Below are 144,179 nucleotides of genomic sequence, written 5' to 3'. Positions count from 1 at the left end.
TTTTTCTTTCCTAAGTATAATTTTAACATGTTTTCACCCACACCATGCTAGATACAAAAGAAATTGAAATTTTTTCAACTATAAAATTAAAAAACCATGACATTATGAACAAATTATATCACTGAATGAAACCAAAAGTCTTTATTTGTATACTGAATAAAACAGACATTATATCTCTAATTTGATATTGCATTGTAGATATTTAAACAATAAAATTTGTCATACTTAAGACATAATCCAAAAACATAAAAATGCTTCATAACTTCTCATTTAACAACATATGGAAAACATTAATTTTATTTGAAGATATGATGCATACATCATTTATATAATCTGTCTTAAACAATTATTCAAAATCACTCATATTTTCTTGCACACCATCACAATTCACATCTTCAGATGAGTGACTGGATGCTGACGAAGATGTTCCATATTCTTCTCTTTCATCAACTAGTGCCCCATCTGAGTCCACATGCATGCCCAACATTCCAGGTTTGAAAAGTCTTCTAGATCTACGACTGGTTTCAGCAGACTCCCATGTCAACATTATTCCTTCTGGTAACAACATTTTCAAAATCTCTATCATCTTGAAGCGAAGAGTTCCTCTCTTTGTTAAATTGAAGTCATAAACAAGTATGTCAACATCCTCCAATTGTAATATGTCTGTGCGGCGGCGATTTATATTTGTACCCTTTCTTTTTCTTTTTCCACCATTTTTTTTGTCAACTTCCATCTCTGGCTTATACACACCATTGAATGGGTGTGTATTTGTGGCATACCAATGTACTTCAACACTTGTAACATCCTCATTTTCTGTAAAGACCTTTATAACTTTAGCAACCCAAAATGGATAGCCTTTGGGATCTCCATCTGCTAGCACTGCAATCATGCAACCCTCCTTAATATCATGTACTGAACCCCTATAAAGGTCTTCCATGGCTTCACGTTGTGCACGAGATCTTCTGGAACCAATATACATCTCTCTTTCCATTGCCTGTGAAGAATTAATAATACCTTGAGTTTGTTGTTGTTCAACAATGTTTACTTCCTCTTGTTCATTCGACACATTTTGTGGCCAAATAAATGGATTTTTCAAAGGTATATCTTCATTGGTTGTTGTTGAAATGATATCACTTTGATTATTGAAAAATGACTCCCACCAAACTGAATCAGCAATGTCAAAGTACTCATATGTATATCTAATACATTTTTTAATTTCTTCTAGGCAATCAGAATAATTTATATGTCTATTCTGTCTGCGTGCATTCTGAACTTCACCAACTGATTGTAATAACAATATTTTTGATGCAAATATTGGACGATCTGGAATGAACTTCAAAAATTGCAAACCTGATGACGATGCCCATTCTGTAGTAGTTGAAAACTTCTTGCCCCATATTAGTGTTTTCCCATCAATTTTTTTTATACGAAATTGATGTTGGAAGCTAATATCATTAAGTTGTTCAATGCATTTCCCCTCACCATATGATCCTAGAATAAAACTTCGCATGTCAACAGTTTCTTCCAACACTTCAAAAGCAGGCTCTGGCATGTATGATTTCTTAATACATTCAATTAGTGATGGCAAGCTCCCAACTTCCTTCCTCCTCAATGTGACTGAAAAACGACTGAACATCTGATCAATATGGTCATGAGTGTGCCCAACAATAAGGAAACCAACCTTTACCTTTTGAAAAATTCTCAATTCAACAAGCATGTTCAGATACCCAAAAAAAACCTGATTTTTGTTTTCACGGCAAGTGTTGTCCAATTGTAGATACAAACCTTCAAGAAGATTACCAGACCAATGAGAAATCACATCATGAATTATGGTTATGGTCAGATTTGCATCATTATGAATATTTGGAGCTGTGAAGTACACCCTTGGAAACATTTTCCCATTGAAGACCATACAACCGACCAAGTGAAACTGAATAAAATTTTCCTCTTGTAGATTTTTGGGTGTGCGAACAAAATGTGGTAAAAGTGTTTTCTTCTGGTCCATACCATCAATTATCAAACCCAAATATTTATTTGGATTATCATAACACTTCTTTTGATGCTTGTACAACTTCTTCCTTTCATTTGTTTGTTGTTCACGATGCTCCTGAAGTTCTTTGACAATTAAATCTACACAACATAAAAGAAATTCATTAAGAAATATGTTTTCATAGTTGATGACTATACAATTTTGAAAGTAAAAGTTATGAACATTTACCTCTTTCTGAGCCTTCACAATTGTCCCTTTTTTATTTAAGAGAAGAACATGTACTGCAAATCCCCATCCTTGTCTTCTTAGGAATACGAACATTATTGAATTCTTTCTTCCATATCTTCACAAAATATTGATATGTAATAAATTGGCCCTGTCCCTCAGCACTTTCTGCATATTCTTTGTATAAGTTGTAGATTTCTCATCTTGAAAAATTATCTGGAATATGTATTGTCTCTCTATTTGGCATACACTCTCCATGCTTTGAAAAGAAATCTTTCATCCATGACATTGCAGTATTTGATAATGGCCCAAACTGTCTTTTATAATGTACTTCTGAATAAAATGTGGGATCCTTTTCCAAATTTTCTTGAATTCTCGAGAGACGAAAATTCCCAATTGAATGAAACATTTTGAAAGCTTTTCTACACAATAATAAATTCCTAATATGATAATCATAACCTGACAATGTAGATTGCATGCAGCCAACTAAATATGAGTTTTGCATGCTTTTATTCATTGACAAATATCTCTTCCTGCTTTCTAATGCAAATGTGAAATCCATACGTTTCAAGCAAATTTTTTGGCAACATTCACTTGAAATGAGAGCGCTGATAGAACTTCTTCTCGTCAGATATTCTGCTCTACCCCTTGTATAACTAGAATAGTTTGCATTGATATGAAAAGGTCTGCTCCTACTCCTCGATACAATATTTCTTGGCAACATCTCCATCATTGGATCATCACTGCTGCTCTCATCATGTTCTTCATCACTGCTGCTCTCATAGTCCTTAGAATCAGGACTAAGAGGACATTGCGATACTCCAATCTTTTGAAAATCATCATCCCGTGCTTCATCACTGCTGCTCTCATAGTCCTTAGAATCAGGACTAAGAGGACATTGTGATACTCCAATCTTTTGAAAATCATCATCCCGCACTTCATCACTGCTGCTCTCATAGTCCTTAGAATCAGGACTAAGAGGACATTGTGATACTCCAATCTTTTGAAAATCATCATCCCGTGCTTCATCACTGCTGCTCTCATAGTCCTTAGAATCAAGACTAAGAGGACATTGTGATACTCCAATCTTTTGAAAATCATCATCCCGCGCTTCATCACTGCTGCTCTCATAGTCCTTAGAATCAGGACTAAGAGGACATTGTGATACTCCAATCTTTTGAAAATCATCATCCCGCGCTTCATCACCGCTGCTCTCATAGTCCTTAGAATTAGGACTAACAGGACACTTTGACACTCCATTCTTTTGAAATTCATTATCACACTCATCATCACTGCTGCTCTCATAGTCCTTAGAATTAGGACTAAGTGGACACTTTGACACTCCATTTTTTTGAAATTCATTATCACACTTTTCATCACTACTCCTCTCATAGTCCTTAGAATTAGGACTAAGTGAACACCGTGACACTCCATTATTTTGAAATTCGCCATCATGCACGTCAAAACTACTGCTCTCATAGTCTTCAGAATTAGGACTGAGTGGACACCGTGACCCTCCATTCTTTTGAACTTCACCATCACACTCTTCAAAACTGCTACTCTCATAGGACTAAGTGGACATCGTGACACTCCATTCTTTTGAACTTCACCATCATGCTCTTCATCACCGCTGCTTTCATAGTCCTTAGAATCGGGACTAAGTGGAAGAATTGACTTTCTATTCATAGTGGAAGAATTCCCGCTATATTCATCAATATGAATAGAGTTGTTACGCGATGAAGATGTTGATGGTGTATAAATCGAAACTTCACCATCAGAACAATCCATCCCTTTCAAATAGAAGATGTTGAATGATACAAATGGAGTCTCCTAAGAATATTATATAGCTTAAAGAATGAAATATTCCCTCCAAAAAATTTTGCGAAAATATTTCCCTCCAAAAATTTTCGCGAAAATATTTCCCTCCAAAAGTTTGTTAGATTTATTTACCTTTATTATTTTATTCTACAATTCATTGAAAAACATAAACTAAATTTTTTTATGAAATCAATCACTGAAATTCAAATTGTAAACTACAACTTCTATATTAATTATTCTAATAGTTAAAGTATATAATATTTACTAAACAACTAAATTTTTTTTTTTTAATTTTTATAATATATTCTAAAACAAATTAATCCCACATTCAATCCATTGTAAAATAACTCTACAATATTCGCTCTATAATAATTTAAAACAAATTATCCCACATTAATCGTACAGAAAAACATCTTCGTAATTTCACTTATATATTAAATTTCGTTATCACTATTACTTACCTCACATCCAGGTTTTCTGAAGTTCGTTGAAAGACGTGAATTTGTGGAGCAGCTATATTGCTATCAACAACATATTCAACGAAGAATTATCGCAATTGAAAGGTAAGTTCAATTTTTTTTTCAAAATTTTCATATTAAATTAATTTAACGTCGAAGAAGATTTTTTTTTTTTTAATTAATAATTTTTCCAAGCCAAAATAACAATTATGTCAATCGTGAGCATGGTGGGCCCAATCAAACTCAATCACCCAATAACCGTGGGTAGGCCGTCGTCGTGCCCCCTTCCCCCAACCCATTACCGATCTTTCCCATTCACCCATGCCCTCTTCCCCCTTCTACCCTACCCATGCGCCAGCCCTTGCCACCCCCAACTCACCCACCCATGCACCCTTTCCCCAACTCTTCCTTCCCTACCCCACAACTCTCCTCCCCATAAGCCCACCCCCTAACTCCCATTCCCCTCCAATCTCAACTCCTCCCCCCCTTCCTTAACGCCGACCCCATGGGCCCCACCCCCTAACTCCTTCCCCGTGCCCCCTCTCCCTCCACCCCCTTCTGCCCCCCCAACCCACACCCTACCCCCCCCCCTTCTGCCCCTACCCCTACCCCCCCTACACCCTAACCCCTACCGCTACCCCCCCCCCCTTCTGCCCCTACCTCTACCCCCCACCTACACCCTACTACCCTTACCCCCCCCTTCTGCCCCTGGCCCTACCCCCCCCACACCCAAACCCCTACCCCTCCCTACCCTACCCTACCCCCCCCCTACCCCCCCGCCCCATCCCCATTCCCCCCCCCCCCCCGGCGCCCTCCCCACCCCGCACACCCTCCCCCGCCCCTACCCGGCCCCTCCCTCGCCCCCTCCCTGGCCCCTCCGCCCACCCCTCCCCCTCCCCCGCCCCTCCCCATCCCCCTCCGCCCACCCCTCCACCGCCCCCTCCCCCTCCCCGGCCCCTCCGCCCACCCCGCCCCCTCCTCGGCCCCCTTCGCCCGCGCAGGGCCACCCCCGGGCCGCCCCGCCCCGCCCGACCGGCGGCGGGTCGATTCCCGGAATCGACCCGCCGCCAGTCGGGCGGGGCAGGGCGGCCCGGGGTGGTCCTGCGCAGGCGAAGGGGGCCGGGGTGGGCAGAGGGGCCGGGGAGGGGGCGGAGGAGTGGGAGCTGTGGGCGGAGGGGGCCGGGGAGGGGCGGCAGAGGGGGAGGGGGAGGGGAGGGGGAGGGGGAGGGGTGGGCAAAGGGGCCAGGGAGGGGGCAGGGTGGTCCCGGTAGGGGCGGGGGAGGGGGAGGGGTGGGCCGGGTGGGCGGGGGAGGGGGAGGCCAGGTAGGGGCGGGGGAGGGTGTGCGGGGTGGGGAATGGGGATGGGTAGGGGGCGGGGGTAGGGGGGTAGGGTAGGGGGCGGGGGGGGAATGGGGGGGGTAGGGGTAGGGCAGGGGGGGTAGGGTAGGGTAGGGGGGGAATGGGGTAGGGTAGGGGGCGGGGAGGGGGAATGGGGTGGGTGGGTAGGGGTAGGGCACGGGTGGCGAGGGGGGGATGGGGTGGAGGGGTAAGGGTAGGACGCGGGTGGGGAATGGGGGGGTAGGGTCGGGGGTAGAGGGGTAGGGCGCGGGTAGGGTGTAGGGGGGGGGGTAAGCGTTGGGGGGGGTAGGGCGTGGGAATGGGGGCGGGATCGGCGCAGTGGGGAGGGGCGGCCTCGGGGAGGTGTTGGGGGGTGTAGGGGGTGGGCAATGGGCGGGCAGGGGGTTTTGGGGGCGGGGGGGAGGGGGGATGGGGCGCGGGAGTGTGGGGGGACGATAGGGGGTAGGGTGAGGGAAGGGGAGGGGGGCCGGGGAGGGGGTGAAGCTTAAGGTGTTGTGGGGGGCGCGTGGGTAGGGGCTCGCCCATACTTGCCTAAATGTCTACTTAGCCTCATTATCTCTCACCTGACCTCCCGCTCGCCCATCGACCTGCCTGCCCGTTAGAGGTGGCTGGGCAATTCTGATTATACAAATAAAAAATTTATGGTATATTTTTGTTATTAATTTAAGTTAATATGTTTTTTTATTTACTAATTTATGTGTTTTTTTTAGGAAAATGGCATCAAGGAAAATTTCTGTGAATCTTTCTGGACCAAAGAGTCTTAAAGGTGTATCTTCAAAAAACATTGGTGAACGAACTCCACCTGAGCTTATGCCTACAAATATTTCAAGTGCTTCAAGTGATAAGAAACTAATCTCAGATTGGAAAAGTTCAAAAGAGGTGAAACTTCCATCAAGAGTCTGGTATGTGAAAGAAAGAGAGAGCACAACTGTGAATATATATCTATACATTGATATACCCCATAATAATGAAAATTTGGAAGTGATGGGAAGAGTCATAGATATGTGTTCGGTACCAAACACTAAAGTTGTTTACGTACTTACAAAAGCTCCCAAGTCACATGAAAGGATTAAATACCGACTATCATATTCATTATATGACATGAGAGAGGTATCTACAAAGTTATGTAAAAAAATCGTAAATGAGATGACACAAAACATCGTAAGTATTGTTATTTGTCTTTTTATTTTGCGTTTTGAAAGTGTCTCGCTATATTTTTTTAACTTTGTTTATATTAACATATGATATTTTGTTTGGCAGAATTTTGTTGAAAGCTGTTCAATTAGGTTGGGAGGCATTCATTTTATAAAGCATGATATCATGAAAGTTGTTAGCCATTTTTACTCAGTGTCAGAAGAAGATATGGAAAACATGGAAAATGTAGTAATTGATGATGCTACAAAACTACATCCAACGAATCAGAAAAAAAGGCCTCTGGTGGATAAATCTAGCAAGGGTAAACAAGTTACTTTTGAGGACAATGAAGTTGAAATTGACAATGAAGCATATGTTGCCATTATTGAAGATGACATTGGAACTGAAGAAGGTCGTAATAGACCAAAAGTAACAATGCCCAAGAATAGATCTCTTGAGAATGTTATGACGAAAAAAAGTAGAGTTGAAGATCTTGAAGTAGTCATTACCAGCAGTCAAGAACCTAGTGAAACTTCAAAAGAAAGCAGAGAAATCATTACACCAGGAGCTGATTTAGATGATGGCATAATCAAAACAAAACAAAATGCCATTCGACAGAATTTGACAAAGAGAAACTTAATTGATGGTGGTCGTACATTTCAGTTAAATGTCAGACAAACCTATAAGGCAAGTGAAGGACAATGCCAATATCAAATCAGAAAGCCACATCATCTGCATGTTCACAACTTGAAGACATTGATGAGGTACAATCCATATGCTCATGTGGTTAGTTATGTGCTTCTTGTTGATCCACTTCAAGTTCCCAACAAAGAAGAATTTGATAATCCAAAATGTTTTTGAATACAATTATTATGTGCTTGGGGGGAACCATTCTGTTGAAGCTCAAAGACAATTGATGGAGGAATATCCTAATAACCCACGTTTTGAAACAATGAAATGTATCATTTATGCTGGTTTAAATAAAACAGAAGCAAAGTTAGTGGCATTGGATCATAATTCAGATAATGAATATAGGATGTCTATGACTTTGATCCAAAAGGTTAGATTCATAGTGAATTCCTAGAAAAATGTGGTGGGGATAAGATAAATATTACTGCAGATTTCTGAAAGGAATGTTGTATGGAAATAGGCTATCAAATTGAAGAGAAAACCAATTCAAAATGTGGAAAAGACAGCAGATATAGCGATTTATTCAGAGGTGTTGATAACATTTTCCAATTGGCATTTAGAACTGGAGATATTTGGAATTTGATTGATGACATTTTTAGCATGTGGGAAGACATTGGCATTAAAAAACAGAGGGTCAAAAAGTCTAAGCCATTGATATGTAGCAACAATAAATCAGCTCCTGAACTGAAGCAACTTCCAGACGATATGACCATCACGCCTTGGAGGGTGATGCAAGGAGTGAAAGAAGAAAAAATTGTCAAAACAATATTATCTCATGTGAGGTCAGGGGAATTATCATTGGAAGAAATGTCTGAAGAATTTCAAAAGTAAGTTTGCTGAATTATTTTTACTTATTTCCAGGATTATAGTTATCTTTTAAATAAAACATGTTGTTATTAGTAGTATTTGTTATACATATCATTATATTAACTTTTTCTTACTTTATCTATGCAGTCACAAAGTTTACATGAAAATTCAGGAACAAATGGTTAAACTGTTGAATGAAGATAGGTGGGATGATGTTGTACGCAACTATCCAGATTCAAGTTCTACATCAACATTAAAAGCTTTTTATCTTGCATTTAAAAAGGTAACTTGATTTATACATTCAGTTTTAATCATCTGTGTACTATTTTTAGTTTAAAACTTACACATACATTTGTTTGTTTGGTAAAAGATAAGGAAAGAAGATAATGGAGCACCAGACAGTTTCAAGACTTTTATTGAAAAAATAAAGATTGAAAGACTGAGAAAGCAATGTATTAAGAATGTTGAACTTGATCCAACTCTTAATCATTTCATTTGGAATGGGCTAGACACTATTCAATATCAAGTAATACAAGGCGACTGTGAAGACATTGCTAAACTCGTACCAAAAAGGGATTATGCCCTGGTTATTGCAGATATTCCCCATGGTTTCAATATTCCAAACATTTACTATGATAGTGACCCTTATACTTATCAAGCTTTTGATAAAGTGGTGGCGGGATTTATGGAAGTGACGTCATCACCATTATGGAGATTTGTGACATTTCATTCAGACACACAATTGGCAATGGTATTGTCAAGCTTCAAGGGGAAAACAAATTCAAGGATGCAGCTTACATGGTAAGATGTTTAAAGGTATATTTGATTAATGTTGAAAAAATCATTTATGTACAAGTTAATTGAACTTTTACTATTTTATGTTACAGGCAAAAGTCAAATCTTCTTAACAATGAAGATCAACAATTTATAAATGACTGTGAGTTCATTCATATTGATAGTTGGGCAAAAGATGATAGCCATATGTCTGATTTTTAATCGGGTGGACAGAAAGAGTCATAGCCAAATACTGACTTATGATGCTGTTGTGAGAAAACTAACATATGAAGACAAAGAAACGAAAGGAGAGATAGTTAACATTTATCAGAAACCACAATTATTGATTAACTATCTTATAGACATATGTTCAAATGAAGGAGATTGGGTTCTGGATTTATTTTCTGGCTCAGGTAGGTTTTGCCACATGGAATTGAATTTCAATATGTTCTTTTTTTTAATTAATATGTCATTGTACTAATTTACTTCATTATTTTTTTGTGCTTGGTAATTAGGTACAACACTAGCATGCTGCCTTCAAAAAGGAAGAAATTGCATTGCAATTGAGAAAGATCTATTACAATGCAATTTCATTCAGCAAAGAATTAATGCTCTTCAATTTCTTCCAGATGCAATGCAAGAAATTGGGTTGAAGAAAGGGGACTTTAGTGAATCACGTGCGGCAAAAAAGGCAAAGGAACCCCAACCACCATTACATGGAATATTTGGAAAGACATATATTGGGAGATTTGTAGACATCAAAGACCCATTAGAAGAGGAAATTGCGCAAAAGAAAACAGAAAATATTGTGGAAGATGACAATGATGAAACTCTAGAGGACGAAGAGTTTGGATTAGGTGACATTGTTGATTAAATTTAAGTTATACCTGGAAATCAAGCTTTGCAATGTTTTGACTCTGACATTTCATGAAAAGAATAATCAATGAATTAAAGTTGTTATGTGTTCAATATTTGTAATTTGTGATTTTCGCATTGATTTTTAAGTTAATTATTATTTTTTGAAACAAAAGTTGTTATTATTATTTTTTTGACATGAAATTCATAAAAAAAACTATTATTTGACCATTTTTAGTTAATATTTTTGTATAAAAATTGTGATTTTGACATGTTAATTCTAGCAAAAAATTATCAAAACGTTTATTTTTTTGTTATATTTATGTTAAAAATGGTTATTTTTATGTCCATTGTTAAAAAATGTTGTTTTTTAGAAACAATTATTTCATGTGGATTGAAAAATTAATTAAGGATGTATAAATATGTAGATTATCTAAAATTCAAACTATCGACTTTCTAATTTAAAAACGCAAAACAATAAAAACCCCACTAAAAAAAAAAATTAAGATAGAGAACAAGAAAATATGAATAAAATTACCACTTCAAAAACTATCAAATTTAGAAAATAATTTTTTACATTTCACATACTAGAAAATTTAAAGTCAAAAAATAGGTCTTTTAAAAAAAAGGTGTGATGCAGAATACTCACTTTTTAAAATCAGCATGAAAATCACTACCATTCTAAAACTTAATGCACATGAAAAAAATTATCCAAAAACCATGTCCTAAAAAAACATGTGTATTCTGCATCACCACTTTTGAAAATCGGGTCATTTTTTTGCTATCTCTACAAAACGGGTAACAGTATCAGTTCCCGTTTCAAAGTTTTTATTGTTATGGACTGACAATAAGTAGTTCAGTTGTTTTCATTTATTTCATGCAATTGGCCTTGAATTCAGAATTATTTAATTCTTCAATGTTTTCATCATTCAAAATGCTATTGTTGCCCAGTCACATGAATGAGATTGTTCCTTCTTTCAGTTATCACCCAAATCTGTAACTGCAGTAGTGCCATATTTTGGGAGAGGGTTCAGACACTTTAATATCAGACATGATAAATAAGCCAGTGGGATTGTTTATTCAAAGAGTAATAGAGTACAAGGGTTGCTGGGCTTCCCCAACTTGATAGTCTGCATTCTCATGCAATGTCTCCTAAGGTTGCTTGACCTTTTTATCTCATGTATAAAAATATAGATTCTTTCCTGGAAGTACAGGTACTTTGCCTATCTTTTTGTTTCTGAGGAAAGGAATCAACGTCCCTCTTAGTCCAAGGGCTAGAGTGAGCTTGCTGGTACCTATGGTACCAGGTGAGGCAATAGGTATACTTACTTCTTTGCCCCCTTGCTTTTTATCATTCACCATTGTTACAGAGACGCTATCAGTTATGAATATAATCCACAAAAAAATTAAGTACTCGCTGTCTGTTATGTTGCATCCAACAGAGAATAAATGTACAGAGAGCTTATGGAAAACAATGCATCAATTTTTATTTGTATTTTAATTTGTGTGTGGTTTATGGAGAGATCCAGATATTGGTGAAATGACTGCTATGTTTGTGTGCGATATTCAATTTTGTAAATATTTTTTTTGGGTAACTAGGCTGAGTTTAGATCCGGATCAGCTTGCCTATTAAATAGAAAAATGATATATTCACTAATAAAATGCTATATTATATTCATGGGGTCTTTTACCGTCTTCTTTATAGTTTGCAGGCTTCTTATATCGTCTTCTGGAACAGGCGTGGGGGCAGAAACGCCAGGTGAGACAGGCAGAGGGACCAAAACGCCAATGGCTCTGTCTGCTGGCAATGGCCCAAGTAGCACAAGCACAACAACCCAAACTCTAGCCAAAATAGCAATTGTTGCCATTCTAAAAACCCTGTAATTCCTCTTTCTTTGTCAGAAATAAATTTCAAATCTACATCCCTTGGATCCTGGCTTTCCAAGCATCAAAACCCGGCTCAGAAGCGAAAAACGAATTGAAATTTTATGTTTTCAATTTTGTAAATATTTTTTTTTGGATAACTAGGCTGAGTTTAGATCCGGATCAGCTTGCCTATTAAATAGAAAAATGATAATATTCACTAATAAAATGCTATATTACCAAAATTATGAGAAACTCTATGAAACTTGGAGAAGCATCAGTCTCTTTGCAACATCCGTATCAACACACTTCTGATTTTAAGCTTCAAAGTTTCCCACGCCAATTTCCATCACAACGTTCTTCAATGAGCGGCAGCGGATTTTGGACAACAAAGCAATGGAACAAAACCAGATATAACAGATACGACTGAATCTACATCAATAAGCTTCAAAGTTTCCCACGCCAATTTCCATCACAGCGTTCTTCAATGAGCAGCAACGGATTTTGGACAACAAAGCAATGGAACAAAACCAGATATAACAGATACCACTGAATCTACATCAATATAGGGAATGTTAGCCTTTAACACCTTGGGAGTCTGAGTCAAGTCGTTTGAATTAATTAACAAAGATGACCATACCTCATATGAGTATTGCTGGGAACTTGGGACCCTTGACGATTCAAGGAAGCTTGAAAGGGAACTTGGGACTTGGGAGCGTTGGTGGATTTTTTATTTATTTATTAAGTTTTATTTTAGTTAGATATCAAAAATGCTTGAAAGGGAACTTGGGAGTGTGGGTGGATTATTTTTTTAATTTATTAAGTTTTATTTTAGTTAGATATCAAAATGGTCTGTGCACTAAATAGGATAAAGACATCCAGTAGTGAAACTGTCAGTCAATTATTATGTTTTAGGTCGAAAGAAATGTGAGATTAAAGTTTATATAAATGTGGTTTGTTTAATGATATGATGTTGGCTTAATAATTTATGATTTTTTTTATACTTGTCGAGATTAAGTTCTATTGTAATTAGTTTTAGTTGATTTTAATTAAAATAAAATAAAATTATAATTTTATTATTATTTTCAAAAAAATTATTAAAACAAAATTTGGATTGAAAATTGATTTTAATTAAATAATTTTTTTAAATTAATAATATAGATTTCACAAAGTTTAAATTATATTTATCAGGAAAATATATGTATATTTTAAAATAATAAATTGAAAAAAGCCATAACATAACACTGCTCCAGAACATTAATTATAAATTTTGATTGGATAGATGCATGACATTATTTCATTAATTGCTTGATGCTTTGTCATGCACAACCAAAATGATTTTTGGTCCACTACTCATGTCTTTTATGTAATAAAGCTTATACTTTAGCCAACTCAAATTGCTCATCCGTTAGGCTTGAACCAACATCTCTTCTAAAGAAATTCAACAATTCTAATTTAATAATCCTATCGGCCACAACATGTTGATATTGCTAGAATACCCAATACCTCCCTCTCTGGGATTCTCAATACTAATGGTCTTGGACTAAGACATGATAAAGTTTAATATTCCTCAGTATCATGTTTGGCTTTCGAGCTTCTTTAGTTAACGTCACAATCGTTCTTTTGTGCAGGAATCATCTTGGAGCCGGTCAGGAGGAGTTCTTCTTACCGCACAGAGATCCCCAAGCGAATCTAGAAAGAACCAAAGGTGATCCTTTCTACACTTCCTGTCAATATATGTCAAATAGATGAACATGTGTGTAACAGGTACCTTTTGCAGATAACCTTACGGTCTGTCGGAAGTCTCAGGAAGACTTTCGAGGGTAGTTTTCATCCCGTGCATTTTACCCCTTAGCAAAAATGACGTTCTTCGTATCCTTCTCTGATCCACCATCTAACTTGTTGCATCCTTCAAAGTTGCTTTCTCTTCATAAACTAATCCCAAAAGCCCACTTTTTGAGCTCTTTCTCTCACTAACGCATGTTGCCAATCTACACAGAGCTTTATAAAGCTCTTTGACTGTGCACATGGAGCATTAGTGGCCAAGCTAAAGCTCTGTTTACACATAGACAGAGCCTTAGTGAACCATTTCCATGTTTTTCAAGAGATTTTGTGGACCAAAAGGGGGGGAAACTTGTCCCAATGGCTAAATTAGGATCTGCAACAGTATCATGCTAACAAATTTGGTGTCTTAAAATTTATTTTTTAAGAAAATGCTTTAGTTTTTCTCTCATAAAAGAAATTCTTGTTGAAAGAAAAGTTGATAAACTGTATATCTCCTTCTGTTGAAATAGTTGTAGGTTGCTTTGTTTTGGTTCAATAGTTGTTAGGGAATATTGAGAAAATGAACTTTCAGTTGTGCATTAGTGACCCATTTCCATGTTTTTCAAGTGATTTTGTGGACCAAAAGGGGGGGGAACTTGTCCCAAGGGCTAAATTAGGATATGCAATATTATCATGCCAACAAATTTGGTGTCTTAAAATTTATTTTTTAAGAAAATGCTTTAGTTTTTCTCTCATAAAAGAATTTTTTGTTGAAAGAAAAGCTGATAAACTGTATATCTCCTTTTGTCGAAATAGTTGTAGGCTACTTTGTTTTGGTTCAATAGTTGTTAGGGAATATTGAGAAAAGGAACTTTCGTCTATGAAAAGTGTTGAATGACTTTATATGCACTGATGAATACATGAATATGTGAAATAATACATGTGTAGAATAAGACTTGTTTGCATAAGAAATTGAATTTTTTTTTTTACAGCATTGTTTTGCACGGTTTATTGAGTCAAGAGTCTCATCATATTCATACGTCAACACCCCCTCCGAAGAAAAATAAGAAAGTACACTAAAATTTACACTAAAATCAATCAGATACTCTTTTTTAAAGCAAACCAACATTAGATAGATTAGGACCTTGGGATAAGAGAGTGAGTCAACTACCCAAGGTTGAAAATCAAACTAGTGTCGTTAAAGAGTGAAAAATCCTTCTGCACTCATATTACCAGGACCACTCCACTCACAACGGAGCGAAATACGAGACAACATTGGATTGTAATCGAAGGTAGCCCGCCTTCTTTTACAACTCCTTTGGGCATTTTGTGTAACGGGGGTCCCTTCGAGGATTTCAGAACTGAGTCGGGGACTCAAGTATCCTGCCCACACAACGTGCTGTCTACGACTATGTCCCCCCTGGTAATGTCTGTGATTTGAGGTATCTCTAGTGGCCAATACTTCTAGGTACTTACCTAAGGTGACTGGGACGGGCTGTCCTGGTACCTCAAACGGACGGACCTACTTTGTCTTCATTTTTTGGGAGGGTGCTCGTCTTCACGAGAGTACTTGGCCCCTCAATCTGAGGTTCAGGCGAAGCTCAAAAGTAACCGTAACCGTACATTTGGCCATCCTTCTCTGTTACTCATTGAGAGACTGGGTTTCATCTCCAGTAATTGGTGTTTATCAGACAAGGTAATTTCACTTTGTTTGTTGATTGTCATTCTTAGTGTATTTTTTCTTTTTAAGTACCTGAGTGCTATCGTTTTTGAGACTTAAAGAATATCACCTTAAAATTTATCTGATAAAATATACCAGTCATTGTGACTACATCCGGCCCTCACCATCAATCCAGATGGTTGTTAGGACTTCCTCCACTCACTGTGGAGAATCTGCCAAGATCCACTGACTCGGATTCTTCATCTTCAAGGAATCAGTCTCCTAAATTGCACACGGGGTCTATGTGGACAACCGACAATTTGTTTATTTGATTCAGCAACGACTAATATGAAATCCCCTGTTCTTCCTGCAGAAGAATTCCATTCCTAATTTCACTTGCAAGGCTGCAAGAGATTTCTGTTTGAAATCTTCTCAGAATTGATGGAAGCAATAGATGTTACTATTGAAAAAACAGATGAGTCCAAATTAATATCACATGGATCTTTTGATGCACTAGTACTTCTACCTAAGCTAACCTTAACTGACAACACCTACAAGGTCATCTCATCTTTAATAGTGTTGTGAATGACAATTTACTCTCAAACCTTCTGCCCTTATTATTGTTTCACCATCGAAAGTTAGCCTTGCTAGATTAGTTCCCTCATTCACATCACATTATTCTTTACATGACTTTTGTGTTGTGGTGATTTGATGAATTACAGGTACTACTATCATAGAAATAGAATCCCTCTATTAATATTATGGAGCCAACATTGACTACAAATGCCATTCCTCTGCTGCTGAATGGTTCCACTAATATTCAACCACTGCTCCAGATAATCGATATTGGTTCTATTACATCATTAAAAACAACAACCTCACACTTTTGCATTACTCTATCTGATGGAACACATCAACACAAGACTTTTCTACCATCAACATATAGCCAACAAGTTGCATCTGAAGACATTCAAATTGGCTCAATAATTCTGCTTAAAAAAGCAGCTTGCACGGTGCTTCAAAACTCCTCGTAAGGCCCAACATTTGAATTTACCCTTTTCTATTTTTTGTCTTCTATACGCTTCCTGCATTACACAAAAAAAAACTTCATTAATTCATTTCTCATTTGTTTACATAAGGTCCATCCGAGTCGTTGAGCTTGAAGTTGTGATGCGCTCAGCAGCATTGACGAAGGACTCATCAACACTGCTACATGCAAAGGCAGGTACATCCCAAGTTAGCTCTTCATCAACAGAAGATACCTTGCCCTCTGTAGTTACTCCACCAATTACGGCAACAACTACAACAATTCCATTCATGGCACTCAATCCTGCTCGAAAATATTGGTCAATCCAAGGTAGAGCATCTGCAAAAACATCATTGAAGACTTACAACAATGTGCGAGGGTCAGGAAAAGTTTTTGGGTTTGACCTTATCAATCGTGATAAGGAAGAGATCCACCTTTCTGCATTTGCTGAATTGGCTGAATCTCTTTACAGTCTAATTCAAGTTGGGCAGCTATACATTGTTTCAAATGGCACAATTAAAGAAGCAAATCCAAATTACAACCACCTCAAGAACAAATGGGAGATTTACTTGTTTGCTGCTTCCACTATCAATCCATGTCCCATAGATGATCCAACGTTTCCTTACCAGAGCTTTCACTTCAAGACTATTGCCGAAATAAAAAGTGCAAGTCCAAATACGAATGTGGATGTCATTGGTGTTGTTACTTCCACCTCACCTGCATCAACAATTCGACGAAAAGACGGAAGTGAAACATTAAGGAGAACACTCATATTAAAAGACAAGTCGGGTTTTAGCATTGATGTAACATTATGGGGAGACCATTGTGACTCTATAGGACAAAACCTTGTTGAATTCTACTCTTTTGACAACCCACCAATCCTTGCAATCAAAGGAGGTTGTGTATCTGAATTTAATGGCACCACAATAGGGACGATATCAACAAGCACTCTCATCATAAATCCACAAGTTGAAGAAACTCATCAACGACATGCATGGTTTCGTGAGACAGGTTATATCTCTTCTTCTCCATCTTTGAGTAGAAACTATGGTGTTGCTTCGAAACGTGCCCTACCACGAAAGACGTTTCATGAAATTGTTGGCATGCAAACCTCCGATAAAGCAATATGGGTTTCAGTTCGTGCAACAATAACTGCTCTTCACATGGACGACTTCTACTTTCTAGCATGTCCATTAGATTTCAATGGAAAACAATGCATGAAGAAGGTTGTGGAGCATTCTAACAATCTTTGGCATTGTACAAAATGTAACGGCGACTTCCCAGAATGTGACTATCGTTACAAACTTAAAATTGAGCTACATGACCACACCGGGCACCTGCAGAATGTCACAACTTTCAATGATGCAGGAAACGAGCTCATGGGAATCACGACAAAAGACCTGTTCCTTCTTTCTATCGAACCAACTGATCTGCAGGAAATTTGTGGCCGAATTTCAGGATGTCGCTTCCTGCTAACACTTTCCATTAAAGCAGATTACTGCAATGGTGTTCAACGCTTGCAACCAATACTGATAAATTCAGAAGAAATTCAATATGCCTCTGCATGCAAAGAAGCCCTCAATGACATTCAAGCAATGTCCACTTCAAAACGACCTGTTGTTCGCCGCCTTTGAAAAAAAATTTAGGGTCTCTTCAAACACTACTGTTTTTACATAAACAAACATTTCTGCATAACTCATTGTTTCATATTGTTGTAAATTACACCCATGTTATTGTGATGCACATTGTTGCTGCAAATACTCTCTTCCGGTTATTCCAAAACATGTATGTTTACCACTTTTCATTTTACATAATATAGATATCAACATTTGTAAAGACTTACTACATAATTTTCTCGTTCATTGTTTACATGTCTATACATTGATCTCTTGCTTGCTAATCTATTCATGCTATCGTTCAAACTTGTAAAAAAAAAAGAAGAAGAAGGAAGCAAAATCTTGGTTATCTTGCTCCTCTCCTCTCAATAATAGATGCCAGAATAACATATGATTTTATAGTACTCCTAATTGCATATTTTTCCTTCTACCTAATCTACCTACATTCACTGATGTTCAAATAAATTTTTTTTTTTCTAAAACTTGTAATACATTCTCCAAACATGCAATACTTGTTTATGAAAACTAACACTAATTGTTTGTACTTGTTTAGATATGCCAAAAAACAATCAAAATGCGGACAAACACGAGCGGCGACGTCTTCTTTATGCACAGCAAAAGGATACAATAAATGCACGGTGGCGACTACTTTATAAAAACTGCAACAACCCTACTACTTCCTCTACATCCCTTCCCACCTCAAATGTTCTCCCAACTATACAAACCAACCCATCTCACCTTCATCAAATCCAATATAACCCTCCCCTTAATGAAGAACACCATCGCTTTCGAGAAAGGATTGATGAACTTTCTAGCATGCATGTTTGCACAATATGCAAAGAAGCATACCCAGGAATGAAAACAAAGCTTTTACACGGTAGGCTTTCTTGTTTTCGTTGTGCAACATCTAAATCCACCAATCATTTTTCTGAACTAAACAACATGAACCCTGGTGAACAACCCTATGTCCTTCAACAGTTAACACAAGTTGAAGAAATGCTCATTGCACGTGTAAACCCCATTCTACAAGTCACTCATGCTTGTGGTGGTCAATACAAATATAGTGGCCATACAATTAGCTTCCCTCAAGACATCACCACTATTGCCAAATACTTACCTCGAATGATTTCTGACTTAGACATCCTCATTTTGAAAAGGCAAAATCCATCTGAAAAGGCTTATGAATTCTTCGTTTGCAAATCACGTGTCCTTGCAGCCCTTGAATACAAAACAAAAAATGACCCTTACTACTGTGATGTTCAATTCAACTCATCTGTTATTTCTGCACTACCAGATCACCCTATCGATATTTCTTCTCTTCTCCATAATGTAAGCACCTCTTCTTTTGAACCCCATCAAACCAATATTGATTCTACTTATGATACTGATGTCATGCTACCTCCATTAGAAATCCAACCCTCTTCTTTCGTTCCAATGCTCCCAAATTCAAGTACTGAGTTTGAGCACATTTGTAATTATTTGCACTTGACCCATTCAAATTCAACAAGCTCTATCGATTGGCCTCCAAGATCTTTACCAGCTATGAAAGAATACAACACCATAGGCCTCTTTGCCATGGCATTCCCCACACTCTTCCCTACAGGCATTGCCATGATCATGCAACCAAGACTTACAAAAGTTGAGATGCATGAATATGCTTTACACTTGATGCACTACCATGATAACTGATTTGGCCAACACCCAAGATTCCGCTACTATCTTTGTAACATTCTAATGCGCCATCGTAGCCAAACTACTGCTAGTGTTCTTGTGAAAAAGTACATCGAGAACAACTTGCCAACAACAGTTTCAGACCTACGACAGTGTCTTCGTGAATCTCCAGATTCAAGATTGCCAAATCAAATAATGCGGTTCGGTTCAGGCCTACGGGGAACACGATCTTTCTGGAACAGACGACGATCTGAGCTGACTGACATGGTCACACAAATAGGAAGTTTGGCATTCTTTTTCACTCTCAGTGCAACTAATACTAAATGGCATGACTTGCACATGATCATGCCTACCAGTGTTCCTCCCAATTCAGTCAACCACTTCCAATGGAAAACCCAAAGCATAATTAAGAACCCACATCTAACAGCCCAATATATGCATTGCAGATTTACAGTTTTTCTCGAAGAAATCCTGCAAAAAGGCCTCCATGCAGTAGACTATTGGTGCAGGTATTTTTTAATATCCATTTCCTTCTACATTAATTTTCTACATTGCATATATATGTTTTAACGAGATTTTACCTTCATATTATATTCAGATACGAATGGCAACATAGAGGATCCGCACACATTCATGGCTTCCTCTGGCTGCAAAATGCACCAAACATGGACACAATTGACTGGAACAATGCATTAGAAATTGCTAATGCACAGAAATATTTCGACCACTACGTAACTGCCTGGAATCCACGTCAAGCAGAACATCGAAATATTCCGCTTCACCAATCAACAATTCATAACCCATGTCTTCTTGACACAGCATCAATATTCACATCCAATCAGTTTGAAGACTATACAGAGCTTGTCAATTGCATTCAACGTCATACAAAGTGTCATGATTCTTCTTGTCTTCGCAAGAAAGACAATGTACTTAGCTGCCGGTATGGAGTACCGTGGGAGTTGAAGTCCACATCTTCACTTTTCATTGATGATAAAGGTCATAAAACCTATGTCCCTGCATGCAATGATGAAAGATTGAATATTCACAATGCCTATCTACTCTCTATTTGGAGAGCAAATGTTAATTTACAACCTGTCCTTTCTCGCCATGCTGTGTTAAAATATATTTCAAAATATGCAGCGAAATCAGAAACAAGATCTAAGAGCTACCGTCAAATGCTATCACGGCTATCACAAAGTACCATTCCAGAAGCACCCACTGTTGTTGTTATCAAAAAACTCCTTACAGAAACCATTGCAGATAGAGACATTGGAGCACAAGAAATATGCCATATGTTACAAAAGCTACCTCTTTCTCTCAGCAGCCGTACATTTCGGTCTTTGAATGTCAACAAGACTGTTTTCAAACGCGTTTCACAAGATACTGAGAACCCTGGTTTGACACCAAACTTTATCCTTGCATACATGAACAGGCCTGTCTCATTGGAATCACTGCCCCTCCTTGAAGCTTCACGCTCATGGTCATATTCTTCCCAGCGAAAAAAAAACCAATGGAAACACATATTCCCACCAATGATTGTACATGTATTGCCCCGTTACAATGTCATTCCTTCCTCTGATGATCCTTCTTATGCCACTTTTTGTTGGAGTGAATTACTATTGTATTTCCCCTTCCGAAGACTCCCCAATGATATTGGTTCAACTGATGCAGAAATTATTGCACATTGGGAACAAAAAAAGGGTACATATACACCATGGCATGTCCATCGAGAAATTGAAAACCCACAAACCCCACATACTGAAGATCAAACTACCCCCGACATCCCTCCTGATTCCATGCAGATGAATGAATGGCAAATCCTCTCTCAGCTGCACTCAGGTTACAATATTGCAATTGATGACCTTGACATGATTGGTTACCGCGACTTTGATGCCAACCACAATTGGTCACATAATACTATCCCTCCCCACTTGCAAGAAACTGCCATAAATTTCGTTGAATTCAACTGCTCAACGATTCAAAACCAACATCATTCTTTTTCCAACCTCCCCCAAGATCACACATTATCTCCTACCCAAAACATAGCCTTCACCACTATTTTTTCACACTTTAAAACCCCTTCGCCAAAACCCCCACGCAAAATCATCATACAAGGAACAGCTGGGACAGGAAAATCCCATTTGATTAAATGTTTGCACCATGCATTTGTGGAAAACTCACCAGCAAACAAAAACCCTTTGTTGTTACTTGCACCAACAGGGGTTGCATCTTTCAACATAAATGCCCTCACAATTCATTCCGCCCTTCGTATCCCTATCCAAACAATGCATCCTCTTGAAGGCCAACCACTCCTACAACTGCAAGAGCAACTCCGTCATGTAGAGTACATTCTCATTGATGAAATGAGCTTCATTGGTCCAAGAATGCTTACTCGCATTGACGATCGTCTAAGAGAGGCATTCCCTCTTCACCGAAATGCACCATTTGGTAATCGCTCAATTATCCTTGTCGGAGATTTAGGCCAGCTACCACCTGTAAAAGACATTCCTTTATACGTTGGGACATCGCGTGGCACTGCACTTTGGCGCAGCTTCGACATATTCATAACACTTTCAACCGTTTTTCGTCAACAAGGAACTAGCCCGTCCCAGGTTGCTTTCCGGCAAATACTCACAAATCTCAGAAATGGAATATCTACACTTGAAGATTGGCAACACCTAATGTCAAGAACAAGTTCGTCTCTTACACATGAAGAGCAACGCACATTTGAGGAATCCATGCACCTATATGCAATAAACAACTCATTTGTTTTGCATAATAAGAAAATGCTTAAAAAATTGAACATCCCAGTAGCGCTTTGCTCTGCAGAACAACAAAGGCAGAAAACTCCTACTACAATAGAAGATGAGCATTTGCCTGCAAAAGTGCTCTTATGCAATGAACAAAAAGTTATGCTCACCAGCAACTTATGGGTACATGCAGGCCTCGTCAATGGCGCACTTGGGAAGGTCATCTCAATATTTTATTCTATTGGTTCAAAGCCCCCAGAATTACCATCCTTCGTGGTTGTCGACTTTATACAATACAAAGGAACACCATGGGACATTTCACACCCAACATATGTACCCATTTCTCCCATCACAAGGGGTGCATGCCGTCAGATACCACTTCAAATGGCATGGGCTTTAACGATACACAAGTCACAAGGAATGACATTAGACAAAGCAACAGTAGACATCGGCACCAAAGAACGACAAGGGCTAACGTTCACTGCAATTTCAAGAGTGCGGTCATTGGCAGACATTCAAATCAATCCAGCATTCCCATTCTCACGCATTGCACAAATGCACGAGAATCCATATCTTAAGCGTAGACAACAAGAGGAATCATTGCTTGCATCAAAATCTATGCAGGAGAATATACTCTAGCCAATCATACAACATGTTTTCCAGAATTACCCACATGGTAAACACCACTTGCTGCAATAACCAAATTTCACATACATTTGCTTTCTATTACATTTAACCTCATATGATTTTATATTAGTTTGAAATCATTTATTTTATTTCAAATATTCAAACAAAATATTTCCCGCCAAGAACAGCAAGGTCTAGCATTCACTGCAATTTAGAAATTTCTTTAAAAAATTATTTATTTTACTTCAGCACTTTAAAAAACATGCTTTCGTCAAACACATCCATTGTCACTTACAATGTTTTCTTTTTGGATGGAAACAGGTATGAATACAGGCTATTTATGATTGTTGTATGAGTATTGCCAAGAAATTCAGCATCCTACCCCAACAAACATTGCCTCTTTACCGTTTGTGTCCAACCATTGAATTGTTAAAGAAGGTAAAAGAAATACTCAAGATAATAATTCACATCCATGAAAGTGACACACACAGGAAAATGCAGCGTCAATTGCAGGAACAACTCTGTTGCCGATGCCATGCCCCATCATGCATATATAGCTGCTCATTGTCAATTACATCTATATGTAATAGAATGCTCTTATTGTACATATGTTTAGAAGCCAAAGAATACTTTCATTGTATATATGTTTAGTTATTACCTACCAAACATGTCTCTATGTGTAGACCATATGTAAAATTTCAAAAAATACATTGCAAAGCATGTAACTATCTCCTGTATAATTGCTTGTGATAAACACACAATACCATGTAAAATATTTAGAAGTATTCAATTGTAATAAGTCTAGTATGTTCCACCAGACATGATGCATAGTTATGGAGTGTCATAAGTGTTTTTGTACCTACAATTTTAATAAAAACTCAGTTTACATAGATTTGGCCTTTTGAGTGTGGTTTCTATTGTTCATGGAATGCCAGATGTTATGCTACTCACGTTAAGTTATCTTTGTTTTTGTTTTCAAACATGTTATATAGGAATATGTATACCTTACATGGGCTTCTGCAATGACATTTATAGAGTGGTTAGTTGTTTGTTTTTAAATTAGAATACATTTACATGAAATTTTAAAATTCTCTTCTTTTCTGTTTCAGTGATGTCAGCGTTTTTAAATACATGTGAATGAATAGAAAGTCTTGTGGTTTTCTTTAAGTATTTCTGCTTTGACATGCTGCTTTGTTCTCTTTTTCACTTCCAATATAAAGAACTTACATTCCCAGTCTGTTCTGTCTCCTATATCTTTTACTCTATTTCAAATTTAATAAACTGTACAATATCAATAGTAGTTGAGAAGGTGGCCCGACCTTTTATAAAAATTCAACAATTCCAACTTCATAAATCTATCGGCCTTTCTTTGTACCTTTTGGGACAATTGCTAATTATATCTTTCTGTTGAAAATTAAGTTTAGCTTTTCAATTTTCAATACGAATATTTAAAAAAAACAAAAACAAAACACGTACTTCTAATTATACTTATGAAATCAAGAAAAAAATTAAATGGCAAAAATCTAGAAACAAAAACCTATAACCCCATAAATTATTTTTGGTCCCATAATCTATTTTTCATCTATCATTTCATTATCCGTTCATTTCTGAAAGAAATGAAGAAAGAACGAAGAAAGATTTGACAGAAATGTAGAACCGAACTTTTGTTTTCTACACAAGCAAGGCATAGGCTATTTCAGGCATTTCTGGCCAATGCAAATGCAGTTGCAGCGAGTGTTCAATTCAGATCATCCTTCGCCTAGCATGCACAGGTAAAGCGACGCTTTTGAGGGGATTTAACTTTTAAGGGACCAACGTAGTAAACCACGGCAACGTTGAAGAGAAATCAGCGCACTCGCCAACAAAATTTAGATAGAAACAGCCAGTCAGGTAACAGTAATAATGGCAGCACAGCAAACCTCAGAGGAGAATGTTACCTTCTAATCATTGCAAATAGAATACCAGTGTGTTCAGAGGAAGTGCTTTTTTTCTTTTCCAAGAGTCTTGTTGGCAAGCTAACCCAACTGTAGCACTGGACAACTACATCTTTTTTATGAGATCATTTGGCTGGCTATTTTTGATACCTGTTCGAAGATGGGTATTTGGTCTGTGCTTAAGCTTAGTAACAAGGAAGCCAATCCAGATCAGAGTCAGAGAAAAAGATGCCCTTTTTGTATTATGGGATGAATATGGTACATACTTGGAGATATAAGGTCATCTGGGATCACCGGACGTGGTTAAGATCTGTTTCTTGCATCTCTGTTAATGTTCTTTTCCCTGTGAAAAGAACACAATTATGTGGCTTTTTATTTACCAAAAGAAAGACGGCAATATGTTCCAAGGACAACGGCCAATAGAGTGTTGGTTTGCTGGTGAAGATGAACTCCCATCACTTCCAAGAAAAAAGAATGCTAATAATAATTCTTGGCCTACTTGCCAATACTGAAGAGATTACCTACAAATGTAAAACAGGTGGGCTAAAATTCTTGTATTCAAATACTACTTTATCAAAATTGAAGAAAATAAGCATCTTTGCATGAGCAATATGGCATATACATCATCAAGTATAATCCACATGCCTCGAAAAGTTTTAAATTATTTACAATAAATATTGCAGGAGCAAAATACAAAGGATGATCTTCTGGGGCCATTAAAACAATGCCCTTGGCATATTAGAGGCCTAAAACAATCACTGCATTAATTATGGATTGGTATGGCTTGACCCCTTCTCCTGCATCCTTATAAAGTACAGCTGCAACTGTCCATTCTAGGTTTAAACTTTAAACATAATTTCTACAGGGTATTACCTAGAGCTAGAACTGGCAACCATATCTCCTGAGTACTTATCCCGTTATTTGTTGCCATATTACTTAGGATTATCGACCAATATGTTGATTTTCTTGACAATTGCACATGTTCTATGCTTGCTCTTTAGCATTGGCACAGGGCACAACCCACATTAGCAAATCAGACTTTCTCCGTTGTCTTCTTTTCTGTAGCCTTGCCTGATCACGAGAAAATACATATAAAACTGTCACTTCAAGTTACAATATTAAACAGATCGCACAACCAGGAAAAATATGAATTGCATAACCGTGTCATTCCAAGAAAATAATAGTGAACACAACGCATAATCTATACAAGTTGTGTCTCAATTCGATATGCAGAATAGGGTGACCTAAAACAGTTTGCAGGAAGGTATAGCCATCAACCTTATGCCGATCCAATTTGGACAATTTCCAACAAAGGATTCTACCAGATTCTGAGCCAGATCTGCATTCCCTGTCATCACGTGACACAAGGACAAAAAATTATAGATGCAATGAAGACTTAGAACATTGTAAATATGTTGCATGCACATTGGGAAAATCAACACAAAATCTAGAGAAAGATGAAATTAAAAGCTGACCATTTGAAATATATCAGAGAACATATCGAGTGTTCTCGGAAGCTTAAAATCTATGGAAGAACATAACCATAGAGAATTTTCATAGATGGTTTTATATAAACCCTTAACGCATTTAGCCAACTCACATAAAAAATATAAAATGAAAAAACATTATATCCATATCATGTATGCCAACATAAGGGTATCAATCCATCTCTAAGGCGTACAGACCAGTGGCTGGTCATTCGATCCATTACAGTATTTATTAGAGTTTCTTTCAGAAAAATCAAAATCTCTAGTCAAACTTCAATGTAAGCCAACACCCCAAACATAAATATTGTCTAACAAGCATGCACATGAGCTGTTTGAAGAAATGCATCACAACAGCCTCTTTATTTGTGTTGGATACATACATGTATAAGTGGGTGACATAGATTAAACCCCATGGTTGGTCGTTATCATAATATCACATAATTGCATTGTGGGCTCATAAAACAGGGTTTGACATTTCCAAAAGGAGTCCAAAAATGATACTCAGCCTAAGGTTGAAGTGCAATGGTTCAAATCCTGGCAGATTTTGGGCTAGATTGTGACAGTAATGGGGAATCCTCAACAGAATGACTTCCTTTATGACATCTAAAGCATGAAAATGGAACTGGAAGGTTAAAATATTCACCAAGCTATAGCAGAAGTGTGACTAGAAATCTCCTTAGACGGTGCCATTTCCACATGGACCACAGGTTCCCAAACTAGTTCAGTTGTATGAAGATGTTAGATCACCTTCCAAATTGTCTCTTTGTCTATGTTTTTACTCATGCGGTCCACATTGAAAGCCTCTATACAAATCAAATGTTGCACTTTTAAATCATCAACAATGTTTGCAAGGGATAGAGCAGATTGTCCAATACTTGTAGGGGAAGAAGGTTTGATTCTTTGGTCGATTATGGATATAATTTCAATTGTGCAATAGCTAAAAAGTTTAGCAAAACAGTTAACCAGAATTGAAAGAACTGAACACCACACCATTTTACAAAATTTGGAATAATCTCAACAAGCACCAGCTGAGGATGCTTTTGATAAACATCTTTAGTAAGATAAGGAACTTAGGTGAAAGATGGGCTTCTGACTTAAGAAAGGGGATGCTCCTTCAAGGTATCTTGTCAATGCTCTTTTTTTAGAATCTGGAAATTTGAAACTAGGGATGATATTGAACCAGGAGTGATGTAACCTTTTTATATAGATGACATTGCATTCATCAGTATGCATGCCCTTGATGTTGAGGGAGAGCAGATTAATCACTGAAGACAAATATAAGTAGGTTTTGACTCTATACTATGGCTAGACCAGCCTGCAAAGTGACCCAATTTATTTAAAGTGATCCCAGATGCAAATACAGGTTCTTTTATGCCTGCAAAATGGAGACTCTTTTGGTGCCTTCTTTTCTGCAAATGGATCTGCAGGGTATATTTTAGGCATTAAAGCACACGACAAACCTTTGACATAGTTGACTGGCATTTGAGAAAAGAAAAATAAACCTCACCCAATTAGCTTGTAGAATGGAAATAGTGCAAAGTAATGTCTCAGTGTCCTCTTTTTTTCCTTGAAAGTGCACCTGTCACCACATTTCTTTCCCTTTTTGTATACAATTTAAAAATCATAGCTTAGCATCTTTTGTGAACCATTTCTGTTGTTTTCCAAGTCACTGTTCAAAAAAGCATTTCAAAGTATCATGATCTGTTTTTACTTTGAAGCGTTTTCCTATTAAGGGTACCATTGCTTAACTACATGTATTATGGCCAATATTTCCTTCTCATAAATGGATTTGAGTAAGTTCTTTTTTTTAAGTTGGTAGCTCTCAAAGGCAAGGGGCATTTCTTTTCACATTAGAGCTGCACCAATGTCATACCTTGAAGCATCACACTCTACAATAAAGGCTTTTGTGAAGCTGGATACCACCAAGACAGGAATGCTACAGGTGGCCTCTATAAGTTTCTCAAAAGCTTGGGTTGCTTCTTGAAACCAAGAAAATGTTGATGAGTAGCTCGAGCGGGTACTTCCACATAGGCCTAAATGTCTAGGCATGTGGAAGTTGCCTAATTGACCTTTAATTTTAGCAATTACTTTAATTATTAAAGTAATTGACTTTTATAAGATAAAGTGAGTTAATCTAATGAAATGCAAAGGTTATTTGCATTAGTGAATTAGATGAATCTCCACCATTGATCTTGTTGACCACTCTGTGTCAACAACCCCATAGCAGTACACCCATTTTTTTGCAAAAGGGATCTATCGTGTTCAAGTGTTCGGGCCTTTCATATTTCATCATCAGCGGGCAGTTTTGTAAAGATGTCAACCCATTTTGCATATGTATAATGTAAATAATCCTAGTATGACCACGTCTGTATGTGACAGCCTAGATAAACCTATTGTTTTGTTGATGATTTTCATTCTAGGATGTTTTTTGTCTCACTCATTCATCTGTGTCTCTAAATACAAATGATCGGAAGAGTTTTTCCCTCCACCCTCACCTCAAAGCTAGAGTGGATTTTGTCGTTAGGATCTTAGGCGAGTCCTAGCATTTTAGATCAAGTGTTTGTAAAAGTGACTTGGGAATAATTTTAATTAATTATTTTATTACAAGTCACTTGGTCTACTAGATTATATTTTTTGTGTCGAAGAAATGGGTAAATGTTGAGGGTCTATAACGAATGGGTTTTCCCCCATTCATGTATTAAAATTAAAATCTTCATATAAAAAATATTTAGTGCATGGTCCCTCATACTTAGACACCATGGTTAAATATTGGAGAGTTGAAAAAATTATTAATCCCTTTATGTATCAATTAATTAAATTTGCTGGCAAAAATAAATTAAAATCCTAAGCTAGAAATTTAACTAATTTTGTGTCCTAGGAAAAATTAATTCTCCAAATCAAAAAATTCGTGGATCCCAAAAAAAATAAAAATTGGAGGTCCCCAACCAAAGGGAACATTGAAAATTTCAAAAGATTTTGGACCCTTGGGCCTTGTTAGTTAAGTCAAAGTCAATTTTTTGAGCAAATCAACTCAAAACAATTAATTTTGAGTTGATTAAAATTCAATTAAATGAAATATTCGAATTTCCTCAAAAAATAAAATAATTTCGATGGAGGAAATTAAAAAATAATTAATTTTTTTTAACAGTTGATATTACTTTGACAAGGATCAAGTCAACTAGCCATTGGAGAATTAATCTATAAATTAGAGGTCATTTGTCATTTGAGATCATTCGATCTTTTGATTGTGTACTAACTCTTGGAGCTCTTGTAAACTTTTATGTAATAATACAACGCATAGTTTTTGGGGTTTTACTTAATGGAGGTGTTCCTCTCTGGTATCTTATGATAATGTGTGTTTACTTTTTTGCTGATCTTATTTATAAGTTGTTGGTTAATAGCTCTTGTAGATCAATTTATTGCACAGGTATCTTGCTTAAATTGTTGGGTTTTAAAATAGCATTAAGATTTTTATTTGATTGGCAAATATCTCCAATCTTTGAAGATTTAATCGTTATTTTATACCTCTATTAATTTCACTGCTTATATTTTAAGTGTGCAGAAGTCATCTTTATTCAGAGATTTTGGGCATTTGGGAAAGTCCTCGGTTGGACCAGCCAACTCCCTAAACTTAAGATCTGGAGAGCCTTTTGGATTAAAACTTCGAGATTATCTAATGAAATATATTTGGCAAGGATTTTTTGGGCTAGTACCTAAAATTTAAAAAATTATTTATCTTCAAAAAATTGTGCTAAATAGCTAGATCTGGCTAGAAAGAGCCTTAGATCTACAAATCTGGGAGCGGAATTGGACTCATACTCGTCAGATCTGATAGATCTGTAAATTATTTGTATAGATGTGTTATTTATGTGTGTAGATCTGAAATTTTGTAACATAATTTTGAATTTTAACACTTGGATTTTTGGGATTTCTCTATTTTTGTACATATTGGATATTGGGTTTTTCTCTTTTCACTTGTGCAGGAATAAATCTGAAAAATCAGCCAAGGAAATTTTCAGACCTGAGCCAAATCTAAACCTTGGAAAGCAAGATCTGGGTTCAAATATTGTTTGCAGGAATAGATCTGAGAAATTAGTCAAAAGGATTTTCAGATCCGAGCTAGATCTAGACCCGGGAGGGCAAGATCTAATCTCAAACTTTTGTTTGCGTGGAAGAAACGATAAAATCTTTCATTAAAAGCTTTAGATCTGAGATTATTTGAAGAAAGTTTTGGCTTTTAAGATAGATCTAGGCCGTGGAGGGAAAAATCTATTTTCCAAAACTTTTGCAGGGTCAGCGATTGAAGATTTTGCAACAAATTTGAAAATCTGAAGCAAAATAAATTTTTCAGAACAAGGATTTCAAGGTTTGGGGCTCCTAAGCCTAGATCTGTCTTCTCCTAGCCCAACGCTAGCCCTATTGGGCCTAGTGCTAGCCCTCATTGGCCCTAGATTGCCCTTGCTCCATTTCTGATCTGAATTTTTAAATTTTCTAAAATTGATCATTGGTGGTTTTTTGCAAAAAAATTGATAAAAATTTGTGTTTCAGGTATTGAAATTTTTTTGGCAACTTGGGCAAGTGATTTTCAAGGCATAGGGCCTAAGGGTTTGATCTCTAAACCCTCTTTTTCCTCAATGTTTGCTACAGTAGTCATATACCTTTCTAATAGTAGTGAAAAACGCATCTAAGTGGTTTGAAATTAACTGGAAAAAATGTTAAATACATTAATAAGTCACTTATGTTTAATGGGTATCAAAAATTTGACCTAGATCTTTATTTTTGGGTGACTGTTATCTCCAAATAATTTTGTTTCTGAAGTCTGAAATATGATAGTGGCAAAATTTCATGTGGGTTAGCCTAAAATCAGTTTTTAAGTTGTCTAATACATTAAGGAATTAATTTCTTGAATTGAACATCCATCATTAAGCCTATTTCATATTTTAATTGTTCACTGTAATAAGTATATCCAATCTGGTATAATTATGGAAATCACATCATAACAGGCTGAAAATATCTTATAATTCATGTGAGCAAGTTTGGAAAATTTTCGGTAAATTTTTGGCATAAAGATAACATTGATAGCTTGTTGTTTTCATTGTCATATTGTTGTTGTCATAACATTTATTTGTTTTTGTCCTAAAGTTTTTCTTACTGTTGTCCTAAAAAACAATTTCTAAAAATTAAGTGCTCTAACATCACTGTGAAGGTGATTGTCACAAGTATTCAAAGAACTGATATATTTGTTTACAACAAGCATTTCTTTGTTGTCATAAATCTTTTTCTCTTTTGGTGCCCTTATTGTCTCTGAAAACATATTTGTTGTCATAGATATCATCTTTAAAAATAAGTGATTTTGTTTCATTTGTAAGGGCAGTTGTTTGCATCAATTACATCAGCAAATTTTAGTGGTTTTCTAGAATCCTTGATTTCAAGGCTAAGTGTCTGTTGTCTTTTGATTTCCTACTTCAAAATCACATTTTTTTTCCCCTGGAAAAATCAGTAATTTCCATTAATAATTTGAAAATTACATATGGTAGATGCCATTGGCATTGCTGTAATGTTCATACAAAATCACCTCACAGGGTGTTGTATCAGCGAGTATTACAAAATTGTGCTGGGTATATGCATATGTATGGCTGTTCAGCCTATTCGAGTTCACAAATATCCATTTACAAACAACATAATCATAGTTAATTACAGTTCCATCATGTCAAAATATATTATCCAAAACTGTCAGTGATCGGGACTGTTGTCCCTCTGTTCTCTCAGGTCTATGTATGGCCTGTGGTAGAATCTGTGTTCTTCAGCTCCATTCTGCTCCACAATTATCCAATCGCCTCTGGGAAGTAACGAGGCCTCTTTGGATAATTTGTCAGCTTCGCTGTTATGCTCTCTGTAAATATGTAAACAAGAGAAATGATTAAATGCTGCTTTGAGAGTGAGAGCATCATGTAATAGATTGCTGAGTGTGTGTGTATGACATATAGTGACATTATTGATCCAGTTAACGACCATCATTGAGTCTCCAAATATGTTGAGATTAGAGAGCTGGTGTGTTAGTGCAAAATGCAGTAGGTTCCGGATGGCAGAAAGCTCAGCATAGTTATTAGATCCTCTTCCAAATCCCATTTTGACAAGGTATCTGTGATGTTCATTTATGTGCAGCACGAAACCACCTCCACATCCCGTTTGGCTTGCAGCCCCGTCGAAGAAGGCCCACGGGGTCGATTTGTCAATATTGGGCATGTCCTGTATCGTCCTGGCTCGAGGCGGAGGAGGGTCTGGCAATTCTTGGTACGCAGCGATAATGGTGGCTTCAACCCGGGTCCATGATACAGGTTGATCATCGAAGACAGCGCGGTTCCGCGCAAGCCAGGTATACCATGTTGCCACGGGGGGTACTTCAAAATCACATATATAAGCTTGCTGCCCTAAAGAACATTTAAGTTGGGAATAGTCGATATTTATCTTTCTAAAACATTTTTCGTCCCTTGACTTAATGGTAATTGCATTGAAATATAATTTTCTTTGAGCTAAGTAGCATTGAAGGTGATTTACTCCATTTGCACAATATTGAGTAATCTGAAGATAATTGAATGGTTTGAATCTAATTGTCATTGGCATTATCTTGGAAGAATTCTAATTGTCTAAAGGGAGCGTTGATAATCTTATTGAAAAATTGTCGTTGAATCATAAATTGGATAAATTCTCTAGTTCTCTTTCTTGACATTAATATCATTATTGGCTTATAGTTATTATAAATTTTTGGCATATTAGTGATCTTTCTTTAAGTGCATATATCGTGTGGTCATCTTGGTTATCTTGTGTATCTTATTGGCACTTGAGATATTTGGCACTTTGTCTTGTATAAGATTGTTTTTTTATTTCTGTGAAAATTCCTAATCCTCAAAGAACCCCTACTGCAGCAAATCTGAATCTACTTCACCCACTTGATTTTAATATTATCAAGTTATTATTTGAATACTGCAGCAAATTACTTTTGCAACCTACACTAATTAAATGTTTGATCTCATGAAACAGAAAAAAGAGCAAAGAACAAGATACATAGGACACACTTATTTTTCGACACAATAGTCCCTGGAAAAACCCAATGCGGGAAAACCGGTGCAGCAGTTCTAAGGGTTTATTACTATGTAGAGGAAATATCTGAATACAAATCTAGGATGCTCATCTAGCAATCCTTTACAAAGAAAATGTTGGACAAAAGGTTGGTAAAATGATCTCACCCCGTCACTGGAGAAATAGTGATTGATCCTCAGCTCTGGGAGGCTTTGCGTCACCCTCTGATGGGCTCTGCGTCACCCTAGGCAGCGTCTACGTCACACTTGCTGGGTATTACGCTGCCTCTTTGCTCTGGATCTTTTGCTGGCTGAGAATTCGACTTTATTGCCTCACACCCTGGCTCCCAGCAACTGCAATCGAATTCCCTCTGTAGAATTTCCAATTCCCCTCACTGACTACGCTACCTCTGCATCAGTACTGCGTAGGCCAGCGTCAACCCTCCTCTGGACATCTTTCTGTCCCCTCTCTGCCTTGTATTCTCCGAAAAGTCCTCCTCTCGGATTCTCACTGCCCCTCTGCTACAAAATGATCACCTAGTTCGAATTTCTCAGCTTCCTAGCCCCAGAAGTCGAACTCTAGATCAATTCATTCTCTGTGTGTGTGTTTCCAAATGAACCCCAAGCCTCCATCTTATAATTTTCTTGTTGAGTCTTCAACGGCCGAGATTAAGTCTTTAATCAACGACCGTGAGATGAGTGTGTGGGCACTCGTGGCACTCATGGCATAATCTTCACGGCTGCAACCTTTGGATCATGCTTCTCATCCTTATCCTTTTGCTTCAATGGACACTGAGATGAAAAGTGACCCATCTCGCCACATCTGAAACATTTCACCTTCGAAATTTCCTTCTTCTGGTTCTGCTTTTATTGTCCCTTCGATGCTAGAGCTATGTTTTCCTCCTCCTTCGTCTTTGTTCCACTCCCACTATTGCCATTGAGGTTGACCTTTACTAGGTCCCTCCTTAACTCCTCATATCGAAGAGCCACCCACATCTCCTCCCATGAAGGTAGTCTTTCCCTGCCCAATATGCTTTGGACGAAGACTTGCCATTCATCTGAGACTCCATTCAAGGCTATCCTCACCATCGCGGTTGACTGAGGAGTGGACCCCACTGCAGCGAGCTGGTCTCTAGTGTCTTGAAGACATTGAAGATAGAGGTTCACCCCTTCTCCTTTCTGCATCAAAGTTCGCTGCAACTTCTACTCTAAATACATCTTCCGTTGTTCGAAAGAGCCTTCATACAGAGACGACAAGGCTTCCCACATCTCTCGGGTTGTATCCTTTCCCTGCAAGTGTGAGATCACATAATCTCGAACTCCATCGAGAATGAGCCACTTTGCCTTCCACTACTCGACTTTGTACTTCTTCCTTTGATCATTGTCAGCGGGAACAACCACAGTACTCTTGACATAGGCCTCGAGATCATATTCCTCCAAAACAGCTAAGATTTTGGTCTTCCATGTGACATAGTTGGAGGCTCCATCTGACCTGTCTTGATCTCCGAGCCCATGTGATGCCATCTCACCCAACTATCGAACTGACTCCTCTAGTCACTGTTTAGCACTGCTCAGTTGCCCAGCAAGTGAGAAATTCGAACTTTCTGGCGAAAAGTTCTCTGAGAAAATTCCCTTTCTACGCGTCTATTCTTTTCTAGAGGATTTTTGCCCCAGCAGAAACTACGCCCTTCAAGCACTGAGTTGAGGCTCTGCGTCACTCCCTCTACCTCTACAAACTCACGAACTGGAAATCGTACCTCTGTCGTCTCACTCAGAGAGAGATTTCCTCAAATCTGCTTCTCGACAAGGACTGCGCAATCCCTTCAAGGGGATTCAAATTGCTGCCAAGTGCAGCTTTCAGCCTCACTGCTCAGCACTAGATCTGCTCTTCTTGTTTCAAAATCAATCCTTTGATACCATGTGAAAATTCCTAATCGTCAAGGAACCCCTACTGCAGCAAATCTGAATCTACTTTGCCTACTTTATTTTAATATTATCAAGTTATTCTCTGAATACTAAAGCAAATTACTTTTGCAACCTACACTAATTAAATGTTTGATCTCATGAAATAGAAAATAGAGCAAAGAACAAGATACATAGGACACTTATTTTTGGACACAATAGTCCCCGAAAAAACCCAAAGTGGAAAACCGGTGCAGCAATTCTCAGGGTTTATTATTATGCAGAAGAAATATCTGAATACAAATCTAGAATGTTCATCTAGCAATCCTTTACAGAGAAAATACTAGACAAAAGGCTGGTGAAATGATCTCACCCTGTCACTGGAGAAATAGTGACTGATCCTCAGCTCTGGGGGGCTCGACGTCACCCACTGATGACCTCTGCGTCACCCTCTGATGGCCTCTACGTCAAACTGCGTCATCCTGGGCAGCTTCTGCGTCACACCTGCTGGGTATTACGCTACCTCTCTGCTCCGGATCTTTTGCTGGCTGAGAATTCGACTTTCTTGCCTCCAATCTCACACCCCGATTCCCGGCAACTACAAATCGAATTCCCTCTACAAAATTTCGAATTCCCCTCACTGACTGCATTGCCTCTACATCAGCACTCCGTAGGCCAACGTTAGCCCTCCTCTGACATCTTTTTGTCCTCTCTTTGCCTTGTATTCTCCAAAAAGTCCTCCTCTCGGATTCTCACTGCCCCTCTGCTACAGAGTGATCACCTTGTTCGAATTTCTCGGCTTCCTAGCCCCCAAAAATCGAACTCTAGATCAATTCGTTATCTCTGTGTGTGTTTCCAAATGAACCCCAAGCCTCCATCTTATACTTTTTCTATTGAGTTTTCAACGGCCGAGATTAAGTCTCTAATCAACGGCTAAAGATTAAAACATGACTTGATCCTAATCCTCAAGGAACCCCTACTGTAGCAAATCTAAATTTACTTCACCTACTTGATTGTTTAGCATACATTATCAAGTTATTCTTCTGAATATTGAAGCAAATTACTTCTGTAGCCTACACTAATTAAATGTTTGATCTCATGAAACAGAAAATAGAGCAAAGAACAAGATACATAGGACACTTATTTTTGGACACAATAGTCCCCGAAAAAACCCAATGCGAGAAAACCGGTGTAGCAGCTCTGAGGGTTTATTATTATACAGGAGAAATATTTGAATACAAATCTAGGATGCTCATCTAGCAATCCTTTACAGAGAAAATATTGGTGGAAAATCTAAGTTTTACTTCACTTCACTTGACAAAATTCCGACTGATCTGGCAACAAGACTGGCTAACCCCGGCTATTTTTGCACTGGCCCTGCGTCAGCCCTGTGTCAGCTCTTCTGCCCTTTGCGTCAGCTATCCCAACTGTTCCGACACTTCCATCTCCTGCGTGACATGCAGCTTTCTCCTCTGCACTGCGTTTTTTGCTTTGCGTCAAGGATGTGTGGGCCCAGACTAGCCCAGCGTCAGCTCTCGCGGCTACTGCATTGCCTCCACAAGCTTTCTATGCCTCTCTGTCAGTATTCTCCAGAAAGTCCTTCTCCCGGATTCTCTCTGCCCCTCTATTGCTGAATGATCACATAGTTTGAATTTCTCAGCTTTCTAGCTCCAAAAATCGAACTCCAGATCAATTCGTTCTCTTCGTGTGTTTTTCCAAATGAACCCCAAGCCTCCATCTTATACTTTTCCTGTTGAGTCTTCAACGGTCGAGATTAAGTCTCTAATCAACGGCTAAGATTAAAACATGACTTGATCCACCTTATAGATCATTCTCATCCATATTTTGATTAATACCCATCAATACTTTAATTCCCCTAAGTTTAAACTTAAGAACTCCATTAAAAATATTAATTATTTTAATAAAATACAATCTGGATGGAATTTCACCAAACAGTTTCTGGGTTCTTTATAACTCGTATGTCTTAGCCTCTCCACCAATTTTCAAGGCTAGAGCACTTCCAATGCTACCAAAAACTAACAATTTCATTAAGTACTCTTGTCATAAAGTTAATCAATACTAAGTACTTGAGCCTTAAACAATCTTGCCTCAAGACTACTCACTCATCCCTTTGTTAATCGCATCTTGCATATCTTTTCATCATAATAACATTTTTCTTAGCAGCAATTGTCCATTTTATACCTGGTCCTAAATTTCCTAACAAGATAGTTGACTCCATAAGGCACTAGTATCAATTGTTTAAATCGAATCATTTAAGTCTTGTTAAATCTAAACAAGTATTTGATCACTCAACTGTGTCTCCTGGATTGGTTGGTTTCCAACTGGTCTTTCTTCATTTCATTTCTGTAGGGTCTACCCCCTTAGTTTGTTGTAGGGAGATAGCTTAAACGGAGAGATTGGGGATCAGGGTGGCAGCCCCCGATCTGAGTCGTTGTCGCAGTGCCTAGACATTCTGTTCGACAACATTTTTTGGCGTCGTTGCCAGGGATATTTTATTCTCGACGCTTCAACGACATTTTACCTTCATTCTCCTCATATCATCTTTATCATTTTTGCTGGCAACGCCAATATTTTTTGGCACTGTTGTCGGGAATAGAGTTTTTTTGTCTTTGGTCCTCACAACATTTTTTTAATCATCTAACTTTTCCCGCCATTCCTTAGCCTAAGCAACACAACATTTTCTGGCGCCATTTCATCTCTTCATCTTTTCATCGCCTTATCTTTTTCCTCTCACTAATCCCTTCATCTTCTCTATCAACACCTTTAGCACCTAGACATTTCGGTTGGTTTCCTGTTTGGGTGGCGACTCCAGTTATTCATCCATTATTTCTCAGACAAAAAACCCTCCCTGATGTCCATCTGCTTCTCCTCGACTAACATTTCGTTTTTTGCCTTTTGGATTTTGGAGCTAGATTCATGTTCAAGTGGCGACTCCACTATTTTCATTTCTTACAAGAATTTCTGCTAGAAGCTCGCTTCTTGTGGATCTATTGATTTTCTTGAGCAAGGATTTCTCTCTCTAGCATCCATTTGGCCCCTCCTTTCCCTTTAAGCAAGTCATCATGGACTTGTTTGCTCCTTGTGATTTTACTAAGTTTCAGGGAGCTCCACACGATTTCCCACCTTCAGTTGGAGACCATCGATGAGGTGACCCCTTTTAGAGGTAACACGGCTATTACTGTCAAGACACATTCAAAATGTCAATCTTTGCATAAACAAGTGTCACCCATATACTGACTATGAAGATGTGAAGATGCAGCTTTTCATTCTCATATTAGGTGCTAATGCTTTGGATTGGTTCACTAAGTTCCCCAATAACACTTTTGATTCTCTATAATCAATCATTGATGCCTTTGAAAATAAATATGGAGATAAGAGAAAGGTCAAAGCGAAAGCTGAAGTAAAGGAGACTAAAGAAGCTGAAAATAATTTCATCAAGGAGTTAACTCAAATGGTTAAGGATATGCAATTGAATCAAGCGCAGAAACTTGAGAGTATGGAGGTTAACCAGTCTCAACTCATCAAGAATATGGAACTTAATCAAGCAAAATTAATAGTTGAACACGCCAAAGAAATGAGTTTCGTAGAAGCTAGATTAACAGCAGATCATGCCAGGGAAATGGGTTTTATGCAGAGCAAGTTGTTGGCTATAGAAGAAAAACATAATGAGGAAATGAAGATCATGGAATTGATCACTACAATCAGATAGCCACTATGCAGAATAATTTGATCCAATGGAAGCAAATCATGAGAAAGAAATGAACTATATGTGAAATTATTCCATGGCCATGAAAGTGAATAATGATAAAATGATAAAGGACATGGAAGTTGGTCAGATATCTCTTCAAAATAGATTATTGGCCATGGAGGAAAAGCAAGTACAATTAATAAAAGCTATGGAATCAAATCATGCCGAGGAAATCAATACCATAGAGGATAAGTATTCAAATCAAATGACTGCCTTTCAGAATAAGTTAGACAAAATGGAAAGATCACATATACAGAAGTTCCAACCCAAGTTGGATAATAGAGGATTTTCAACAGACCATAAGCCTCCATCTTCGCTGAAGAAAGCTCCATCCTATTATGAAGAGGTCATTTGTTCCATTGAAAAGTGGTTAGTTGAAGACGATCCGAATAAAAGAGAAACTGAAAGAAATCAGGCACCTTTGACAGAACAGATGCGGAATGAAGAGAGCCATGTCACGAATATCTTGGATACTTCAAAATTTTCATCTAAAATTTTTCAAAATCAAGCAAAATGTTCTACATCATTAGCAGCACAGCCCACCACAAAGAAAAGTATGAACTGGAAGAAAAAAAGAAAGAAGCTTGATAAAGATGATATCCTTATACATCATAACATGGGGATAAGTCAAAGTCCTAAAATGATGAAGATTGCACATGTCACATCTGACAAACAACCTATGGATCTGCCAAAGAGTATGCAGATGCTCAAGAAGCACTATATTGAACACATTTGATGCCACAGGGCACCTTTTGTATTGTATCTCTAACCCTACACTCTGTTATTTCAGCATTTCATTTTCTAGTTAGATTAGATTTACATTTCAAGTTAGCAGAATAGTTAATGGTAGAAAAGCTTCTATTTTCATGCGCTTAATGTTATATGATGATTTTTTTATGGACGCTACTTATGTAATCTTGTGTGTTGCTTGGATGCAAATTTTGGATTCTCACATTTCTCTAATGAAGCAACATGTCCCCAAGTAGAGCCAGATGTTGACCACCCTGTGTCAACGACCCCATAGCAGTACACCCATTTTTTCACAAAATGGATCTATCATGTTCGAATGTTTGCGCCTTTCAGATTTCATCATCAATCGGCAGTTTTGTAAAGATGTCAAACCATTCTGCATATGTATAATGTAAATAATCCTAGTATGACCAGGTTTGTATGTAACAACCTAGGTAAACCTATTGTTTTGTTGATGATTTCTATTCTATGAGGTTTTTTGTCTCACTGATTCATCTTTTTCTAGACAAATGATCGGCAAAGTTTTCCCCTCCACCCTCACCCCAAAACTTGGGTGGATTTTGTCGTCAAGATCTTAGGCTAGTCCTAGCGTTTTAGATCGAGTCTTTATAAAAGTGACTTGGGAATAATTTTAACTAATTATTTTATTACAAATCACTTGGTCTACTAGATTATATCTTTTGTGTTGCAAAAATGGGTAAATGTTGAGAGTCTATAATGAATGGGTTTTCCCCTTTTATGTATTAAAATATAAAATCTTCATGTAAAAAATATTTGGTGCATGGTCCCTCATAATTAAACACCATGGCTAAATATTAAAGGGTAGGAAAAAATATTAATCCTCTCATGTGTCAATTAATTAAATTTTCTGGTAAAAATAAATTTAAAAAAATCCTAAACCATAAATTTATTTAATTAAAGTCAAATTTAAGTTAATTAATTAAATTTTCTGACAAAAATAAATTAAAATCTTAAGCCAAAAATTTATTTAATTTTGTGTCCTAGGAAAAATTAATTCTTGGAGGTTCCCGGCCAAGGGAATATTGAAAATTTCAAGAGATTTTGGACCCTTGGGCCTTGGTAGTTAAGTCAAAGTAATTTTTTTTAGGAAATCAACTCCAAATAACTAATTTTGCGTTGATTAAAATTCAATTAAATGCAAAAATCGAATTCCCTCATAAAATAAAATAATATTGACAGATGAGATTAAAAGATAATTAAATCTTTTTTTATGGTCGATATTACTTTGACAGGGATCAAACCAACTACTCGTTGGAGAATTAATCTATAAATTGGAGGTCATTTGTCATTTGAAATCATTCGATCTTTTGATCGTGTACTAGCTCTTAAAGCTTTTGTAAACTTTTATGGAATAATAAAACACAAAGTCTTTGGGGTTTTACTTGATGGTAGTATTCCTCTCTAGTATCTTATGGTAACGTGTTTAATTTTTTGCTGATCTTATTTATAATTTGCTAATTAATAGCTCTTGTAGATCAATTTATTGCACAGATATCTTGCTTAAATTGTTGGGTTTTAAGATAGCATTAATATTTTTGATTGGCGGGCATCTCCAATCTTTGAAGATTTAATCGTTATTTTATACCTCTATTAATTTGATTGCTTATATTTTAAGCGTGCAGAAGTCATCTTTATTCAGAGATTTTGGGCGTTTGGGGAAGTCCTCGATTGGACCAGCTGACTGCCAAAACTTAAGATTTGGAGAGGCTTCTGAATTAAAACTCTGAGATTATCTAACAAAATATATTTTGCAGGGATTTTCTGGGCTAGTACCTAAAATTTAAAAAATTATTTATCTTCAAAAAAATGTGCTAAATAGCTAGATCTGGCTACAAAGAGCCTTAGATTTACATATATGGGAGCGTAGTTGGACTAATACTCCTCAGATCTGATAGATCTATAAATTATTTGTATAGATCTGTTATTTACTTATGTAGATCTGAAATTTTGTAACATAATTTTGAATTTTAACACTTCAGTTTTTGGGATTTTCACTATTTTTGTACATATTGGGTATTGGTTTTTTCTCTTTTCACTTGTGAAGAAATAGATCTGAGAAATCAGCTAAGGAAATCTTCAGATCTGAGCCAGATCTAGACCTTGGAGGGCAAGATTTGGGCTCAAAGATTGTTTGCAAGAATAGATCTGAGAAATCAGCCAAGGGGATCTTCAGATCTAAGCTAGATCTAGACCCTGGACGGCAAGATTTAGCCTCGGAATTTTGTTTGCAGGGAAAAATGGATAAGATCTTTCATTAAAAGCTTCAAATCTAAGATTATTTGAAGAAAGTTTTGGCTTTTAAAATAGACCTAGGCCCTGGAGGGCAAGATTTATTTTTCAAAAATTTTGCAAGGCCAGCGATTGAAGATTTTGCAACAAATCTGAAGATCTGAAGCAAAATTCAGAACAAGGGTTTCAAGTTTTGGGGCTCCTAAGCCCAGATCTGTCTTCTCCTAGCCCAACGCTAGCCCTCATTGGCCCTAGATTCCCCTTGCTCCATTTCCAATCTCAATATTTAAATTTTCTAACGCTGATCATTGGTGGTTTTTGCAGAAAAATTGGTAAAAAATTGTGTTTCAAGCTAAGTTGCACGAAACGGGGAAACGGGTACGAGTTTCCGAAACGGGAAGCTATACGAAACGCGACCTCTCCAAATTTTGGAAACGGGGAAACGCGAATATATATATATATATATAGAAAATATATATATATATATATATATATATGTGTGTGTGTGTGTGCAATCATAAAGCATAAATGATACATTATAATTTATTACACTTAAACATTAAGATTTAATTTACATCACATTTACTCATGAATGATCACATAATGAAAATAAAAATATCGGAATATCCAAAAGCAACCTTTATTAGATATCCAAATCTCAAAATCAGCCTTTATTTATATTAATATATGAGGCTGCAAGTACAATAAAGACTATAAGGCTACAAGAGAGAGATCCAAATCGGGATTTTCTGCATCCACATCCCATTCTTTAGAAGGACCACTGTTGTATTGGGAGTCTCCTCCTACATAGTCAAACGACCTTAGTGCTCTTGATTAAATACACGTTTCATACCCTAGTACCCTACATGATCTTGATTATTGGGAGTTTCCCCTGCATAGAGGGCTTGGTTCTCTTGATTAAATACAAGTTCCATACCCTAGTACATGATAAAATCCAATGGAAACATTGCAATCCCCCTAATCCTGAAATCCTGAAAAACAAATAAGTCTGCTGGATTTTGAGTGAGATCTAAAATTCTACTTTCTCCATATGAAATCCAATGAGGGCGAAACCACTCTCAAACATCCTGAGTCATTTCATGGTAATGTTAAAAATTTAAGTAAAAGGATGAAAACGAAAAATAAAGGAGAATATCACTTTTACTTTAAGAATTTAACATTACCATGAACTGCATATCAACACTAGGACAAAAATTCACTTTTATAACTTTAGACACACATCTAGAAAATTAAAAAACAAATTAAAAAAAAAAAACACAATTCAATTGGGAAACACGGGCTGTACGGCCGGGAAAAGCGTTTCCGGTCGTACTGCCACGTTTCCGTTTCGGGAAACGTGGCAGTACGGCCGGAAACGCGTTTCCTGGCCGTACCAAACGCGTTTCCGCGTTTCGTCCCAGTTTCCAACCGGAAACGGCCCCCCCCCCCACGTTTCCTGCAACATAGGTTTCAAGTATTGAAATTTTTTTGGCAACTTGAACAAGTGATCTTCAAGGCCTAAGGCCTAAGGGTTTGATATCTAAAACCTCTTTTTTCTCATTGTTTGCTACAACAGTCATATACATTTTTAATAGTGGTGAAAAACGCATCTAAGTGGTTTGAAATTCACTGAAAAAAATGTTAAATATATTAATAAGTCACTTATGTTTGATGGGTATCAAAAATTTGGCATAGATCTACATTTTTGGGTCACTCTTATCTCCGAATAACTCTATTTCTGAAGTCTGAAATATAACAGTGACAAAATTTCATGTGGGTTAGCTTAAAATCAGTTCCTAAGTTGTCTAATACATTAAGGAATTAATTTCTTGAGTTGGGCATCTATCATTAAGCTTATTTCATATTTTAATTGTTGATTGTAATAAGTATATCAGATCTGATATAATTCCGAAAATCACATCATAACAGGCTGATATTTTTTTATAATTCATGTGGGCAAGTTTGGACAATTTTCGGTAAATTTTTGGCATAAAGATAGCATTGATAGTTTACTGTTTTCTTTGTCATATTGTTGTTGTCACAACATTTGTTTGTTGTTGTCCTAAAGTTCTTCTTACTGCTGTCTTGAAAAACAATTTCTGAAAATTAAGTGCTCTAACATCATTGTAAAGGTGACTGTCACAAGTTTTCAGAGGACCGATATATTTGTTTACAACAAGCATTTATTTGTTGTCATAAATCTTTTTTCTTTTTGGTGCTCTTATTGTCTCTGGAAACATAACTGTTGTCATAGATATCCTCTCTGAAAATAAATGTTTTTGTTTCATTTGTAAAAGCAACGGTTTGCAGAGATACATCAATGAATTTTAGTGGTTTTTTGGATTTTGGACTTCGAGGCTAAGTTTCTGTTGTCTTTTGATTTCCTACTTCAAAATCACATATATAAGCTTGCTGCCCTAAAAAACATTTAAGTTGGGAATAGTCGATATTTATCTTTCTAAAGCATTTCTCGTGCCTTGACTCGTGAATGGTAATTGCATTGAAATATAATTATCTTTGAGCTAAGTAGCATTGAAGGTGATTTACTCCATTTGCATAATATTGAATAATATGAAGATAATTGAATGGTTTGAATCTAATTGTCATTGGCATTATCTTGGAATAATCCTAATTGTCTAAAGGGAGCGTTGATAATCTTCTTGAAGAATTGTTGATGAAGCATAAATTGGATAAATTCTCTAGTTCTCTTTCGTAACATTAATATCATTATTGGTTTGTCGTTGTTATATATTTTTGGCATATTAGTGATCTTTCTTTAACAGCATATATCTTGTGGTCATCTTGGTTATCTTGTGTATCTTATTGGCAATTGAGATATTTGACACTTTGTCTTGTATAAGATTGTCTATTTATTTCATCAAGTACTCTTGTCATAAAGTTAATCAATACTAAGCACTTGATCCTTAAACGATCTTACCTCAAGACTACTCACTCATCCCTTTGCTAATCGCATCTTGCATCTCTTTTCATTATAATAACATTTTCCTTAGCAGCAGTTGTCCATCCTGTACTTGGTCCTAAATTTCCTAGCAAGATAGTTGACTCCATAAAACACCGGTATCAATTGTTTAAATCGAATCATTTAAGTCCTGTTAAATCTAAACAAATATTTGGTCACTCAACTGTGTCTACACCTCTCGACGAGAGGAATCTAGAAAAAATATCATCAGCCATAAATAAGGTGACCCACATGGAGTTTGGCCCTAGTTGCCAATTTTAACACTCCCTCTCAACTAGGAAGAACTCCATCTGCGATTCGTCTGACCGTCGCTACTATTCATCCATCAAATGCACTGCCTTGTACAGCTTGACCCCTGCTTTGCTTTGTCCTGATCTGCTCTCTACTCGAACTATGAAGAAGAAAAAGTGATCGAGGATGTATCATACCATCCTCCATTGACCCAAAGTCAATCTAGAGTGTGTACCACTTTCACTGGTCCCAGACCAGCCCTCTACTGACCCGAAGTCAATTTTAGAGGGTGTACCACTCTCACTGGTCCCCGACCAGTATCATTGATCCCAAATCAATGGAGATCATCCCAACATAGGGAGTGCAGTAGATACAACGATGCGTCCATCGATAGAACTACTATGGTCCCTATCCTCATTTCCCTGCTCATTGATCAGATGAGAGGTACTCAGTCCCAGACTCAGTCCCAGACTACATGGGTAAGATGCCTCGACAAAAGAACTAATCATCCTATCCACAAGAGAACGAATCATCCTGTCTAATGGATGCCACAGAGAACTAATCATCCTGGCCTACAGGAGAACGAATCATCTTGTTCCACAATCGCCATGGAGAACAAATCATCCTGGCCCACAAGAGAACTAATCATCCTGTTCCATAGTCGCCACGGGGTATCAGGGGAAGGTTGAACCTTTTACCCTGTACAAAGTGCACCAACAGGGGATGGTGTGTTACCCTGTGGTCATATGTCGCTCCAAGAAGTACCCCGCGCCCCCCCTGGAGCTCCCAAAGCTCAGTACATCATACTTGACCCTCAAAAGAGGGTCTCTGAACGACTCCAAGTCATTCTCAGAAAGTCAGGTATTTGACCTTTCCTAGGGGCTTTGTCACAATGTCGGCGACCTGTTCATCTGTACCGATATGTTGGAGCCTTATAGCTCCCCGCTGCACCATATCACGCATATAGTGGTACCTAATATCGATATGCTTGGAGAGATCATGGAATACGAGATTTTCTGATAAACGAATCCTGCTCTGGTTGTCACACGAGATCACGGTGGTATCCAATGTAAATTTAAACAGCTCACTGAAGAGCTTTCGTAACCAAACTGGCTCACAGGAGGCCATGCTAGCAGCAATGTACTTTGCCTCAGCGGTGCTCAAAGCCACCGACTTCTGCTTTCTGCTCATACAGGATATCGAAGCAGATCCTAAGGAGAAACAGCACCCGGAAGTGCTCTTACGATTCACTACAGTGCCTACCCAATCAGCATCAGTATATCCAAGTAGTCTCACATTTCCGGCAGTGTATCTTAACCCATAAGTAATTGTGCCACGAAGATATCTCAACAGATTCTTGGCACTAATCCAATGTATGTGGTGAGGTTCAACCATGTGTTGACTCAATGTGTTGACTGCAAAGCATATATCTGGACAGGAGTTCACTAGGAACATCAATGCTCCGACGAGTTGACGATACTCGGTGGTATTTCGTAAAATAGGTCCAGCAGCACTACGCTTAACTTCTTGAAGTCAAGCTCCATCGGGGTGGTTATGGGCTTGTAGTCTACCATGCCGAATCTCTCCAATATCTTCACCACATATTTTCCTTGGGATAGGAAAATCTCCCCTGGTTTCTGCCAGACTTCCAGTCCTAGGAAATAATGCATAAGTCCTAGGTCTTTCATCTCGAACTCAGAAGCCAACTCCCTCTTACATTCGTGAATGAGAGGGTCTGCCCCTGTTAGAAAGAGGTCCTCAACATATACCACCAGTATGAGAGGCTTGTCATCTATAACCTTACAGTAAAGGTTAGAGTCGGCTTCACTTCTAGTGAATCCCAGTTTCATTAGGTAGCTATCGATCCTCTCATACCATGCTCGGGGTGCTTGCTTTAGCCCACAGAGGGCCTTCTTCAACCTGCACACATGAGATTCTCGATCATGAATCTCAAATCCTTCGTGTTGCTCCACATAGACCTCTTCTTTGATCGAACCATACAAGAATGCAGTCTTGACATCCATCTAATGTAGGTTCCATCCTTGCGAAGCAACAAGGGCTATGATCGAGCGGATGGTGGTATATCGGGAAACAGGTGCAAATATCTCGTCATAGTCTATACCTTCCTTCTAGGAGAAGCCACGAGCAACAAAACGAGCCTTATACTTTTCCGCACTTCCATCAACTGCATGCTTTATCTTGTAAAGCCATTTTGAAGTGACAACTGCCTTGTCCTGGGGTCTGGGGACTACATCCCAGACATCGTTCTTCATAATAGACTCATATTCTTCGGTCATAGCATCCTTCCATACTTGATGCTTGACGGCATCTGTGAATGATGAAGGCTCATTTTGGATGATCGTGCTCATGATGGTCAGGTATCCCTGATACCTGTTCGGTTTCTTACTTTCATGGAAGGTTCCTCGGGGTGTTGTGTGTCCTTCAACATCATCAAGTGTCCCCCTAAGCCATGAAGGCCTCTTCCTTGAAGAGGAAGGCTCAAGCGGAGGAGGATCAATAATATCCAGGGGTTCTTCCACATCAAGCATTGTCTCATCTTCTTTTTCTTTTGGTTCCCTGGTGTCAACGTCTGGAGAGCTCCTCAAGGTAGGAAGATTGTCCACCTTGCTAAGGGCCATATCTTCATCAAAGGTGACATCATGACTAATCTCGACTTCCCTTTGACCAGCTACATAGATTCTATAGCCTTTAGTATTTTCACTATAACCCACAAAGATTCCTTTCTTTCCAGATGCATCCAATTTATTCCTTTTCTCTTTCGACACATGAAAATATACAGGGCTTCCAAAAATTCTAAAATGAGATACGTCAGGGTTCTTACCGGTGAACATTTCTTCAGGAGTTTTGGAACCCAATGCTTGATGAGGGCATTGGTTTTGTACATATACGGCGGTGTTTGCAGCTTCGGCCCATAGAAACTTCGGAAGTCTTTGATCATAGAGCGTAGCACGGATAGCTTCCACAATTGTATAGTTCTTCCTTTCCGCCACATTATTCTGCTCAGGAGTATATGGTGTAGTGGTCTCCCTCTTAATGCCAGCCTCTTTGCAAAAGTCATGAAACTCATTGGATTCATATTCAGTCCTATTATCAGTCCTTAGGATCTTGATCTTCTTTTCGGTTTGATCCTTGATCAAGGCTTTGAAGTGTCGAAACCAGGAGAACACTTCATCCTTCCTTTTCAAGAAATATATCCAAGTCTTGCGAGAATAATCATCTGTAAATTGAGGTAATATAAATATCCTCCCAAGGAGTTCACAAGCATCATACCGAATATGTCTGAGTGAACCAACTGCAATATATCGGAGGTCTTGCTTTGGCTTGAGGGGAATGGTCCCCTTTTGAGCTTCCCTTCAGCACATCCTGGAAATACACCTTCTTGCTCTAATCTGAACTCGGGCATCCCAGTTACCATTTTTCTTACATCAGGTAGAGCTTTATAATGAAGGTGAGCAAACCTCCGATGCTATAGTTCGGACTAAAGAGATGTGTCACAAGTCATGACACCCAACGGACTTCCTCCGGCTTAATATAATGAATCAACTCGAAATCCAAGAGTAAAAGCATCTTTAAAGTTCTTTTTCCATACACGTACCTTGCCATCGCCGAAAGCCACCTTGTAGCCTTTGTCTTCCATTGCCGATATGGACACCAAGTTCTTTTTGAGATCAAGTACATATAATACATCTTGTAAGTGGATGGTATTACCCTGATTCAATTGAAGAGTGCCATTTCCTATGCCTTTCACGGGATATTTTGAATTGTCTCCAAGAACAATTTCCAAGTTGGTTTCTTTCTCTACTAGATTATAGAGAGCTTCTTTGTAACCAGTGAAGTGCCTTGAGGCACCACTATCAATAAGCCAATTTCCCAGCGAGTCCGGGGGAGCAGTAGTAGATAGAGCAACTGGTAGATAATATTCATCTTGCTTATTGTTAACAATGTTAGATTCATACCTGGAATTTCTAGCCTTCTTGAATGGTTGTCCTCTTCCTTGATTTTCGGCACTTCTTTTACCTCTTCCATTTGACTTGCCATTCCTTTGATTGCTTTGAGAGGGATTTTGATCATCGTCCCGGTGTGAGTCCCTTTTATCAGGGCACTCCCTTGCATAGTAACCCGTTTTATTGCAATTGAAGCATTGTCCTTTTCTTGCACCCTTTGGTCCAGCCTTTCCTTTGAATTTAGCCCCGAAATTGTTTCTTCTTTTAGAAGAAAAGGCAAAGGGATGACCTTTAAGTATGGGTATTTCTTGCTCTTCCATCCTTGTTTCTTCTTGAATGCATCTGGCCATTAATTCCTCAAATCCAGATTTGCCCTTCTTAATTTCCTTCATCTTATTTCTAAGAAACAAGACTTGATTTGCATCATTAACTTTAAATAAACTCACCAGTCTATTGTAGATTTCCTTGGAGGTGTTCAGCTTGGAAACATAGGCCACCAAGCGTTTGTCGATAGAGTCCCGGATGATCTTCCTTGCTTTGACTTCTCCCTTGGTCCATTTGTTCCTAGCAGCAGCGGATGCATTTGATGGAGGCTCAACAATCCCACCTCTCACATGGTCCAACACTTCCTGCTCTTCTAATGTTAGATCGAGAGACATCTTCCATCCGTGATAGTCAGACTTCTCACGGAGTTTGTCTTCAGGAGGGAAGTGTGTTTGAGGACTCTATGATTTCTTTAAGATAGCCTTGCCAACCTTCTCTTTGGTGATTTCTCTCGCTCTTGCTCGGGCTTTGTCTTCACCTCAGCTCTGATACCATGTTAAATTATGGTATGTTCTATGCTTAAAGCAGTTTACTTGTTTTTCTTATTATTATCCACAGATTAGCAATCACATGTACATTAAGTAAAGTGCAGATAGAACATATAAACGATAAACAAAAAACAAGCCAAGACAAGGGACACAAGATGTGGCGACTAGCCAGGGACAAACCCCAATATGGGGAAACCCTTTGATCAAATCTTCTTTTATCTTCAATAATTTAGCAAAGAGAAATTGTACAAAAATCTTATTTATATCAACAACAGCAAACCCTAGATCAGCCCTCAACTAGGGCAGTCAATATCTTTCAAACCGGAAGTCAAATCACCTTGATTCCTGTACCAAAAATTGCGGCCTTCTAAGGAGGATCAACCACACCAAACTCGCAGTCAAAGAGGAGTCCACGCTGGTCAACGCTGGTCAAAGTTCCTTCCTGCAGCTTCAGCCCTAGAAATCTGCATCCTTTTTCCACGTGTGAGAAAGAGAGCCTTTCTACGCAGGAGAGAGAGAGATGATGATGAGAAGTGAGTGTCCAAATGAGAAGGAGGCATCCTGTATTTATATCCAAACGTTTGAAAATGAATAGATGTGTCTGTTGGGCATCTGAGCCTACATAAGTTGTTGGCCGACTTTGACAATTTGTCCATAATCAAAATAAATTCTTATCTCCATAAATACTTATCGGAATCGGATGATCTTTAGATCAATCCTACACCTCTCGACGAGAGGAATCTAGAAAAAATATCATCAGCCATAAATAAGGTGACCCACATGGAGTTTGGCCCTAGTTGCTAATTTTAACAGTTTATTGGCATGTAAACTCCAGTCTCTATTATAATAAAAGCAAAGATTGTTCCTGTTCATTTTGTTGTTATTTTTCCGTATGCTAACAGTTACATTTTTACATAGCAATGTTCTGTTAAAATAATGGAAATTTTTATGGAGTATATTTTGTTTAGTTAGTTTTCTGCAAAATATTTTGTTTGGGACATTACAATGGTATCAAAGCCTCGAACTCCTGAGAGTTTATTACAGAAGATCAGGGTTGCATATCAAGTGTTCAACAAAACTCCTCAAAGAAAATTGTTCTCAAAGGTTCATCATTGACTTTGTGGAGCAACAAGAGTTTTAGTGAACCAAATTATTTTTTCCGACTTTCATATATTGACCAATTATTTCAAAAGTTAATCGTATAATCTCTTGCCAACTATTTTTATAGATGTGACGGTGGCTGATTTTTTTGTTAAAGGGACCAGATTTTAAAATGAGGTCGTGAAACTATATGGTGAGTAGTTATAAAGCATGGCAAATAAAATTTGACCGGGAAAATTATTGTAATGTGAAGAGGGCCCCGTGGCAAATCTTATCGAGCAAAACTGTTTCTCAAAGACCACGATCAAATTTGTGGAGCCAAATATATATTTTCAAAGCCCAAAGTTCGAAAAGGGAAAAGGGCCAAAAAATAAAACTCATTTGGTAAAGGGGAACGATATCATTTGTTTATCATCTTATATTTCACGCTACAAATCAAATTTACAATTTGGACGGCAAACTACATTATGGCCGAGGATATAGCGATTTCTGAAGGAATCGAAAGCCGCATCGTTTGGCAGAGGGACAGATTAAAATGAAAAGCATCAATCCTAATTCCAATTAAATACTCAAGGCAACCACTTTCATCCCAGAGCCGAGTTTAATTGCCCAGGGGAAGCCAAAGGAATATTGCCAGGTGTGAGATTGTTGTTATATTCGCTGAGGTCGATTCCAAGTTGAAGACACGAGACTGTATTTGCCAGTTTGGGGAGGGTCACGCGAGGAGAGAAATCACTTATGTGCTAGATTGTGGTGGAGCTAGCCTTTGTCAAATTCGTTGTTAGTTAACCAGGCCAAATTTTGCAAGGGCCAAGCTTCCATGCGATAAGGGAGGAGTCAATTAATATCAGGGAACCAATGAGAGTTCGCCCATTGGCTCAGAGGGGCAGTGTTAATGTTGAATACTGTGCAATTAAAAGACGAGCTTGTGCGCATGGAGATGCCAGCATACAGACCAAGTCACAATCTGAGTCTTTTTTTTTGGAAGCACAGTGAATGTGGTATAATCTTGGGAATTTCTACATCAACCTTCATATCGTTGTAGCAACCACATCAAGAGGATATTTTTTTTCCAACGGTTGGACACGTCGAATTGTTGCAGTGCCAAATTGTGGGTAAAACCGAAAATATCAGCTTCCTTCCAAGATCGAATTGGCCTATTTGGTACAGACCGAATCATCTATTATTAGTGGGTTGTGCGTTAATGTAAAGGGTCGACTTGATCAGAGACAGAGTAATCAGAGTATCAGTCTGCGTAAAGTGTTGTGGCAGTGAATCAATCTCTGTATTGTCAGTACATAAATGTGTACGAGTCCGTGGTGCAATTGGCAAGCACAGAGCACGGCATATCTGCAGCCGAAATAAATTCCTAATTCGTGGATCCATGATTAAGTGGTTGGTTCATGTTGAGTGTGTATTGAGTTGTCGACTACAAAGAACAAGATTGCAACAAGAGTTGCAAGAGGTCAATAGCGCAGGACTTACGAAGAGGCTTTGATTTCCTATTGCACGCCAACCGAGATCTCTATCGGAGCCGTCAAACTCCTTCGAGCCAAATCCAGTCCCTTGCTAGGGTAGAAGGCCGAGCAAATAAATTGCACATGATGCCTATGTAGTGCACACGAGGAAGTGATTCTAGGTGTGGTCAAGATCTAAAATACATTTGTGACAAGGTCGTGCACTAATCCTTGGATAAGAGTGCACGTAATCTGTGTGGCGGTGTTGCGTTGAGCAGCGAGCTCAAATTACTGAAGGGCTAGAACGGGCTTCCCTCTAGAAACCGAGGAGTCACAATTTGATAAAATCATCGAGCCATTGTAAGAATTATTTTCATATTGTTGCTGCTAGTATTGTTGTTAGTGTTACAAGAGGTACTATCATTGTCATATGCTATACGCTTGTTACAAAGGGGTCATATTGCTATGCATGGCAATTCCTGTGAGAATTTAATTTTCAGATTACCATAATTGCAGAGCCTAATTTCTCTTATCAATAGACCGAATCTCATCTTGATCTGGAGCAACCTTGGCTTAATTAACTCAGTTGAATTCATCGCATTGTTTGGAAGGGATTCTTGAGCAGATTTAAGTGTTGATATTGTTTGAACACTGAACTTGAGGTTGTATTCCTGGACCGCATTGAACAGAGAATCAAGGCTGATTATGTTCACTTGTAGTGGATGTATTCATTGCTTGTGCAACTAGATGTTGTGCAAACCTGGAGGGAAGCAATTGGCAGACTGTTGCTTATAGATGTTCTATGGTGTCAACATGTTTTGTACTGCAGGTGGGGTTTGGACAAGTGCATCAATATATCCCTACAACAGACTATCTATTTGGAAAGCAGATTCTATTCAAATTCTCCTCAAATGGAGCTTATTCCAGGTTCTTTTTATTTGCTAGTTGTGATATATTTATGTTTGTTAATATTGTTATCAATATCAGCAGTTTATGTTATTAGTATATGCCTTAAACATTAAATCCAAACTTCACCTACAACAGAGTGGAATGCCAAGTATTTGACAAAATTCTCAGTGACTGACATGCACTCAAACTTAGAAAATCAGTGACCTCATTATCACAAATGTTGTTTGGCCAAACCATGAAGCAATTCACAGAACTCTTGACAAGATTGAAGAAATTGAACCATACAGTAGACCAAAAAACCAAACAGAACAACAAACCTTTTCCAAGAGGGGTCTATGCCATCCTTCAGAAGGAACAACCAAGTGATTTGCAGAAGAAGTCAGAGATTGGACACAATATCCTTGCACTTGAAACAGATTTGAAACACATGAAGGTCACATGGAAAGCCCTTTTCAAACTGGATGAATTGGATGCACTCCTTTCTGAAATGAACCAGTTAGAAGGGAAAAAACTAATTTGAGCTCTAAAACCAGCTATTCTTGCTCTCATGCAACACAAGTTCTTGGAAGAACCTTGTGAAGGAGTTAGACTTCTTGTTACATATTGTCTTAGTAACATCATGAGACTAACCGCCCCTATAGCTCTTTACAATGATGAGGTTATGAGGAAAGTTTTCACACTGATAGTAGAGACTTTCCAGGACTTGGACAACAGTGTAGGCTCTACCTTTGGGAAGAAGCTTGAGATTTTAGAACTCATGGCAATGGTCAAAACATGTGACATCATGCTTGATTTGGGGTGTAATGACTTGATCCATTAGACGTTCCAATGTTTCTTTAGCATTAAGATAAACAAGAGGTAATTTATGTTCATTTGAGATCATCCAAGTTGCAATACAAAGGCAACGAAGAAGGAGAAGGGTAGCTCGTTCAAGGGAGAAGAGGATCTTTGTTTTTGGACCACAGGTTAGGGCTACTTCAACGAAGGAGGGAGGGACGTTAGGGCCTCTCCCAAGACTGTCTTGAAGTGTGAGTTAACCAACAGGAAGGTCGCATTGCAGAGGGTAGATTTCGAGCTGTTTGTGAGGGTATTTGTGGCACGGTTCATCTCCGTTTGGGCAATTTATTGTACAGGAGTTTGTGCAGGTAGGCCGAGCCCCAAACAGTGAGTTGTTGGGTATGAACAGGGGTTGGTTTTAGCCCTACAAACCAAGGTGGGTCAACAACAATAAGAGGAATGTATGTCGCAGTTGTAGGAGGCTGATAGGAGGTGGAATAGTGGGCTTGCGGTGGCTGTGAGAAGCCCTAACCAGGCAGCCTCATCAATAGCAGTTCACTTCAATTTAGAGTAGCAGTCAAAAAGGTATGTTTGACTGAGTTTTTGCCTTGTGTTGGGTCTCGATTTAGATCAGTTTGGATGAAGTTTTGTTGCAGCTTGTGGGAGCCATTTGGAGGGCTTGACTTGGTGGTTAGAAGCCCCTCCTAAGAGCATATTTCACAGTGATTGGATTGGGTGCCATTGGACTGGTGGAGGGCAGCGTGTTGGTAGCCCAAAGTAGCCCTTGACAAGCAGTCATAAAGGGAGTTTGACAGCTGAAGTTTGGGTGAAGATTGAAGCCTAATGTGTAGTACATTGATGGACTAGTGGACTGCTAGATTGGCAAATTGGAGCTCAGGTATTGGCCAGCCTAGAAGAGCAGATTGGATCAGCCCGTGTTCATTGAAGCAAAAGTGATTTGCAACAGTGATAGGTGGCAGCCCTCTTAGAGTCTCTATGTGTTGTCCTTTGATGGACTAAGGGGTAACTAGAGAGCAGATCGAAAGCGAAGGACTGACAAGACAAGATATAACATAGATGTTGAGCTTGTAGCGAGATTGTCATTGTATCTTGTATTCTTGTACTTGTGGATAATTGAGGGCCATTATCCCTTGTACGGGAGCCCTAGACTATTGTATTACTCAGTTGGTTTAATATAACGAAGATTGGGTTGTTGTACATATTTGTACAATATTTTGTAAAAAGTTGTCTATACTTGTGCATGTGTGATTTACTACTATTTATATTCCGTTGTGCAAAGTAGCTTTGTTGAGATTCTTGGTTTGGTAGCATCAGAGATTTTAAGATTCTATCCTAGATCCCAAGATCATGGAAATTCAACACTAAACCCAACTGAAACAAGACCTCTGAATTAGGAAGATAATCAAGCTCCACACACAACATGATGAGAATCAAGATGTTTGTAGCTTCATGATCCGGATTATCCACAGTTTCTAGTTCATTCTGCCAACGTTTCAAACTCCAAAGGGGGTCCATCATCAGAGCAAATCAGAAAGAATATGAATGAAAAATTATTGAGAGAAGAGAGCCAGCGACCTGGATATAAATAAACCAAGAACCCTAATTTTATAAAGGCCGACACATGATTCCTCACAATTAATGATAATTATTTTATATAAATCTTAATTGATTAATTCTTTTTTATTTAATTAATTAATTATTGATTAATCAATTAATTAATTGATTAATTGATTAATTAATTAATTAACTAATTAGTTAACTCATCAAATTAATTTATTTATTAATTTTATTCTTTTATTTTTATTTGATTAATAAATTGGTTAGTTAATAAATTTTGTTTTTAATTAATAAAATAAATTTGTTTTTTATTTTGTTTTTAATTAATAAAATAAATTTGTTTTTTAATCAATTAATAAGACTATTAAATTTCATTAAAAATTTTATTAAAATCCAATTAAAATTTTTAAAGAAATTAATTAATAATACCAAAGCTCGAACTCTTATTTCTTTAAAAAAAAATTATTTTATTTAAAAAAAATTTAATCCAAATGAATTTTTATTTGATCAAAATTATTATTTCATTTAAAAATTTTATACCAACTCTTATTTCTTTTAAAAAAATTTATTTTATTTAAAAAAATTTAATCCAAATGAATTTTTATTTGATTAAAATTATTATTTCATTTAAAAATTTTATACCAATTGAATTTTTATTTGATTAAAATTTTTTATTTGATTAAAATTATTTAAAATTTTTTATACCAATTGAATTTTTATTTTTATTTGATTAAAATTATTTAAAATTTATTTATTTATTTATTTTTTCAATTGAATTTTTATTTGATTAAAATTTTTATTTCATTTAAAAAAAAATTATTTATTTTTAATTTCATTAAATTTTATTTTTAATTTCATTAGATTTTATTTGATCAATTTTTTTTTAGATTAAATCAAATTAAATTAATCAATTTTATTGATTAAAAGATTTTGATATTTGAATATAATTAAAATTAATAAATTTTGGATTATTATTAATCATTTGATTTTTATATATATGATTAACTTCAAATTTTATTTCTTTTTACTTAAGAATTAAATCATTAATTTAATTTAATTTAATTAATATAATTAATTAATTAAATTAATTAGATTAATTTGATTTAATTGTTTTAATTAATTAATTAAACTTACGGAATGAAAGACCCCTTATTTCCGATTTTATGCTTCCAAGGTCCGGGGGGGTTTATTTGCTTGATCAGAGGAAGCCAATTTCCACTGATTTCACTCCCATTGTCTCTGTTGAGGTTCTGAGGAAATTTCATAATTTCAATGGCCTCTCTGATTTTCCTTTTATGATAGTTGCCCTCTCTTGCAATTACCCTGGCGTCTTCCAAACACACATGATGTTTGGTCTTGGACGAGTGCTCCGCAAGGGCCGATGTGCGGGATCTTTCATTCTTTATGTCAGCGGCATGCTCTTTAAGTCTTATTTTCAGAGACCGACCTGTTTCCCCAATATAACTCTTGCCACATGAGCAATCGATCTTGTATACTCCCTTGAGTTGATGTCGATCAATGTTATCCTTAACCGACCTCATCATTTGCCTTATCGTTCCACATGTTGTAAATTGAGTGTCTATGTTATTCTTCTTTAAAATTTTTGCAATCTTATCTGTAATTCCTTGGATGAATGGAAGGTAAACTTTCCCTTGATATTCTTTCTTGTCTCCAGGGGGATGCTCAGAGAGGGCCCTATCATGAGCCCTTCTTATAGCTTTCTTGATGCTCCACTCCTTATATCCAATGTTTTTGAAGACGGAGGTTAAGTGTTCAATCTCAGAGAGGGCCCTATCCTGAGCCCTTCTTATAGCTTTCTTGATGCTCCACTCCTTGTATCCAATGTTTTTGAAGACGGAGGTTAAGTGTTTTATCATAAAGATGATGCATGCCCTATTCTGACCCTGATCACATAAAGGATGAGATTGAACACTTAACCTCCGTCTTCAAAAACATTGGGTACAAGGAGTGGAGCATCAAGAAAGTTATAAGAAGGGCTCAGGATAGGGCCCTCTCTGAGCATCCCCCTGGAGACAAGAAAGAATATCAAGGGAAAGTTTCCTTCCATTCATCCAAGGAATTACAGATAAGATTGCAAAAATTTTAAAGAAGAATAACATAGACACTCAATTTACAACATGTGGAATGATAAGGCAAATGATGAGGTCGGTTAAGGATAACATTGATCGACAGCAACTCAAGGGAGTATACAAGATCGATTGCTCATGTGGCAAGAGTTATATTGGGGAAACAGGTCGGTCTCTGAAAATAAGACTTAAAGAGCATGCCGCTGACATAAAGAATGAAAGATCCCGCACATCGGCCCTTGCGGAGCACTCGTCCAAGACCAAACATCATGTGTGTTTGGAAGATGCCAGGGTAATTGCAAGAGAGGACAACTATCATAAAAGGAAAATCAGAGAGGCCATTGAAATTATAAAATTTCCTCAGAACCTCAACAGGGACAATGGGAGTGAAATCAGTGGAAATTGGCTTCCTCTGATCAAGCAAATAAACCCCCCGGCCTTGGAAGCATAAGATCGGAAATAAGGGGTCTCTCATTCCGTAAGTTTAATTAATTAATTAAAACAATTAAATCAAATTAATCTAATTAATTTAATTTAATTTAATTAATTAATATATTAATTAAATTAAATTAAATTAATGATTTAATTCTTAAATAAAAAGAAATAAAATTTGAAGTTAATCATATATATAAAAATCAAATGATTAATAATAATCCAAAATTTATTAATTTTAATTATATTCAAATATCAAAATCTTTTAATCAATATAAATTAATTTGATTTAATCTTAAAAAAAAAATTAAAATTGATCAAATAAAATTTAATGAAATTAAAAATAAAATTTAATGAAATTAAAAATAAATAAATAAAAATTTAAATGAAATAATAATTTTAATCAAATAAAAATTCAACTGAAAAAAATAAATAAATTTTAAATAATTTTAATCAAATAAAAATAAGAATTCAATTGGTATAAAAAAATTTAAATAATTTTAATCAAATAAAAATTCAATTGGTATAAAATTTTTAAATGAAATAATAATTTTAATCAAATAAAAATTCATTTGGATTAAAAAAAATTTAAATAAAATAAATATTTTTAAAAGAAATAAGAGTTGGAGCTTTGGTATTATTAATTAATTTCTTTAAAAAATTTAATTGGATTTTAATAAAAATTTTAATGAAATTTAATAGTCTTATTAATTGATTAAAAATCAAATTTATTTTATTAATTAAAAACAAATTTATTTTATTAATTAAAAACAAAATTTATTAACTAACCAATTTATTAATCAAATAAAAATAAAAGAATAAAATTAATAAATTAATTAATTTGATGAGTTAACTAATTAGTTAATTAATTAATTAATCAATTAATCAATTAATTAATTGATTAATCAATAATTAATTAATTAAATAAAAAAGAATTAATCAATTAAGATTTATATAAAATAATTATCATTAATTGTGAGGAATCATGTGTCGGCCTTTATAAAATTAGGGTTCTTGGTTTATTTATATCCAGGTCGCTGGCTCTCTTCTCTCAATAATTTTTCATTCATATTCTTTCTGATTTGTCCTGATGATGGACCCCCCTTTGGAGTTTGAAACGTTGGCAGAATGAACTAGAAACTGTGGATAACCCGGATCATGAAGCTACAAAAAACCTCCACAAAAGCTTAAAATCTAACACAATCAAGATGTTGTAACCTGTGGACCTATGGTTGATGAATAACTACTAGATGATTGATGTTATATGGTTTAATCCATGTCTTTATTCTTTTTATAACTACTCATCATTCCACATGCTTTTGTTGACATATATGCATCAAAATATATAAAAATATATATTATATAAAAAACGCTCCCACGATCACTTCTGACCTAGAAGTTATTGAAAATTGTCACTCCCAGCTCCCACTTCCAAGCAGCCTTCATCTACATTATTGCAATAGTTGCATGTTCTACAAGGAGAATATATCCATGGGTTTATCAATGGGATTTGTTACCGCTCAAACTAACAGGGGTCCTAAGAAGGGTTCCTATAGAGCAACTACTAGGTCAAGTGGCAACATTGGAGCAATAGCCCACTGTCACTTCAGCTAAAGCTCCCTACTCTTTACGAACTTTCAATGATGGGAGGAGTCCCAATATTAGGGAAATCACTAGGAGAATGTATCAATAGTGTAAGGGTGGTGATTTCCAAGCCTATCCATAGGAGTGTCTATGATGACAAGGATTGCTTGCTTTGGGAGCAAGATGAATGGCCCTCCGAGAAGGGCTAGAAGAAAACTTAGACCTAGGTTTGAGGGGTATGTCTTGATATGAAGTGCCTTAAGCCAAAGAATCCTATAAGGATAGAGTTTCTAAGAAATCCTTTAGAAATTGGAGTGTCAAGGTAGCGGGACTACAAAGAAGCCCCAGTGGACCCAAACAAGGTCAAGGATTTGGGTAAAACTTCAAACAAAGGGGCTTGACCAAGTGAGAGAGATGAAAAGGATCAAGGTGATAAAATTTGACTTTAATGTTCAATGCAATGATCCTTAATGAAGCCACTAACCACAGGCGAATTAGGGAAATGGTTTTCAAGCTAGGGATTGGGATATCTCAAGATTCCACTGTCGAAATAGCCTCAAATTTGGAGGACCTCTAGAGGACTCACTTGCGCAACTCTAGACCAATTTTCATCGGTTTTTTATGGCCACAATAGAATTTGTGTGATGTCGTAGATGCCCTTCTAGGTTAGGGCTTAGAAAAGAGAAGATGAAGGTGAAAGAAATCTTCGTTTTAGTGATCACCTAGGACTAGACTAGTGCCTAGCCTATTGGGAGAATGAAGTCCAATGAAATCAATGTTTCAAGATGCTTATTCCCAACCAAGGAGTCTCTTAGCAACTTTGCATGGCCCTAGAAGCAGCGACTGGGTCACTAGGAGAATTTATACTTCTTTAATGTTCCAATTGATGACTTATCAAGGCAATTATGAACAATCATATACCCCTAGGACAATCATTCACTATACTTCACATGAATCATATGAAAAATCCCTCACAAAGACAAGATTAGCAACTTCACATTACAATTAGGACAACTTCATGAGCAAAAATATTTCATAGATCATACATGAGACAAAAATGCAAGATAAAACATGAAAAGATACTCACAAGTATAGCGAAATTCTTCCAATGATCAATGTACAAGAAAATAGAAGCTCCAAGATAAGAAATAAGATCTTCCAAACATCGAAATGCATTAGAAAACCAATTCATCCATCAACAAGGCTAGCTAAATTCTCAATAAGAGATACAAGTCCAAATCCAAATGATGATCAAATGGAATGATCATCACATCAATATATATCCTCCCTAAGGGGTTCAATTTGTCTAATTAGGCCTAATAATTCCCCAACTAATAACATAATGTGCAAAAATAACATAACTTGGTGACAAGCCCACCAAGATAGCTCCATAATACAACAATAAGTCTCTCAAGAGGGCAAAATGATATACAAAATAGGTTGAAGGGCCATTGAAGAGGCCTAATGGAGTCCAATGTGTACCAAGATGAATGAATGAGCTCCAATCCTAGTGATAAAGGAGGTGGCCCCTAGACATCCAAACAAATGACATGTGGTGCCCCAAGAGTCTGTGGGGGCACATGTGGTGCCCCAAGAGTCTGTGGGGGCACAATAACATCCTCATGGATCTCCAAATGAATTGAATGAGCCTGTATCCCATTTATAATGGCTGAATGAATGATGCAAGCCCTCTCATTGTCTCCCATGGCGAGACACATCCTCATCTAGGCCCTGGATCAACTGCCAAGTGTGTAGTGCAAGAGTGTAGCCGGCTGGGCAAGGTGGTCCAAGTGCATCATCGTTGTCAAATAAATGGAACACGAGGAAGCAATGGAAGCTGTTGAAGGCTCCCATGAAGTGGCAATCTGCTCTCTGCTATGGTGGAGGCCCATGACTCTCAACGCTCACCCTACAAGTGCCAATATGACCCTCTGGAGGGCTTGGACCCCGTATAGGAAAACCAAACCTCAAGATGAAGACCCACCTGCAATCCTATTGTAATATCCCCAATTTTGTGAGCATGGAAATTTTGCCCAATTTTGGTAATATTAAGTAAAAGGAGCAAATATTATTTTGGATAAAAGCTGGAAGTATTATTTTATTGGAGATTGGTGGCAAATTATTATTTTATTATAATGGAGGCAAAAACCACTTAGTGGAAAATGGCCCCCACCAATAAAATAATAATTAAAAAGGGAGTCTAGGAGCATGGGGAGAAATTGTAAAAGGAGGATAGACTCATTTGCTAATCATTTTTTGACTATTACACTTAACACTTCATCTTCTCTTTGAGTTGTTTAGCGCAAGGGTAGAGTACAAAATTCCAAATGAAGAGCTTACCTTCCAAATTCCAAAATTCCAATGTGTCCCCTCACCTTCCAGTACAACAAATCATTAGTGTAATTGAGTAAAAGAGCTTAAAAATCATGGAACCAAGTGGACACTTCGTAGTGGCATGCCCTTCTATAGTGGGCTTTAGAATGTACAAGTGTCTCCAAGCTCAAGAAGAAGGTTAACCAAGGACCCTATTAGGTGGTTTCAGCCTTTAAAGGGGGTGACATGTCCATGGTAGTCTCGTCAAATGGTAGGTGGCACATGATATAATGATGGAACAAAGTGGGGCATCAAGGGAAGGCTCTAGGACACATGCCACAGTACAATGGTAGCTATGAAAAGCGAAGCCCACACTTGGGTGTATGAATGTAAGAGGGAGCAATCGTGGTACATGAGTTACCCCAGCCTTTCTTTTTCCACCCTTCTTCATATGCCTTTTGCCTTTGATTGTATTTTCTTTTATAATTGCTCGAGGCTCCAGGGAATGAGAGCATGATATGTAAGATATGGCAGTGAATACCCCCTTAAGGTGGGGCAGTTCATTGCCCACCAGGGGTTGGGACAATCATGGATTCCTTAATGATGAAGGGGCCAATATGAGGGATGCTAGGAACCAGGGTGATGGCCATAATGATATGGGTAAAGCTCATGTTTGGCTTTTGCCCACGTGCTAAATTTGTATGTTATGGCCATATTTTGCATTTTATGGTGCATTTCCTATTGAAAGTGGCCAAATTATGCTTTTTCTTTCTTTTTAGCTGCATCAACATCCGGAGCATCGTTCCAGGCCCGACCCAAGATGTGGACAAGGGGAGGGGGGGAGCTAATTCCTTGTGGACCCAATGGACAAATGTGAACCAGATGGGAAATATGGTGAATGGAGTTGGAATGAGCAGAAGGGGGTGATGTATATGGTGTCAAGAAGCGGGGCCACGCAACCAAAATCGGGGTTTACCATCTAGTGCCATCCCTAAAGCTAGTAGCCAATAAAGGAGATCCCACAAGACTAGGATACAACTTTAACCATCAAATTGGACAGAGGAGACAAAAGTACAAACCAAGCCCACTCTTTTCGCTGAATCCCCCCACTAACCCGTGCCCAAAAGTATCCATGATAAGTAAACAAAAATACCCAGTTACATAATTAAAAGCCATACCTTTGGGGTTGGAAGGCCCACCTTCAACATGTGATCATAACAGATGGACGAGGGAGCATATGGCTAGCTTAGGGGGCGGAGATAGTGGCACATCGAGCTATCTTGTGGCTGCAAGGGGTTGTTGCCTGCCAATTGAGGACCATCTAGGAGAAAAAATTTCTCCTATGGATACTACCCATAGGTGGTGGGTAACAGGGTCCCGAATTAGAAATGTAAGAAATGTAATCATTTGTACATCAATTGGAAATAATATGCACATCTGATGACATTGCTAAATTTAGCCTTGTATGCGATAAATTTGCATTCACAAGTTCCCAATTGGAAATGGTCATATCGCTTATCTTTCTTTGACTATTGAAGAAAGAATTCTTATGTTAATTTGTTAAATACCCAGCCAAGCTTCTCACTTGAATATCAACTCAACAAAACATGAATTTACACCACAGTGAAGCTAGATGGTTTCAAAGGTTTAAGACATCTGGAAAACCCCCTCTTCAAGAAAACAGATATACTGGTGCTTCTTGCCTGTATAGAGAGAGGCAGCTTGCATACCCAAAGCTTTGACTTGATTATGTAGTATCTATGTTCACTCGTGTTTGTGAATGAAACATAAGATGCATTTTTCAACCAAAATTTAACATTTACAGCAGTCAGAAAGTAGTTGAAAAACAGATTTCCCAAAAGATACAATGAACGATTCCGAAGTAAAGTTCGCCAGAAAAATTCTGAAATGTTGTTAGCCAAAGTCAAGACCATGTTAGTTAAGGGCAGAAGTTCTCATCAGGAAACAAAAAGGTCAAACTGAATTCCTCGACAAATGTTAAGGAGGATGTCATCGTCATCACATCATTTACAAAGAAAATAGCTGGACTAAATGGCTTCCTTAGGATGTGTTGTGTTACAGTATAGCATATCACATATCAATGAAAATATCACCTGTCCAAGCATTATGCTGTTATGAACCCTCAATAAACAAGTATTTGTTATTAAAAGATACTGAAGCCCCAACTTTCACAAACGGATTCAAGACATAGCTACACTTCACAAAATGGCCTTGAAGAAACTTAGAAACCCAAAACTGAATCAAGTTACAGACAAATAAAATTTTAGCAAATGATAGTTTTGAGTAGAAGACTAGGTTTCCATGCACCTAGAGCCAAAGCCAATAAAAAGGACAAGTCTTAGTTATCACCGAAGTTTTATGGCCCATGGGCAATCAAAAGATAGGTTGGACAAGTGGCCTATGCATTAGGACTTCTATGCCAACAAGGGCCCATAATGTGTTTCACTCATCATATTTATAAAATGGAACTTGAACTACAAATAACCATGCAAAAAATGCAGTCTGAAGTCGATTAAGAAGGAAATTTGGTTAACTACAATATGTTAAACAAAGTTATACTTACTGATTTTCCTCCTCAATAAAAGAGTTCTGGTTGGCTGAGCCTAAATGTAGATCGTGCAGGTCATCATTCCTTGAACTGTGTTGTTTCTGGACATCATTGGCAAGATTCTTTTGCATGGCTTTTGCCTTACAAGCCAACTTTCCTTCTGTCTGCTGCAATACAACTCCAAATGGTATCATAACAGTGCCACCAGATGACACAACTCCATTTTGAGAATTATTGGCACCTTGTGAATTTCTTTGCTCCTTGGGTGTATCTGCTAGGCCAGAAATGCATTTTTCATCCTCTTGTGACCAAGCTCTTTCAAGCCTCTGCTCATCTGGAATTACATTCTTTGATGTCCTTGAACCATCCTGTTTGTCATAACAGGAAGTACTTTGGTCATTACTTTCGGTCATATTTACAGTAGCCAATACTCCTTCAAAATGTTGTGCTGGCATTGATGATTCCTTATGGACTGTGTTTGGCATCTTCCTGGTTGTTCTCCACATATCTTTTGTTCAGAATCAATTACAGTGCTCAGTGACTGATGCATGCCTTCTTCAGAAACCATGCTAGCCATTTAGTCTACTGGCTGAAAGCTTTGGCAACTCAATTGAGCCTTTTCTGCATTTAATATTATCTGTTTCAACTGCCAGAGACTGAAGACTGAACCTAACTTCCACATTACAACCTAATACTTGTTGAAGTGACTTTGCGATATGTTTCCAAGATCTTTCAGCTCTCGACCTATGATCCGCATTCGAAAATTCTAACTGAGCAATAGCCATACCTGCAAAGGGTGCAGTATCAGTCAAGCACATAATTATCTATATAGTATAAATCAAAGAAAGTCAAAAAAAAATCTCTACAGAAGGTATAATAATTAGTATTTAGAGACAACCAAAGAAAATTATTCATTTAAGTTTTTAACAAAAGTAAAAAGAATTTTAGACCCTTCACAAGACAACACAATATGAAAACAAATGAAACATATAACCTACTGATAATTAATATGGTGACAGCTGCTAAGGACAGTATTTCAACGTAATCATCCATTGCAAGCATGAAGCAAAGACTTCCAATACAAAAAGTAATATCTGGCCTCATGAAAATCAACAGAAATCACTTTCCATGTTTGCATGTCATGCCAAATAATCGGTGTTCCCACAAACAACTGCACATTACTATCTAAAGAACTTCTTTCTACAGCCATAAAGAATATGTATTCCTTAAATCTTCACATAAAAGCATATTCCAACTATAGAAACTCTATGCCTACCTTTTGCTGCAGAAACAGAAACCAACTTTCCTTCTGTATGCAACAACTTCCTCAGGGTACTTGAGGGGCATTCTTCTATAGTGCTTTTCCAAATGTCATCCAACTTGTTTGTATCAATAGATCTTATGTCTATTTGACCTGAATCACCACTTTCGTCCACGTTAGGCGGTGAGGCCCCTATTCTCTCAGATGTAGGAAATCCTTCCACAGATCCACTCAGTGTAGGTGAATAATCAGATATGTGAGGACATGCATGCAAGTTAGAAAGAGGCATTCCTTTGTTCTCTCCGTGACAATCCATGAAACACAAAGTCTTCAAACTGCCATTTCTATTTGACGCCCTAGGATTTTTCACAGCCCTCCAATCTAATTGCTCAAGTTGAGCATCAAAGTGCTTTGCCTTCTCCCACTTTTGCCTATTTGGGGACTCAAATCTTTCATTTCTGTTTCTTAGAGTTAACGGGCTTTGAATTACACTGGTACCAGCAGAATTGAGAAATAGAGGAGACCGAGAGGGAGCAAATTGCAAAAGAGCTGCTGTCAGCCACGTTGTCTGGTCATTTGAAGCTCTCAACTGTTTCTCAGCTTCAGAAAGTATCTTCAAAGCTCTTCGGAGTCTGTCTAGGTCATCTTCTGTCACTGCGAAAGTGAACAACATCCAAGAACCACGTTAATGAAAGTAACTTTCAGAAGGAATTGGAAAACAACGCATTGTCTTCTTATTTCATAACATGTAAGCAGGCAATCTATTATATCTTGATATAACAGATGCTGAAATAAATATAAGACAAAACTTATAAACCAAAACCATATAAAATCCAAATGAAGCATTAAAGAATAACAAACAGTAAATAGCATAAAAATTGCAAGTTGATAGGCATTGAATTCATCACCCCAGTCATGTTTGCTTAAGTAGTTTGAACTTTGATGCACAATATTGAGTGATATGCTTCCCAAGATAGAAAACCTAAGCAAATGACTCCAAGTTTCAGTGATTCCACTGCTTACAAGGGCATTAAAGTGGGTCAAATAAGCTCCAAGGATAGAATCTTTTCTAATTACATAATGGGTAGCAGCAATAGCTGAATCACAGGCCAGCCCAAATGTGCCAACACATGTGATGGACTAGCCTCTGTTTCCAGTACAACGTTTAGCCTATACAAATGCATTCTGAGTTTGAAATCTGCATCTGATGATTGATAGATATGAGCCAGTGCATTACACTAGTTAAAAGGAAATTTGTTTAGGTGAAATTGAAGAAATGTAGCTGGTAGATTATCAATGACTGCAATTACTGCATTTAACCTATCTCATTTATTTTGTTTTTCTTGTGTGAATTTTGGCTCAACTTCTTAATTCAAAGGGCACATGCTAATACCTGATAAAACATAATGAAATAACCTTTTGTGGAGCATTTTTGGGACTAAACTTATAAGGAAAGTAGTTCAATAAGCCAAAGCAAGTTAGAAATGGCAATATGGAATGGCCAGGAAACCATATAGATGGAGGTAGTTCCATCAAGATTTGGGATGAAATTGCTTGGGATGTTTGCTTATGTCAATTGTTCCTCACAAAATCACTGTTCTACAATGATACAATCATCGTGCCATGAAATGGATGTGTCATCCAATATGTAAAGAAAGAGAAGCTCTTTGGAGGTTATCATGTCCCTGAAATTTGCAGTCAAGACATTGAAAGAATGTGCTGGAACAAAGATTTTGAAATAATGTACTTAAACAATATCAGAGATACCATGAAATGAAAACTGTTATGCTCATTGGCCTTTCGTTCTAAAGTAGCGCAATTTCCTCAAATAGAGGGATTAATATGTTGGTGTAACAATAAATAGACATGCTACTAATATAAAAGCCTGCATTAGGACAAAATGCATTTTCCAGCACGATGCCATCTCTAAAAAACTAAGCCAGAGCGAAACTTACAAGCATGCCTGTGGAAGAATATTCCCTTGTGTTTGTTATCTCCTGCTTTACAACTGCCAGCTAGAATATCCATAATCAGAGTTGCCATTTGTGACATCAAAGCCATGGGTTCAATGCCAGAACCTATCAACTCTCTGACCCTTCTTACAGTACTGGCTGCGTCAGCCGACAAGGCCAAATCCAATAGATCAAGCAACTTTTCATCTGATACAACTCCAACCTACAGAAAAATAATAATAATATTAATGGTCATAATTCCACACGATAAACAAAAAGTGTAACACAAAATGCAGTTCAAGATAAGGTCCTATCAATAATATGTGCATCTTGTTCAGGAGCAACCTTATTTCATCGTCATGGAAAGCTCAAGCCTCATATTTCAGACAGGGAACTTGCAATTTAAAATAATTAGATGGAATGAATTGTAAATAGCACAGATTCATCCTTTCAGAATCAGCCATATGTTATTTTTGTAGATAGCTAGAAGCCTCAACTATCATGTTTCCAGTTAAGATGGGATTTACAATTCAAAAATAAATACTGACAGATTAACAGAATGTCTGTTCCCAATAAAACGTGATTTAATAATTTATTTGAAAACCTTTCTTCTAATGTATGTTGTCTGATGTTATAAGCCTTTTATGCAAGGCTCATCGTCACAGATTGCCACCACGAAGTGAGATATTCACTGGATGGAAATCGATGGAATATAGGATCCAGACCACAATGTATATACAGATTCTTTAACCCAAAGAGCTTGTTCTAGTCAAGTAGGCTTGGATAGACCAAAAATATTTTTTTAATATGGGCCTAGGAAAGAGGATATAAAAAACAATCCTCAAAACCTACCAACATCAACAATAACAGAGGAAATTTATGGATTGATTTTCCAAATGACAGGTTTCCAGGTATTACTTAGTTTTCATCCATCATCTTTATTCAGGTCTTGTTGAGTTTTTCAATTTCTACATCCTTTATTATATGATGTTTGGTGAAGTGATCAACCTTCACCACTACCTTTGCTTCCTCAATATGGATATGGTGCATTTGTTTGATGTATGCTCTGCAAGGGCTGGCCTTTGGACACAATTGTGATATCTGCAGAGTGCTATTTTAACTGAGCATCTGGTTTCACCAATAAATGTGCCTTTTTCTTAGTTACCACGACGTCCCAGAATGGAAAACAACATTTTTCTTCATTTCCATAGTGAATTTAATGTATTCAGACAGGTTACTGATAAGATAAGATAAGTCAATTTTATGTATGTCCAACAAGTGACCATAAGATTGGGTCAATGGGAGTAAAAATAAGTGTCCAGCATGAGTACAATGTGGGAATCCAAAAGCGACTCCAATAAACGCTGAGAGGGGAAAAAAAATAGTACGTCATAAGTCAGCATCTATCCAAGTGAGTCTATAAGTCTGATCAAAGAAACACAAAAGGTACAGCAGTGGTATAAGTGCAAAGATATAAAGGTAGGGTTTGCGAACAGAGAACTTGATCCTGCACAAGAGAGAGAATGAAAGAGAGATGGAGATGATGTCAAGGCCTCTTGGTCCTGATGACCAATGGTCAGCGGTGCAATTAGGCTACTAACTCATTATCGGTGTCTTTCGGTGCCACAAAGGGATCGGCTACATGATCCTTGGTGGGGCATAGGAGTGAGGAAGCTTTGCTTGACCTCAATGGTACTCTAGATTGTCAAAAAGGCCATGTGATGTGCAAAGAAAACCAAGAACTAACTCATATAGTCACATGATGGTGACTAGGAGGCTCTGCCAATATTACAAAGCCTCTAAAACAGAGCCTCTGTTGGTGCTATGTTGAAAGCCTGAAAGTCCACGAAGTAGTTTCCAAGAGCAATGGGAAGTGTCCTTGATAATGGATTTGAATGTGAAGATGTGATTAGTCATCTAGTACTTGGAGAGGGAACCAACCTACCTTATGGTCTTGTTGCCACAAAATCTGGCAGGTCCAATGAGAGGACTCACCGAGCAAGGGCCAGACCCTATGGAAACAATGAGGAAGGGTTGCCACTATCACCTCAGCATCCTCTCTCCTGTTGTTTAGTGGGATTTCAACCACAAAGGAGGCTTCCCTATGCTGCCTACAAAGTATACCAATACTATTGTTCTAGGTAACTTATTTTGGAGGTCTAGAGATAGATTAAGGGCTTGGAAAGGCCTAATATGACCGAGATATTCAAGACTTGCATTCAAAATTTTGAAAGCTAGACCTATGACAAGGCTGCTATGAGTTAGGGTTTCATCAATGTTCTTTATTAAGGTATGCAATGGATATAGTAGCCTTAGAAAAATCCTTAAAATGATCTTCAACGAGAAAGGGGCCAAGGATTTCCAATAGAGACTAGGGCTAATGCAAACAAGAGGGTTTTCAGGTTACTAGGTGTGTGTAACAACAATAAATAAAGATGATGTCAGTCCTTTTAGGGCATGCAAGATGACTTATGATGCTAGATCTTGGTGTTATAAGGTTTATCTGATTTACCCTACAAATTAGAGCCACTCCTATGCAATAAAACAGCACTTCTCACACAAATCGGCCTTTGAAACCCTAGTGGCTGCCCTAGCTGTCTAGGTTAGAGAGGGTTAGGGGAAATTTAATTTGATTTAGGGAAATTAGCACACTTATAGAGATTAGTGCCTTAACCTACAATGGAAAAATGGAGTCTCAAGGAAAATGAATACCAAGGAAGGACTTTGTTGAAGTAAGGGGGGATGCACTAGGGCATCCACTTGCAAAACCCTAGTTACTATTCTTGTGAGGGGAGAAATTAAATATAAGGTCTGCACACAAGGAGTTCCCTTATAGGCTATGAAGAAGATAATTCTACATGCAATAATGAAGCAAAGTTTCACCAATAATAAGCATTTAGTCATGGAGCAATATAAACCCTACTTAAAACATTTAAAGCATGCAAAACATTAAAAATCAGCAATAAACAATAAACTTACAAAATTATTACACAATAGTTCATCTTTCAGTCCCAGAATAGTGTCTTCAAGCCAAAATCACATCCAAGATAAGTCGATTCCACAAAAGATCACATTGTGCCAAAATAGTGAAATAGACAGCTAATTTGCACTCTTTTAGAGAGGCCAAATTCACATGTGCAATGATGAATAATGAAGTGAGGAGAAGGCTCTATTTAAATGAGCCCTCTTTCACTCTCATTACAAGTAAACACTATCTAAAAGCTCTAAAGACATGTTCACTTTTGAGTGTTCCACAAGGAGGTTACAAGCCAACCTCAATGCTCATAGCTCAAAAACAAGACAAAAATGCTATAAAAGCCCACACACGTAGGAATAAATGCTCCAATATTGTGACATCCCCCTCCGAATGAGCTCAATAAGCCCTCAAAATGTGATACAAGAGCTAAAAGGTGCTCCATATTCCAAGAAAGTCTCAAGGATCATGTACAAGCCATCCAAAGTATCTTTATGCCAAGACTTCATGCCCAATAAGTGCCCTACGTCACCTTCACAAGAGAAAAAGGGGTCACATGCAATCAAATCTCTCGAGCGTTAGGGATACAAGGTGATGTGTGTTTCCACACAATCTAGTGGGGCCTTAGGAGGGGAACCTATGGGACAACTAACAGACCAAGCAACAACAATGGGACAAAGACACATTGTCACCTTAGTCAATATACCCTGCTCTTTATGGACTTTCACTAATGGGAGGAGTCTCGATAAGAAGGAAATCACTTGTAATGGTAATGTTAATGGCAAGGTATGAAGTGATTCCCAAGGCCCATTCAAAGAGAGGCACAATGATGGCTCAATGCTTTAGAGGAGCTAAAGGCTCTCCAAGAAAGACCACCGATGGAAATCAAAACTTAGGGCTTGAGATTTGCAATAATGATGAGTATGCCTAAGGTCAAGACTTCCAAGATGAGATAGGACCTCTCAAGGAGCTTTATAAGATGATTTGATATTTCAAATAGGCTCTTCGCTTCTTTTGAGAGACCTAGTGAGGACTTACACTAGACCTAGGGTTTTTGGAATAATCATGGGAGGAGTTCCTCCAAGGTATTCACTAGGTCAAGGTAAGAGGGATGAAAGGGCCATTTGTGATTTATCTATCGAATACAAGGCTCATATGACCCTCAAGAAGGCCACCTTATCCAAGGAAAACTAACTAGGTTTCCCTTCTAAGGCGTGCAAATTTATGGGGAAATAACTGTGGGAATTCCACCACAAACTGAGATCCTCTAGAGGAGACACAAAGGAAGAATTCTATCCAAACAGAGTTTGAAAATTCCTCATCTAAAGAATTTTGTTGGATGCCCTAGATAGACATCCAAGGAAAGAGGGGCTGAAATTTTGGAGGGGAGAAAAGAGAGGGCGATCACCAACTTCTCGGACTAGTGCCTAGTCCCTTGGGCTATGGAGTCTAAGCTGATTCAAAATTTTCCAAAACCATCTCTAAGGAGGCAAAGAAATGATGCCCTAGCAACGAATCTTTAACATTTACCCACTCAAGATTTATGGATTTTCATGGAAAGAAAACAAAATTTCATCCATTACAAACATTCATTTATTGTCATGCAATAAGTAACATATGAAATTGCCAACCAAATAGCCTTTCACAATGATATTCAACAAATTAGGGCACAATAGCATTAACTAGTCACAACAGTTCCATACATTATACATTATTCAAGAGAAAAAAAAATCAACAAACAAGGCTTACAAGATGACAATAAGATATATCCAACCACAAATCATGAAGTAGCTCCAAAGAAGATCGAAATTCTAGCTTCCAAATATATCAAAATGCATCAAAGAGTCTTCGCTAGCATCCAAGAGAAAAGTGTTAAATCCAAGTGTTGATGATCTCTCACAAATGAGACTCATCTCTATTTATATGAGTCTCTCCTAATTTGATTCAGCCTAATTAGCCCCAAAAATTATAAAATAGTGTGCTAGATAGAAGTCTTGGTGACAAGCCCACCAAGTAGCTAATACAAGTTATGAAAAAGTCATCCATAAGTGAACCAAAATAATGATGTCATGATAAATAAGGGCCATTGGAGGGCATCATTGAGTACTCTATTAGTTTTTGGTAGCATCAAACAAGTGTTCTAGTCTCGATTTATATCAGAGAGGCTAAAGAACACAAGATCTCCAAAACCTAGAAAAGGTTTCAGGAGAAAACACCTAGAGACAGCTCAATTAAGCTAATTGATCAATAATTAAAAAATGCCTAACTCTAACTTAGGAAAATTGATTAATTAAAAACAATTAATTGAAAAATATCAAGAAATCTCTAGAGACTCGCACAGCTAGAGTCTAAGATGATCTTAGCCGTTGATAACGATTTAATCGTGGTCATTGGTGATCGAACGAGAGATTATAAGAGCAGATCGATGGGATGGAGATACATACACATGAGACACATCGAACAAGAGGGAGAGTGAGCTCCTTGGGCAGATCGAGCTATCTAGTTGCAGAGATTCAGTAGGAAGTGCAGTTCAAACCAGAGAAGGAGAAGCATTAGTGATTGAGGGAGAAATGGGGACATTTCCATAAGAGATTCCCAACAATAGAGCGACAATAGTAGGGAGGCCAAAACATTTCTGCAAAGAGGCTAAATAGGTAGTGCGAGAGGCCAGAAAACCTAGTGCGAGTGCCAAAAGAGAGATTGTTTCAGTTGTCAGAGGTCGAGAAGATAATCCAGAAGGCAGAGTGAATTTTTCCAAAGGCAAAGGGAGGCAGGACGGCTCATTTGGAGATAGCTAGCAAGTCGTACGATTTTCCCAGGCCAAGCAGTGCGAATTCCTGGAGGTTGAGTTTCTTAGTGGGGTTCGAACAGGTCAGAAGGACACTGAGATTATTTGCAGAAGGGAGAAAAATTCTCCAAATTATTTTGCCAGTAGATTCTCTCGAGGATTGCCAATTTGGCATCCATATTTTTGTACTCAGATTTTGTTGCTGCATAATAATAAAAATAAACGCTCATTTGTTGCACTGATTTTCCCTTCAAGGTTTTTATGAGGACTATTTGTCCAAAAATATTGGTGTCATTTTTATTGTGTGTGCATCTATTTTCTCAGTTCTAGTTTATTTTCCACAGCAAAATTTTATTGTGAAGAATTGTTGTATGATTTATTCATTATTTTCCATAACAAATAAATTGCTAATTATGCAGTTAGAAGAATAAATTTCCATTTGTTGCAATTTAAGGAAATTTCACATGGTATCAAAGTGTTGAAGATCATATTAGAGGCTCAGTAACAAGAAGGAGAAATTATGCAAGTTCAGAGGGAGTTTTGAGCACAAATTTCTTAGATATGTGCAGGGCACCAGGAAGTGTGAATTTGCAGAGGTAGAGGGTTTGATTTCCAAATCCAAGTTGGAGGAAAATTTGAGTAGCCTCAGAAGTAGAGTTTGCAAGTTGTGGATTTGCCAGATAGAGGGTTCTGGTGAGCATATCTGAGCACAGTTGGTTTGCAGCAACAGATCAACATTGGGTGGAAGACAAAAGCACATAGAGAAAGAGGAATTTTCGGTTTTCTCATAGGGTTTCTATATCTAGATTCAGGAGGAGATCCGACATTTCCAGTTGCAATTGGCCATGTTGCCACACAATCTAGCAGGGATCCAAGGAGGGGTACCTAAGGGACAACTAATAGACCAAATGACAACAATGGGACAAAGACCCACTGTCATCTTAGTCAGTGTCCCCTTCTCTTTATGGACTTTCACCAATGGGAGGAGTCTCAATATGAAGGAAATCACTAGAATTATAAGGTCAATGACTAGGTATGGTGTGATTTCCAAAGCCCATTCAAAGGAGAGGCTTAGATAATGGCTTGCTTGCTTCAAAAGCAAGATAAGGGCTCTCCAAGAAAGGCTTATGGGGAGGAGGAGGCCTAGAACTAGGAAGAAATGATAATCAATACAGGGGATACACCTCAAGGCTTCCTAAGGGAAGAAAATGGACCTCTCTTAGGGTTTTGTGAGATGGTGATCATACAAAGACTTGGGACCATAAGAGACCTAGGGGATCCAAGCAAGGCCTAAGATTTGTGAAATTTCGAGGATAATAAGATACCTAGGTCAAGCAAGGATGATAGAGATCCAAGAAATATTAACCTCCAGCAAGTTTTCAACAATAAATGACCTCAGGAATAACACTAACCAAAAAGGTCTAAGAGCAGAAATGATGTTGGAGCTAGGGCTCAAGGTTTCTCTCAATCTAGCCATGGGATTTGCTTCAAATTTTGAGGATACCTAGAGGAAACCCCAGCGCAGTAGCAGGCCAACTCGCTCTTTAAAATGACCTCCCTAATGCATTTCTCACTAGGCCCTAATTAGCATTTTAGGGTTAGGGCTATGTTGCGGGGGAGCACCCCCCACCCTCGATCTCGCTCCCAATCCGCGCTCCGGGTGGGAGCGACTCGGGAGCGGGTCAGAAGCACGCTCCCGAAATCACTCCCAAAATGGGAGCGATTTCAGGAGCGCGCTCCCTAAAAAAAATTTCGCTCCCTACCTTTTCGGGAGCGATTTCGAGAACGTTTTGCCTTTTTTGCAATTTTTTTTTTGTAGTAATGTTTGAAATGCAAATTTTTTTGAAGGAAACAAATAATTTTTGAGTGGGGCAGCTTAATGATCAAGTCTAGGCCCTAGTATTGATATGCTATTCATGGTAATGTTAAATTCTTAAAGTAAAAGTGACATTTTCCTCATATTCATTTTCATCCTTTTACTTAAATTTTTAACATTACCATGAAATGACTCAGGGTGTTTGAGAGTGGTTCCGGCCTCATTGGATTTCATATGGAGAAAGTAGAATTTTAGATTTCATTCAAAATCCAGCAGACTTATCAGTTTTTCAGGATTTCAGGATTGGGGGATTGCAATGTTTCCATTGAATTTTGTCATGTATTAGGGTATGGAACTCGTATTTAATCAAGAGCACCAATCCCTCTATGTACCTTGATGTTAGTGACATTGGTTGTCGAACTCCTCTATCATGACCCTCCTAAAAATGTACGCATCACTCAAACAAAATCTTGACTTGACATGCTATGCTTGTTCTATCTTATGTTAATGCTTAGAGGGTGATATTAATGACAAAGATCCCTATACAGATACAGAGGTAATGACAAAGATACCTCTGGATATTAATGCTTAGAGGGTGATATTAATGACAAAGATCCTGATTTTCCAACAAGACTAAAAAATTAGACATTTCTCGTGGTGGCAAGAGGCCCAAGCATAAGAAATAGATAATAGATTTACTTCTCTTTTCTAGTTTCTAGTAGCTTTTATAACTATTGTCTCTTTCATATTTATTATGATATTTTTTTAAACAATATATGACAATTTAAGTTTGAAGTTGGCAATTATAACTCATTAGTAATGAATTATGAATATGATGCTTCATGAAAGTTGAAAGTTGTTTCATTTCATTTCATTTTATAGCATTTCATTTCATGTTAGATATTATTTTTTGTAATGGTTACACTTAGCTTACAAGTACAACTTTGGTGATCAATGATGATAAATGTTATATATTAAATTTTGAAAGCATTGATGAATCATGAGACTCAATATGTTGTATGTTACTGTGTTACTAACTTGTGGACGTAGTTGATGAAGATTATAACTTCTAGATGATTGTTGTTGTATGGTTCAATCTATGTTTTTTTTATGTTTTTTATATCTAATTCATTATTCTACATGTTTTTGTTGACATATATGTATCAAAATATAAAATATAAAATATATATATATATTATATAAAAAACGCTCCGGGATTCGCTCCCAAACCGGGAGCTTCTGAAAATGCCGTTCCCGCTCTCGTTTTCGCTCCCGCTCCCAAGTAACATTGGGTTAGGGTAGAAAATGGGACAAAGTGAAAGAAAAAGGATGAGAGGGTTGGCCACCATGGGACTTGACTAGTTCCTAGACCATTGGGAGTATGGATTCATGGGTGCTAATAGTCGGCTAAATTGACCTTCAAGGAGGCTAAAAGAGGAATCCCTAACTACCTCTTTCAACAATTACCTTCGTTACATTAATTAATGGAGTTTCATGGAAAATTTATGCCAATTTTCCACTAGGAACATTCATTTCATATCATCAATGAGTAACACATGAGAAACTTCCCAAGATCACAATTTCATGCCATATCAACTAAATTAGGGCATAAATCTTCGCTATGTGAAAGAATTCCATGCATTAGACATTTACATAAAGATATTCAACACGAAAAGGCACTTACTAGAAAATATGAAGTATATCCATCCATCAATAATGCATTTAGAAGCTCCAAAAAAATAGCAATATATCCATACATCAAAGTGCATCCCAAAAACATCCAAATTCTCTCCAAAATGCAGGCTGAAATCCTCTAAAGAGGCCAGCGAAAATCCTCTAAAGTGTGATGATCCTTTACAAATGAGGCTAACTTTTATTTATATGAGCCTCAAGGGGTTCAATTTAGTCTAATTAGCCTATCTAAGCCACTAAAACATATTTTAATGGCCAAATAACACTAACCTTGATGACAAGCCCACCAAATAGCTCATAAGTACTCAAGAAGCCTTCCTAATGAGGTCGAAATGATAGAATAATGGTGCAAAAGGTTCGTTGGAAGGCCTACATAAGTCCTCCCTGTGCCAAGATGAAGAGGAGGGCTCTCGTAATGATGACCAAGGGTTTGGCCCCTTGGTTTCCAAGCAAAACATTTGTGGTGCCCCCAAGTGGCTGTGGGCAATGTAACAGGAATCGCCGATTCCTGCGATTAATCGCGATTTTGGGTCGGATCGGCGGCAGGAAGACTCGATTCGAAACTTTACACGTGTACTCGCGTTGACCGAGTTTCACTCGTGGTCAACGCGAGTTTGAATCGCGATTCATCCGATTTTCCCGACTCTGCGATTTGTTGGCGAGTCCCGCCAATTTCAAATAGGGTTTTCGCTCCTCGGTTCCGGTTTTGCGGTTATAAAATCCGTCGATTGTTGGTTGATAGCGCGTTGGTGATACATTGGTTGATAGCGCGTTTGGAATCTTGGATAGCGCAGACTCCAGAGGCAGAGCCGTAGAGTGAGCACGCTGTGACGCTGCACAATAAGCACAGCATTCGACCAGGCCACGGGCACCACAGAGCAGCGTAGACCGCAGCACGGGCACCACAGAGCAGGCTGCAGCATTCAAACTTGGAAGCCGCATAGCCTGCGTCACGCGTGAGCCTTCAGCGGCCAGGCTTGACGGTCACGTAACAAAACTCAAGAGGTAGCTCGGGTTCCCGGTTTTCTAAGTGATATTCGACGTAAATTTTATTATTTAAAGGCAGAGGCAAGATATGTGAACAGTGAAAGATTAATGTTCACGCTGCACGGTATCACAGTTCACAACTTCACTCGAGTTATGGCTTCCCTCCATGCACTGACAACACTACATAGCAATTTTCCTTTCAAATTAATTCCATTTGTTATTGACCAGTTTTACGACTAGATGCGTAATCTTTTCTAAATTCCAATTTGCTAATACGTGCATCAGGACATAGTTTTTAAACTAAGTCTAAAGCCAGGTATGTGGATTCAGCTTCAGTTTTGGAGTCTTGGTCCGTGCCTGCCAAATTGCCAATATCGAAAACTAGGCATTTTGTTGTCATGTTGTCTCTTGTGTTTCATGATTCATCCGCTACATCCTTTCCCTTTGTTCTCCTTCGAGGCATGATTTTAGTTTGAAATATAGAACATGTGATTGCTGACTTTGGAATCAATGTTGTTCTGTTTTGCATGCTTGAAACTGTCATTTAATGGCAATCTGCATAGCACTTAGTATGATATCACTTAGATCATCAAAACTTTGTCAATGTAATGTCAACGAGATATGACTACTGTAGCAGCACCGAGACACTGTGATAGATCTCAGAAGTTAAAAGTTGTTGTTCACTCATTTTAAAATTTATATATAAATTTGCAGATAATAGATATATCTGTTTATTTGTAACAGCACTCAAAGTGCTTCTAAGTTCTTATAGATTTGCTTATTAAGTTATTTCCAGTTTCCACAATCTTGATTCTTGACACAGACAGACTTTGTTTAGTTTGTTGCTGTTGATGTCTTGACTCTTGACTCTTGACTCTTGAGTCTTGACAGCATTGATGTCTTGAATCTTGATGTCTTGATCTGCTTAAGCCTTCTGTCCAGCAGAAAGGAAAAAGAGGGGTTCTGTCTTCATTTAATTTTTTAGATTTCTAGCATATTTTAAATTTTTGGATAATTTTTAAATTTGTTTTTTTGTTGTCTTTCACAGGAGCCACAAATAAAATAGAAGCCAGACTCCAGACTCCAGAGTCCAAATCTTAACAGAAGCCACAAATTAAACACAAGTTCAAAGCAACAACAATGCCGAGAGAGAAGGACTTTGCTTGGGCTTATTGTGACAGGATTCCCGGAGACCCCAGGCTCCTTTGTAAATTTTGCAAAACAAAATGCAGTGGAGGCATTTATAGATTCAAGTTCCACCTTGCACAAATAACTGGCCATGATATAGGTATTTGTGACAAGGTTGACGACAATGTCAAACACCAAGCAGCCTTGGCCCTTGAAATGTTAGAGCAGCATAATGCAAAGAGAGCAAAGCAAACTGCTGAAATAGGAAATGTTGGAGCTGATAATTTTTCTGCCACTAGCCCCATGTCACCTCAATCTCCTGAATCCTCAATGCCGTTCCCAAGTTTTCCACACATGGCTCCAAGGCCAAGTCAAACTCAAAGCCATGCCAGCCCTTCAACTCCTTCCTTGAACACTGGAGGTGGAAACATAAACGCCTTTTTTGCTCCCCGCACAAAACCCGGTTCCCAACCTACCTTGGATGGCACTGGTTGGAAAAAAAATATCCATAGGCAGGCAAGGAAGGCCATTGCTAACTTTTGGTACTATTCTGACATACCTTTCCACTGTGCCAGAAGTCCTTATTGGCAAGCTATGATTGATGCAATTGCTGTTGTAGGTCCAGGGTTCAAAGCCCCTACATCAGAGAGCCTTAGGACAGATATGTTGTTAGAGAGTGTTGAAGATGTCATGCTTGTGCTAGCTGAGTTTCGTTCATCATGGGTAGAAACAGGGTGCACCATCATGAGTGATGGATGGACAGATCAGAGGAATAGAACTTTAATAAATTTCCTTGTATCTTCTCCCGCAGGCACAATGTTTCGCAAGTCAGTGGATGCTTCAGATAAGGTTAAGACTGCCCAACTTATCTGTGAAATGATGGAGGAAGTCGTTCAAGAAGTGGGAGAAGAAAATGTTGTACAAATTGTCACCGATAATGCAGCGAATTATATGGCTGCTGGTAGACTTTTTGAGATGAGGCACCCCACTATTTTTTGGACCTCTTGTGCTGCCCATTGCATAGATTTAATGCTTGAGGACATTGGTAAGCTTCATTGGATACATGAGGTTGTGGAGAAGGCAAAATCCATAACCAAATACCTATACAACCACACTATTGTCCTAAATGCTATGAGAATATACACTGAAGGTAAAGAAATTGTTCGACCTGCAGTGACTAGATTTGCAACAAATTTCATATCTTTGCAATCTGTGGCTGAGCAAAAGATAAATCTGAAGAGGATGTTCTTGGGACCTGAGTGGATGGGATCTAAACATTCCAAGACCCCTGAAGGCATCGAAATTGCTGCACTTGTGTTTAATGATGGCTTCTGGAAAGATGCCGAAGAAATTATTGCTGTGACGGAGTCCCTTGTTAGAGTTCTCAGGTACTTTTAGTCTTTTAACTTTTTCATTTTTTAAATTTCATTTCAAGCTTCTTTTTATTTACAATGTTTCATATTTCTTTAAATTTGAATGCTTGAACTTTCAGGATGGTTGATGGTGACAAACCCGCTATGGGTTACATTTATGAGGCGATGGATCTTGCAAAGGAGGCCATCAAAAGAAGATATGGGGATGATGAGACAAAGTATATGCCTCTTTGGGACATTATAGATGCACGTTGGGATAGGCAATTGCATTCCCCCTTACATGCTGCTGGGTACTTCTTAAACCCACAATATTTTTATGATAAGAGCAAATTTAATGAGGATGGGGAGGTTGGCAGAGGACTTATGACATGCTTGGAAAGGTGCTTCTCTGATCCAGAACAACAAAGTCGTGTCTTTTCCCAACTACAAGATTATAGGACACCATCTAAATTGTTTGCCTATACCAGTGCTATAAGACAAAGGTCAAAGATGTTGCCAGGTACCAGCTTGAAGGCTTCATCAATTCATTAAATTTGTTTAAACTTTATTTTGTATGTTAAATGTTTTATTAAATTTTATTTTCTTTTTAAGTTTTTACTATTTACTAATTTGGTACTTCTAGTCTTCTACTCACAAACCCTTACCACTTGCTAGGTCTTTGGTGGCAAAACTTTGGTAGTGATACACCAGATTTGAAGAGATTTGCCATTTGAATCTTAAACCAAGCATGCAGTGCTTCAGGTTGTGAACGCAACTGGAGCATGTTTGAGAAAATACATTCTAAGAAGCGCAACCGATTGACACAAAAGCGCTTGAATGACCTTGTATTTGTCCATTACAATCTACGACTTCGCAACAAACAAATACAAGGTGAGATTCGAGAGCTTGAATTTGAAGGTTTCATAATCTAGTTCGTACTTTAAAAGTTTAAAGTTCAAACTTCAAAGTGAAATTTTAATTCACATTTCAATTTTCAATGTCTCATGATAATGACAGGTATTGATCATTCACCAATTGACCTTGAAGAGTTAGATTTGCAAGCTACAAATGCGGCAGAATGGGTTCAATTAGATGAGCCTCCTCTTTTTAGCCTTCATGACTTGGAGAACTTTGAGAGTCAAGCAAGCGAAGGAGCGGGAGGAATTGCTTCTAGTTCTCACTCTTAAGAGTCTTAGACTCTTAGTTGCTGATTTTTTTCTGATTAGTATGCAGTTTTTTACTTTTTTGTAAACTTTTAGAAGCATATGCTTCTAAGGACTCAAGACTCAGTGCTTTGGATCATGTGTGGACTCATAACATATATGAGATACTTATTTATTCATGATATTTTGGACATCTATTGATATTATGCATTGTTTGGACATACCTTTACCCAATATTAATGAAAAATGGTTTTTTTAATTCAATATATGTGTATATTTTTATTTAATGAATTTGCCGATTTTTTCCCGATCCGATTAAAACTTTCGCTCTTTTGGCTCGCCGATTTATTGCCGATTCCGTGTCTGGTAACATTGGCTGTGGGGCACAAAGAATGGTCTCATGGGTCTCCAATGGATCAAACAAGTTGATGCTCCATCAATAAGGGCCAGAATGATGATGCAAGCCCTCCTAACAAGACAAAACCCCATCTGGGCCCTGGATCAACTGCCAAGTGTCTGGTGCAATTATGTGGCCAGCTGGGCAATGTGGTCCAAGTGCATCATCATTTCTATATAGTTGGGCATGAGAAAGCAATATGTGGCATTGAAGAAGCCCATGGCATAGTAATCAATGCTCTGTTGTGGTGGAGAACCATGACTCTCAACGCTCACCCTATAAGTGTCATCATGACCCCCTGGAGGGCTTAGATCCCATTTAGGAAGGCCAAGTCCAAGATGAAGACCCACCTACAATCTTGTATAAGATCCAATGCTTCTCTTCACCTTCTAGTAAAACAATTCATTAGTACAATTGAGCAAATAAGCTTGCCAACCAGGGGCAAAGTGGACACTTCATAGTGGCATGCTCTTCCAAATGGACTTTAGAACGTACAGGGGTTTCCTTGCTCAATAAGAGAGGTTAATAAAGGACCCTATTAGGTGGTTTCAACCTCTAAGGGAGTGACAAGGACATGATACATCTGTCAAATGGCAAGTGTCATGTGAAATGATGGTGGAATGATGGTGGAACGAAGTGGGGCAGCAGGGAAGGCTACAAGCTACATGCCATGGTACAAGGGTAGCTAGAATGAAGGAAGGCTCCAAGCTACATGCCATGGTAAAAGGATAGCTAGAATGAGGGAAGCCTACAAATGGGTGTATAGATGTAGGAGGGAGCAATCGTGGTACATAAGTTACCCCAACCTTTGTTTTTCCACCCTTCTTGATATGCCTTTTGCCTTTTATTGATTTTTCTTTCTTTAAACTGCTTGGGGCCAAGGAATGAGAGCACGATGCATATGGTATAGCGGTGATTACCCCCTTAAGGTTGGGTAGTTCATCACCGACCAGGAGTTCGGAAAATCATGGGTTCCTTAATGATACAGAGACCTCACATAGGGGCCCTAGGAACTAGGGTGATGGCCATAATGATAAGGGGTAGAGCTCATGTTTGGCTTTTGCCCACACGCTAATTTTTATGTCCCGGCCATCTTTTGCATTTTATGGTACATTTCTTGTTGTAAGTGGCCAAATTATGCTTTTAACTTTCTTTTTAGCTGCATCAACCTCCGGGGCATCGTTCCAAGCCTAACCCAAAGTGTGGACAAGGGGAGAGGGAGGGTAACTCCTTATGGACCCAATGGAAAAATGTGGACACAAATGGGAAAAGAGTGAAAACAGGTTATAATGAGCGGAGGGGAGTGATGTATATGGTGTCGGGAAGCAGGGCCATGCAACTAAAATCGGGGTTTTCCATGTAGTGTCACTCCTAAAGCTAGTAGTCAATAAAGGAGATCCCACAGGACTAGAATACAAAATTAACCACCAAGTTGGGACAAGGGAACAAGAGTGCAGACCAAGCCCATTCTTTCTGCCAAATCCCCCCACTAATCCATGTCCAAAAATGTCCAAGGAAAGCAAGGAAAAGTACCCAACTTCATAATGAAAAGCCATACCTTCGGGGTTGGAAGACCCATCTTCAAACATATGATCATAACAGATGGGTGAGGACACATAATGGTTGGCTCAAGTGATGGAGAATGGTGGCACATCAAGGTATCTGGTGGCTGCAAGGGGTTTCTGGTCATCAGCTGAAGACAAATCTAGGAGAAAAAATCTCCTATAAGGGTCACCCACTAGAGGTGGGTAACATGCCTTAGCAGTTTTGCCAATCAGCCAATGCAAGCTTCAGGAGCATCAGATCGTGTGCCAGGTTCCACATAAATACTTTCAGAAGGTTAAGCGAGTTGCCCAATTGAGGTGTTGCAAGCAGTGTGAGTATCGAAGGACATTTAGAGGCAAACAGGAGCAAATATGTGCATTCCTAAGGGAGTGCGAGTAGTAGAAGCAGGGTCGCGGGAAAGAAAGGGAGTTTTCTGGTTCAATTTCCCACTTTTTGAGTCTTCGCAAGGATGGCCACAGCAGGTCTTAGAGATCAGGATAGACTAGACAGAGCCTCAAATTTTGACGTCTGGAAAGCCAAAATGCAGTTTCTTTTAGATGAGCATGGTCTGAAGGAGTTTGTGACAAATGTTACATAGCCTACAGACCCACAGCAGCAGGCTACCTTCAAGAAAGAGATGGCCAAGGCAAAAGAGAATGGTCTTGGATGGGGTCCGAGATCATATCGTTCCACACATTGCAGAAAAAGCAACAACAAAGGAGATGTGGGATGTCGTTGTAAAACTATACCAGGATCCATCAGAGAATCGTAAAATGATTCTCAAGGAGAAGCTGAGGACCACAAAGATGTACAAGCGAGAAGGCATGACTCCCTATCTCACCAGAATCCAGAATGTTGGTGATGAGCTTGTAGTTGTAGGGGAGAAGCCTGATGACAAAGAGCTTGTGCGAGTCGCTATAAATGGATTTTAAAAAGAGTGGAGGCCTTTGTCCAGGGGATCATTGGACAAGATCAATTACCTAATTGGGAACGTCTATGGAGTGACTTCACGGAAGAGGAGTTGAGGCTTAGCCTTGTCAAAGGCAATATTAACAACAATAGTAGAGGACCAAAGGATGAGGAGGAGGAAGAGGAGAATGTATCCCTTGCAAGTAAAGGGGAGATGAAGAAAGGTCCCATTAAGGGAATAGGCTCAAAGGGAGGAGAGAAGAAGGAGGAGGATCTGTCGAAATCAAGTGCTTTAGGTGTGGTGAGGTTTGCTCACTACATCACCCAATGTCCCAAAAAGAAGAAGGACAAGAAGGAGGAGCATCAGACGATAACTTTGGCAGAGATAGATATAGGTTTTTTGACTTTTCTTAGCAACCAACCCATCTATGCAAGGTCAACTCCTTTAGATCTTTGTCCACTTGCTGGTCACAGAAAGGCTCCTTTAGCCTTTTTGTTAAATTTGCAACTAGGGCCAAACTCCATGTTGGTCATCTTATTTATGGCAGCTGATATTTTTATTAGATCCCTCTCATCGAGAGGTGTAGGATTGATCTTATTCATGGAGTTATGAATTTATTTGTATTATAAGACATATTGTCAAGTCGGCCAACATCCTATGTAGGCTCAGAAGCCCAATAGTCGTGTCTATTCATCATCTACGTTTTAGTATAAATATAGAGGACTTGAAATCATTTGGAACACACATCCTCTTCATATGTGGTCTCCTCCTCTCCACGTCTTTGGGTTTTGGTGAAGGAGAGACACAATGAAGATACGTTGGCCCAAGGGTGATGCCCTAACCGCAGGAAGCCGCAGGCATATGAGGATGATCTACGCAGCAGACAGAGACCTAATACGTTGTCCAGAAGTCTTATACGCAGGCCCTAATCTACGCAGTCAAGGAGGCTCCCATATACGCAGATCAGGGAGACTTATACGCTGTTCATAATGGAGACATACGCAGACCAGGAAGACTTATACGTTGTCTTTATACACTATTCATAATGGATATTATACGCTGGTCATTGTGAATGCTATACGCTGTTCTGGAAGTCATTTATACGCAGGATAGAGAGACTCCCTACACACAGTGACTATCATATGGAACAGCCGCGGTCATAACCGCAGTCACGAGGAGGTGAAGCCGCAGTTAAGGCGTGGAGCTGCAGTCACGAAGAAGAGGAGCCGCAGCAATGAGGAGGTGTAGCCACAGTCAACGCATGAAGCCACAGTCTTGGAAAGGGAAGCCGCTATCATGAAGAAAGCAGACGCAGTCATGAAAAGAGGAGCCACAAGGTTTGACTGCACCTGGTTTGGGTTTTAGGTGCAGTCACAACCTCGATGCATGGAGCAATGAATAAGTTCTCTGCAGCAAAGTCTGGGTACACTTAAGATCTGAAGGTAGTATCCACAGCAAAGTCTGGGCATGTCACTCTCGGCATATCTATCTCGAATAAAAGGATCAAGACAAGTTTCGGATGTGGACATAAAGATCATGAAGGTATTCCTGCAGTAGACAATAGTCAATCTCAGTGATGATCACAGGGATATAGAGAGATCATACATCACAGTGAGATTCGGATCTATATCTCACTGTCTCGGCATAAGGAGCAGTATCACAGTCTATATGAAGAAACAGTCCTAAAGCTCCAGCAAACTAGTAATGGAGGAATGATATAATAACTAGGACTACTTGATGAAAAGCATTAATGAGGATCACTGTCTCAATGATGATGAAGATATAAGGCACAATCATCATGTTGAAGAAGACCTCATTGACATAATGTCAAGGCTGATCTCAGTGATACTATAGTGATGGCTTCAATGGTGCAACAATGAGGAGGACCTGTACTGCATGGTGTCACATGGTTATATGGACGAAAGGCAACACTCTGATAGGTGACAGAGTCACCTTAGAGAATCAGTTGAAGCAATATGTCTTCAACTGATCTCATGCGATATCAAAAGTCAAAATATTGACTTCTATTGTAAATGTACTATCTCTCTCACTTTCTCTGCTGAAATTTGAAGAACATAAAAGAAGAATTGATCAAGGGTTTCCCCACATTGGGGTTTGTCCCTGGCTGGCGCCACATCTTGTGTCCTCTTGTCTTGGCTTGTCTTCTGTGATTTATATTTATGTTCTATCTGCAATTTACTTTATGCTGATGTGATTGCTAATCTGGAAAAGAAATTGAAATAAATTGCCCTAGCATAGAACATACCTAAAATTAACATGGTATCAGAGCCAGGTTAAGACAATGCCCAAGCAAGAGTGAAAGAGCAATCACCAAAGACAGTTGGGACAGGACAAAAGGATCAATGGGATCATTATCCCTCTTCTCATTCACTAAGGGTGAAGTGGAAGCAGAGAATATTATCAGAATGGCACAGCAGAAGATCACTTCATTGGGAAGTTCAGATCTAAGGGTGGAAGGAAAGGCAGATGCCTTGGTTGCAATAAGTTCGGCCATCATGCAAAGGAGTGTCCGAATGGCAGAGACACATCTCTTGATGAAGATAACAATCATTCCAGGGACATCTTCAATGATCAAAGGAATGACTGATAATGCAGGTCATCAAGGAAATGGTCGACTCTTCAAAGAAAGCAAGGAACCCCAGAATCTCTTTTATGTACCTGATTGCAAGAAGAACTTGGTGTCCATCTCGGAAATGGAAGTCAAAGGTTTCAGGATGGCACTCATCGATGGAAAGGTACGTGTTTGAAAATAGATTTTTCAAAGATGTTTTTGAGTTCAAGGTTGTATCAAGTTGCAGGAAATCCACTGGGGACCATGTCCATTGACATAGCACCGGAGGCCTGTGAGTCAGATGGTGACAGGGATGCCTGGATTCAAAAAGAGCATGAAGGTACATGTCTGAGATGTACCGAAGGAAAATCTTATAAGGGGACCATTCCCCTCATACAACAGGTCCACAGGTTTGGAACAACCCGAGGAGTTTGAGATTGATAATCAGGAATCTCGCATATGCAGGTGGAAGAAAGCCCTCTATGGCTTGAAGCAAAACACCACGGGCATAGTATGAGAGGATCGATAGCTGTCTGATAAAGTTGAGATTCACTAGGAGTGAAACAGATCCAAACCATCCGAAGGTTGTGGATGATAGACCTCTCACACCATCATCTTATGAGGACGACCTATGCAAACCCTCTCACTTGCAAAAGTAAGAGGGAGTTGAATTCCGGATGTGAAATGATAAACTGCAAACCTGTAACTACCTCGAGGATCTTAACTTTCAGAAGTTATACGGTAGTGATGTCGGACCAGATTTGGGAAAGTTCTTGGTGAACTTCCGTCCAGACATATGTTTTGCAGTTAGCACGGGGAGCTCATATTTGGTTGAGTCTCACTAGATTGGTGCCAAGAATCTTTTGAGATGTCTTCAAGGCACAATCTCTCATGGATTGAGATACACTGCCGGAAATATGAAACTGCATGATTATTCGAATGCTGATTGGGCAGACAGTGTGGAGGATCATTAGAGCACTTCTTAGTGTTGTTTCTATTTGGATTTTGCTTCGATATCATGGATGAGCAGTAAGCAGAAGTCGGTTGTTATAAGCACCGTCGAGACCGGATACATATCTACGAGTATGATCTCATATGAAGCTGCCGGGTTGGGGAAGCTCTTCAGTGAGTTATTTGTACACAAAATGAATACCACTGTGATTCTCTGTGACAACTAGAGGTGGGATTCGATTATTGAGGAATCTCGTATTCGACGATTGCTCCAACAGATAGACATCAGATACTACCTTATCTGGGATATGGTAAGTCTATGAGCAAGAAAGCTCCATTGCTATGAGACGATGTACAGGTCGCTACACTTTGTCTAAGCCCCGGGGGAAAGATTAAATCTGTGATTTTCCCGAACGACTTGGAGTCGTCAAGAGACCCTTGTAAAAGGGTCCTGCATGTTGTATACATTGAGCTCTGGGAGCTCTGGGGGCTTGTGGTTCTTACTGGAGCAACATATGACCACAGGGTGACTCACCCTCCCCTGGTGGTGCGCACTGGACAGGATGATTCACTCTCCTGTGGACAAGATGATTCGCTCTCTTGTGTAGCAGGATGATTAGTTCTCATGTGAGGTCTAGATGATGTGTTCTCCATGACGATTGTGTAGCAAGATGATTAATTCTCCTGTGAGGTCTGGATGATGTGTTCTCCATGACAATTGTGTAGCAGGATGATTAGTTCTCCTATGAGGCCTGAATGATATGTTCTCCATGGCGATTGTGGGACAGGATGATTCGCTCTCCTGTGGACAGGATTGATTAGTTCTCTTGTCAAGGCATCCTACCCATGCAATCTGGGACTCATGGGAAGTACCTCTCATCTGATCAATGAGCAGGGAAATGAGGATAGGGACCATAGTAGTACCGATGGACGCATCGTTGTATCTACCGTACTCCCTATGTTAGGATGACCTTCATTGATCTGGGATCAATGATACTGGTCTAGGATCAGCGGTAGGAGTTGTACCCTCTATGACAATGACTTCGGGTCAGTAGAGGACTGGTCTGGGACCAGTGGTACATACTCTGACACTGACTGCGAGTCAGTAGAGGACTGGTCTGGGACCAGTGGTAGGAGTTGTATCCACTATGATAGTGACTTCGGGTCAGTAGAGGACTAGTCTGGGACCAGTCGTACATACTTTGACACTGACTTCGAGTCAGTAAAGGACTGGTCTGGGACCAGTTGTAGGAGTTGTACCCACTATGACACTGACTTCGGGTCGATTGAGGACTAGTCTGGGACCAGTGGTACACACTCTAAGACTGACTTCGAGTCAGTGGAGAATGGTATGACACATTCTCGATCAATTCTTCTTCTTCATGGTTTAGCAGAGCAGAGCAGAGCCAGAAGAGCTAAACAGAGCCAACAGAGTTGAGCAGTGTTGAGCAAAGCAGAGCCAGCAGAGCTAAGCATCGCTGAGAAGAGCAGAGCAAAGCCAGCAAAGCCGAGCAGAGCTAGCAGAGCTGAGTAGAGCAGTGCAGGGCATTGATGGCAAAGATAGTACAGTCGGACATATGGATCAGCGGATGGAGTTCTCCCTAGTTGAGAGGGAGTGTTGATGGAGTTCTCCCTAGTTGAGAGGGAGTGTTAAATTGGTAACTAGGGCCAAACTCCATGTGGGTCATCTTATTTATGGCAGCGGATATTTTTATTAGATCCCTCTCATCAAGAGGTGTAGGATTGATCTAAAGATCATCCAATTCCTATAAGTATTCATGGAGTTATGAATTTATTTGTATTATAAGACATATTATCAAGTCGGCTAGCATCCTACGTGGGCTCAGGAGCCCAATAGTCATGTCTATTCATCATCTACGTTTTAGTATAAATATAGAGGACTTGAAATCATTTGGAACACACATTCTCTTCATATGTGGTCTCCTCCTCTCCACGTCTTTGGGTTTTGGTGAAGGAGAGACAATGAAGATACGCTGGCCCAAAGGTGATGCCCTAACCGCAGGAAGCTGCAGGCATATGAGGATGATCTACGCAGCAGACAGAGACCTAATACATTGTCCAGAAGTCTTATACGCAGGCCCTAATCTACGCAGTCAAGGAGGCTCCCATATACGCAGATCAGGGAGACTTATACGTTGTTCATAATGGAGACATAAACGCAGATCAAGAAGACTTATACGATGTCTTTATATGTTGTTCATAATGGATATTATATGCTAGTCATTGTGAATGCTATACATTGTTCTTATATGTTGTTCTAGAAGTCATTTATACGCAGAACAGAGAGACTCCCTACACGCAGTGACTGTCATATGGAACAGTCGCGGTCATAATCGCAGTCACGAGGAGGTGAAGCCGCAGTTAAGGCGTGGAGCTGCAATCACGAAGAAGAGGAGCCGCAGCAACGAGGAGGTGTAGCCATAGTCAACGCATGAAGCCGCAGTCTTGGAAAGGGAAGCTGCTGTCATGAAGAAAGCAAACGCAGTCATGAAAAGAGGAGCCGCAGGGTTTGACTGCACCTGGTTTGGTTTTTAGGTGCAGTCACAACCTCGAAGCATGGAGCAATGAATAAGTTCTCCGCAGCAAAGTCTGGGTACACTTAAGATCTGAAGGTAGTATCCACAGCAAAGTCTAGGCATGTCACCCTCGGCATATCTGTCTCGAATAAAAGGATCAAGACAAGTTTCGGATGTGGACATAAAGATCATGAAGGTATTCCTGCAGTAGACAGCGGTCAATCTCAGTGATGATCACAGGGATACAAAGAGATCATACATCACAATGAGATTCGGATCTATATCTCACTGTCTTGGCATAAGGAGCAGTATCATAGTCTATATGAAGAAACAGTCCTAAAGCTCCAGCAAACTAGTAATGGAGGAATGATATAATAACTAGGACTACTTGATGAAAAGCATTAATGAGGATCACTGTCTCAATGATGATGAAGATATAAGGCACAGTCATCATGTTGAAGAAGACCTCGTTGACATAATGTCAAGGCTGATCTCAGTGATACTGTAGTGATGGCTTCAATGGTGCAACAATGAGGAGGACCTGTACAACATGGTGTCACATGGTTATATGGACGAAAGGCAGCACTCTGATAGGTGAAGGAGTCACCTTAGAGAATCAGTTGAAGCAATATGTCTTCAACTGATCTCATGCGATATCAAAAGTCAAAATATTGACTTCTATTGTAAATGTACTATCTCTCTCACTTTCTCTGCTGAACTTTGAAGAACATAAAAGAAGAATTGATCAAGGGTTTCCCCACATTGGGGTTTGTCCCTGGCTGGCGCCACATCTTGTGTCCTCTTGTCTTGGCTTGTCTTCTGCAATTTATATTTATGTTCTATCTGCAATTTACTTTATGTTGATGTGATTGCTAATTTGGAAAAGAAATTGAAATAAATTGCTCTAGCATAGAAAGTACCTAAAATTAACACTTTCGTACTATACCAGCATGTTATGAAATTTCCACGAATGTAGTAACAGGAAATTTATCTTCTAACTTATGTAGTTTATTTGTCTTCAGAAATATTACGGCAAATAGCGATAAATTCACTACTGCAATTCTTCACAAAATTAAATACAAGAACATGGAAAATAATGCACACACATAAAATTGCACACCAATATTTTTGGACAATAGTCTGTGGAAAAACCCAATGTAGGGAAAACCAATGCAACAGATAAAGGTTTTATTATTATAATCTTCAACAATTTGAGAAATACAATTGCTTGCCTGATAATGGCAAAGCCCCAGTAAATAATAATCTCCATTAGCAAAAATAATCTGGCAACACAAAGTCTCCTCGCCAAATCAAATCAGCCTCCTCCAGCGAACTCGCACCTACTCCTGGCACATGCACTGCTGCCCAAAAATGCGCATAGCCTCCAAGAAGTACTATACTAGCATGTTATGAAATTTCCACGAATGTAGTAACAGGAAATTTATCTTCTAACTTATGTAGTTTATTTGTCTTCAGAAATATTACGGCAAATAACGATAAATTCACGACTGCAATTCTTCACAAAATTAAATACTAGAACTGAGAAAATAATGCACACATATAAAATTGGACACCAATATTTTTGGACAATAGTCTCTGGAAACACCCAATGTAGGGAAAACCAATTCAACAGATAAAGGTTTTATTATTATAATCTTCAACAATTTGAGAAATACAATTGCTTGCCTGATAATGGCAAAGCTCCGGTAAATAATAATCTCCATTAGCAAAAATAATCTGGCGACACAAAGTCTCCTCGCCAAATCAAATCAGCCTCCTCCAGCAAACTCGCACCTACTCCTAGCACTCGCACTGCTACCCAGAAATGCACATAGCCTCCAAGAAAATGTCCCTGCAAGTAAAACTACTTCCAGCACTCCTCTTGGCCCACTCGCTCTGCCTCTGGGTGATAGGTCTGGCACTGGCACACTGAATCGAGCTTCTTTGCCACTTGCACTATCAAACTGGCTAACTCTGTTAAATTTTGCAGATTTAAAATTTAATTTTTGAGATCATAAACCATAGAAGACAGTAAATGAATAGTAAGACAAAGGATTTGGTCCATGACCAGGGAAAATTCCCACTATGGGGGAAAACCCTTTTTAAAATGCTCTTCTATTAGATCATCTTCAAATGTTCAGCAGAGATACTTAATCAGAGTACAAAACCCTTTTTAATATGACAGCGTCAAAATACCACCACGAGCCTCCAAAGGCTTCCAAACAAGAGCAGTAGACACAAGTGTGTGAACAAAGTGCATAAGTACGAGAGCTAAATATTGAGAGCAATATTCTACAAAAGCAAGATCATAATGCTACTGAAGCGAGGGCAATATATCAGCAATCAAACTCTGGTGCTAAAACAATACCAAGAATAGAATATCTCGGGAGCGAGATCAATACAAGAGCTAAATACTTCTGGTGTGAGAGCAATACCAACTGCAATAATACTTCTCTGGAGGGAGAGCATTAACAACAACAAATAACAAGAGTAGAAACCACCGGTGCGAGAGCTGAGCGAGAGTTCTAAGATCTATCAATAGATCTGCCAAATGATAGATCTGCCAGATAATAGATCTGCCAAACAATAGATCTGCGAGATAATAGATCTGCCAATGATGATAAGAGATCTGCAAATCTGCAATAGATTTGCTACTAATAATAAGAGATATGCTACTGATAATAAGAGATCTGCGAATGATGATAAAAGATCTGCAAATCTGCAATAGATCTTGTATTAATAATAAGAGATTTGCTACTGATAATAAGATATCTACAAATGATGATAAGAGATCTGCAAATCTGCAATAGATCTACTACTGATAATAAGAGAGATAAATTACTGATGTGAGGGTTTGATCACCAATGCGAGAGCTAGATCACCAAAGCGAGAGAGAGAGAACTTGATGTATTGCAAATAAAGGCTTATCTTCAATATATAGAAATCTTTGAGGCAAAACCCCTTCCTCGAATTAAGTGTTTTGGAAGCTCCTAGAGTGATCCATTCGAATTAGATAACTTAAGTGATTTTATTTTGCACATGTCTAATTGAATCACTTAAGTGATTTTATTTTGCACATGTCTAATTGAATCACTTAAGTGATTTTATTTTGCACATGTCTAATTGTTTTATAAAATAATTTTGAAATAACTTTTGCTCTTATGAAAAATAATTTGCTCTTGAGAAATAATTCGCTTCAAGGGTGAAAGGGGTTAACCACATAAAGTGATTTCTAGGGAAATTTCTCCCTAGTTGCTCAAAAATTCAACACTCCCTCAACTATGGAGGAATTTTCATCAATCAAGCCAAAACAATTGTACCTGTCAAATCATCATGACTCATGCTGAACATTCTCGAATCTAAAGAAGAACACTCATGACAGGGGGAGCTATTGCTACCACCCTGAATCTAAGCTCAACCAAATAAAGGCTAATAAACCTTCACCAAGGAGTCAACCTAGTCCAAATAATAATCAGGGAGCCAAATGCTTCCACCCAACATCAGGAAGTCACATGCTACAACCTGGAACAAATACCATCGAGGAGACTAAGAAACCATAATAGCTCAACACATAGGCTAAGAATCCATAATAGCTCAACTCAAAGGCTAAGAATCCATAATAGCTCAGCTCAAAAGCTAAGAATCCACAATAGCTCAGCTCAAAGGCTAAGAATCCATGTTGTTCAAGAACACTAGCATCTTCAAACTTGAGCGAGATACAACCAATGTTGCAAACAACTCGATAACATCCTGATTTTATCTCTAAATCACGATTTTTTGGCCTAGCCGATGTTTGCCGAATTTTATGAATATTTTGATGGTATCTTGATTTTGCCAATGTTTACCGATTTTTACCGATATTTTCCCGATTTTTACAATTTTTTGGTTTTTCAGACCCTTGCCAATTTTATCTCGATGCCGATGTTCGCAACAATGGATACAACTTACCATGACTGGTAAGGATCACCATCCGATCTCAAGAAGCTTGCACCCATTGGCCTGATGAGTGGGAAACAAGATGCATGATTGAGGCATACTCCTGATTGGAGGTCCCTCATCCCCAGGAGCTCACTAACTCAATTCCTAATCCGTGGGAGCTCAACCAAGGGGGAAGATCACACATCTCAATGTTCTTGATCAGTCTGGTCCTGAACCCGGAAGAGGTACATCCCTTAATCTAAGCATATCTCTAAAGAATAGAAATTTCTTCTTCGGCAGCGCTTTGGTAAGTGTATCAACAATCTGCTCATCAATCTGAATATGGTGGAGTCTCACTGCTCCTCTATGTACCATGTATCCAATGAAATGATATTTGATTTCAATGTGCTTGGATCTGTCATGAAATACAGAATTCTCAAAAAATCAGATCCCACTCATATTATCACAAAATATCACTATAGTATCCAAAACTTGCTCAAATAACTCTCCAAAGAGTTTTATTAACCAGATAGCTTCACAACTAGCTAAAGCTAGCAGCAATATACTCAGCTTCTACGAAACTAAGAGCAACTGATTTCCATTTTCTACTCATCGAAGAGATCATGGCAGATCCCAAAATGAAACAACATCCTGAAGTGTTTTTTTTGTCCACAATGTTGCCTGCCCAATCAGCATCAGTATAACCATGCAACTTTATGTTGCATGCAATATATCAAAGACCGAAATTAATTGTCCCATGCAAATATCTAATCACATGTTTAGTAGCAACCCAGTGATTATGTAAAGGTTTGGTCATGAATTGACTCAAGGTGTTTACAGCATAGCAAATATTAGGATGAGTGTTCACTAGGAACATCAATGCTCCAATCAAATGACAATACTCAGATGGATCACATAAATCAGGTCCAACTTCATCACTACAGAGTTTCTTGAAGTTCATTTCCATGGGAGTGCTCATGGATTTGCAATCTACCATTCCAAACCTTTCCAATAGCTTTACAACATACTTCCCTTGCAAGAGAATAATTTCGCCAAGCCTCTGCCAGACCTCCAGGCCCAAAAAGAAGTGCATCATCCCAAGGTATTTCATTTCAAATTCAGAGGCAAGCTCCCTCTTACACTGAATCATCAGAAGTTCATTACCTGTCAAAAACATATCGTCAACATATTATACCAAAATCAAAGGCATACATTGTACAACTTTGAAGTAGAGGTTTGGATTACCATTGCTCCTCATGAATCCCAACATTACTAAGTAGTTGTCAATGCGAAAATACCAAGCCCTGGGAGCTTGCTTTAAGCCATAAAGTGCTTCCTTCAATCTGCATACATGGGTTCTTTTGTCATGTACCTCAAAGCCTTGAGGTTGTTCAACATATACTTCCTACTGAAGAGCACCATGGAGAAAAATTGTCTTGACATCCATCTAATGGAGAGTCCACCCTTGACTAGCAGCTAAAGCAATAATAAAGTGAATGGTGGTATAGCACGCAACAGGGGCAAAGATGTCTTCATAATCAATTTCCTCAATCTGAGAGAATCCTTGAACCACAAACCCTGCTTTATATTTTTCAATATTGCCATCCATGCCATGTTTTATTTTGAACAACCACTTTGAAGTCACAACTGATTTGCCCTAAGGTCTAGGAACAACTTCCCATACATGATTTTGCATAATGGATTCATTTTCTTCTATCATGGCATCCTTCCATACTTGGTGTTTTTCCACTTCTTCAAATGATTGAGGTGTTGAAGAATGTAACTAGGTTCGGTCTTCATAATTGTACTTGAAGTCAAAATGTAATATATTTGTCAAAATAAAAGCAAAAAGAATTTTTATTATTCTTGAATTGACTTATTAAAGCATGGGTTTCGTGCTTAGGTTAAATGTATAGGTCAAGCCTCCATTGCAGGCTTTAGGTTATTGTCAAAGTCAATTTGTGAAGACTCCTCCATAAAGTCAAAGTTTCCTTGCTGTTGAAAGAATTCTCTTCAAGTCGACCTCAAAATAATACATCAGCAATTCGGCCTACAAGACACATCTCTTCAAGGTTTCATGTCAACTCATTACAAGAGGGAAATTACTATAAATAGGAGTGCAACCTTCGACCAAAATCACAGAAATCAACTCGTGGATATCAAAGACAAGTTTGGATTTCAGAGATGTTTTTTAGTGCTATTATAGAAGAATCGATTCAGATAATCTCAGACTTCGGTGCAATTACAGCCAGCCTCAGCATAGTGATGTGAATTGCAATTTGGTACTACCACATAAGTCATATACTAACACAGTTTCGATGTTATTTCTGTCTCGGTATAACTACAGTGATAAGGGATCGATGTTACAACAGTCAAGGTCTCGGTGCCTAACACAGTTTTGATGCAATCGCTGTCTCAATGTAACTACAATGATGAGGGTTCACAACAGTGAGAAAGGTCATGGATCTTGGTATGCAAACACAGTGAAAGGAGAATGACTTTATGGAGGTAGTCTCAAGTCTAAATTGTAAGGGTCTTGGTCATCTCATCTTGAATCTACTAAAGGTACAATTTTGACTGGGTTTTCCCCTAGAGAGGGGTTTTGCCCTGGAAGCATGCCTACATCTTGTGTTCTCTTCTATTTGTTGCTTGGCATTAGTCTTGATGATAAGAAAAGATAATTAATAAGAACTAATAATAATAACGAAAATATCACAAGATAATGTCATAATAAGAGAAATCGATTAATTGCCACCTCCTTGGATTTCTCAACATGCGTTTCACTCTGTATGATAGAACTCATAGTAACAACATAGTTTTGATATCGATTGGGCTTCTTGCTTTCTCTAAAAGTGACCTTGGGTATGTTTTTGAGCGTCCTGTAGACTCTAGAGTATCACGAAGCCATAGAGGCCTTTTCCTATATGGAGGAGGATCTAATGGATCCATAGGCTCAACAGGTTCATCTAGGTCCTCATGATCAAGTTCATGGGTAGAGGGATCCACATCATCATTTGTTTCTTTAGAAGAGATAGAAGGAGGACTAATTCTTACTTTTTCAAGAGCTGCATCTTCATCAAATGTTACATCTCTGCTGAAGTCTATTGTTCTTTGACCAGGTATATAAATTCTAAATGCTTTAGAATCTTCACAATAGCCCACAAACATACCTTTCTTACCTGAAGCCTCAAGCTTGTTCCTCTTTTCTTTTGGTACATGAAAATAAACAAGACAACCAAAGATCCTTAAATCACTGACATCAGGTTTCTTGCCTGTGAATACTTCTTCAGGAGTCTTGTCATATAATGCTCGATGAGGAGTCTTGTTTTGTACATATATAGCAGTGTTGGCAGCTTCTCCCCATAGGAACTTTGGCACATTTTGATTATGTAACATGGCATAAACAACCTCCATGATAGTTCTATTCTTTCTTTCTACCACACCATTTTGTAGAGGATTATATGGTACAATGGTCTCTTTCTTGATATCGGCTTCTCTACAAAGGTCAATGAATTCATTTGAAATGAATTCTCCTCCATTATCTGATCTGAATACTTTGATTTTCTTTCCAGTTTGGTTTTCAATCAATGCTTTGAAATTTTTAAATATATCAAAGGCTTCATCTTTGTGCTTTAGAAAGTATATCCAAGTTTTTCTAGAGAAATCATCCACAAAGGTGATATAATATGTAATATCCCTCCCCTTAATAATAAATAATAATATAAATAATAAATCACTTAAATAATAAAAATAATAAATCATAAATGATATTAAAAATATATACAAAATAATAATAATAATAATAAATGGTTATTCTCTAAATAAGAATAAATAGAAATAACACAAGAAAAGCAGGAAAAAGAAGAAAATAAAACAAGAAAGCTAAAGAAAAGAAAAGAAATAAAACAAGAAAACTAAAACATCAAAAGAAAAGTAAAGAAAGCTAAAAATCAAAGTCGCATGTAGACACATGGAGTGTGTGCATGTGGTTCCCCATCCAATGTTTTCTCTATTTATTAGAGGGTGAGGAGGATGGGAGGCATTCCATCTTTCCAAGTTTCTATCTTTCATTCTCTTGGGAGAATGGTGTTCTAAGACTTAGGAGTCACTGGCAGTAGTCCGTTGATTGAAGGCTTGGGGGTGGCCAGTTGTAGCAAATCCTTGCACAATTGAGCCTACGGTTGGGTGGAGAGTCGTCCTCAAAACCTTGTTGTCATCTGGCAGACATCAATCACAGGTAATATAGGTATGTGCTTATTTGTTTGATTCTGATTTTAATTAGGAAATTAACTTTATATTTACTTTGGACTGTTACATAATACAAATATCCACCTACGGAAGTCACTGGCATAGATCCACACCTATTATTATAATTATAAATATATATATATATATATAATATTAACAATAATTATTAAACAATTTAAATAAATAAGTAAATTATCTTTTCAAACTAACCACTAAAAATATTTTATTTATTATTTTTTAATCCTAACTTTTATCTTAATAACCTAATATTATAACTTTAATATATATATATATATATATTTATTAATTAATAAATAATTTAAATAAATAAGTAAATTATCTTCTTTTTTTCCCCTGGGAAAAAGTCGTAATTTCTATTAAGTTGAGAAATTACATTTTGCACATGCCGAAGCATTCAAGAAGAGGCAGCAGTGCCTATCGAGTTCTGTCTGTAAACTGTTTAATCAAAAATAAACATCATTCTCCACGCAGGGAGCTGTCCAAAATAGATACTGTAAAGTATAACAAAATTTGTGTCTGATGCTCTTCGCAGAGAGCCATATAGATCTATAAATATTTACAGCAAAATTACAAAATTATGAAACTGTAAATGGGCCTTAGCGCCCGATTTCCATCTGGTCATCAAAGGGCCTATGGTAATACTGGTAGAATGACCCTTCTCTCACCTCCTGAATCAGCCAATTGTCTCCTTGCCTGTGCGCTGCCTCTTTGGAGAGATGGTCAGCATCAGTGTTTTGTTCCCTGTAGATATGAAGACAAGTAAATGAGTCAAAAGAAGTTATCAGCCTCTTTGCCTCATCAAGAATGTGCCTTAATGTAAATGCATGACAATGTGATGCACCAGACAGCCAATTGCATACAATTTTGGAATCACCAAATAACTGGAGATGTCTACAGTTTTTAAGAATGGCAAAATGAATGAGGTGTTTTGCAGTGCATAGTTCAGAGAAGTTATTGGTTCCTCTGCCAAGATAGATTTGTATCTTATAGCTGTGTGATTCATTAAGGTGAAGTATGGCTCCTCCCCCACACCCCACCTCCTGAGCTGAACCATCAAAAAAACCCCAAGGTTTTGATTTGTCAATGTCCAGTTGTCTCAATATGCGGATAGGACCAGTATGTTCTACGTCCGGGATTAAGTTATACTCTGCAATGGTATGAAGAAGGATAGATTGCCAGTGAGGGACCTTTAGGTTGAATATGGCCTGGTTCCGGGCAATCCAGATAGCCCAGCAAGCAAGAGGTGGTAAATTAATAGCTTTCCCCGAATGTTCTGAATTCCAGTTTTCCCATGCTTCCATAATACTGCTTCCATGCCAATGTTTCAGATGCGAGAAATGAGAGATGAGGTCATTCCAGAAGCGAACAGTGATCCTGCAGGTCAGAAATAGATGTAATGTGCTTTCTTCGTCCTGGTGGCAGAGGTGGCACCGGAATGGTCCGTGGAAGGAGCGCTTCATCAAATTAGTGCCTGTGGGTACTTTGTCGAAGATGATATTCCACAAGAGCAGTCTAGTACGCGGGGCAGATTTGAGTTTCCATAATGACCTCCAAGTTGGCTGAATGACGGGAGGTATGTGAGTCTCCATGAGCTTTAAATAGCCGAGTTTCGGGGTATAATATCCATGTTTAGAATAAGCCCAAATGATTTCGTCGGGGCCATCTGTAAGTCTGATGTGGGCTTGAGAAAGTGCATCCGTAAATACAGTCCATTCATCGTGCCATTGCGCCGGAATGTCAAGTGCTTGAGCACTGGTCCAAGCTTGATGAAGAAATGATGAGTTGGCCTGATCCCCAATGTGCATGATGTGAGTTATGCCCCTGTCATTAAGGTGTTGGATGATGCCTGCAGAGAGTCTGTGAGTATTTCCACATCCAACCCAGGGATCCAGGCCAATACGTACAGCATTTCCAGCCTTGATGCGCCAAGTTAAACTTTCTCGGAGTAAAGGAAGGGTACCAATGACAGCTTTCCAGATGGAGGATATGTTATGATGCACTCTTCGTTCACTACATATCCAGTCCATCACATTCATAGGCCATATGTATTTTGCGCTTGCAACTTTGGTCCAGAGACTTTCTGAGGTGAGTAGCTGCCAACCAAGTTTGGCAGCCAGAGCTCTAGAGAATAGGTCAAGTCGCTTGATACCCCATCCCCCCCAGCGCTTAGGTCTTGCAATAGTGTCCCATTTCACCCATGCAAATATCCTACCCGGCTGGTGACCCTTCCAAAGAAACCTGCTACAAATATGCTGTAATCTGTTGAGAATACCCTTCGGTATCCAAGTCAGGGCCATCCAATAAACTGGAGTGGCCTCAATCACTGCCTTGATAAGAATGAGCCTGCCCGCACGGGAAAGATAACGGTGATACCAAACTTGTAATCTCTTTTCCACTTTGGCAATCAGCCACAACCAGTCAGCGATCCTGTAACCATTAGGCTTCAATCGGAAGCCAAGATATTTAATACCATCTGCCAGGGTCAGGTTATTATAAGGAAATCGCTGATTTGCAAATGCAACTTCATTGACAGAGCATCCATATGAGGTGATGGAGGATTTCTGTACATTGATCATCATTCCAGTAGCATGTTGAAAAAGATGAAATGAGTTATGGAGGGTGGTAGAGTCTCCAATGCCGCCATTGAGAAAGATAAGGATATCGTCAACAAAAAGAAGGTGTGTGAGGATGAGATGATCAGTAATCTTGATACCAGTAAGTAGTTGTCTATCACGAGCAGAAGAAAGAATTCTACTCAGCCCTTCCATGATGAGTAAAAACAACAGGGGGGAGAGAGGGCAACCCTGTCTAAGTCCTCTCTCAGAAGTAAAGAAGGAGGAGGCTTCCCCATTTAGAAGTACACTGTAAGAGACATCAGTGATACAGCTCATGGTCCATTTGATGAACTCATAGGGGAAGCCCAGATGAGTAAGCAGCAGCCTCAGATAAAGCCAATTGGTACGATCAAATGCTTTGGAAAGATCAACCTTAAGGATCATACCTTTCTGTTTTTTGATATGCATGGTATGCAGCAGTTCTTGAGCGGAAGCGATGGCCTCATGGATCTGGCGATGGTGAAGGAATGCAAACTGTTCTGCAGAGATGTGCTGAGAAAGTATAGGCTTGAGTCGGTTGGCAATGATTTTAGCAATGATCTTGTAAAGGCAATTGCAGAGTGATATAGGCCGGAAGTCATCAAAAGTGCAAGGGGCGTTTGACTTGGGAATAAGAGCTATGAAGGTAGATTTAATGGCAGAGGAAATGCGGCCTCTCTTTCTGCTATCTTCAACTACATTCAGGAGGTCTTGGCCTATGAGATCAAAGAAAGCAAGATAGAATTCTATAGTCCATCCGTCAGGTCCAGGACTCTTGTCTTTCTTGAACCATTTCAATGTAGCTTCTAATTCTGCCATCGTCACTTCCTTCTGCAGTTCGTCTGCATCATCCTGCTCGGTGTATCTGGGAAAAAGTTCGGCCACTCTCATAATTTCCATGATATTTGTCTGTGCAGGTGCTCTATAGATGCCTCTGAAATGTTCGGTGGCTAATCTGGTCAGGTTCCGTTGTGAAGTGACAGAGTCCCCTTGTGCATTCCTTAGTTCCCAGATAGTATTGATTACTTTACGCCCATTTGCAAACTTATGATAAAATTTAGTGTTTGCATCTCCTTCAGTGAGCCATATAGCTCTGCTTCTGAGTCTCCATCCTTCTTCTCTTTCTTTCAGAATTTGAGTGCGCTTAGCAATCAGGGCAATGTAATTCTCCTTACAAGCCGCTGAGGGGAAAGTCCCATCAGAGGATTCCTCAAATTCAGCAATGACCTTTTCAGCTTCCTTGAGAATTAAATTATCCTGAATTCGCTTGTGGTGAGCCCAATTCTTGGTGAGTTGCTTAAGTTCCTTGAGTTTCCTCACGAAACCCTCTGAGATATCCTCATCATCTCTGATAGCGTTGGTTCGCCAAAAGTTATGCACCAGATGTATAAATGAGGGATCTTGTAGCCAAGCTGCATTGAACTTATAGGGGCTCTTAATCTTGTGGGCAATATCTTCAGCTTCTAAGAAGATAGGACGGTGATCAGATATGCCCCCTGTGCCAACCCATTGCCGGACTCTGGGAAGTACATTGACTAGGGCTTCCTTAATGAGGAATCTATCTAGCCGCCTAGCAAGGCTCTGATCACCACTCCTGTTATTGGTCCATGTGTATTGGAGCTTGGCAGACGGTATGTCGACCCAGTGATGGTCCTCCAGTAAGCTGGAAATAGTATCAGAAAGAGAGTCGATCTGAGCAGAGTGTCCCCATGATTCACTATAACCAATAGAGAAGTTAAGGTCCCCTCCAAGTATAATATTGTCTGCCTGAAACAGCTCCGAAGTAAGAAGGTTACTCCAATAATTAGCTCGGTCAGAACAGGGACCATATACATTGATTATCCTGATGTCATTAACAGCTGTATGAGTGCAGATGTCCATTCCAATAAACCCTCTCCCTCCAAAAGTGTTCTTGATCTCCACAACTTTATTATTGACCCCAATTGCCAAACCCCCTGATCTTCCAGACGCATCCAAAGCATGGAAGGTCCAGGAAGGAAGCCAGCCAGAGAGAGTTCGAATGAGGGGGTCAGCATGACAGAGAGTCTCTTGTAGGAAAACGAAGTCCATCTGTGATGTAAGGAGAAGTCTCCTGAGGGCTAGTTTTTTGGCTGAACTAGCAAACCCCCGGCAGTTGAAAGACAAAAATTTCATTAGGGAATGGGTGCAGGGCCATTCCTCGCTCTAAGGGCCCGAATGATGGTTTGCTGTCGCCCCAGGGCGACCTCAGAGTCAGCAGTGTGTCTAGCCTTGGATATACGGGAGGGTCTGCCCCTGGAGGCCTTGTGAAATGGAGTTTGACTGAGATCAAATCCAACAGCATCAGGTCCTCGGTCTTTAGAGCGGGGCCGGAGGGAGTAGCGGGGCGGAGATGGAGATGTGATTCGAGAGGGGGAGGCCAGCGACGAAGAGATTCTGGATGGAGGAGCCACCGGTGAGGGCTGTGGAATGGTGCATGAGAGAGAGGAATGCGAGTGATTATGTATGGGATGGGGCGCATGTGGAGAAGAAGGATATATTGAAATGCCGGATGCAGGTGCAGATAAATGAGAAGATATGCCCAAAGTCATACATGAAGTAGGATTGGACAGAGAAAAGTAAGGTGACTTACCCGAAAGCGTCAGATCCTCTTGTCCAATGGTCGTCTGCAGATCAGACGGGACCGGCTGCGGATCAGAGGGTACCCCTGCATCTCCATCAGTTCCAGCTTTCTCAGGTTCTTCCTCGATCGGAGGGGGTACCGGTGCCTCAGTGTTCTGATCAGGCTGGTTCTCAGGTTGGGTGTCCCGCGGCTGAGGAGCTGCATCTTCAGAGCCGAATGTACCAGATTTCTTGAGGAGTGGGCAGTCTCTGTATAGGTGGCCCACCTTGTGGCAACGGCGACATCTATATGGAACTCCTTCATAGTCGATGATCTGCCTGCGTTCAGTATCCCTCCATTGGATCGTAATGTATTCCAGCAGGCCCCCTCTCGTGTCCAGATTAATGAGAATCCTGGCGTATGCCATCATTCCAGTCTGCAGATAGGATTTATCATATCCCATATAAACACCGATAGCATTCCCAATCCTCTTAAAGATGTCCTCTGACCAGTACTGGAGTGGTAGACCAGGTAGCCTAATCCATACTGGTCCAATGCCAATTTGCTCCGTCTCAGGGTCGAAGAGAGGAGTCCATCTTTTCAGAAGCACCGGTGCATGGTCAAAATGCCAGTATGATGAGAGTACCCAGTTAGTATGGTCTGCACGCGCGAAACGGAGTGCGAACCATCCCCGCACGAAGGTCTGCACAAATGGGATATCAACCAGATGGTGACCCCAAACATCCGCTGCCCACTGCTTCAATCGTGCAGCCGAGTAACTACGGCCACGGATGCGACCGACCAAGACACGGTCCGCAAAATCCATGGTCTCACCCCAACGAATGTCTTCTTCTAACCGGAGAAAAACGTCCTCCTCCCTGGATTTAAAACACTTATATTTCCGCTTAGGGCCCCTGGGGGGGGGATGACGAAGGGGATGGGTAGGCAGAGGCGGGTTCTCCGACTGTAAATCCGGGTGCCGAGTCGGATGGGGGTGACCAAGTGGGTCAGAAGACGATGGTGCTCCAGTGAGAGGAGGAACTACGGTAAAACTGCCAGACGAGATCTCGAAAGAGACAGGGATGCCAATGGAAGGTCCCGGGAGGGAAGGGTTGTGGTAATGAAGGGGGATAGAGTTCGAAACCAGGGGAAATGAACCAGGGTTAGGGTTTAAACCGCTCGAAACAAACCCTAGGTTAGCCGGAGAGTGCGGGGGAGTGGTAAGAGCGGGCCAGGAAGGCGGGTCGTCCGGGAGAATAACAGGAGGAATTGAATGCGGTTCAGAGAACGGAAACGGCGGAAATGGAGCAGAATAATCCGAGCTGTACATACCTCCAGATGCGTCAAGGGGGGTGCGCCAAATGGAGACCCCTTCCAATGGGTCCGCAGAGTAATCGACGGCTTCAATGTCTTCCATTGCCAGCTGCTCCTAGGATCTGCAGACACCTCGAAACGGAAAGTAGCCGGGGGAAAACGACAGTTGAGAAGAGGCCGTCCCGAGCAGTAGAGGATGTTCCGTCGCAGTTACGCCGTTAGTCGTGATGCGGGCTCAGACCACCATGAAGTTACCAGCAGGTGAAACGGCGGAGCGGTTAGGGTAAACAGTCACAGCGGAGAGCAGAACGGAAACGGGAAGGTGGTTCATGCACGGTCTGCAGGGTCCAGGAAGACCTAACCATAGCCCTTGCAAACCCTAGATCGTCCGTACTCCATGTTATCTTCTTAAACTAACCACTAAAAGTATTTTATTTATTTTTTAATCCTAACTTTTATCTTAATAACCTAATATTATAACTTTAATATATTTATATATATATATATATATATATAATTATTAATAAATAAATAAATTAATTTTTAAAACTAACCATTAAAAATATTTTATGTATTAATATTAAAAATAATAATAATATTAAATTAATGAATAATAATTTGACCTGGGTCCTAAGGTCAAAATTAGCCGTTGGTCGATTTAGCCGTTGGAGTCTCTGCTCAGACTATTTAACATGCTAAGCTGGATCTGTTTCTTCAACTTGTCCTGACGATGAACCACACTTGTTGGTTCGAAACGCGTCGACAAATGTCTGTCTACATGTGATTTACGCCGAAGTTATTCTTTCAACTATTATGGATCACAGAAGCCTCAATTCAAAAATTTGAATGAATTTGCTGTAGGATGTCATGAGATTTGGTACTGCTAGAGGGAAAAGGCCCTCTCGTTCTCTTTCCACTTTCACAACCAAGGAAAACACCATCATGTTTTGATTGGATTTCTGACATTCCATAAACCATCTTCTTTACTTTGGGCAGTGCCTTATAATGAAGATGAGCAAATCTGCATTGCCATAACTCAATCTGATTGAAATTGCATTCTTGAGCCATAGCTTTAATAGATCTCCCATTGACATTGTAAAACCCTTCGACTCTCGATCCAAGAGCAAAAGCATTTTTCATGTTTGTTTTCTCTGGCGAGGTTAACACCTTTCCTTTTATAAAAGCCAGCTTCATTCCTTTATCTTCTAGAGCATATATAGATACAATATTTTTCTTTATACCAAGAACATATGAAACATCTTGAAGATGAATAGTTTCTCTAAGATCCAAATGAAAAGAAACTGAACCAAACCCTTTTATAGGGTATGTTGTGTTACCTCCTGTTAGTTTTTGTATCATTGGATGTGTTCTAGCCACGAGATTTGGTGGAGAGGCTAGAATACATGTATTCTCCAATACCCAGAAATCGTTCCTGGAAATTCCACCTGGAGACGACTTAATTAGATTATTAATCGATTTTTAATATTTCCTAAGTCTAAACTTAGGAAATGTGATTAATTAATCATAATTAATTAAGTCATTGGTGTGAATGTTCTAGAACCTCACACAGATCGAAAAGGAAATAATCTGGGCCATCGATTATGTTTTAATCTTGGTCGTTGGTGCTCCAACAGAAGATTATAAGAAGAAGTCGATGGGTAGATGGAGAACACACCAGTGCAGTTACTCAGTTGCCCAGGCAGATCGATTTTCTCAGTGGTTGTGATTCAGCAGAGGAGATAGAGCCAGAGGGTGAGTAGCAAGTGAGAGAGAGAGGATAGAAGTAGGAGCCCAGAAGGCAGATTTCCGAATTCAGGAAGAGGCAACGTGAGGAAGAGCGTATTCCACAAGAGCACTGCGTAGTCACTATGCAGAGAGTGACACAGAGGCACCAGCATATGGGCAGAGGGTCCATCTCGGGGTCAGGAAGTTGTTGTGGAGAGTGAGAAATTTCTTATAAAATTTCTCTCAAGATTTTTCTTCTCTGTCTAGATTGCCAAAATTCTTGTACTAAGATTTGTTGTTGAAAATTAATAAGAAAACCCTCATCCGCTACACCAGTTTTCCCACATTGTGTTTTTCTGGGGACAATTGTCCAAAAATAACTGTGTTAATGTTTTCTATGTGTGTGCTAGAATTTCTCTATTTCCAGCACTTTATTTTCTGCAGTAATTTATTGTGAAAATTGCAATATTAAACTTGTTTGATATTTACCATAGCAAATAAACTGCATAATCAATTTGACTGTTATAAGAATATTTTTTCAGTTATTGCAATAGATGAAATTTTCACATCTCCAAGGATAATGTTTAAACCAGTCTCCCTCTCAATCAATTAGAGAGGACTTCTTTATAACCAGAGAAGTGCCTAGAGGCACCACTATCCCTAACCAACGATCTAAAGAATCTGGAGGAGAAGCACTAGACAAAGCTAAAATCAACAAGTACTCAAATTGAGAAGTAGCAACATTATTTTCAAACCTTGTATTTTTGTATCTCTTCACTATAAGCACTGCTTCTGCCTTCATATCTTCTTCCTCCATAATTCCTCCTTTTTCGATCAGGGGACTAATTATTGTAGTTGTTGCTACTCCTTTGATTATAAGATGATCTTCTTTCTAAACAATCTCAAGCATAATGCCCATGATTGTGACAGTTACATTCAACATTCCTCATGCTCTTCTTGAAAAACTTGGGTTTGGAATTTGGCTTAGAAGATTTTCCCTTTCCTTTCTTCTTCTTTGCTTGTGCAGCGAAGGCAAATGGTTCTCCTTCTTCATGTCTCTCTATTTTGCCCCTTGAAATCATCCTTGATTCTTCCTGCTTGCATCTTCCGATCAATTCATCAAAAGTTGGTAGAACATTGTTATTGCTAATAGTAGTAATGAATACTTCCCAAGCTACAGGAAGTCAATCAAGAGTTGTGTGTACCAATTCCCTATCAGACTATAGGCAAGGGCTCGCCAGCAAACAAAATTTGGTCCATGAGTTCATTAATCCTTATAAAATAAGACTGAATAGATTCTCCCTTATTCAATTTGATATTTTCAGTTATTTCTTCAAGTCAAGGATGTGATTCAAATTTTGGACTTCAAATATGCCAACAATCTTGTCATACATTTCCTTAGATGTCTTCAGTTTGGAGATACAGGTAAGAAGATGGTCTTTCAAAGAATCAATGATAATTTTGTAGGCTTTGATCTCACCTTTCATGTATGCTTTAGCAACAGTAGGTGCATTTTCAGGAGGTTGGGGTACACCTCCTTGGACATACTCTATAACATCTACTCCATCCAAGTTGATGTCTAGTCTGAGTTTCCAAGCAACATAATTTGAAGCCCCTGCCAATTTCTCCTTGTCCTTGAAGAAGGATGTAGCCATCTGAACTGATCTATTGTTGTATTTTGAGCAGCAAATAAGGTCTTTCAATAGATAATTGCCTTAAGCTTATTGTTCTTGAGCTTTTCTTCACCACAGCTCTAATACCATGTTTAATTTTGCAGATTTAAAATTTAATTTCTGAGTTCATAAACCATAGAAGACAATCAATGAACAACAAGACACAAAATTTGGTCCAAAACCAAGGGAAAACCCCACTGTGAGGGAAAACCTTTTTAAAATGCTCTTCTATTAGATCGTCTTCAAATGTTCAGCAAAGATACATAATCAGAGTACAAAACCCCTTTTACAAATAACAGTAGTAACAACCCTTTTAATATGACAGCTTCAGAATACCACCACAAGCCTCCAAAGGCTTCCAAAACAAGAGCATTAGACACAAGTGCGCGAACAAAGTGCACAAGTATGAGAGCTAAATACTGAAAGCAATATTCTCCAAATGCAAGATCATAATGCTACTGAAGCAAGGGCAATAAATCAATAATGAAATTCTGGTGCGAAAGCAATATCAAGAATAGAATATCTCTGGAGCGAGATCAATACAAGAGATAAATACTTCTGGTGTGAGAGCAATACCAACTGAATAATACTTCTCTAGAGCGAGAGCATTAACAAAAACAAATAACAAGTGCACAAACCACTAGTGCGAGAGTTGAACTAGAGTTCTGAGATTTGTCAATAGATCTGCCAAACGATAGATCTGCCAAATAATAGATCTGCCAAACAATAGATCTGCGAGATAATAGATCTTCCAAACAGTAGATCTGCCAAACAATAGATCTGCCGATGATGATAAGAGATATGCAAATCTACAATAGATCTGCCACTGATAATAAGAGATCTACTATTGATAATAAGAGATCTGCCAATGATGATAAGATATTTGCAAATTTGCAATAGATCTTCTACTGATAATAAGAGATCTGCCACTGATAATAAGAGATCTGCCAATGATGATAAGAGATCTACAATTCTGCAATAGATCTGCTACTGATAATAAGAGATCTACTACTAATAATAAGAGAGATAAATTGTTGATGCGAGGGCTTGATCACCAATGCGAGAGCTAGATCACCAAAGCGAGAGAGGGAGAACTCGATGTGTTGCAAATGAAAGATTCTCTTCAATATATAGAAATATTTGAGGCAAAATCCCTTCCTCGAATTAAGTGTTTTGGAAGCTCCTAGAGTGATCCATTAGAATTAGATAACTTAAGTGATTTTATTTTGCACATGTCTAATTTAATCACTTTAAGTGATTTTATTTTGCACATGTCTAATTGCTTTATAAAATAATTTTGAAATAACTTTTGCTCTTATGAAAAATAATTTGCTCTTGAGAAATAATTCGCTTGAAGGATGAAATGGGTTAACCACATAAAGTGATTTCTAGGGAAATTTCTCCCTAGTTGCTCAAAATTCAACAAACTCGCACTGCTAATTTCAACCTCCTTTCATGTCACTGAAACACTATAAAATCTGTGGAAATCTTCTCTGGAAATATTCTCCCAAATCTCCGTTGAAACCCTTGTTGCAGGTGTCTCCCTCTGCTTCAACTGCACCCTTGCCAAATCACTGCAACTGGGTAATTCGAACTGCTCAAGGGTTGTGTCTCTCCAACCCCATCGACTTGCTCTTTATAACCTCTCGTTGAGCAACCAATGGCCATGATCTAAACACAACTGATGGCTAAGATCATCTTGACCCCATCAAGTGACTTTTCCAAAAGTCTCTAGAGCAAAATCGATTTGCCTCAATTCATCTGATTTAAATTAACCAATTTTCCTAAGTTAGACTCAGGGAAATTTTAATAATTGGCCAATTAATCTAATTGAGGTGTTTTCTCACGAAACCTTTTATGGGTATTGGAGAAAATGTGTTCCTGAGCCTTATAAGCAATATAGAGAGACTAGAACACATTTGTTGCTACAAAAAAAAACTAACACATGTTTTAGCCCTCAATACTCAACCCTCCATTAGCCTGTTGTCCACTCAGCCAGCTACAACAACCTTTGACAAAAATGCAACTTTATAGGGTAAAATTAAAAATTAATTTTTGAACCTGTGGCCAGTCCTACAGCTCAATCGAATCTTATGTCACTTATACATGTGGATAAAACAAAGCTTCCATGGGTCGATTATATGTCGTTGTTGTATGCATGTATGTGTGACTGAAATAACACCTTATCAGAATCCTCCAAAGTCTGATCTGAAGTGGATTCACGTCTCTGTTATAGATATAAACAACTTTTTTGTTTATTAAGGAATTCTACGTGGCCTGATCTAACCTGGATCCATGTCACATATACGTGTATTCATAATAACGTTTCACTCCTACTTCCCAAGCAAAGGTTGTGCTCGCACCATGCCATTGACTTGACCACATCGGGTACAGAGAATTCCTTTACTTCCACAAACTCTTGGCTTCCCAAGCATAAAAGGAGGTGCCCTTGGTCTTTCTGATGTAGGCAACTACCTCAAACTCTAGCAGCCTGTGAAGAGTTATCACATCTGACAGCAAAAGTAGCAGTCTTTGCGAATGTAGCACATCCATGGTCATCATCACCTCTTCGGAAATCCAACCACGGTTCTCTCCAAGACATATGCCTCAGTCATAATGCCACTTCCATCACTGCCATCCGATGGACCATGGTATGTTCTGTCTAGACATGGATTCCGGCACGTAGATTCTGAGAGAACTGTCGATGCAGCCAAACAAAAGTCGGCATCCCCATGAGCCCATGCTTTCAATCTTGGCAAGGCAAACCTTCACTAGTTGATTTAAATCATAAGCATGGTGCACTATTTTTGTTGAATTCTAAGTACTTTTCCATTCTTAAATTTCTTTTAACAGTCTTCAATCTGGTGATCTCCTCCTCGACTCACAAAATCAGGCGAATTGTGATGTGCAAAGGTACATCTACAACAAGTGATTGAAGAGCAGAGGAGCATCGATAACAGCAAAGCGGAAAATAGCTTGTGACAAATATTCACGGCATCATTCTTACTGCCAGAGCAACCCCTTCAGATTAAAGTTGGGAGCTTTGCTTTTGTTATTGAGCAAAGAGGGCACGCTACTTTTCTGTTAGAGGTTGCAAACCATTGATCTCTATCACAGAATCTTGCAAGAACAACTAGTGCTCAGCCTCTACCATCATAATGGAACTCTGCCCTTTTTCTATCAGACTCTTCACAACCGAACTGCCCTCTGCGATAAAATATCATTTCTGTGTTTGCTTCCTCCACAAAACCTTACGACCCTTTCGAAGATGATCACAAAAATTGCACAGACAGATTTGTTGTTCATAGTACATACTTCTGATCTAGCTGCCCTTCAAAGTAGCTATGATTCCATGTTGAATTTTCTACAAGATAACAGTAGAAACCAAATTTTCTGATCTGATAATTACTATCTAATGATCTTTAACAATTTATCTTTGTGCCACTGATATCATTGAGCAATTATACATAGAAAATCTCAACATTAACGCAGCGAAAAATAGTAGGATCATAAAAAGAGCCATGCACAAAAGAGACAACAATTTTTTCCCTGGGAAACCCAAACTTGGGAGAAAACCCAGCAACTCTTCTTCTAGGAGAAATTTTCTTCAGCAAGGTTTACAAATCCAAATTGTCTATAAACCTGTGCCGAAAATCCAAGTCCAATTATTCATTACTTTCAGCTGATAAATTAATTTTGCTGTGTATAAGTAATCGGAATAATTAATTGGGTTAACACGACCTTCTTGGTAGCAGAAATTTCACATTTTTTTATCAATCAGCCAGTTATTGGAATTGTTGTTCCAACCATACTTTCCAATTTTATAAGCAATGCTACAAGTGAAAAAGAAAACCTATAGATATTCAGGACTAGAGACATCAAATCTGAAGAAAATGCAGCCCAGACACAAAAGGAATTGTTGTTCTAGACATACTTTCCAATTTTATAAGCAACGCTACAAGTAAAAAAGTGAAGAAGAAAACCTATAGATAATCAGGAGTACAGACATCGAAGCTGAGGAAACTGCAGCCCAAACACACACAAACTCTTCTTGCTAAATACCCAAGGAATACAGCAGCTGAAACACAACAACTTCACATAAAATAGTAAATACAATGTAATGAAAGCACGAATATATGAATATGGGTCTGCAGAAGGTGCATCGCGTAGCACAGTGGCCCACCCTAATGGAGTTTAGTACATCACTGTTTGTTTGTAGCTTCTACCAGATGTATCGAAGGTTTAGGACCATCTAGCTCTGGAAAAGCTAGCAGAATTTCAGAACTGTATGGACGAATCACCAAAGATCCTTAAAGGTCAACCTTTAATTAGGAGGGTTGGTCCTGAAAGGTCTTGCAAGGTTTGTTCTGAAGGGCAGTGAGGTCCTGACTGAAAGGTCTTACCAGACTGGAAAAGGTTACAACCCTTCATAGAGCTCAGGTAAGACATAAAGCATGGAAAAACGTGTCTAAGGGACCAATTATCTTCACTCAAAATTTGGCAGACATCATCTTTCAGCACATTTTCAGTATGCATCTTTCCGACTGCTTCTAGGGCTATACTGCATAAACTAACACTTGCACCCCAGCTCTGTAGTGGAATGTCCTCGATATATGCCCAGAAGCAAATACTCTGCAGATCACATCTTGAGTTATTCCAAACCTTGCTCTTTGTGAAATCTGAACCACTAGTTGACTTTCAAAAGCTATCCATAGGAAGCACAGATTCTTCCAACTGGAAATAAGTTTTTCCAACTCCTTTCAAACACTTTCAAATGCTATCCACAAGAAACATAGATTCTTGCAATTGAAAATAAGTCTTTCCGACTCCTTTCAAACTAACTTCAATTCCAGTAAACATTTATATCAAACTGAAGACATTACCTTAGCGACCTTGGATCTTAAATCCTGTAGCAGCAGATATTCTAGTAATGCTAGTAATATAAATTGCAAGGTTGCAAAAGTTACATGGAACTATCTCCCTTTAGCAGAAAGGGCATCCACAAAAAGTGCAAAACAAAACAGCAAGGCAGCCATACGAAACATGGTTAATTCTTTATCTATTAGGATCAAGTGAACTAACTACAAAGGACATAACATGCATTGTCCTTTGCCAAACAAGCACAAGCAAATGGAAGTAAGCAAGAAAAGTAATAAAAGACAACTTACAAGGTCATGCACCAGGGATAGAGTGATCCTTTGCCCCAGCAAGCTCAGCTGATCAAGCATCATCTCTGCATCTCGAAGAGAACCATCAGATTTAATGGCTATTAAATCCAGTGCATCAGTGTCAACATACAAATCTTCTTCGACTGCGAGTTTCTGCAACCTGCTTACTATTTCGGAATCCTTGATCTTCGGAAAAAGATGTTTTTGACACCTTGACACAGCAGAGTGTGGCAGTTTATCTGGGTCGCTGGTGATAAATATGAAGACAGCATGCGCAGGTGGTTCTTCTAGACATTTGAGGAGGGCAGCCCACGTTTCAGGTACTAACATATGGCATTCATCGATAATAATGATTTTGAACCGTGAGAAGGATGGAGCCAAAGCAACACTCTTGAGGAGAGCTTTTACCTTCTCTAATCCGTTGCTATTGGTAGCATCCACTTCTCTCACGTCCACACTCTTACCAGAGGCCAACGTAGTACAATCTCTGCAAAATCCACATGGTCTGAGTTCCTCGAGTGAGAGACAATTGAGAGCTGCAGCAAATATTCTGGCTGTCGATGTCTTCCCTGTACCACGAGGACCTTGAAAGAGATAGACAGGGGCAACTTTACCTTTCAAAACAGCATTAACAAGAGATTGCACAACCATATTCTGTCCTACCAACTCGTCAAAGGATCTTGGCCTGTATTTCAGGCTCAAATTCCTGTGCCTGTTTGCATAGACTGCCAATTCTCTACTTTCAGATGTTAAAGCAAGTTCAAGTTTTTCTCGACCTTTGTGCTTTGACCTCTTCCCGACCAACCTGCCAGCCTCTTCCAAGAAAAGCTCTCCAAAATCATAAGAGGAACCATCACTTCCATCGTCTTCTGAGAATGCACTGCTTTCAACACCATCAGTTAATAATGGTAAAGCTTCGATATTAAGATCTACCTTGCCTGGCCTTCTGGAGTCATAAGCAGACACAGGTGAATCTTTCGGCACAGAATTCTTTCCTCTAGAAGTCATCTTGCTATCTTTCCTCCGTATATAATTTGCCAGACCACGAGAAAGATTCTTTGCTGTGCAATCTGGGAAGTTTTTGCTTCTATTTCTAGGATTCCTGGACCAATAACAAGGGATTCCACATCCATGCCTAGGGAAGATGAAGCCGTCCATTTCATCATCACCAGAGAATGCTGTTCCATCACACGAGCCACGAACGCTGGATTTGCAATCCTCATTCCTGTTCAAAGAGCATGCTGATGTAGGCGTATGTGAATCATCCTTCTGCCTCCGTATATGTTTTGACAGTTTGGAGGAATGCACTTTTGCATGGCATTTAGTTCTTGAACCTCGACCTTTGACTGCATCTCTCATTAATAAGGGAGACCCTGAGCGTGAACCAGAATCTATGCCTGAAGTTGTTCTTCTGTGCATTCTGGAGAAACCTACACTGTCATCTCCATCACTCATATCCGCTTCTCTATATGGAGTGTCCTCATCCAAGGATAACAATGATAATGCCTCTGCTGAATTATGAATTTCATCATTTCTTATGGTAGGGGAAATGGTAATAGGTCTTTCCCTAGAATCGTCTCTGCAACTCGATGCCGCTTTCTTAGATGACCTGTCTCTTTTAGCTTGTTTAGACAAAATTCTGATAGCTTCTCCGGGATTTTCAATATCGCTATGCTCTACTATTCTCTTTGCAATATGAGGTTCAGATTTATCGACAAACCTTCTCAACTGTCCTTCTCTTTCACTTCTAACCAGATCCCTCCGTTTGGTCTCCATTAGATATTCAACAGACTCATCCGCCTCATCATCACAGCTTTGGTTTCGCCAATTATGAAGCACAGCCCTTTCTCCTTCACATCTTCTCTTCAAGACATTTTCGTTGGTTGCCTGCCTTTCACTACTCTTGATAACTGGCTCCGTTTCCTTATCACAGTCCATAAGATGCTTCGCACTGTTAAAGTCAAAACTCAATCTTCCGCTCCCTTTCTGAGGCACTTCATCTTTCTCTGCTCCTTCAGAAGCCATTCGCTTCACCGACTCCCTTTTCAAGCTCACATCATCAAATTGATTCTTGCATTCCTCTTTGTTTTCGTCCTCGACATCTCTCAGATACTCACTGCGGTGAACAGGCGATTCCCAACTAGAGCATGCTGCAGAGACATTGAACTTCAGCGAAGAGCTAGTCACGGGATCCCTCAAAGACCGAGCTCTTCGGAGAGCAGTAAGTTGTTTTGTCAACGGAATATCGACTGAATGGCGCCCTACATCCAACATTTTCGCGATCCTGCAGATAAACACCAGTCTTTATGGATCTTTGCACAAAGCAAGCTACTTTTCTTTCAAGTACGTATTTTGGCATGTGGACTGTATTAAAGCACCGGATTTTGTTGAAACAGGATCTAATCCTCATAAAATACGAGTGTGTTTTCATAACCCAAACAAAATGCTACACATTTGTCAATCTACTGCCTGCTATGAACTTTATACAAACGTGATAGAAAGCGTCCAGGGTTAAAAGGACAAACTTAGCGCAAACATGCTAAGAAAGAATGCTATAAAAGGACAAACTTAGCGCAAATATGCTAAGAAAGAATGCTATGACTTCGCTATTTCGGCGTAAAATAATGTACACGTTACTGTATAAAATAAACGAGTATTATGTCAACAACTATCAATCGCAATTTCAGCTTTTTAAGCTGAAAACATCCAAATAAACCCACCTAAGCGATTAAGCCATTAATGTAAACAAAATTACCAAACTTTTGCTCAGCAATTTCAGAGAGAATTACTAAAGTACTTTAACATTTTAAACCATCAATTCAAAAGAGTTACGACCCACTACAAGCTTTCCTTATTCCAAAATCAGCTATATCAATGTCCCACGTCAAGATCACAAAATCTAGTAAACTATCAAGTCTGAACATACCCGAAAGGAGTCCTGAGCTGCAAAGCGACAAATTCTTTACTTTACTGTAGAATTCCGCAATCTGAATCAGCAAACTGCAAGGAAACAACTGAAAATTATACACGTCTGACTACATAGATCCGAAGTTTTCCGCTTCAGACAACATTAGATCAGCTGCTCATAAATGAGCGAGAAAACAATGCCGTTTCGAGCTATGTCCGCCTTACCTTCCTGGCATAAAAACATGCGCTCCGGCGTAGCGAAGGGAGGCATCACATGGCTGCTGCAGCAAATTCTAAATGTGGAAACTTTTGCTTAAAATAATGGAGTGGTGAAAAACGACGATTTCTTTCTTTTCTTATAGGTCTTTGGACCGCGTTTTCCCAAAGCTTACAGCTTGCTCCTCGGTTTGAGCCAAACACCTGGGAGGGGGGGCAGCTGCAATTTCTTGTAACTTGTGAATTCCAAATCCATTCCCTTCCCGCTTCCGCTTTCACTTCCACTTCCAGAACCTGGCCGGGACTGCAATGTCCGGCTGAACTCTTGGTCTGTTGCAGCAGACGGTGGCAGAGCATGCGCAGAGCTTTTCCGACATGAATGCTTTTTCTGTCTTTGAGACTGGCAATCTGACGTGGTGAATCTCGAGTGAGTTTGCCGCCATGTCAGCAGCCACCAGAGCTTCTGACATCAATTCTATTGTTTTGTGTAACAGCGTGACGTGACATGTCTCGAGTGGGTGTATTTCCATGTCAACATCTGCCAGATGACAGGGCTCACCAGACGCAGACTCATAAATAAGCATGCAACTTGCTCCTTTCTTTTTCATAACCGTCTACGCTACTTGGCCATTTGGCCAGACTCGACTAGTCACGTGCCACATGTGCTTCTTTATTAAGCAACGGTGATAACGGTAGGAAATTAAAAATCGAAGAACGTGGATCTTGTTCTAGGCCTTGGTTGGGCCCACGTAAACAAAGGTTATATGGTGAATGTTGCGAGGAATTTCAAATTTATTTTTCTCTTCTCGAAATAGGTTCATGAGCATGAGGTAGGCTTGCAGGGAGTTATATTTAAAAAGAAAAATCTTATGAGCACAGTACATTATTAGTTTGGAGAATGCAGTTAAAAGATATGAAGACAAAAATGTTCACAAATGAATCTCGCATCTTTTAGGGGAGAGCAAACAGTGTTGCTTTTTCATTGATTAATCAAACAATCCATACATTTTTTTTTTATGGAGTTTTATAGTGTTGCTATTTTGTTGATTATAATAGAGTTTTATAAGGGAGAGCAAACAGTGTTGCTCTTATATTGATTAATCAAACAATTAATACATTTCTTATAGAGTTTCATTTGAATAGGAAGATCAAAGAAACCCCTAAAAAATAGGATTTAAGTCTTAAATACAAACAGAATCAGAACAACTTAACAATTGTTTTTTCCATTATTTTGAAGTCTCCCCCTTAATAGAGAAAGAATTTATTTCCACACCTAATATCTCCCTAAACAACTCAAATTTCATCTTTCCAAAAGGCTTGGTGAAAATGTGAACAACATTTTCACAAGTACGACAATATTCAAGAAAAATATATTTGAACTGTATCTTCTCTCTAACAAAATGAAACTCAGCATCAACATGCTTTGTTCTTGCATGGTAAACTGAATTATTTGCCAACTTAATTGAACTTTGGTTATCACATTTGATCACAGTAGCCTTCTTTTGTTCTTCTCCAACATCTTGAAGAACTCTCCTCAACCAAAGAGCTTCACAAGTTGATGCACACAAAGCTTTATACTTTGCCTCAGTGGATGACAAAGATACAGCGGGTTGTTTCTTATTACTCCATGAAATAATCCTGGATCCAATGCTAAAAGCATAACCTGCAGTAGATCTCCTATCATCTGGATTACCAGCCCAATCTGAATCTGAGTAACTTGTCAACGCAACATCAAATGAATCAGTATACTTAAGACCAAATCAATTGTTCCTTTGAGATACCTGAGTACATCTTTCACTGCTCTCCAATGGCTTTCTAGAGGTCTCTCCATAAACTAGCTAAACACACTAACAGAGTATGCTATATCAGGTCTAGTTATAGTAAGATAATTCAAGCTTCCCAATAGTCGTATATACATTGTACCATCAACCTCCTCTGAGCCACTATCGCTGTGAAGTCTCACATCTTGTTGCATTGAACAAAAGCAGCTTTACATTGATTCATTTTAAACTCCTCGAGCAATTCTCTGACATATTTACCCTGAGAAACAAAAGTTTGACTGATATCTCTCCAAATTTCAAGACCTAAACAGTAATGTAACTCACCAAGATCTTTCATCTCAAATACTTGTGACATCTTCACCTTAATTTCGTCAATTAATTAATTGAATTTCCTGTAATAATTAAATCATCAACATACAAATAAATCAGTACAACATGTCCCCTTGAATAAAATTTGGTATGCTGGTTTGGATCACTTTAACTCCTCATAAAACCCTATTGAAAAAAGAAGGAATCTATATTTTCATACCATGACTTGGGTGCCTACTTCAGCCCATACAAATCTTTCTTTAATCTGAAAAATAAATGTTCCTGCCCCTTTTTCACAAACCCTTCAGGTTGTGTCAAATACACCTCCTCCTTTAAATCATCATTCAAAAAAGTAGACTTTACATCTAATTGGTGAAGATTCCAATGGTACTTTGTAGCTAATGCAATTAACAATCTAATAGTGTTTAGCTTAGCTACAGGTGCAAATGTTTCTGCATAATCAATGCCTTATTTTTGTGAGTACCCTTTTGCCACCAATCTAGCTTTGTATTTATCTATAATGCCATCTGCTTTAAACTTGGGTTTGTACAACCATTTACATCCTATGGGCTCTTTACCTTTAGGTAGTTCAGTCAATTCTCAGGTTTTATTTTTCATTATTGAGTCATATTCTTCCTTCATTGCTTTCCTCCACACTTCATGTTCATTGGCTTCATTAAAATTCATGGGTTCTATGACATTTAAAATACTACTCATCAAGGCATGGTCCTTATATCTTTTAGGTAGGTGAATCTAGCATGAAGATGTCCTTGGCAATCCATTATCTTCATCTTTGTTCTCTGAAGGTCCTTCTCCATCTCTAGGTGAACTCTAACTACTAGTAGTATCCATATCACTCGATTCTTCCTCAAGTTTCTGCTACTCTCTATCGTTAGCTTCTTTTGTAGTGTCTTCAACTTCAGGAAGTATGTGTCACCTTTCATACTTGTTGTCCTTATTGCCTTTATCTACTTACTCATGGAAAATTACATCTATGTTTGCAAATACTTTGTGAGTAGAAGGATCAAACATTTGTAAGCTTTAAATTTTGAACAGTATCCTACAAAAATACATTTGATGGATTTAGCATCAAGCTTCTTTGTATTCTCCTTCGGAATATGTGCAAAGGCTTTGCACCCAAATTCCCTCAAATGATGAACAGCTAGTTTAAAATCATACAAGGCTTCGAATGGAGCCTTGAGATCAAGATAACTTGTTGGACTTCTAGTCTTTTAAACAACAATGTTAATAGCCTTAGCCCAAAAAGCATTGAGAGATTCTTACCTTTAATCATACTTTGGGCACTATCCACCAACGATCTGTTTTTCCTTTTTGCAACACCATTTTGTTGTGAAGTGTAGGGTACTATAAATTATTGCACTATTCCATGATCCTTGTAGTACTTGATGAAGTTCCCCAACTTGTACTCTCCCCCTTGATCTGAATGGAGGATTTTTATGAACTTCCTTGTCTGCTTCTCTACCATGTTTTTGAATTCTTTAAGTACTCAAAAACATCACTCTTTCTCCTAAGGAAGTACACCCAAGTATACCTTGTGCAATCATCAATAAACAATAGAAAATAATAAGCACCTCCTAGGGATCTGGTCTGCATAGGTCCACAAACATCAGTATGAACAAGTTCTAATACGTCTCTTCTTCTCCTATCAGAATTAGAGGGGAATTCATCTTTGTGCATTTTTCCTAAAGCACAACCCTCACAAGCAACATATTTATTCTTTAACATAGGGAGTCCTTCAACCATTCTTTGTTTCTGCAACAATAACAAATCATGAAAATTTATATGACCATATTGCTAATGCCAAAGACTCTTTGTTGACATAGTTGTAGAAGTCAGTGCTTGATGACTCTTACTGGTGACATCAAGTTTGTACAAGCCCCCTACTCTGACTCTTGAAACAAGAAGTTTGCAACAATCCAGCAAGTCCTTTACTATGCAGTGTGTTTTGAAGAATTTAACCTTTAGATTTTGATCTATGATTGTGGACATAAAGATCATATTTTTCTTGATCTCGGGCACATACATAACATTATGAATGTGCTTAACACTGCCATTTGGTAAAGTCACTAGAATATCTCCATATCCCTTGATCTGTTGTGCATGATCATCTCTAAGATAAATGTTTCCACCATTACTTATTTCCTTGAAGTTCTCATACCAGTCCTTATTGCATGTCATGTGGATTGAAGCTCTAGAATCCACAAACCATGCATCAACATCATCAGTTTTAGCAGACCACACAACATTAGACACAAACAATTTGAGATTCTTAATATTAGAGTTTAGGGCTTCTCCTACAAAATGTCCTAAATGTCTTCTGTGTTTATGCCTTGTTTCATCATTTTTCTTTTTAAAATAGTCTCTGGAAAGATGCCCACTTCTACCACAGCAAAAAAAATATATTCTAGAATCATTTCTAGTAGATGACATACCTTGATCTAGCTTTGGAGATGGCCTTCTCTGAAATGGACTTCCACCTTTACTTCCTTCTCCTTGTTTCCCTTTGAAGAATTTATTTTTTGCCACAAGTGCTAAGTCTGGATTCTGAGACTTCAAATTCTTGCGCCTCTCTTCTTCTTGCATCAATATCCCTGTTAACTCATCAAAAGAGGGAGATTTCTCCCTTGCTACAAAACCAATAATGAACATTTGATAGTCCTCTAACATCCCATTTAAACTAATTGTAACAAGATCAGTACTGGGTATTGATTCCCTTATATCTCTCAACTTATCTTTCAAGTCTTTGATTCATGAAACAAAGGCACTAACATATTAATTTTCTTCCATTTTAATATAAAGGAGCTTACTTTTCAGGAAGAGGACCCAATTTGTATTTTTAGTCTCATACAAATCCTTAAGTGTAGTCCAAGTTTCATTGGAAGTTATACAATTACAAATATGAAGAATTATATTCTTTCATAGAGATCCGTAATAATACCTTTGCTTTATTCTCCCGCTTCTCCCAATATTGGATCGATGCAGTTGTCTTGCCTCCAGTCGCACTTGGTTTTCCTTATTCTCCCTTTGTGATTGTCAAAACACCATATCCTTCCATCAAAGTCTGCAACTTGAATTCCCAATTAACATAATTGGATCCGTCCAATTTATTCGTTTCATTCAGATAAGTCTCTGCAAGTGGATTTGTCATCTTGACAGAAAATCCCAAACTTCAACAATGCCATGCTTCTTGCTTTGCATTTCACAAGCACCACCTACTGCTCCAAATATATATTTGCAAAACAAATCTAGAAATAGACTCCAATCAAGAATGCACTTCTCTCAATAGATTCAAAAGTGGAGCTCAATTGATTTTTAAATTGTACACAATTTTAAAACAAACAAAAAATAAGCCTCGCAAACAAACATACAGGCATAATCAAATATCCACACATTACATACATGTGAAAATAAAAATTTATGTGTATCAACATTCTCAAAACTCATGATGGGCACGACTTTGAGACTACACACTAATAAAAAAATGTCAACTTTCCACAATTAGCGCACCTCTCGGTCGCACTTCATGCTTAATAGGGGGCGCGTTGATCTCGTTTAATAGGTGTGTTGGTTCTTCACAGGGAAACACCACTCAACCCTTCACGATGATGGAGACATGCATACACTGATCATAAGGAGCAATCGAGCTCCTCGTGGGGATAGATAGTACCACTTCACATATACAAGCGACAGGGTTAAATGCTTTGTTCTCGCTTGGACGGACGACAAAGGGTCGATCCAGTATGGCAAAGGCTCGAAGATTTACGCAGAACATGTCAACTTGGCTGAGGTCGGCTCAACCACAGGTCAACTTGGCCCAAGTGTTGTTGATATTCCAATCCCTGTCAAGTGTGGTCACATACAACACACCAATCCACTTATTTCCACGCAAATTGCCTCTCCAGCGCTCAGGGTATCAATAGTCAATGCTCGGCTCTACTCCTTGGCTCAATCGCCAACGCTCGGCTCTTGATTGCAATCAACAATATCACTCAACTCTTCAATGTTGAATACACTCACCAGGACTTCGACAATACCACTCGGCTCTTCAACACTGAATTCCAACCACATTGAATGCCAACAACGTCGAATACCCTCTCACTGTCTCGACCTCTCAACGATGCCAACATATTGATGAGATTTTGGTTAGATGGACCCAATACAAGAAGGGTTTTCAGAGCATGCAATTGGTCCAAGCCATTGGTCACTTCAAATCACAAAAAATAAATCTACAAATCACCACACTGAATTTTTGTGCACAATCAACAGATCTACAACTCCACACTACCAATCCACCCGAATTCGTGGACCACCAAGCATTCACTATCCTTTGCTCTGATGCCAAATTAAAAGATAAGAAGACAAAAATATAAAGGAATGAATCTCGCAGCTCACAGGTGAGAGCACCTGAGGCTGACAAACATCATTGCTCTTTCATTCATTAATCAAACAATCAATACATATATTAGAGTTACATTTGAATAGAGAGATAAAACAAACCCCTAAAAAATAGTATCTAGTCCTAAATACAAACAAAATCAGAACAACTTATCAAATGTTTTCTTCATTATTTTTAAGTAATGCCACCACTCCAATCTCTCTGTATTCCTTTTTCTGTTTATAAAAATCTCATTTCTTGTCGATCCACCGAAGAATGGTGTCTCTAATTTTTTTTTGTTTATAAAAATCTCATTTCCGGTCAATCCACTAAAGAACTGTGACAAGAAATAGATGCATCTCCAGTTCATCCACCAAAGAATGGTGACAAGAAATAAGTGTTGCAACTAAGCAAATTATCTAAGTGAGTCTATGTCGAAATCACTCATTAAAAATTATAACTGACAACTTAAATCCTTGCACGTCAAATTTACAGTTTCAAATTATTTTTACCCCTCACTTTTGATTTCCAAAATTTTCCTCCGCAGTCAAAAAAACATTTTGTGGAACATCAAATTCCAGGCCTAGTTGAGACTATTTAAAATTTATTATATTTCTCAAAAAATTACATTGCTATTACCACCTAGGATAGTTAGTGTCAACATTACAATGTGATTATTTTTAAAGTTATTACATATTTTGAAATAGTATCTTAGAATTCTAATTTAATTATTAAGTGGATGTTAGAGATATAATCTTTATAATATTCTACAATATCTATAATAATATACACAAATCAAGGTAGTTATGTTTGTTTTTTATTAAATAAAAAAAGGTCATATGAACAAGTGTTATATGAAGTGAGTTATGAGTTTTTGGGCATGGGTATTGATAAGTCATGGTATTGGTCCATCGTATTATAACTAAGCATATTTATAAATTAAAAGTCTCCATAATAAAATTGGGTAAATGAATGGTTTGTTCTATGTTTATATATGTGTGTGTTTTAAACTTATATATTATTTTTTTATTATAATTAATAATAACAATAATTTAAAATAAAGTTATAAGTTAGTTAGTTTTTATGATTTTTTTTAGTAACGTGATATGTATAATGAAGTAATTGTTTTGATGTTTATTATGGATTGATGTCTATCAAGGTCAATCAACAATTTAATTTATATAATGTCTAGCAACAGTGTAATTTGTATAACTATGATAGTATACATTTATTTTAAAAGGTCATATGTACTAGATTTATTTTTATTTACATTTTTTATAATAAAAAAATTACATTTCCATAATTTAACAACCATTTATATTTCCATAATTTAATAACTATTTTCAAAATATTTTGATAATAATTTTTACTACACACATACATGAGTCTAACTAATAGATAAAATGGTAATTTTCCGCCCAAAATTTAGTACATATTTTTAAAAATATAAGTTTAAGTTGTTTAATTTGTAAAGATTGAGTGCCTCATAGTACATATTTTAAAAAATATAAGTTTAAGTTGTTTAATTTGTAAAGATTGAGTGCCTCATAGTTTTTGGTGTTGAATCCATTTATGCATTTAAAATTGCATTTTAAACAATTGAGCTAAACCCCAAGGGTTAGCTAATTGGTTGAATTCTCGTTGTTAAAGCTCCTTGTTAATGGGAGGTCACTGGTTCAATTCTCCTCGGCGCTCTTGGGGTTAGGCTTTGTTGATGAGCGGAAGGAAGGATGGAATTTGACAGGAAAAGAACTTAAAAAAGAATGATTAAAAAAATTAAATCATCAAATTTATATAATTTGTAATAATAAACGTTCCCAAAAACATTATCAATAATTAAAATAAATTCACAAATTTTGTTATTAAATAATGACATTTAACATTCTTTAACAACGAGAATTCAACCAAGAATTAAATAAGAACCTCTAAAAATAACTTTACATCTTGAAACTCAATTAATCACTATAGTTGCATAAAAAGACCAACTCTATTTATAAATCAAAGTTTATTGATAAGTTGTAAATGATACAACATTAGGATTGTTTTTGGTCTAGGTTTTGTATAAATAATTAAAAAATATATAAATTATAGATTGTTGCACATATGTTATCATTGATGTCAACTACATTGTCATTGATGTGAAAGAAGTAGTATGGGAAAACTATTGATATTATAGTCAAGAAGAATTGTAGGTTGGGTAGCCTATATTTGAAGGCATTTTCTTTATAGGTAGCTTATTCAAAAGCACATGAAAAGTGCTTGGCTAGCTAGTCATCTCAGAGATCTTTCTAGTGGTATATGGAACTTAGTCAAACTCTTAGGGAATGATGAGAACATTTTCTCTAAAGTGCAAGAAGAATTGGTGTCAATGTGTCCAAATTATCCTAACTAATCTGGGCCTGGTCAAAATCTAGATGCACTGAGGCATATGTACATCTAGGCATCTGAGATGCACCAAGACAATCACCTTATAAAATAGCCAAATACCAGATACATCTGAATAAGGTGTTTGCATCTAATCCTTCAGGAATGCAACAGGGAAAAACTTAAGAAAACAACTGGATCCAAATTTCCTGGTCTAAGGTAGCAAGTGGACCCCAGTTAACATGGCAGTATAGGTGGTATAATAAGTGGTTCCAGGTGGCAAAAGTTGTCAATGTGGAAATCGAAAGTGATAACATGTGGTACTCATTTTTGGTACTTTTATATGGCCATTTGGACATGTGGCAGATGACACATGGCAATAGCCAAGGATGACATGTGGCATTGTGCTAACTTGGTAGATGACGTGGAAAGAGATCCACGTGGTAAGTTCTGATTGGTTCTTAGAGTTTCAACATGGAAGCTCCTAAAGCCTCAGGATTCACGCTAGAACTGGTTTGGCGAAGGTTTCTTGTGTATAAAGTTTTGGAAAAAAGTGGTGAAGAATAAAGCAATTGTGCCAAATTTGCTAGTGGGGCCCTTTTTTGACCATTCGACCATCTGGGGTTATCTGTGCATCTAGTGGTCTGTAGGTGCAAGCAACATATGCATATGCTTGAAACCTAGATATGAATTCAACTGTGAAGGTGGATTGAAGTGTTTCATTATCAAGGTTCCTTATGGAGAAAGGTTATCCAACCATTTGAGTATTTAGGAGGGGAGCAATACTTACTAGTTAAAGGTAAGCTTGGATCTAGATTCAAGCAAATATGAAGAATTTGGTCAAAGTTCTGGTCCATCGTGGTTCCGTGTAGAAGTCATAGAAAATATATACGACCTTTGGTTCATCCAAGACTTAAGCAAGTGTGTGCCATAAGAAAAGACCCAGATTCTCGGATACCCAGAGCTCGCAGTTTAAGGTTGTGGTCTTGTACCTGGTCATACAAGTTTATGTCAAAGCCCCTATAGCTAGAGTAAAATAAATTTGGATATCTGAGGTCTAGTGATGTGTTACACTCAAGGAGACCCATATCTAGATTTGTTGGAACATTTTAAAAAGTGGTCATACTGTGTGGTTTCATGGAACTAAAGTTAAGCCCCCAAGAGAAAAGGAGTCTTTGATTTGTGTCTTAATCGGGTCAAGCAGATTGGACTTCTATCATAAGACATTAAAGTAACTTACCAAGCTTTCCAAATTATTCTCCATGGAATGTTGACCCTGACACATTTTGTCGATTTGGTTCAGTATAAATAAGCCAAAGATGTTTGGAAGTTGTCTTAAGTGTTCAATCAAGGAATTTAGAAGTGTTTTTTCATATGTTGAGGTTTTGTGGTGTGAAATGTGTGAAATAAGTTTGTGGCATGAAGCCTCTAGAGGACGTTTGATCGCAAAAGAGGTCAGAGGATAAGTTAACGATATGCCTATGAAGTCGAGCCGAGGATACAAAAGAAGGAGTAATGTGCATAATAGAGGAACAATACAAAAAACATAGCTAAAGCCATAAACAAAGGGTTCAATTAAGGATTTTCAGGTTGGTGCTTGTATTTCTCAGGGGGTTGGTGCTAGTAAAACATTTCAAGGACTCGGTGCCTCCTTTTGTTTTGTGTCAGAAAATCAATGTAATAGTAGGTTAGTGCCTACAAGACCATTCGTTAATAAAAGAAGTTACATACATATATCACGTGTATCTTTTGTTGTTGATGTGATTGACTTTATATGTGCATTAAAATGCTTTTATTGTTTAATATTGACCATTATATTGATTCAACCCCCCCCCCCTTCTCAGTATAATCATATTTCTAAAATTGGTATCAGAGCAAGATTCCTTTATAACAGTTAATCACTAGAAGGTAGATCACAAAGGAACATGACTAATCATACGTGATCTTCATCAGACAAGGCTTCGTTGTTTGATGGATCAAATTATACCTTCTATAAAATAAGAATGAGTATCTACATTATGTTTTTAGGTACTAATGTCTGAGTGGTTGTCAAAAATAGTTATCACGTGCCCTCAACTCCTTCAACTAAAGCAAATGGTAAAGTACTATATACAAATAATTCTATGGCAAAAAATGCCATACTAAGTGGTCTATCAAGCACATAATTTGTCAAAGTAATGCATTGCAAGTTAGCCAAAGATATTTGGGACAACCTCCAAAGTTATTATGAAGGAGATGACAAAGTGAAAAAGGATAAATCACAAACTTATAAAAGTCAGTTTGAGAGTCTAAAAATGGATGAAGATGATATTGTTACAACATCCTTTATTCGTGTAGATGGGATAGTTAACATATCATATGTCTCGGTGATATAATTAAGGATTCTAAAGTTGTTCACAAAATATTAAGATCCCTTCCTTCAAGATTTAATCCAAAATTTTCAGTTATTGAAGAATTATTAAGTCTTCAATATCTAAATTTGGACACTCTTCATGGAACTTTTACGACATGCGAAATGATAATAGAGATAGAGAAGTCAGGATCAAGAGAAGCCTCAATTAAAGTAGCTAAAGAAACAAACAGACAAAAGATCCATGCAAACACTAGTCATGAATCAAACAAAGAGGAAGCTTAGTTTGTAACAAAGTTGAAAAGGAGAACTAGAAAGTTCAAATGAAAGCTTCCATTCAAGTGTTTTTAGTGCGGTAGAATAGGTCATTATGCATCTAAGTGTCCTTATGCAAAATCAAATGATAGTGATGATAAAGAAAAATTCAAATCTCATGATCATAAAAGAAGAGGATATATTAAAAGGAAAGGTTTTTACTCCAAAGAAGACAGTGATTGTGAAAGTGATGATTGCATGTCTAATGATGAGAGAGGAGAAATATTATTCATAGCCATGGACGATCAAAATATTGAAGAAGATATTGAAGAAAAGTGGATTTTGAGGGAGAGCCCGTAAGTTCCCTAGAGGAGTTAAGACGTCAAAGGAAAAGGTAAATCAATTAAAACAACAAATACAAGAATATAAGGATACAGGATGCGATGCAAAGTCATTCATTCTTCTAAAAAAAGAACTAGAAGAAACCAAAATAATAAAGGAAATTATCTCAAAACAGTTGAAAGAAAAGGAAGGACATTGGGAAAAGTTGGAAGAAGAAATCATCTTTTTCAGAAAGGAATTAGAAAATTATCAGATCAACGGAATCAAAATTTGAGGCTAGTAAAAGGTACTGTTGTCACCTTCTGAAAAGAGTGTTCCAGTTGTACAAAGAGGGAAAAAGAACAGAGATTTTTGGAGCTAGCCTCCAAGCCATAGAAGCACTAAAAGCTAAATCAGACACCATCCAATGAATAGTTCTTGATATTATCTTTCCAATGGTATATGGAACTCCCCAAATGGACTCCAGAATCAAAAGTTAGAGCAGGTTGAAAGTTACCCTTGAAAACCATAAAGCAAAGGAAAATATTTAACTTTAACCTTGATCCCGCATATCAGTGATCGAAAGTGTCAAAGGGAGAAAACAAAGGTGATATTATGAAATTGCTAACTGCAATATCCAGGGTGGGCCCAATCCCACATGCCGGTGATCGCAAGTGTCAAAGGGAGAAAACAAAGGTGATATTATGAAATTGCCGATTGCGATATCCCGAGTGGGCCCAATCGGTGTTTGGTGGTTGCAAGCAATAGAGGGTGTAGACTCTCCCTCGTCCTTTTTCCAAGTGTGCCAGGCTGCATCACACATCATAGATCACAATGTTGGGGAGGAGGAACCGAAGGTGAGCATCAGAAATCACCGATATGCGGGATTATGTTTAACAAAGGGACGAGCCTCACAGGCACGAGCCCAAAGGTCCTAGTACCCAAGGGCTAAAAGCTTGGTCATAGCCCCTGGTCACATGAAGTAAAAGGGGCTAAAGTGGATCGGAATGTCCCGTCTCATAAGGACCTTTAATGGGAAATCCTGATGCGATAAAGTAATGCAAAAAATTTAAAGGCATGGTGGGTCGGCAACTTAGGCATTTAAGAAAGGAGATGCAGCATTCAAAATCGGCACAAGATGACCCAGAAAGGCCCCCTGTGACATGAAACTAGGGTCGACACTCATAGAGTAAATGAAGACATGGAATCTCAGGAGGACTTGATGATCCAACATGGTGCTCCATGCAGAGGGAAGACGAAGTATTGCCCCGATGACCTCTGCTTCTGTATTGTGGCATTAAATTGATAGTTGATTGCTCCCAATTTTGAAGAATGAATGATTCAAGCAGTAAAGGTACAAGCAACAGGAATCAGCTGAGTGACACAGGTAGCCAAACCATGGGCAAGCAACAGCCTGAAGAAAAGGTGATCCCATGGATGGGCATGGAGATATTTTGTTGGCATTTTCATCTGATTGTTGACTTGTTTTGTTATCCTGTAATGTGTCTCCATTTAATGAAGCAATTAATCTTTTGTAGTCATTTTTGGGCCATAGAGCCATCCCAGGTCGAGACAGCTAGTCGATTTGATAGTTGAGGCTCGACTGAGATATTTTTTTGTAATTATTGTTCAATGCTCCCCTCTCCACATAAATAGTGGGAAGCAACACTTCACAAAGGTTTAGAATCCTAAAGAAAGAACTACATGTTATTTTCAAGACTGTATGACTTTATGATATGCATCTTTCAGAATATTAAGGAAATGGTGGTGATTCCTCCTTCGAGTACTACAGTATGTTACCCCTTATTTAAATTCCATTATGTTCATGTTTCCTCTTTGATTTCAGGTAATCGTAGTTGCTAGAAATGTTTCATACGTTCTTACATATTCATTTGTATTGACTTGTTAATGCATGTTCTTGTATGGATCTTTGAGATTATATCTTTAAAATTGTGCTCCATGAATCATCACACCCAATCCTCTTTCATCCATTATGTCTACCTGTAACTCAGATAAGTGTAGAATTCTTGATGCTTCAAGCTCTATGTGATGAGTGTAGAATTCTTGACGCTTCAAGCTCTATGTGATGAGTTATTCTATCTCCTTATCTTCTCTCATTGCTCTGCCAAATCTTATTAAACTATAGGTCCTTGAACTACTTGGCCTCCACTAGTTTATACATATATTTCTGTGAGTTTTATATGTGAAGAAGTACCAGAAATACATGGCTTATGCCTTTAGATGAATGAACCAACCCATGTTGTTTATTATATATATAGACATATGTACAAAAATATATGTGATGTCTCCAACTTCCTGAGAATCATATGAGATACAAAAAATCTTGATGTTCTAGGCACTGGTCTTGTAAGAAATCTGAGTCTGTCTCTGGAAGCGACAACATCTTTTGGTGTCGTTGTCAGGGAACATATTGAAGGATTTTTCCCCTGGGATATGACAAGTTAAGCATTATTTGTGTAGGTGAGCAAAGATGTTATGATTGCATCCTCATCACCTTGGCGAATCCAAAAATCCCATTATCATTTATCATCTTGGCTTTTAGAAAGCCTCACACTCACTCAGATACCTCAGCAGAAAACCCCATTTGTATCTGACCTAGAGAATTTAATATTTAGGAGAGTCTGGAAGGAGGAAACTCCTACTACCTATGCTATTGTCTCATCATTCTTTGAAGCTTCCTCCTCCATATCCCAACACACTGCCATTCACTGCTCAAACTTTAATCCTAAGTTCCTTACATACCCTGCCCTTAATCTAGACACTCCAACCACTGTGGATTTGGCCCAAGTTCCTCTATAAAATCTAAATCCCCCTCCATTAATTTAGATGGTTGTTCCGGGTTTCTTACTAAATAAATATGCCCCTCTTGATTTACCTCAACCCCTAAGTTCTATGCCTCAGGACTACCTAAAGATTTTGCCTAGGTTCATTGGGGAGGATGAAAACACTGCACAGAGACACATTGAAACCTTTTGCGCCTTTGCTGAGAATCTAAATGTAGAACAACTGGATGTGGTCCTGAGATTCTTTGTACAATCCCTTGATGGAGAAGCCAGAAAATGGTTTAAATCCCTACCTAATTCCTCCATCACTACCTAGGAGGAACTCGAAAACTCTTTCACACAAAAGTGGGGTGAAAAGAGAAATCATGAGTATGTCCTCACAGAGTTCAATGCTAATCGGAAGAAGCCAGAAGAGGATATTTCAAAATTCATAAAAAGATTCAATAAGTAGTATAATAACTTGCCTAGTGAGATAAAGCCTCCTCAAGCTGTTGCTTGCGTAGTATTTGTGGGAGCCTTTTAACCTGACTTTGGTCTTACCCTAAGAGAAAGGAAGTATCACACTTTGGATCAACTCCAAGTTGATGCTCTTGAGGTAGAAGCAAATTTCACCTTGGCAGGGAAGTCAAGAGGTAAGGATGAACCTATCGAGAAGAAAAGGGAGAAAGAAGAAACATCCTCCTCTGGTCAAGCTAAATAATCACCAGATCCGAAGTGGGAAGAAATGGATAAACTCATCAGTAATTTATCGCATAAGGTGGTGAAACTTGAACTGGAGAACAAGAGTCTCCCGAAATAGAATGCTCAAGGTAATAACCGAGGTTATAACCCATAGTACAGAAGGCCACCATTGTAGATACTTCAAAGGGAAAGAAAAGATCAACTCGATCAGATCCCTCCTCCTCTATATTTAGAAGATGATCCCGATGAACAACCATTGGATACACATGAGATGCAGGGAAACTTGTATTCCTCTTTCTCTGAAGAAGAACATGAAAACATGGCTCACCAGGAGACAAGTCAGGATAGAGAAGCAACAAAAAATGAGGAGGACATAGGTGATTATTGTAAACAGTTTGTGGATTTCATGCAAGCATAGCTACACCAAAGGTATGATCTAAGATCTTCAAGAAAGAGGTCGAGGGAACCAAAACAACAAGAGGGAACTGCTCCCCAAGATATTCCCCCAGTGCCAGATAAAGGGAAAGGTAAGTTGAATCTTGACTCATCCAAGGTAAAAGTCTCCTCAAATAAGGAATGCAATAGCTTTGAGGTACACACAAAAGAGAAGGCACATGTTCTGATAAAAACTATCAGTTGTAGAGTTGAGGCTTCTGTGATCCATAACAAGTTTATGATAGATTTTTCGGCGAAAATCACATGAGAAACCATTTGTCGACGTGTTTCGAACCAACCAGTGTGGTTCATCGTCAGGACAAGTTGAAAAAACAGATCCAGCTTCGCATGTTAAATAGTTAGAGCAGAGCCACCAACGGTTAGCTGGGCCAAAAAATTGACATAGGACGACGGTCAAATTTAGTTATATTAGGTGTAAAATTATATATAGAATTATAATTGTTATTTTTATTTAATAATTAAAACTAAAAGGAAAGTAGTTAACTAACGGACCAACCCTTATATTATAAATATATTAAGGGTTATGAAAATATATTAAAGGGATATTTAGTTAGAAAAAATCAAATAAATAAATAGTAAAGATAAAAACAAAAATTAAATAAATAAAAATAAAAACGAATAAAATAATTATAATTGGTATCATTATTTATTACTTAAAACCAAAAGAAGTTATATATCTTACCATCCCTTATATTGTAAATATATTAATGGGTTATGTAAAATATCAACAGGTTATTTAGTTAGTATTAATAAATAAATAATTTAGAACAAGAGAAAACAAATCCAGTTAGTAAATAAATAAAACAAATAATCAAATAAATAAATAATAAAGAGCAAAAAATAAATAAAAATAAAATTAATTAAATAAATAAATAGAAAAATATGTAAAATATGAAAAAAAAAAAAAAAAATTCCAGTAAATAAATAAAATAATAATAATAATAATAATAATAAAAATAAAAATACCAACAAACTATAAATATATAAAAATAATTAAAACATGTATTATTAGTTAGATGAAAGGTATAATAATAAAGGACCATACCTTATAATATATTAATGGGTTATTAAGATGAAAGAAAGATAGAATTGATAAATAAACTAGAACGTGAAATAAAAATTAAGTAAAAAATAAATAAAAATAAATAAATAAATAAAAATAAAAAAATTTATTTGATAAAAAATCAATAAATAAATAAATAAAAATAAATATATATATAATATATATATATATATATATATATATATATATATATATAATAAACATAAAAATAGTAATAAAATAAGAGACAAGAAAAACGACTAAGAAGAGAGTGCTGGGACCCAGCACCTACTAATTTTCCAACCATCATCTCTATTGAGATTGCTTGGTCTCTTTTCAATCTCAAGAGCTTCCCTAAATTTCCGATGATGGAAATGCGAAACCTTAGCAATAACACTAGCCTCCTCAATGCAAACATGATGATTGGTTTTTTCTACATGCTCAGCTAAAGCGGAAGACTTAGCTCTTCTATGCTTAAGGTCAGCAGCATGCTCACTTATCCTTTGATTAATGGAGCGACCAGTCTCACCAATATAGGGGGTCCCACAGGAGCAAGGGATAATATAAACCCCTTTCATATCTTTGGGGTCAATAGGATCCTTTACTGATCTGAGGGACGAACGAATGGTGTTAAGGGGCCTAAAGGTCACTGGGACACTATGCATCCTGAGAATCCTAGCAACCTTATCAGTGGTCCCCTGAACATACGGAAGATGGACACCTGGAATCCGTTCCTTCGGTTCCCTTTTGGTCAGAGAATTCTTGGCGGCTTTACGGAAAGCCTTCTGACCCAAGAATCTACTATAACCATTCTCAACAAAGACATCAAGGAGATGGGATTTTTCTTTCTCAAAACTCTTCTTATCCGAGATCCTTAGGGCCCGAGTAGCAAGGGTATTGAGAACACCCATCTTTTGAGCCGGGAAATGGTGGGAACTGGCATGAAGATACTGCTCAGTATGCGTTTTCTTCCGAAAAACCTGATGGGCGAGGGAACCATCACTATTCTTCGAAATAAGAATATCAAGGAATGGGAGGCACCCATCAACTTCCTGCTCCATAGTGAACTTAATGGCAGAGGATTGATTGTTGAGATGCTCGAAGAAAAGATCTAATTCCTTTTGGCCATGAGACCAAATGACATTAGTGTCATCCACATACCTTTTCCAGAGCTTAGGCAAGAGACGGGAAGAATTCAGAGCCTTGGACTCAAAATCTTCCATAAAAAGATTAGCAACAACAGGGGACAGGGGGGAACCCATGGCGACACCACAGGTTTGCTCGAAGAACTCCCCCTCGAAACAGAAAAAGGTGGAAGTGAGGCAAATCTCAACTAACCTGGCAGTGTCAGGGTCAGTTAAGCGGTTGATCACTTCCAAGGCCTCCATAATAGGAATGCAAGTAAACAGGGACACTACATCAAAGCTCACAAGAATGTCCCCAGGGTCAAGCTTAATGTCCTTGAGTTCATCAATAAAGGAAGCAGAGTCTTTAACGAAGGACTCCGTACGACCAACTAAGGGCTTAAGCTTTGACGCAAGATACTTAGCAAGAAGGTAGGTAGGACCTCCAATGGTGTTGACGATGGGCCTTAAGGGAGCTCCTTCCTTATGAATTTTGGGGAGACCATAGATTCTTGGAGTGATAGGGTTGCTTTCAATGAGTTTATGGTGAAGGGAACTCACTGAACTAATAGATTTAATGGCAAGAGCCACATTCCTAGCAACCTTCTTTAAAGGATTCTTGGGAAGCTTTTTGTAGCTACCACTATTATGAAGATGATCCAACATTTTGCGGCGGTAATCAACCCTTTTAAGGATGACAACAGCACCACCCTTGTCTGCCTTAAGAACAATATATCTTTGTTCTGGTTTAAGGATCTGAGACCTGTTGATTCTTCCTTGCTAAGGTTGCTCTTAGGGGGCTTAGCCTTTCTTAAGACAACCGCACAGTCTTGCCTAATAGTATCCTTGATCCTATCAGGTAAACCTCTGATCCCAAATTCTATGTCACAAATGATATCATCCACCGGGATCTTCTTAGGGGCTAAGGCAAAATTTAGCCCTTTACCCAAAACTTTAAAAACGGACGGGGGAAAAGAGAAACTGGAAAGATTGATCACTTTGTTATGAGAGGAAGGGAGAATATTACTAATACTAGGATTATTATTTCCTCTGCTAGAATTATTAATATTACTACTGGAACCAAAATTATTACTAACCTTGCTAATCTCAACCACCATACTATTATTACTACTAATATTATTATTATTCCTATAATTATTATTAATAAATATATTATTAATATCATTAAAATTATTACTATTATTGTAAATATTATTATTAATATCAACCAAGTTATTATTATCATAACTAAAATTATAACTATTATTAAAATTATTGTCCCTATTACTATATTTATTAATACAATTCAAACAATTATCACTATTACAATTCCTAACGACGTCAATACTATAATTGATATTAGAATTATTAACATTGTTACACGCAAACGAATCAGGGCCGGGAGAGGGGAACAAACACTGACCGCCAAGCACATCACCGCCTCCTGGACCTGAGGAACAACCGGAAGAAGAGACGTTATGCGAAACAGCAGAAAAAACCAACGGATCGGAATTCCTTACCTCTGGTCCGGACTCTGGAGACGGCACAACGAACGACTGAACAGGAAGCGATTCACTGACAGCCGCAATCATATTAAATACAGGACCATCGTCGCAATCATACAGTGGTCCCTCACCGCGTCGGCACTGGGAAAGTCCACAAGAGCAGCTGAATCAGAACCGCAGAAGGTATGGGAAGCTCGCTCTTCATCTGCGCTTGTTAAAACAGATCCCACAACAGCCAAATGCGAAACCGCCGAGACAGGATTGGATCCATCAATCACTGGATCCTTCACCTTATCAGCCCACACAGATCCGCGGGGGACAAGGGCAGTTCTGTCTCCTACTGCGCGGAGGTGACAACGATCAAAGCACTCAGCAACCAATACAGGTGAACGCAGATCTGAAGGCACTGGACCTGTTACAACAGAGGGAGCTGAGACCTCCGGAGCAGGGGAACCAGAGACCCCACCTGAGCACTCAGAAAGCCAATTCTTCAGCGCTGACACTTGATCCGATGAGACACGGCTACGGTAGACTTCATCCACCGCTCTATTAGACTTACCAGCTAGCCTTTGAAACTTAGAAGCCTGATTCAGCTTTCGAATCTCCTCTAACCGAAGGGATTTCAGAGCCGAACATGCATCTATTCTGGCCCAAAGGGAGGCTGAAAATAAGTTCCCAAGATCCAGATGCAAATCTAATAGAAACCGAGAAACCCGATTCAAGGACCTTCTAACCCTGCTGATTTCTACTCTTAATAACGCCAAGCTCGCCTTGAGGAAAACCTGATGGTTTTGGGGAGTATTATAAAATAACAATATATATATATATATATATATATATATATATATATATATATATATATATATATATATATAACTTTACACCTAATATAACTAAATTTGACCGTCGTCCTATGTCAATTTTTTGGCCCAGCTAACCGTTGGTGGCTCTGGTCTAACTATTTAACATGCGAAGCTAGATCTGTTTTTTCAACTTGTCTTGACGATGAACCACACTGGTTGGTTCGAAACGCGTCGACAAATGGTTTCTCATGTGATTTTCGCCGAAAAATCTATCATAAAAACTATCAGTGATAAGGAAAGAGAAGCAAAGCTAGGAGGTGTAGAAAAAAGCCAATCTACATTAAAGAAGGAACTCGAAAAGGTAAAGATTGTTGTTCCTCTAATTTAACTTCTAAAATAGCCGACTTGTAAAGCCCGAGTCTCTCAGTTCATGCTTCCATCCACCTCAGTATCGACCCATTATTGTTTAAACCTTCAAGAAGAAAGACCAATGGATGTTTTTGGGCCTCATGTTGAAGAAATTGATCCTTCTACTACACCCTTCTATGTGACCCTAGTAATTCATGACCTCTTATTGCATAACTACATGTTGGATTCTAGAGTCTCGCATAACCTCATGCCCTTAGCCATGATGGAACAACTTGGCTTGCAACTCACCATTCCCTACAAGGACCTATATTCCTTTGACTCTAAGAGGGTCAAATGCTTGGGAATGATAAAATATCTGGTGGTAAACCTGGCTCAAATCCCTGTGAAGAGCGTAGTGATGGACATAGTAGTGGCAGATATTCCCCCTCGATTCGGCATGCTCCTATCTAGGTCTTGGGGTTCCAAGGTGGGGGGCTCTATCAAATTAGATCTAATTTATGCCACTATTCCCACTTTTGGAGGCAAAGAAAGGAGGCTATACAGAGTGTCTAGATTTGTAAAAACTGTGACCCCAGCTGAAGGTTCTAAAAATTCCCTAGTGTATGGAAAATAAAGTGACCTCTCCTGCTTATTCCTAGAAGACGAGACCATCTTAGAAGAAACACCAACACACCTAACGATGCAGTTAGAACACCAGCACACAGATGAAAACAAAGTGTGGAAATTATACTTTGACGGAGTGAATTCCAAAGAGGGAAATGGAGCAGGAGTATTGTTGGTATCTCTTGAGGGAAACCTGATACCCCTCTCATTCAAGTTGGATTTTGAGGCAACCAAAAATGTGGCAGAGTATGAAGCATTTCTCCTTGGGCTACAAACAACAAGGAATATGAATATTGAATGCTTAATTGTGCATGGAGACTCCGAGATGATTGTAAAGCATATCAAAAATCAGTGCCAGGCTAAACACCCCAGATTGAGGACTTACCGGAATGAAGTATGGGATTTAATTGATAACTTCTTCCTGACCTTTAATATCCAATTCCTTCCCAGAGAAGGAAACATAATGGTTGATTCCGTTGCTGTAGCAGCAAGAAATTTCAAACCTCCTCAAATTCCACTTCTCAGGTATGAGGTGGAGGTCAGATACAGACCCTCTATACCTGACAATGTTAAGCACGGGTAGGTATTCGAGGATGATGAGCAAATCAAACTATTTATAGAAGTAGTTGGGGAGTTCTCCAACTCAACCATTGATCAAGGAGAGGAGAAAGAGGTAGATAAAGAACCAATTTCATGCGAAGACATAGTGGTTGCAAAATAAAATTCTACAACTGAAAGGGAATACCATTCCTCGTGGGCTAGTCCCACTGGAAAGATTATTTAACAAGGAAGATGTAGCCTCCAAACCCATGGCTCCAGAGATGGACAAACAATTAGAAGATTGCAATATCGTCTTAGAGGATGAACCCCAAATGGTCAGATTATCAAAAGGAATTCCCTCGCAATATAAACAAAAGTATTTAAATCTCTTCAACATCTATAAGGATGTTTTTGCTTGGTCTTATGAGGACTTAAAAGGATTTGATACTAACATCATACAATATAAGGTTCCTTTAAAGAGTGGAATAAAACCATGCAAGCAGAAGCTCAGGCATATTAATCCACTCTTACTCCCCTCCATTTAAAAGTAAGTGAGGAAACTTCTACAGGCTAAAATCATAGTGCCTTTAAGGTACTTGGAGTGGGTGGCCAACTTAGTTCTAGTCCAGAAAAAGAATGGGGAAATAAGGCTATGTGTAGATTTTTGGAACCTTAACAGGGCATCATTGAAAGATAACTACCCACTGCCTAAGATGGATTACATATTGTAGAAGGTGGTTGGGTCAGTTAGAAATGTCCATGATGGATGTGTTTCTGGTTACAACCAAGTGGCAGTCCACCCTGACGATCAGAAGAAGGCCGCTTTCACCACCCCGTCAAGAACTTTCATGTATGCTCGCATGCCTTTCGATCTTATTAATGCATGGTCCACTTTTGAGAGAGATATGGATATAGTGTTTGTAGGGGAGCAAGACAAGTTCGTAGTGGTATATTTGGAGGATATCAAAATCTTATCTGAGACTTATGAAGAACACCTCCTCCACTTGAAGCTCACCTTCGAGAGATGTAGGAGGTATGGACTATCTTTTAATCCCAGGAAATCTCAGTTTTCCTTGAGCGAGGGGAAGCTACTAGGACACATAGTTGTGCAAGAAGGAGTGAAAATTGATCCTAAGTGAGTCAAAGTTATCAGTCACATTCCTCTTCCCAGAAATGAGAAAGAGGTCCAAGCCTTTTTGGGGAGAATCAATTTCTTGAGAAGTTTCATACCCAACTATGCAGAAATAGTGAAGGGTATTACAGATATGCTAAAAAAGGAAAATGAAGTGAAGTGGAGCCCTACCCCCGAGATTATTTCACTAGAATTAAAGAAGCTTTGGCTGAAGCACGGTACTAGTCAACCCTGACTACTCAACACCTTTCTATATCTTTTCTTTTGCTTCTCCCCATAATATTGTCGCAGTTTTGCTACATAAGAATAAATCTAGTTATGAACAACCCATCACCTTCTCTAGCTAAGTCCTGAGGGATGCTGAGTTGAAATATAACATCTTGTAGAAACAAGCTTATGCACTGGTCAAGGCTTTGAAGGCATTTTGAGTGTATGTGCTACAATCACAAATCACAACAATTGTCCCAACAACAACGGTCAAGGACATCCTTATGCAAGGAGACAACGAAGGAAAAAGGGGTAGGTGGATAGCAAAGATATAGGAATATGAGTTAGACATAAATCCTACTAAGCTCATAAAAGGCCAAGGGTTGGCCAAGGTTTTATCGAAATCTAATTACCAAGCTTTTGGGATAAACCTGATAACAGAGGAATGCAGAATATAAGTTCAGCAGAACGAGATTAAAACATTAGAGCAAAAGATCTATGCTAAATATGAGGGATCACCCTGGTATAAGAATATCATCCATTATCTCTTATTCCTGAGGTGCCCACTAGGGCTGGATAAATCTAAGTACAAAACCCTGAGACTGCAAGCTCAAAAGTATATCATATCCAATGGTCAACTCTACTGGAAGGACCCAATGGGAGTTTTGCTATTATGTTTGGTAGAAGGCGAAACTCATAAAGTGATTGAGGAATTTCATGGAGGAGTTTGTGGAGGTCATTATAGCTGGAAGACCACAACTCACAAAATCCTCAAGGCGGGATTCTACTGGCCTACATTGTTTGGAAATGTTCATTTACAAGTCAGGTCATGTCTAAAGTGTCAAGTCTTTGTTGAGAGACAAAAACTTTCTCCTCTTCCCCTAATCCTAGTGCATGTGGAAGAACCCTTCAGACAATGGGGACTAGACTTCATATGAGAGATAAAACCACCTTTCAGTGGCCAACACAAGTGGATATTAATGGCCACAGATTATTTCATCAAGTGAATAGAGGCCATCCCAGCCAGAAACGTTATAAACTTAGTGGTAATCAAGTTTATGGAGGAGAACATATTATCTTGCTTTGGTTGTCTTATCAAAATTATCATTGACAATGCTCAAGTCTTCAAATATGCACAATTCACTAGTTTCTGCCAGAAATTCAATATCATCATCGTGCACTCCACTGCCTACTATCCTTAAGGTAACGGCTTAGCTAAGTCCTCAAACAAAACTATGGTGAGAGTGCTAAAGAATACCATCACCGAGAATCAGAGGAACTGGGATATCCAATTGAATTTTTCCCTCTGGGCTAACCGAGTGACTCCTAAACAATCCATTGGAAAATTTCCTTTCGAGCTAGTGTATGGAAAGGTTGCAATCTTCCCAATCCAATTGGCAATGCTAGTGGAAAGGTTACTGTAGGAAGCTGAGGAAGAGCCAAGTGCTTTGACACAAAGGATAAACCAAATGGTCGAACTTCATGAAACAAGAGAACATGGGTCTACTAAATTGGAAAATTACCAACAGAAGATGAAATCCCCGTTTGACAAGAAGGCTAAGGATCGACCTCTTCAACCAGGAGATTTAGTTCTCTGATGGGACGTCTGACAGGAAGAAAAAGGAAAACATGGAAAGTTCAATCCACTTTGGTTCGACCCTTTCAAAAATTCAGAAGAGAAAGGAAATAATATGTACCTGCTTGAAAATCTGGACGGTGAATCGTTGGAACTGCCAGTAAATGGTTAGTTCCTTAAACTCTATTTTCAGAATTAAAGGTGCTTGTCTTGCACCCATTGTAAATATCGGTGTGCGTATTGTAATTATTATATGAAATTTCCAGTTTCTATCGAAATTCCACTTTCACAAATTATCATTTGTTTAGAAAAGTCTCCATGCCCAAAAGAGAAGTTCTCAGTCTACAAGTTATTGACGCATTGAAATCCAATGCCCCATCCCGAGGTGGAGTCAATGTTGTCACCTTCTAAAAAGAGAGTTCCAATTGTACAAAGAGGGCAAAAGAATAGAGTTGTTTGGAGCTAGCCTCCAAGCCATAGAAGCACTCAAAGCTAAATTGGACACCATCCAATGGACACTGCTCAGAATTAGATTTCCAAGGTATATGGAACTCCCCAAATGGACTTTAGAATCAAAATTTAGAGCAGGTTGAAAGTTACCCTTGAAAATCGGAAAGTAAAGGAAAATATTTAAGTTTAATCCTGATCCCGCATATCGGCGAACACAAGTGTCAAAGGGAGAAAACACAATGATATTATGAAATTGCCAATTGCAATATCCGAGGTGGGCCCAATCCTGCATATTGGCGATCACAAGTTTCAAAGGGAGCAAACAAAGGTGATATTATGAAATTGCCGATTGCAATATCCTGGGTGGGCCCAATCGGTGTTCGGTGGTCGCAAGCAATAGAGGGCATAGACTCTCCCTCATCCTTTTTCCAAGTGATCTAGACTGCATCGCACATTAGAGATCGCAATGTTGGGAGAAGGCACCGAAGGCAAGCATAAGAAATCACTTATATGCCAGATTATGTTTAATAAAGGGACGAGCCTCACAGACACGAGCCTAAAGGTCCTAACACCCAAGGGCTAAAAGCCTGGTCATAGCCCCCTGTCACATGAAGCAAAAGGGGCTAAAGTGGATCAGAATGTCCCATCCCATAAAGACCTTTAATGGGAAACCCCGATGCGATAACTCTACAATAAAGTAATGCAAAACTTTAAAGGCGTGGTGGGTCAGCAGCTGAGGCATTTAAGAAAGGAGATGCAACATTCAAAATCGGCATGGGCTGACCCAGAAAGGCCCCTTGTGAAATGAAACTAGGTTCAACACATATAGAGTAAATGAAGACACATAAGCTCAGGAGGACTTGATGATCCAGCATGGTGCTCCATGCAGAGGGAAGACGAAGTATTGCCCAGGCAACCTCTGCTTATGTACTGTGGCATTAAACTGATAGTTGACTGCTCCCAGTTTTGAAGAATGAATGATTCGAGCAGTAAAGGCAGAAGCGATGAGGATTAGTTGAGTGACATAGGTGGCCAGACCATGGGCAATCAACAACCTAAAGCAAAGGCTATCCCATGGATGGGCATGGAGACATTTTTTTGTCGTTTCCATCGGATTATTGACTTGTTTTGTTATCTTCTAATGTGTCACCATTTAATGAAGCAATTTATATTTTGTAGTCATTTTTGGGCCACAGATCCATCCTAGGCCGAGACAACTAGTCGATCTGACAGCTGAGGCTCGGTTGAGATATTTTGTTGTAATTACTGTTCAATGCTCCGTTCTCCACATAAATAGTGGGAAGCAACACTTCATAGGGGTTTAGAACCCTAAAGAAAGAACTACATGTTATTTTCAAGACTGTATGACTTTATGATATGCATCTTTCAGAATATTAAGGAAATGGTGGTCATTCCTCCTTCGAGTACTACAATATGTTACCCCCCTGTTTAAATTTCATTATGTTCATGTTTCCTCTATGATTTCAAATAATCGTAGCTGCTAGTAATTTTTCATATGTTCTTATAGATTCATTTGAAATGACTTATTAATTCATGTGCTTGTATCGATATTTGAGATTATATCTTTAAAATTGCGCTCCATGAATCATCGCACCCAATCCTCTTTCATCCATTATGTCTACCTGTAACTCAGATAAGTGTAGAAT

General features: G+C 38.4%; 1 protein-coding gene and 1 pseudogene across 2 annotated transcripts; one reads left to right on the top strand and one right to left on the bottom strand.

The window, feature by feature from the left end:
* Positions 1-19,774: 19,774 nt before the first annotated feature.
* Positions 19,775-23,100, top strand: LOC149181419 (uncharacterized). The gene is made up of 3 exons (XM_089414206.1): positions 19,775-20,220; positions 20,310-22,705; positions 22,892-23,100. The coding sequence occupies exons 1-3, from the start codon at positions 19,775-19,777 to the stop codon at positions 23,098-23,100; spliced, it is 3,051 nt and encodes a 1,016-aa protein (XP_089270332.1).
* A 2,246-nt stretch (positions 23,101-25,346) lies between these two features.
* On the bottom strand, positions 25,347-117,787 carry LOC149181418 (protein STICHEL-like 1; annotated as a pseudogene). Its single transcript, XR_016257005.1, has 8 exons — positions 117,454-117,787; positions 117,248-117,321; positions 114,322-116,605; positions 68,271-68,490; positions 66,331-66,969; positions 65,070-65,841; positions 26,301-26,370; positions 25,347-26,093 (listed from the first exon to the last, which is right to left on the bottom strand). The product of XR_016257005.1 is annotated as a protein STICHEL-like 1 (transcript).
* Positions 117,788-144,179: the final 26,392 nt, after the last annotated feature.

The sequence above is a fragment of the Pinus tabuliformis genome, chromosome 3_2, assembly GCF_031772625.1.
Source record: "Pinus tabuliformis cultivar Carrire ecotype Pingquan chromosome 3_2, CPIR1, whole genome shotgun sequence".
Taxonomy (NCBI): domain Eukaryota; kingdom Viridiplantae; phylum Streptophyta; class Pinopsida; order Pinales; family Pinaceae; genus Pinus; species Pinus tabuliformis.
This window is presented reverse-complemented; position numbering and strand designations above follow the sequence as displayed.

Excerpts from the sequence above, each read along its gene's own strand:
- LOC149181419 (XM_089414206.1), top strand. The coding sequence starts at position 19,775 with ATGCGCCATCGTAGCCAAACTACTGCTAGTGTTCTTGTGAAAAAGTAC. Across the intron at positions 20,221-20,309 it reads GCAGTAGACTATTGGTGCAG|ATACGAATGGCAACATAGAG; the intron begins GTATTTTTTAAT and ends TATTATATTCAG. Across the intron at positions 22,706-22,891 it reads CTCAATATTTTATTCTATTG|ACAAAGCAACAGTAGACATC; the intron begins GTTCAAAGCCCC and ends GAATGACATTAG.